We start from the raw sequence: 108,128 nt of genomic DNA, 5'->3' as shown, positions 1-108,128 counted from the left end.
TGTGTAAAAAAAAAAAAGAGTTAAATTGACTCGTCTTATTTACTTTTTTTTTACACATTAAAATATAAAAATTAAATTAATTCAAAAATATACATACTAGAGTATAATCGAAAAATTTGAAATAATAAAAAATTTAAATTGTTATATGAAAAAAAAAATCAAAGTGCATGAATTAAATTAACTTAAAAATATATATTTAAGAATATAATTAAAATAACAAAAAAATTAATAATCATATAAAAACATATGAATTTAGGCCCGCAATATATGTAGTTTATATACAACTATTGTATATATTGTAACATCCCGTATCGAGCGATAAGAAGAATCGGAATAATTTATTTTGATGGGCTTACACGAATTTCCCAGGGGGGTCACTCATCCCTGGATTACCCCAGGTCAAGCACGTTTAACTTGAGAGTTCTTTGCCAACATTCAGCCCCAAAAGTATTCAGCTGGTATTGTTTCATTTCTTACACTATCCTCGATATATACTAACTTCTCTGGACTCTCAGGGTATTACATTTTCCCCCCTTGAGCACATGACGTCCTCGTCATGCGACCTTACAACCGGTCTCAGATCTCCCCCCGATGCATGGCCGATGTGGGATTCGCCTAAGGTGCCTACACGCACCCTCCTCAGGGACTCAGCTTCCTCGCTGAGGTTTGCCCCACCACTGCGCTTAGAGGTCAGGGGTCGGCTCTGATACCATTTGTAACATCTTGTATCGATCGATAAGAAAGATCGTAACAATTTATCCTGATGGGCTTACAAGAACTTTCCAGAGGGGTCACCCATCCCTGGATTACCCCAGGTCAAGCACGCTTAACTTGAGAGTTCTTTGCCAACATTCAGCCCAAAAGATATTCAGTTAGTATTGTTTTATTTCTTACACTATTCTTGATATATATTAATTTTTCTGGACTCTTGAAATATTACATATATTATTATATTTATTTATTTAGGCTTTAAACTAAAATTGAGACGGAATTAAACCGTATATAGTCAACCCTCCATGCAGGCTTAAAGGAAGGGGCGATGCCATTCCAAGTCCACTTAGAATTTGAACATTATCAGCCGGCCGGCCAAGTTTTAGTGGATAATGATGACTTTGGCTGTAGAATTATCAATTCAGCCTCCTTTTCCTTCCATTGAATGCCGTAACGCCAACCACTGCTCACAAACACGTGTTATTTTGCAAGCACTTCCCCAACCATTTATTTAAGTTCAACCTTAATTAGTTAATATAAACGATTATGTTGATTAATATTTATTATGTCAGTGACACATGTTGACCCAAAAGATGACACATCAATGAAAATGTGGTTTCCATAATTCAAGTCATCAATTATGACTATTCTGACCCCATATGTGTCTGTATAGTCAATTCATGTTTATATATTTCTGTTATGTCTTAGAATAAATTTTTTTTTTTTTATGAAAGCTTGTCTCGATTATATTGAGAGAGTGTCTTAGATGTAGGTTTATAAATAACCTACAAAAAAAAAATAACCTGCAAAAAAGAAACTAGTTAGGGGAATAAACGAGGTCACCTGCATACCCTCCAACACGTAAGTCAATCTTATAATTAAAGTGAAATTACAATCTTAATAGGGTTGTGAGGGTACTTTTATTAAAAAATGAGTCTCTATACATAAGGTGAGAAGACTAATAAGTGGAGGAAGACTCACCATATTCAGTGAGCATTTCAAGTTCTCTTCTAAATTTGTAGGCAAGAATATCGAAATAACTAGTCTACGAGAGTTTTTTGAATAACAATTGTTTAGTGACTCTTGAATTCTAAGGAAGGTCTGTCAAAAACATCGAGAGAGACTCTTAAGTGAGGTCACTCGTCCCAATCAATCGGACTAAAAGTCACTTGGTGATATTAGTCAATTTCAATTATTCTATCACTCGCTCGATTAGTTAACCATTCTCTAGGAGATACTTGAGCAACCCCTCAGTCGATCATTTAGACAGTCTCTCAATGGTCACTGATCGAGTTACCCGATACTCAACTAACTTCTTAATGTGTTACGTGGATATCAAAATAGCATTTTGGAATTAACTTAGCAAAGTTGTAAGAGTGGACTATGCCTTAGACTTGTGCAATTCATATTGCATTTCATGGTTTCCCATATACATAAATACCTATAATGATTTAAATATAAAATATTAATACTAACCATTGCTTAAGAGCAATGTTAAGTATTAATAAATGTATTTTTTAATAATGTATATTTATTATATCATATTTTTAATATTTAGCTATTTTTATTAATTGATTAAATGATTCATATCATCAATTAATAAAATTATTTAAATATTAAAAAATATAATAAATATACCTGAAACAAAACAAAGTGCATTTATTGGTGTCTAAATATTACCTTTTAAATATGTTTTGATTTTGTTGGAAGTGGATCAATTGGTATCGGTTTCTTGCATGGTTTGTTATTCTTTTAAAAATGTTCAAATTTTAATTTGGATCGAAAAATTGATCCGATTCAAAATTAAAAATAGCCCCGGTCCAATCCCCAATCTAAAAAAATTGAAAAATTATTTTTCGATTTAGTTTCGATTTTAGATCAAAACCAAACAAGTATAGCAATTTATGTATGGCAAAATACATATTTTATCTTTTTGTACTTGTATATTTTTTTTATTTAAACAATCAAATATTTTGTCATTTCAATTATAACTCTAAATTATACAATTTTAACTCAATTACATTCGTGAATTTTTTGTTATTTCAATTATACTACTGAACGATACTTAATTCATTGTCCTTAACAAATTTATCAAGGTGTGACATTGACTCAAAATTATATAATTTAAGGGTATAATTAAAATAACAAAAAATTTAAATATCGAAGTAAAAAAAAATGTATACATATAGGAACTAAAATATATATTTTTTTATACATACATATATATATATTGTATATGTTAATTAGATTGGTTGGGAATTATAAATTTTAAAGAGATTTAATATATTTTAGCCTATAATAATAGATTAATGTTGTGTAGCTGTCAATTAGGTATTAGGCTCCTAAAGTCTTGTTTGGGGATCAGAAATGATAAAGATGGATTGGTCTATCCTTATTCCATCCCATCAGAGACAACTCAGACTCTCTGTTGTGCATATATAAACCTAAACTAGCTTTTGAGGCATAGTCAACACATATGTGCTCCCATTCATACTACATACTTCCATATACATATAAAATAGCTATATAACGATATATATATATAGAGAGAGAGAGAAATCGAAACAATAAATGTTAGATTATTGTAAGAATGGAATTTTATTTTTTAGGATAGACGATATTAGTTAAGTTAGTAATTGATATTGAGAGAGCGAGTACCACGATAATGAATGAATAAAAATGTATTTATGTTTATTATCTGAGACATATTATTTATATAATATAATCTTTTAATGGATGAGTGAGATTCTTAACAAAATTATTGTCCATAAATTTTGGACGAGCTATGATCGACCCACAATTCTCAAATTGAATTAAAGAGCATCTGGGTTGTGGACAACTGGTTCGATACGATATTAAAAGGCAAAATACACAACACCCATTGATTGAAAGATAAATGTAAAGTCATGATTAATCATGTCTTCGTAAATATGGAACCTATTATTAATTCCAAATAATATCTTAAAAATATTGATAAGTTTCATGCGATGTGGGTAAATATAAATTATTTAATTTTGTCGCTTTATTAATTTTAACTTTCATCTAAACTTTGCTTAAAAAAGTATAAAAACTATACAACAACTATCAATCACCATCTAATAAATTTGTATTTAAAATATTTTATTTTTTATTTGCAAAGAGCAATTTTTTAAAAAATTGATCACTTCAATTAGCACGAGGAACTTTTCTTGAACGGACTACATGATGTTTTGTAACTTTGAATTTCGTATTTTTAAGTTATATGGGTATTTCTCGATTATTTAGTATACGAACTAAAATTTTGAATAACTCTTCTCGAATGTTTTGATTAAGTATAAATCATAGAACAAGACATTTTATTCTTAGTGGTTTCGATGTTTCTTTTGAATTGACAATAAAAAAAAAGAAGTTCTCGTGTAATATCATTTTTTTTTTCATGAAAAAAGAAGTGAAAATTTAGAATTTCTAATGGTAACTTAGAGGTAAGCAATTAGTCTTGGACTAGATTGTACCGGGATTCGAAAGCTCCCCTTATGAAGACTGAAGACTCAACCAATCTACTATAAGATCAAATTGAATCAAAATGATTTAGACAGGTATGGTTTGACAATAGACTTCTAATTTTTTTTCTTGTTTAATGGGAATTTAAAAAAAATATGTATATATATAAACATAAATATATGTTTGAATCACTTTATGAGAGACTTTTCTTGAAATAATTTTGAATTTCGTGTTTTTAAGTTATATGGGTATTTTTGAACAACTGAATTAAGATTTTGAATAATTTTTCTCGAATGTTTTGGGTAAGTATAAACCATAAGACGACACATTTTATTCTTAGTCGTTTGAATATTTTCTTTCGAATTGACAATGAAAGAAAAGTTCTTATGTAATATCAAAATATATTTTTTATTATGAAAAAAAAATGTGAAAATTTAGAAGTTCTAATGGTCAACTTAGGTGTGAGCCATCAGTCTTAGACTAAATTATACGAGAATTTAAAAGCTCTCCATGTTAGGACTAAAGACTCGATTAGTCTATTATGACTGCAGATTGAATGAAACCGATTTAGCTCAGTCTAGTTTGATAATAGACTTATAATTTTTTTTATTTAATGTGAATTTAAATATATATATATAAACACTAATATATGCATTGATCTAAATAAAAATAATAAAATTCAACATTCAAGAATATCGTTAATTAGACCAAAAATTGGACTAATTTTTCGGTCTAGACCAGTCTAAGTTTTTGATTTGAATCGACTCGAAATTATTCAAATAAAAAATATTTTAATTGGTAATAATAAAGTGGTTACATTAATAACATGAGCTAGTAGTAGTCAGCAAGTCATAGTAAACCAAAATACAAGGGAGTGGCCGAAATTGGAAATATATCTTAGAGAGTGACGGGCGCGGGGGTGTATTCATTGAGTTTGTAAAGGGTTGAAATGTCAATTTTTGATTGGTTTATAAAATGAACATTCAAATCTATTAAAATTTAACTAAAATTTAGTTAGACCCTTTGACCACGATTGAGACCGGTCATTGATTCTTGGGTGCAAAGGTGAAATTCCTTACCTTAAGGGCTCCACACACTGCTCCACGTATGTGGGAGGGATTAATGACGGTACACGGCGACCCCTAAGGTAGGAGGCACAATGCATAGTGCCCACAAGGAGCCACTTGCACAAGAGGATGAAACTCCCACACTACAACTGTCATGACTCGAACCTACATCATTGGGTGCAATCTTCTACCTTATGAACCATCTGATCATTGATTATACTTTGGGGTAAACATGCCCTAGGGTTTGCATATGTAAAAAGATGTGATTTTAAATGTCTTAATTTATTTTTTTTATATTTAATTCAATAATAATAATTAAAAAAATAATAACCAGTTCGTCGTTTAATAACTTTCTTTGCAAGGTCCCCTTTGTATAGAACGAAGAAAATGAGATATTAGGATTTTTTTTTAAAATTTCTAAATTTGACTATTATTAGATAATATAATTTATAGTTTGAAATTAAATTTAAACAAATCTATTACATTTAACTTTGCATTCACTTGAATTGAGACACAAGTTAATTTCTTAAATGTCAATATGAGCTGAATAAATGATATATGTCATTTTTTTATTGCTTAATGTTAGGGATACGTGACAAGACATGACTAATTATTTTTTTGATGTAACTTGATAATTCTTACTTTCTAAATACTTTCATATCACCCGAGTAAGTTGGAAATCAATCGGGTTCCCCGAACTATATCCAATTTTATGGTACTCGTGGGTTTCGATAGCTAATGCTATTTTATATAATATGAATAGTGTTTTATGTAATATAAAAATTTATTAACAAATTGAAATTGGGAAGAGAAAGGAAAGACATTTCTTGTCAGTTTTGGGAATTTTTGTCAACTTGCCTTTTATAACTATGAAAGGATAGCACATGCATCCATTCATTGCCTTCCTTTCCATCATTTCAAAAATCTCTCTTTTTTTTTTTTTTTTTTTTTGGATGTAATAGGTTTGGATAGATTCTAAAGTTGATGTGAGTTAAATGTATTATATAATATAGAAAGATTAATTAAGTATATTGAGAATATTTTGAGCTTCGAGAAATTTGATACATTATACTATAATTTTTTTATTGGTAAAAATATTTTATCTTTCTCGTAAAAATAGATCTTACGTTGCGATGAAATCATGTAAATCTTATATTCTTTTCTTATTTTTTTCTCTATTTCATATCGTTATTCATGACAAATATTTATATATTAATTAAAATAAAAATTAAATTAGACTTGCAATTTGGGTTTGAATACAAAGAAAAATTTTCTTCTTTGGCACAGTCTTATTGAGATACGATTTCTTTTATTCGCGTTAGTCGAGATAAGATTTTTAATGATTTAATTATTATATAATTTTAAAATATAAAATAAAATATCTTTACATAAAATAAGATGAAAATTGCTTTTTATATACAATAATTATTTACAAACGATAATTTTAATTAGGCAAACATATTTTATATATAAATAAGAATACAAATATAGTAATTATATGTATTTGAATGTAGATTTTATATAGAAAATAGAGTAAATTCTTTCCGACCCTTTTAACATGGTTTGTTTTTATGAACACCCATAAAATTTACGTTTAATATTTTGATTTTTACGATTTATCTTTATGTATATATAAAATTGCAAAGAATCGAATAACAAGGGAGGGATGGAGTGAAATTTACTCTAATTTTCTTGGCGAAAGAAAGGAAACCCATTTGCGCTCTCCAATATTCATATACAAAAACATAACAATTAAATTAAGTGGATAACATATTTTTTAGATAAAAATATAATTTTGTGGGAAGAAAATAGGGGGCGTGTATGGATGAAAGGTGGCATCCATTGATGGGATTCCATGGTTTTTGCTTCGGAGCCAATGGGAACGGGAAACAGAGAGGTATGATTAACAAACTAATCTTATTATATTTAAGTGTCTAATTAACGATTTTCCATCCCTACCCACTTTGAATAGAATAATTAATTAATTAAAAGTGAAAGTAGTGATACAGAAACACAGAGTTGGCTTCTCTGTTCTCCACGTTGGTTAGTAGTAAATTTTGACCATGGCCATGCCCATTCCCATTCTCTTCACAGAGTTGGAAGCCGCGTTTTCAATTTCAACAGTTTGATCCATTCAAAGTCTTCAATGTTCAATTCCAATGGTTAGAAGAACTTCAGAACTTAGAACTTTTAAGACCCCAAACCCAAATCTCTCTTCCTTGTTACAGTCCCCACTTTCCCCTTATTTCTTCTGCTTGTAGGACAAGCAGATCGATCAGAGCTTGATGGTTTAATCGGTTGTGGGCTCGTGAAAGGCTTTCTGTTTTGTGGGTGGGTCGGAAAAGTTTCCTGGGTATTTGTGTTTGATTGTGGTTTGGTTTCAGTCTTCGAAGATTTTCTGAGACTCTGAGCTTTCTCAAATCCCTCTGCCCAAGAAACCCTTTTTGAATTTTGGCCGATTTTTCATTCTTCCTCTCCTCGAGGCTCTGGTCTGATAAAATATTGCTGCTCCTTTCCTTTCCTTCCCGTTATTTTCTCTCTCGTTTTCTTGGTGGCCAAACAAGAGGGGAAAGAAGGAACGGTGAAAGCCATGGCCTTTCTGTCCAAGTTCTTTCTCATTCTCGTATACGCTTGCTTCTTTACAGGCACATTAGACGTCGCCGCCGGCGTTCATAGCCTGAATTCCAACGCATCGCTTCTTCCCGGCATTGAATTGCCGAAACATTCCAGCTTTAACGCCGTCTCCGCTTCCGCCGCTTCCGGCTGCGGACTGAAAACATCGAGAGTCAAACCCGAACCAACCAATCCGAAAATCCCACCGGAAGAGGACGAAGTCGTAGTCGCCCCACGTTCGCCGTCATCGGCCGTCAAGCTCCACCTCAAGCACCGGTCGGCGAGTCCTAAAATCCGGCCAAAGGAGTCCGTAAGCCGAGACCTGGTCCGAATCCAGACGCTCCACAAAAGGATCACAGAGAAGAAGAATCAGAACACCTTATCAAGGCTCGAGAAAGCCGGGAAGCAACAGAAGCCGCCGGCCGTTCCTGCGGCGGAGTCGGCGTTTTCTGGCCAGCTAATGGCGACCCTGGAATCGGGGGTGAGCCTCGGGTCGGGCGAATACTTCATCGACGTGTTTGTGGGCACGCCGCCAAAGCATTTCTCTTTGATTCTCGACACCGGCAGTGATCTCAACTGGATTCAGTGTGAACCTTGTTTGGATTGCTTCGAGCAAAACGGGCCCCATTACAACCCCAAGGATTCAATCTCGTTTCGGAACGTATCTTGCAAGGATCCAAGGTGCAATCTCGTTTCCTCCCCCGATCCACCCCGGCCCTGCAAGTCCGAGAACCAGACATGCCCTTATTTCTACTGGTACGGAGACAGTTCCAACACCACCGGGGACTTCGCCCTGGAAACTTTCACGGTGAACCTCACGGCTGCCACCGGGAAGCCCGAGTTCCGGCGGGTGGAGAATGTGATGTTCGGATGTGGACATTGGAACAGAGGCCTATTCCACGGGGCTGCCGGATTGCTGGGGCTTGGAAGAGGCCCTCTTTCATTCTCCTCCCAGCTTCAATCCCTCTATGGCCATTCCTTCTCCTATTGCCTTGTGGATAGGAACAGCGACTCAAGTGTTACCAGCAAGCTGATTTTTGGGGAGGACAAGGCCCTCTTGGGACACCCCAAATTGAATTTCACCCGTTTGGTTGGGGGCAAAGACAACCCGGCCGATACATTCTACTATCTGCAAGTAAGATCCATCGTGGTGGGCGGAGAGGCGTTGAACATCCCGGAGGAGACATGGAAGTTGTCGGCAGAGGGGGCCGGGGGCACCATCATAGACTCGGGGACTACCCTCAGCTACTTTGCTGATCCTGCTTTCAGGATCATCAAGGAGGCATTTGTGAGCAAGGTGAAGGCCTACCCGCTGGTCAAGGACTTCCCTATATTGGGCCCTTGTTACAATGTTTCCGGGGCCGGGGGGGCTCAGAACCTGGAGCTGCCCTCCTTTGAGGTTGTGTTCGGGGATGGGGCAGTCTGGGACTTCCCGGTGGAGAACTACTTCATCAGGCTAGAGCCGGAGGAGATCATTTGCCTGGCAATGTTGGGGACTCCCCGCTCTGCCCTGTCGATAATCGGCAACTATCAGCAGCAGAACTTCCATATCCTCTATGACGCCAAGAATTCTAAGCTGGGCTTTGCACCAACAAGCTGTGCTGATGTTTAGGTTTGACACCATCTTCTCTACCTTGCAGGGATGGATGAATTCTTCATAAATATATTTTCTTCATCAAATGGAGGAATAGACAAAAGCATATATAGAGAGACAGATAACGTATACATTTTTTTATTTTTGTTTTGTTCTTTTGTTTCTTCAGCTTGTAGAAGGTGACTGGATATGCTGATTTAACAAGAACTCAAAATCTGTTCAATGAATATTGTTGATTCATCATTCATACCTTCTGGCTTACACTACTAGCTACTGGTAGGTTGTTGTATTGTGTGATGATGAGCAGATGAATCATTAATGATCTCATCGTGTACATACGATACAATTAAAGAATTGCCAATCTAAATGCTGATTTTTGTAGTATAAATGGACATGAGATTCATTCAACTGCAAATCATTCTCGTAATTTTTTTTTTTTTTTTTTGTTGCTGTTTCGACCAAAATAATATATTCAAATCCCCTTCCACTTTATGGGGGTTCCTAGGGTAAGTAAGAAAAGGTTTGGTCGCCATGGATGAAATGATTCCCAAAGAAAAGAATAACAAGAACAAGAGCAAGAAGAAAAGCAAAATAGAGTAAAGTTGCGATTGGTGATGATTGTGATAGTTACACAGATATGATTCAAATAAAAGAAGAAGAAGACCAAAATGAAATAGAGGCAATGATTGTGATTAGTTACACAGATATGATTCAAATAAAAGAAGAAGAAGAAGAAGAAGATCAAAATAGAATAGAGGCAGTGATGATGATCCCATGGTGGTTAAAAGATGAAGAAGATTTACACAAAAGAAGAAGAAAATTAGTTGACGATGATGATAGATTGTTTTTATAGAGATAGGGTGAGGGGAAAGAAAGAATAGAAACATAAAAGATTCATTGATTCATTGTAGGGTTACCTACAATAAGGGAAAAATTGTAACACCTTAGGGGCACTCATTGTATTTTCTTTAAAGTCAAGGATTGTGTTTGTAATTATCTCAATCCTTAAGGATATGTAATTCATGTAAATTCATTGATTTATTTGCTGCTGCATAGCCATAGGCCCAGAGGCCCATAGGCTTTGAAATGTTTGAAGGCTTCAAGCCCAATGGCCTGGGTATCGGGCCGTGCTGTGCCGTGGGCCCAAACAAATTTGAAGAGAACTGAAGGAGAGAGAAGCATTAATTTCTTTGTAATTAATCAAAGATCACTAATCAAAGATCCAATGTATTAATTTCTTCATGAGTGACCTCTCTTTGTACAGTAATTAATCTGTAATTGTATTATCAGTTTGCTAATGAGAAATTAATTTAGCTAACAATGCACATGCAGCTCATGTAAAGGAAGATTAACAGCCTAATTAATTAACTGGATCGGATTATAATTAAGCCCAGTCGAATGACGATGATCACAGAAGCCCGGAGAAGTCGAAGTCGAAGTCGAAGTGGAAATCGAAATCGAAGTCGAAGTCGAAGTCACGTGTTTGAGTTGCACGACAAGGAAACCGGTCATCTATCTCCAAAAGCCACGAGTCTACGTCACTGAGGTCTGCAACGTCCACCGGGATCCGATGATCGGCCGGCAACAAGCTTATATCCCCACTCATCATTCCACTTCTAATTCTACTACCAGTACCACCTGCAGTTTGATGTCGATGACGATGGTGAGTGAGTTGACTGGCTGCAAGTTCCGGCCGGATATTCTGGTCCGCCGGCTGCGGCGGGGCGACGGAGGAGGAGGGGGAGGAGGAACATCCATTTCCGGTGAGGTGTTGAACGAGGGTTTTGAAGGATGAAGAGTGGGTAATGTAGACTTTAGGGCGGAGGACTTTGATGAGGGTACTGTTGATGAGGGGCTTATTGGTGATCATATGCTTGTCATCATGATTCTTTGATGTTTTGGATATTGAGGGTGGTTGAGATTGATTACTGCCCCTCATCACTGCTTTCTTTCCCATTGATGATCTGCTTGAGATCAGTTGACACAGAGATATACATAATTAAGATATATATATATATATGTATGTGCAGCTAGGGTTTGATTGCATTAATAATGGTTGAGGATGGAAGAAGAAAACACCTCCAGCTCTGGTCAAAGACCTGACCATCAAGATGCTGAAAATGATCTTTACACCAACCATTAATATATTATATGTAATTAATTCTATATAAATATACATATACATATATATATGTACGAAAATATTATGGATTCTTAATTTTAACACTTGAGATAACATGCATTCGCTAATATATTATATTATTATATATCATATTAATACAAAAAATAATACATAATTGTATATATATCCTAAATATCAAAATTGAGTATCATCAACATAACATTTTATATATATATATATATAATAGTGCTTATATATACCCACATGCAAATCTCTCTCTCTCTCTCTATATTCGAGGACTTGGAAACGGTGGTTAATTAAAATAATAGTCATTCCCCACAAGTATTGGCCAAACCATGCAATATAAATACTTGAATTTATAATTATTTTAAGGTTATACATCTTTTTATTATAAATAATATTAAGAGTGATGATGGTTTATGTCGCATTTTCATTGGAAGAGTTGCTGGATAAAGGAGACAATGACACATGTTCTCCTTAATCTCCTTTAATGAAGAGACACTATATAACTGATGATACCGTCGTCAATCATGAATTTTAATATTATTCTTTTATTATAATACATAAGATGAATAGTTCATATTCAGCACTTAAAAAAATTTGTTGAGTGACATTTAATTTAATGGTTACAATCATACATATACACATATTTGTGAGTATATATATATATATTATATTATTATTAAATAATAATAAATATATTTTATTTTTATATAAAGTGTATTTGTTGTATTTTATTTTTAATAATTAATTAATACATATTAATTAGTTAATAAAATAATTTAAATAATAAAAAATAAAATAAATTTATTTTCCGATGACTGTTTGGCTCCCACAACTTGTTCCAACTTCCTATAGCAGTGTTCTCGTGAGAAATTAATTTAATTAATAGACGGTCAAATTTGTCAACTGCTGACCAGCCAAGCCAAGCCAAGCCAACCCGAGCCGAGCCGAGCCGATTGCCACATTCTTTTTTAGGCCCTTTGACCATTTTTAAGGTTGCTTCTTTGTTTTGCCTCATACACACGCAAGGTAGGAAAATATCATATTTATTAATAAATTTAATAAATAATTTTTATAGATTAATATGATAAAAATAAAATATATAATAATTTATAACATTTTTACACTCAATTAATAATAGACATGTTCATTATTATTATTATTATTATGAATTTTATGTGTCATGTCAATTTATAAAAAACATTTATTAAATTTATTTATAAATATAGTATTTCCACAAAGTATATCACTTGTCTTGCTTATTTTTTTATTTTCAAAATATATTCATTTTTTTCTAGTTTTCACAATGCTTATTAAAGTTGACAACTTTTTTTGTTTTTTTTTTTTTTTTCTAAAACTAAGATATTTTCAAAATATATTTCGTAATTTTATAAGTGATATGTTTGAGATCAAAGTCACTAAAAACAAAAATTAAACCCAAAAAGATAAGAAGAGATACATTTCAAAATTCACAAGACTATTCAATTTTTGAAATATTATTATAGCTCTAATAGATTAGGATTTTCCAATAATAATTAACGACAGTCTCGAGAAGGATGTTGATCGAGAAAGGTTTTAGGAGATTGGAAGGGCTCCTGAAAACCTCAATTTATTGCAATGAAGTCTAAGTAAAATGCAAATATGATGTCGAAAATTTCTCTAAAAATCTTATAATGGATAAATCTTATCCATAAAGAGTCATAATCCTACTGAAACCTAAAATATCAGGGATTTTTATCACGAATCTTTAAACTCTTCTATGAACAGATAAGCCCTCACCATAGAGTTGGTGTACCTTTAATACTACATACAAGACTTTTGCAAATTCAAGTGTCCGACTTAAATATTTGAGTGTTTCTGTAAAAATTGCCTTGCACCCTCTAACCAAGTTATCACTTGCAGGTTTTGAAACGGTCTAGTTATGAATTCTTGAACTACAAACTTTATTATTGTGTCAAAACAACATTAAACTTTTTAACTTAAGTAAAAAATAAGTTTTGACCCATAGCCAAGTGAGTTCTAGAATGTGGTCAAACTTTGGAATCTTAAGAAATACTTTTTATATTAATAATTAGGATATTTACGTGTATATATATACACACATGTGTCTGTATTGTAAATCACTAAAATACATCAATTTTCAACACTCAATTTTGATATTTAGAATTAAAAGTCCTTCAAAGAATTAACAATATTTTTTCATAAATTATCAAATACTTTTCAAATATTATAAGTATCATAAAAATTGTAAACATTTGTTATATGTAAAACTATTTATAGCTTTTGAAAATAAACATTTTTTATTATATAAAAGTGTTTATGATTTTCAAAAACTAGAAACACATTTAATTTTTTAAAAAGTGTTATTGTTGTAATAAAATAATTAAAAATTATTTGTTTTGGAGAAACTTAGTAAAAAGTTGGTAGGGTTGGGTGGAAGAGCAAGGTTTGCTCTGAAGAGGTTATTTGAAGGGTCATGCGTAAAGGTGGTTCTAGAAGGGTTTTCGGGCATCTGTAGCTATGGAAACGTCTTTCAAGAGAATGTGGAAGGATCTCCCCAAATGGGTCTTTGAGAGCTTTGGATTTTCTTATCTACAAGGTAGAAAAGAGTTAGATGGCACGCGAGAATCTCTCATACGTGGGCCATTCGATGTCTAACTCAAATATAATCATGATGTAGAAGAGGTTATATAAATACTGTAATGTAAATAATGCCTTTGGAAGAGTCATGACCTTTTAAAAGAAATATGTGTGGAAGAGTTAAGGGGTATGCCGAAATAACTCAGAAGGTGAAATGTCAAGGGTCAAGGGGTATTTATATCTCTCAAGGGACTAGGATGGGTGTTAAGTCTGGACACGTGGCGCACATGGATAGGGGCACGTGGCCTGACCCTTTGGGTGAAGGCGTCTGAATGTCACAAAGTTAAGACTTTAGGACGACTTGGCCTTTGGGAGAGCTCGCATTCAAAGGGTCTTTAGAAGGTTAAGTTAGACCTTAGGGAGTAGTCCCCAAAGGATAGTTGGAAGACTATCTAAGCCTTCGGGGAAATTGATCCCAAAGGGTCTTAGGAAGGGCTCTTGGGTCTTTGAGAGACAAGGCTACAGAAGACCCTTCTAAGAGAGAAGATTTTCTCGAGCTCGAATAGATTTTTCCGATTGAACTCCCCCAAATCCTCTTTGGAGGAAATCTCGTGAAGGATATGCTACAACAAAAAATATTTTTAATTTTTAAAAAATAGTTAATAATTTTAAAAAATATTTGTTAATTTATTAAAAAATATTTATAAGTTAATGTATAAAAGGCATTCCAGATTGTAAATATAACTACAAGAATTCCTAGCAAAGAGAAAAGCTAAGAAATAAGAAAAATATTGAAATTCTTGATTTTGGAAACTCCAAGTAGACGTGGCATTGAACTTTAGCTTGGCAGTTGGCTGTTGGACCCACCTAGAAACAAGTATTTCCAATTAGGGGTGTGCATTCAGTTATAACCGAACCGAAACGATCAAAAAATTCTAACCGAACCAAATCGAATTGCATGTAATAACCGAACCGAACCGACTAATTAATTCTAACTAACCAAACTAACCGAAACCGAACTAACCGAACCGATAATTGATAATCGATTGGGTAAAATCAGTAAAAGAACAAACCGATTTGTTGAAATGAAATACAAGAACATCCATTGAATTGATACAGAAAAATGCAAAATCGTTTAGAGATTGAGAGAAATACAAATCAATTTGTGCAAAAGAATGAAATACAAATGAAAAACCCAACAAATGAAGAAATATAAGAAACTAACCTCACTGAGTAAAAAAAAAATTGAAAAATTAAAATCCTAACCTAACGTCAATACTAACCTCTGTCTGACGGTCGGTCATCGTTGGTACTTGGTATGAGTCGATCGTCCAAGCACAAGGAAGGGAAGAAACAAGGAGACGAAGTCTCGTGCAATCAGTGAAGGGAAAGGCGTCGGTCTGGGTCTGATGAAGGGGACGACGATCGGTGAAGGGAAAGGCGGGGGGCGGTCGACTGCTGACGAAAAAAGGGAAGGCGTTGAAGGTGGAGACGACATCGATGGCGACGAACTCGAAGGATCTCTCTCGATATCTCGCTTCCATCTTAGTCCACCCTTTCAGTTCCAGGTGAGTAAGAGTCTCTGACTCTCTGCCTCGGATGCCGCGGCGTCGACGTCGGCATCGGAGAGGGCGATGGTGCCGCCGTGCTAGAGCGTCGGAGACGATGGAAGGAAGAAAGCGGAGCGAGGAAGGATCGAATCGATCCTTTCGCCTTTAGGGTTTTCTCTCCTCTGCCTCTGCGTGACTTCAATTTGACTTGGGTGGGGATATTTTCACTTTGCTTTATAAACCCAAACCAAAACTGTGTCGTTTTTGTAAGTTTAAGTTCGGTTCGGTTATTTCAAGCAAAAAACTGAACCGAACACCGAAAATCGAATTTTCTAAAAAAATTAACCGAATCGAAATTTTGAAAAAAAATAACCGAACCGAACCGACCGAACTCATCGGTTCGGTTACTTCAGTTTAACCGAAGTTGTGCTCACCCCTATTTCCAATTCCAAATACTACATACAGACTATAGAATTTATCACTTTATGAAAATTTTAAGAAAAATTATAAATTATAAATTATTTAAATATAGTATTATATTTTTAAATAATTTAATAAACTATTACAAATCATTCACGGTACCGTTCCTTGCTGGAAAAGGGGTTCTAGTATGAAATTCACATAGATAAAATCTGTTAATTGGTATTAGGATATTTTTGCTTAATAATTTTTTTTTTATTGTGAGTAGTAATTTTAAAATAGCTAATATTTTAAAAATTATTTAAAGACAATACACTAGATAAGTGAGCAGAATTCAGTCAATTATTAAACTCTTAACAGTAACAAGTTTAGGGTTTACTTAAAAAGTATAATATTACGTTAAAAGAGTTTAAAAATTCATGATATTTTTAAAATTTATATATTTTGGTTTTGGAATTAACCAAAAATACTTCAAAAAGACAACGTATTTGGATAACTCATTCTATTAAACTACTTCAATTTTAAGAAGCAAACAAATATTTTCATTAATTTCAAAAGTCATTCAAGTACTAACCTGCCCAGGTAGTCCCAAGCCAGATGGCCCCGGAAGAAAAATGGGAAAGTACTACGTACCTTACCACCCCCTATGGGTTGAATCATTTTCATTTAAAGTCCCTTTGGTTTACTTTTAAAGATTCATGTAGTCTTCAAACCCTGCATGAAAATAACCCAAACCACATGAAGTCAAAATAAAGACAAATTCAATAAGACAATACCATGACCATATTATTCTACACAATGGTAATGACTTGTCCATCTGGTACAAGCAAAGAATAAGACCTGAAAACCATGGAAGACTTGGAGATCAGAACAAACCGACTTCAAAGTAATCAGCTGCAAAAACTATGGAAGGAGCAGATGCTTCTATTTCAATTAACATATTTAACTTGGAAAATTATCATTACAAAAATTGGTAAACATATGGGAATCAATGAAAAAGATTTGGCAAAGAGGTATGTATACATGAAAGGCTGTAGAGCCTCAGCACATTGCTACCATAACACCACAACCATATTTGCTTAATAATCTCATCTGCAACAGCACTTGGCTTGGGTATCCAAATCATCCTAATTGGCTAATCATGGCAACAGCATTATCAAGGTTTTAGTGACACGGACCTCTCTGACAAAGATGACCCCAATTGCAGCATCAGAGGATACACAGGGCTGAACTCCTTGTCTCCTCTTGCCCTTACAGTTACAGCATAATCATCTAGAGTTGCTTTGATGCCTTTCCAGATCTGATCCTCCCCTTGAGAATCCAACCATCGTGAATACTGTAGAGGCGTAAGCCTGTTCCTTTCCATCGGTGACTGCAATTCTTTTGGGCCGCGGGAGTAAAGATGGTGAAGTATGACACTTGGTGGCAGATCCTGCAGAAGAGGAGATGCTCCCAGTTGAGATGTTTCCAAGAAAATGATAGGCCGAAATGCTCTTAGGGCACGATATGGTGCACCGAGCTGTTCTACTGGGAACAAGTTCTGTCCCACAGCCAATTCCAGTTCAGCCATGTCCCTTGCCATTCTCAATTTGCCTGATTCAGAGAGGGGTCTAACAAGAGAAGCGTGCCTGATGAAGAATACAAGAACCCGTGAAGCCATGCTCCTAGCAAGCCTGGTGCAAATATTTTCAACCCCCGTCGACCTGGCATTTGCTGAGGAAGGCAAAAGCCTAGATAGGAATTCGCTGCGAAAATGAAGAATGCACTTCTGCAGCTCTTCCATATAAGGCGATGCATTGTTGTCCATGGCAGAATCCATGCCAAGCACACCAAAGTTTTGTTCATGAATTTGCAGGATGCAAGCCTCAAGACGGTCAAGCATGTCTTTGAACAAGGATGTTACTGAGTCACAAGCAACCCCATATATGGTGCCTAATGACGGAGACAATACATCAGAAGCAATAGGGGGCAACCCTGTCATCATAGCTGAGATGCGTGTATGAATTTCCTGCAGATGCTGACATAAAGCAAAGTTCTTGAGTTGCGCTGCAGTTGCAGGACCAGTTATCTGACGTGCTTCAGGGCCAGTAGATATCTGCCACCACAGAATTAACATGTTATTTACTGCAGAAACTAAAATTTGAAACATATACGCAAGATGAAACTTTAAAAAGACATGCACCTTCACCTTGACATGGTTCATTGACATGTTCCTATATGTGAACTTTGACATGTTTCTGAAGGGGGAGAACTCAACGAAATAAAATCATTGGGATCCATCCATTTCTCTTCCAATCTCACTCCCCTTGTCTATCACATCAGAAAAAGAAATCCCTGACCAACAATCTGAACCTGAACCCATATAGGTGAGTGTCAAGGGGAAGAATCTGAGAAAGCATCCCAAGAGGAACTTATAGTTTACTTTAGAAGACCACGAGTTCTTCTGCAAAGACAATCACCGGATCCGGAGCCAAATCTAGTGGAAGACACAGTCTAAGGAAGGTAATTGTACAGTTGATGATCTTGATGTGCCTATTGCCCTCAGGAAAGGAGAAAGGTCTGCACTCATCACCCCATATCTAGTTACCTTACTTCTTCTAAGCTCTCTCCAAAGTACAAGGCATTTACTTCAAAACTGGTCACGTGGAGATTCCTAATAATGTTTATGAAGCACTCCAGGATAAAAAATGGAAAGCAGTTGTAATGGAGGAAATGACAGCATTGAATGAGAACAAGACTTGGGATATTGTTCCTCTTCCTGAAGGAAATAAAGTTGTAGGGTGCAAATGGATCTTTACCACAAAACTGGGTGCTGATGGGAATATAGACAGATACAAGGCAAGGCTGGTTGCTCAGGGTTACACTCAAACTTATGGTATAGACTACGAGAAAACCTTTGCTCCAGCTGAATTCCATTAGTGTTCTTATTTCTCTTGCTGCCAATTTGGACTGGGAACTACACCAAATGGATATGAAGAATGCATTCCCAAATGGAAGCTTGGAAGAAGAAGTATATATGAAACTACCTCCATATTTGAAGAAGGTAGAACTGGCATGGTGTGTAAGCTGAATAAATCCTTATATGGATTGAAGCAGTCCCCTAAAGTGTGGTCTAGACTATCTAGTACTGTTATGAAGCAATTCGGTTACACACAAAGTTAGGCTGATCACACTCTCTTTGTGAAGAAATCTAAAGATGAAAAAAGGCTATACTTTTATAGTCTATGTGGATGATATGGTTATTATTGGAGATGATACTCAAGAGACTTAAAAGTCGACTGTAGGCAGAATTTAAAGTAAAAGACCTTGGGCACCTAAAATACTTTCTTGGGATGGAAATAGCTTGAAGCAAGAAAGAAATTTTTATTTCCAAAAGAAAGTACACCCTTGATCTGTTGAAGGAGACAGGGAAGCTGGGGTGCAGACTTGCAGGAACACCACTAGATCAAAATTGAAACACAAAATTACCAAAGAGGATCCACCAGTTGAAAGAGAGAGATATCAACACCTTGTAGGGAAGTTGATTTACTTATCTCTCACCAGATTCGATATTGCTTATAGTGTCACTGTGGTAAGTCAATTGATGCATTCTCCCACAAAGAGACATTTAAAAGCAATAGGTTAGATTCTTCGCTACCTAAGGTGTACTCCAAGGAAAGGTTTACTATTCAAGAAAAATGACCACTAAAATGTTCGAGTGCTATATAGATGCAGATTGGGTAGGCTCAGTTGAAGATACAAAATCCATTACTGGGTATTGCACAAAAATATGGGGAAATGTGATGACTAAGAGAAGTAAGAAACAACAGTTGTTGCAAGAAATAGCATTGAGGTAGAATATAAGGCAATTGCTCAAGGAGTTTGTGAACTAATTTGGATAAGTAGGTTACTACAAGATCTATCTATTCCACTGGAAGAACCTATGAAGTATATAGTGATAGCAAATCTGTCATCAGCATAGTTCATAACCTTGTTCAACACGACAAGATGAAGCATGTGGGGATTGACAGAAATGTCGTCACGTCAGAAATTGACAATAGGACATTCACCTTATATTATGTGCCAACAAAATTACAAGAAGCTGACATTCTTACAAAAGCCATGTGGAAGTCAGATTTTGAGTCAAATGTTAACAAACTAGGAATAATTTATATCTATTTACTAACTTGAGGGGGAGTGTTGGAAATAAATTTTGATATTCCATGATTTTGGGATTGTTATTAGGGATTTATTTCTGTTTTTCAGTTGTTTCCTAGTTTAGAGGTACATGAGTTATTGTTTCCTATATCAACTCCTTAATTCTAGCTTTTCCTTTGGCTATACATTGTATCTCTACCCATGAATAAGAAGAGATCAAAGGAATTACTTTAAGAACATTTGTTTTCAGGTGTGTGTGTGTGTGTGCGTGCGCGCGCGCGTAGAGAGAGAGAGAGAGAGAGGGAATTTTCCTTTTTTGGTAATGAAATTGAACAGGTGAGATGATGAGATGGGTCTTTGCAAGGGGGGGAGAGAGAGTGAAATGTGTTTTTTCTTTTTCTGTTTTTTTTGGTAATGAAATCAAAAAACCTGAAAGTGAAAGTAAGATTTATCTCTTTACACTTTTTTCATTTTTCTTGGGCAAAATGTGTTTTGCCTTTTGAAATGAAAAGTTGGTTGTCAAACACCACACCAATTTTGATTCCATTTCTACAGAAATTAAACGAAAATTGTTGAAATTGAATGCATTTCAAACAGGGCCTTAGTGTGCTTTCATGAAATAGAGAATTATGGTTTTATGTAACTTATATAAAGGGGGAGTTTTTGTAAGATAGAAAATTTTGTTTTGCAAAGAAAAGGTAGGTTTTTCTTGCATGTTTTCAAAAGAAAAACTTTCTAGCACAAAAACTAGCGTGTTTGCTTGTCTTGATTCTATCATGACATATATTGTCTTATCACTATATCACTGACTCACTCTGTTTTAATGTAAATATATTTTAGATCAAGGATTGGTAATGGAACTAACAAATACGTCTACTTAGAGGTACTCAAATGTTATTAGTCAGCACTTATGTAGTAGGCCTCACAGATGTTCATGTGCATTGGTTATATTATTTTATTTATTTATGAAATGCTTAGTTGTCAGCTCTGTTTATTTATAGGCAGGATTGTACAGAGGATGACATGATTTATTTGAATAGACTTGAGATTATTTATGTACTATTCAGTAATCAGTTCAGTTTATTTTTATTATTGGTAATGGAAATAAATTATGATGATGCATTCGATACATAGGCTTGCTTAACCCTAGTGAGAAAATAATTAACCAAGGTTTGACCCTCGTCACAGAACCCCTTTCAAGTCATGACACTAACCTTGCCCATCATAGTGGTCCTTCATGCAACCACGGATATGCAATGACTTATCTCTCCCTCTACCTGTGGTAGTGCTGCTTTCTTAAGTTACGAAGTGGTTAATTGATAATTCACTTTATAGTTTATAGTCCATCAGAAGACACCTATGGCTTGAAAGGAAAACTAAGTAAGAAAGAAAAAGAAAACAGGGAAATTTTTGACTGGGCAAAGCACAGGAACATATTCAAACCGGATTTGTAAATCGAAACTACAATAAAAAAGAAACCAGCATAACAGATCAATTATTTGACTAAATTAATGTTTTTTAAGCATCTAAAAATATCAAAAAGTTAGAAAACAAAGTTCTTGCAGACTAAAGTGTTCAGTAATTCCATTCAAACAACTATTCATGGGGCAAATCCCAAGATGAAATTATCAGAAATTGAATGGGACGAAAAAAATGGAACATGACATCACATGAAGGCCCCTGCAGTTAATCACTAAATTCTAGTACAACAGAACCAGGAAAAAATGCAATTTAATAACTATATGGAATATAATATTACTTTGACTGAATTAAAAAGACAAATACCTGATATTCAGCTCTCTGTGCCAGCAAAAGCAGCACTTTGGTGATTTCTCTCAAGACTAGAAGAGTCAACCGCCCATTAGGCTGAACAGCTTCAATTTCTTCCTGAATGCGTGATACAATTCTCGATATATGCTCCTTGGAGGGAACACTTCCACGGCTTGATACTGGAAATACATTATTAACAAGATCTGACAGGCGACCCAGACAGAGAGTCAAGAAAGCTGTCTGAAATATTTCAATGGCAGTAACCAGTTGATCTTTTCCTTCTAAGGTAATAGCAGGTATAACCCCTTTGACATCTGTGTCACGTGAAATCCTTTCAAGAAGATTTTCTATCATGGAGTATAGCTTTGGATACCCAACAGTAAATATCTCTTTCACAAAGCTTGAAGCTGTGAAAGCAGATTTCATTTGGCTTGCAAAAGCTTTTACAAGTGCCTCCCAAACACGATCTGTTAACATTGCATCACCTTCCTAAGAAGATAAGAACTACGTAAGCAAAGCAAAAGGAGGGATCAATATTTGGGATGGGGATTCTAGGAAACTAATGGAACTTGATGCATACTGAGTACTCAAAAATAGAGACCCAATGAGGTCTGATTAAGAAAAAGAAAAACAAATTCAACAAAAAACTAAACCGAATCTGTGATGTTTTACAAAGCCAAGAAAAGCAGGGAATGTTTTTTAGTCATACATTATCTTGAGCATAACACAAATCTAACAACAGGCAATTCTCTCAAAATCAAACACAACTTTTTCCAGGCACTTGAGAATAAGTGAACTTAGCACTTAGCACCACAGAAGACACCAAGCAAAGCAGCACAACCTTCTAAAAATGATAGGAAATATGAAAAGCCAAAGCTGCCAAACTAGGTTTTCACATTGAACTTGAGAAATAAGAGGGGCTGCCTTCATGTGAAAGAATAAGAAACAGAAATTAACAGCATTCTCGTTTTTTTATTTTTCTTTTTCCTTTTTATGTATTTACTTACTTGGTGGTGGAAGTAGGCACTATCAACTGTTAAGTTGTTTCTAGATAATTATAGTTTTTTTTGGTAACTACTAGATAATCATAGTTGGCCAGGAATTTCATTTCCTTCAACATAAGGATGCTGTTACTGATTTGATGAGAAAGGTGAGGTAGTGACCAGCCATCTGAGCTTAACCTTTTGATATCCACCAATTCATTAGTTAGATCCCCCAGTTATCTTCAATTTACTCCTTTCTATATTCCATTTGAGATCAACTACCTCATAAAAGCTAAGGACTTTAACACATTTAAATACAATAAATCAAAAAGATTACAAACTCCAACAAAATGGGCATTTTTAATTTGCTTATTAGAAAATCTGCATGGCCTAATCCTTCTGTTTTGATTATTTGCACATGCCATGTAGTTGTGAGCCACTTCCCAATATTTCATTTCCCACAAACTCCATATACAATAATGGTTCCCTCCTACTGAAAAATAAAAATGTGATTCTTCCTTGAATCACACAATCCAAATTAAAGAATATCCATATTCAGTGATGGCACCAAGGGAGTGGAATATCTTTACAAACCTAATGTTTGGTATTCCTGTAAAACTGTAGCACCATTTGAACTCCCATTGTCATGACAGGAACTTCAAGTTTTTTATAATTGCCTCATCAACTGTTGGATCTTCCAAAATTTCATCTGCTAAAATAATAATAAAAAATCTACCTCAATCACATAACTCTTTCTTTTAAAATATTGGCAATGAACAAAAAGGACGGGGGATAGAAGACTCAAGCCCATGTGTTCATCTCCAAAGGACCTATTGCATCCAAACGTGTATTAACATCTACAGTTGAGCACTCAGCTTTTGTTTTCAAAACTTAAAATCCTCCATTTCTCCACACACTTTTGTCAACCTAATGCATTGTAGCCTCTCATTTCACAAATCCGTAAATGCTTCTAAGCATCCCAAAAACATGGATCTCGTGAAACTTATCAAGGCCAATCGTGTAAATCAGTAAATTTCATTCATTTTGTTCTACATATGCGCATACAGATACTCATATTTGTCAAGACAGACCATGAGAACTGTAGACCTGTACTTTCGCTGCATTTCAACTAACCTAATGAAGAAATACGGCAACATTTAGAAAGAACCCTGAATGAAAAGGAAAACAAAAACCTCTTTGAGGGATTAAATGGCACTCTTTCCCAAGAATAACTGATCAAAACATTTTTGAAACGCTCAATAGTGTTGACTCACCTGCATGACTTCGTCAAGCAGCAAAACATGGGTAAATGGATCTCTCTTCTTTGAAAGCACCCGCTGCAAATGCCAAACTGCGACCATAATGGAATGCAGCCGATCCATGCACGTACTCATCCTCTGCCACAGCGCCTCCTTGGCCTTCGCTCCACCGCCGATCTGGGGCGTACCGCTCCTCTGTATTCCACCAGGCCCAAGCCCACCACCAGAAGAAGCTGAAATGGCCTTCATATCCAATGTAACACTCACACTTTTCACACCCTGATTCTTGTACTTGTTTATCAACCCATCGACTGTGGCTCTCAATTCCCCGAGATTGTAAAAGACTTGCAGTCCGGCGCCGACCTCGGCCTGATTCAATCCCTCCAAACCCTTCTCCAAAACCCTCATTCCTTCCGATCTCAACTTCTTCCCCGCTTCGAACACCCATTTTAACTCGTCATCAATCACGGCAATGCCGGCAAGGTCATTCTCGTTGCAGATGCTCAAAATGTCGCAGTGGAATTGCGCGGCCTTGGCGAGGTCGAGCTTCTCTGGCTCGGAATCCGCAACTACCATAACATCGCGGAACTTCTTTGAGAGACGGAGGACGCGAATGGTGAACTGGAGGAGGTGAGTGGAGTGATGGAGATTGGAGAGCTGGAGCGTCTTGGCGCGGATCTGGCGGTGGGGATCGGCGATCTCGGAGCGCACGCGGCGTACGGAAGATTGGAGCGTGGAGACGGCGGATCGGATGGCAGAGAGGGAGGAATCGGCGTCTCGGATGGAGGAGAGCTGCGAGAGAAGGTCAGCGTGGCGGGAGAGGACCTCGGAGCGGAGCTGCTTCTCGAGGAGGCGGATGCCGTCCTGGAGCTTCTCTGCTCGGGAGGCGGCGGAGCCGGAGGAGAGGGCGGCGGAGGAGAAGCGGGCGGAGTCGAAGTCAGGGGAGAGGAAGGCCGAGAAGATGGGATCGGAGGCGAATGAATCAAGGGGGGAGGAGAAGGGAGTGGCGGAGGAGGGAGGGGTTAGGGTTGGAGAAGCGGCGGAGGTGGGGGCTGCGGGAGTGGCTCTGTCTTTGAAGGTTGAAGGGCGTTGGAGAGGCGAAGAAGCAGAAGAAGCCATTGGAGATCTCTGGATCGCCGGTGAAGCCATTGCTCTCTCTCTCTCTCTCTCTCTCTCTTCAGTCTCTCATACTCTTCATTTCTTTCTCTCTTTCCATCAAATATATGTATATATTTTTAATAAAAATAAATCTATTAATTTAAATTTAAGGGTGTTATGTAATTACAACAAAAATAAGTGCATTTATTCTATTGAATATTAAGATTTATATATATATATACATATTTGATAAAAAAAAGTTTATTAGTCAATTGATGTGATAAATTCAATTTTTTTTTTTTGATAGTTTTAGAAGAAAAGTTAAAAAGAACTCTATTATTGTTTAAATATAGATGGGATTCGATATTATTTAGGTAAAAATTTAAAATTGATGTTAATTATATTTTTTTCTTAATTTTTTTAGTAATTAATATTAAATTACACATTAAATGTCAAAAAATTATCTTAATCCTTTGTCTAAGCACCAAATTGGCATTACTCACATAATTTTTAATTGATTATCCATGTTTTATGTTAAAAAAATATTAAAATACTAAACCATAAAGTCATATAAATCTTTTCTTTTAATAAATATTGATAAATTAAATTAATATAAAAAATTTACATGTTTTAATTAGATATTTTATTTCTCTGCAATAATTGTATTAAAATTTTTACTAAGACAAATAATCATGATTTTTATTTAAATAGAAAATTAATTATTAGATAAGATAAATAAATATTCTAATTGAAATGCTAAAACTCAAATAATTAGATTTGTGTAAAAAATTAAATAGAATCGACTGAAAAAATACAAAAAAATCAGATCGATCACAAAAGTGAAAAAAAACAAAAATAAATGTTACTCAAATAATAATAATATTATTTATTTAATTTTTGTTATTCAAGTAAAATGATATTTCAATTAGTTCAATTAATTTAATTTTTTTTAATAATAAGATCGAATCAAACCAAAATATCCAAAGAGAAAAAGTCTTGAGAGTTAAATGGACTTATTGATGTGGTTACCAAATAAGAGCAAAAAGACGAAATTATCCCCACCCACTTTACAAAGTGGGCCATTGCCCTACTCTCTCATCTCCTCTCCCATAGCCGTTGTCTCGTTGTTGCCTTCGCCTTGCCATTGCACCTTACTGCCATGCCACCGTCACCTCATTGCCCTCGTCTCACTAACCGTATGTAGCGACAATTGGCGAGACTAGACGATAGCCATGAGAGGGAAGACGAGAATACAAGGCAGTGGCCCATTTTGAAAAGTGAGTGAGGACAATTTTGTCATTTTACTCTCATTCTGTAAGGCTCTCTGGCTCAGTAGAAGAACCCATCCAAAAAACTTAAATTTAAAAACCAAACAAAACTACCTATTTCAATTGATTCGGTTCAATTATTTCAATTTAATGATAATTTTACATTCACCAATTTAATATTAAGATATTTTTAATAAGACACCCCATTAAAATGTTATTTAAGGAATAAGTGATCTCTCAGCTATTACTTTACAAAGAATGGAAGTAGGGATGTTGCTTAACAAAGGATATAGCACAGGATATATATATATATATATATATATATAGGATGGGAAATACATTACATCAATATGCAAGAGAGGAAAGGGGAGGGGACATGGCAATATTTGAATGTAACTTCCACAACTTCAGTCACTATTTCTGTCTGTCTCCAGGAGAAGAATGTAAAACATAACAACAGATCAGTTATGGTTATAGAGTGTATATATACAACACATGTAAGTAACTACATATATATATATATTATATTGTTTTGGTTCCTAAAACAAAGAAGAAGAAGAAGGAAGAAGAGTAAGTTTAATTCAAGTGGAGGGTGGGGGGGACTTGTCTTTCTTCCCAGCAAGAATCATTGAGATCTGGAGGCCTCTGCTGAATGCTTGATTGAAGAGCAGTCGAGTTTGGAATTCAGACACAAATGGGAACCAGGAGAGAACCACTATGGGCATGAATATTATCAACCCCATCACGAATTCATATGCTCTTCCCAGCTCCATCACTGAGTCCCACATTCCGGCTCTCATGCTTTTCAGACATGGCCTACATGCTTGGCCGATCTTCAAAAGGCAAGCAACACCAAAGCATGAGATTACTTCTCCATTAGCAGTACAGATTTAAGTAAGAGCAGTAAAACACATAAGAAACAACAACTCGTGTGTTACAAATTTCAACACAAAAATGCGAAATGAATTCAGTTAGTTGTTGGCCTCTATGCAAGAAAGCTATATATTTGGTTATTACATACAAATTAAAAGTCCTAGAAGATTTGTGCCCAAACCTCAAAACTGCAAAAACTTTGAACTTACCAGAAGAAAGGCCCACCCCGTGGGAAGAAAAGCAAGGAGGGCAGCAAACAAGTCCCTCACAGTGAGACCACATACTACAAATAGGACAGTCATCACGGACACGAAGCCAAGGCATAGAAGTGCTTTAAGTATCCTGAACATCAGCTGAAAATCAGTGCCAAACCTTCTTCTGCCCATTGATACCAGCTGAAAGCAACACATTACCCAGACAAGCAAATATCAGAGAATGATGTTGATTGAGGTATCAAGTCTCATGGTGTATCATTTTTGTTATCACTGGACAGAAATATTTCAGAGATAGGGGAAACAAGACATAGAATTTGAAAATATACTGAAATATTCATCAAAATCTAATCAAACCCAACCCTATGTGTAAAAGCTCCATACCTAATTATCTAGCAGAAAAAAAAGCTCAATAACCAATTAATTGAATACATTCCTGAGTAACACATGATATCGTACAAGATAATGTATCATCCGAAAAGATAAATAATGTCAAACAAATCAATCTTACCTATCCAATGCAAGTGGACACAACTCTAGAGTGAGAATGACCCAACAACAGGGAAAAAAGGATAAAAAGAAGAAAAGTAAAAAATAAAAAAAAAAACAAGAAAAGATAAGCCAGATGTGCGTGGGCAAGGATAAAAGAACGGTACATAATGAAATGGAATGAAAGGATAAAAGAAGTAATGTAAAGTTTGTTATCCTCCTGTTGTTTGGAGAAGAATAAAACGTAAATGAGTGTGATAGAACTTCACTTTGTTTGGATGGAAAATAGAAGGGGACATAATATATTAAGGTAATAAAGTATTTATAAATATTTTCTCTTTCCTTTCCTTACTCCCCAAAAGAAAGGTAGGAAAGGGGACAGGAGGATATCGTGTACCCTTCCGTTCCAATATGAAACTCTCCCAAACAAGGGAGAAAGTATTGCTTCACCTCCTGTCTGTTCCCTGCTCCTTTGTACCCTCCATAAAAAACAAGTAGTACATTTTCATTTTTATTAGATTGATGTATGATTGACAAAAATCTTTAATTGAAACACTAAAAGATAGCTCTTCCCATTTGAGGATTTAACAAACATACCTTCAAGACTACAAGAACTATTGCCATCACAACCCAAGAAAGTCCATAAACCTGCAAGACATTACATTTAGTTAGTTGTAAGACTGGAACTGACAAATCATTAAAACAGAACAAGTGCTGCTTTGGCGACAAAATTATACCAGAATGTCTTTATTGCCATGAGATATATCAAGGTGATAGACAATTCCATACTGAAAAATGAAGAAGCGACATGCAAGGATTATCTCGAACACCCTTCCCCTTATATTTGTGAATTTCAGGTGTTCCTGTTCTCCATCCCACCAGGATTCCCAACTTTTATCCTGTGAGATACCAATACCACCACGATTGCCCATCCACCTCCTCCAGTCAGTCCAGTCATCCACTGTTTTCTGCCAGTCAAATCCGGATGGATTGAAAATAAAAGGAGCAAACAACCAGGAAAAGACCAAGAACCACATTGAGAAAGTGACGAACAAATACAAACTTGAACTGCGATATGAATGCCCATAAACTTCATAAACAACCAACAATATAGCCAGCTCTAACCCTTTTACAAAGTGACTTCGTGAATACATCCTATAGTTATCAGCATACTTGGCATGGAAAACAACAAATCCACGGCCAGTAGCTCGGTATTTAGAACCTCCGTGCAATATTGTTCTGCCATAATAATGGGCTTTTGTTCCAAGCTGGAACGTGAAAAAGACAGAGGCCAGCTGCAACTGCATAATAACAAAATCAGCAAGGGCAGTGCGAAAACCTTTCTCAAGACCAATTTCCATAACCATTGGCAGCACCAGCAGCAACCCCAGCTGATAGATGGACTGGGTTGCCAAAGCCTCTTCAAGGGCCTTGCTTTGACGAATAGTTGGGTCCTCCAATATTCGCCTCTCTAATCCACTCAGAACCAAATATACATGACCATATAGAAAAACATAGGCAGTAAGCACCGTAACCTGAAAAAAAGAAGACATTCAATTCAAGTGCTGGATATATATTCATCTGCTGAATGCAAAGATAATTTCTTGTGCACACAAGAAAAGGTACAGTTATATGAACAGATGATGTCCCTGTAGCCTGGCAGTATCAGATCCACCTTCAAACTGGGGAGGTCAAAGGATTGTTATTTATAGACCCCAATCATTTTCAGGGGGCAGTCAATATTGTAACTTAATGGGGCCAAAAGAAATCGAAGCCCCAATTAATAGTGCTAAAATTAATAATAAAATTAAAATGATATCTGTTAACTTCTCCATGAATTGCCTGAAAAAAGAGCACCTTGAAACAAATATTGGAGGACAATTTTCTAGGCTACTACTATGTCTGCAGTGTTTTTTTTTTTTTTGGGGGGGGGGGGGGGGGTGAGGTGTTAGGAAGGGTGATAAGACAACAAAATTATTCTGTCAATCAACCTACAATTTCTACTTTAATTGACAATTCTAGAATTAATAGATCCATCTTATGAGTAGTTGACTAAAAAAGGGGACAAGCAAAATATTTTTTTTTTTAAATATAAAGTAAGCTAACAAGGACTCATACTGATCATGCATTGATGCAACACCTGTCTAACCCTTATGTGCATATGCAGTATGTTTAAGTTTGTTTTTGCAAAGATTACACTTTCAATTTTCGCCAAGTCCTGCTTCTGACCTCATTTTTCAACCGTAATTGTAACACCTTACAGGTTCAACTTTTTGTCAGATTCAACACATTAAACAAATGGAAATTTAAACTTGGGTTACACAGACTTGTGCGTGGCAAGGATTGTCACTATGTTACTCTACATGGCAATTCATTTATCTAATGGAATGAATTTAGACAAAAGGTTGTCATTGACACAATTTGGAAGTTCTGCTAATAGGTACAGCAAAAAGATGAGGTCCCTAAAGTGGAATAGTGCTAATCACAGGGGTACCTAGTGTAACTTACACTTCGTCATTACTATTATTATATTTCTCAATTTTCCAGATTTTGAACACAGAAATCATTTCTTAAGTGACTGTTTGATTCCAGACTATCACCAAAAGTCCCTCAAAAAGGGACCTTACATAAAGAATGGAACATAGCCACATAAAATCACACCCAGGTTATGATATTCTTTCATCTGACTGTATGCATTAATATATATATATATGTAATAAAATTAACTTCATTAACATACCATGCTACTAAAGTAAAAACCAACTGTTGTGAAGTAGAATGATAACATTCTATAGAAATCAAACCGGCGCCCAAGTCGGCAAACATCACGACTAAGTGTCTGCTCTCCATTTCCATTTGCAACCTTAGCCTCAAAAAGAGATATCTGGTTCATTCCCACATCACGCCCTTTGCCTACTTGTATATATTCATGATGTGTTACATATCCACCACGTAGAGTTGAATTGATACCTGAAGAAATTAAACCATTAACCAAACTAACTTAAAAGTTTGTCATTTTTTTTTTGTCCCCAAGGCATAGGTTGAGCAGTCGGACAAACAATATGTTGGTGTCAGTCCGGTAGATCATGAGTTTGATTCTCACCCTGCGCAATCAGGCGAAGTCTTACACCTGCGATTTACCTCCCCTGGCGTAATCGAGAGCACGGGCACTGGGGGCCGTGCAAGGGCAGTCATCCCAAGTTTGTCATTTGTGTGTGTGTGTGGGGGGGGGGGGGGGGGGGCTGTTGTTATAAGAAACCTTCAGCCCATACAATAGGCAAAAGCTGAGTCACCCTACTGATCCCAACTGCTCTAATGTCGGCTTCAAGCCAAACATTCTGGTTGGGAGTGTCAATGGATGTGACGTGCTTTAAGGAGACTTGGTAAGTTTCTCATCCTTTGAAGAAGTGTTACCTGAAAATATGTCCTCACTCAAGTTGATGATTCTGGAAGCTTTGCTAATGCCACCCCTTGTTATGTGAAAGATTCTGTCAAATATATCAGGATGCCCATAATGAAAGCGCACCCTGCAAATTCCATGCCAAACTTAATTAGAACTCCCAGTAAAAGGAAATAAAAAGAAATTCCATTCTCTTTTATTTTCTTTACTAATACAGATGATCATTTGTGCATCCTCCTCTCCGACTCAACTAATTATTAGAAATACATTGATAGAAGGTTTTAATCCCATGATGGGGGAGTTAGTACAATAGACCTATGTAGTAAAAGATGACAGTTTCCAAGCTTTACTAAAAGGGAGAGTTGGTTTAATGGGTACATGACTCTTATTCAGACATGGGAAACAGAATTGGAGAACAAAGAGTAGGGGAGAGGTTTTTCTGCCTTGACACTTTTTCTTCAACCAACATCATTTTTGTAAACAGGAATGAAACATTCTCTTGATATTGGATAATTAACTACTCCAAAAGCCAGATATTGCAAATGGTTCATCTTATAGCCAGTCCAAGTGACAGTGATACCACTGAAGCAAATCTTGGTTGTTTTGACAGTGATGCTAAGATGGAGAAAAGGAAATTGGAGCCAGTCCAAGTGACAATGATATCACTGAAGAATCTTGGTTAATTTGACAGACATACTAAGATGGAAAAAGGAAATTGGATAAAGGATATCTACAAAGTATAATATCCTAACACAAAAGAAAGAAAGAAATGAATAAGTCCATCAATAAAACAAAAAAAACAAAATAATTACAGTAATCTGTACACGATCATTTCAGAAAATTTAATTTTAAGGAGATTATATGGTAAAATTTTAGTTTAAATTTTGAAAAGCGCAAACCCTATTGTGAAGAAAGAAGTGTAAACAGCAATCAAAACATTATATCCTTTCACTGATATGCCTGATAATTCTTTTGCCATTGAAGTAGGTTGCTGTGAAAACTCAACATATGGCCATTTTGAAGCTGTATGCCATGCTTCTTAAAATTATGGCATCCATTAGTAAATTATGGTGTTTAAGATTTCTATCTCCTCAACATCATTGTATTTGATTAAATAAATTATACAAGCCATTGCAACAGACAAAAAGAGCAAGAAACAGAATACTGTCACTCAAACCTGTACAAAGACTAATCATAACATTATGCCCCTATGGAATATTTGCAGATTTAGACAAATTAATTTTGAAAAAGTAGGGTGTTCATTTCTAAGTTATGTCTTGTGATATAAGTATGGATCTTCCAGCCAAAAAAGAAAGTGAATAAAAGAATTGTTATGATTTGCATTAGTTAGCATTCAAATTATCGGGAGAGGATTTAAATGTAGTTAGAAATAATTTTGCCTTTTATATTTTATGAGTTTAAAATGTAACGGAACTAACTCTTATAAGTTAGTTTCCGGCAATCCCTTTTTTTATTTCTGGTATTTGCATTTAAGTCCCTGTTGTAACCACCTCTATCTCTTATAAATAGAGGCGGATAGATTCTCGGAATAGGCATTCATTCTTTTCTGATTATCTTGCATGGTCCCTAGAGAATTAAGAGAGAGCTTCGCTCAATTCTTGTATTCTCGGGAGGGAAGGCTATTGTTCATAGCCAAGAGTGTGCGAGAGGGAGTGTTGTATCCTATTGCTTTCTAGTGGATTCTGTCAAGCTTCGACAATTTGGATGTAGGGCAATTTATGCCTGAACCAGGATAAGTTTATTGCCTTTTTTACTTTCTGTTAATGTTTTGATTTAGTCTAAATATTTGTTAGTCTATTTCAGTTTCTAGTGATTGTGAATTGGTTGTGAGAAGTGAGGTTTCTTGTGTGATAATCGGTCATATAGTCAACAATTTGGTATCAAAGCTTAGGATCACACACAATCACTTTCAAGATTCATCCAAGAACCCTTAGAAAAGTCTTAGAAACCTAAGGAAATGGCTCTGTCCGGATCCGCATCAAGGTACGATATAGAAAAGTTTAATGGTTCAAATGATTTTTCTTTATGGAAAATAAAAATGCAGGCCCTTCTCGGTAATCTTGGATTAAAGGAGGCGCTAAAAGAGGAATCAAAGGGGCTAAGACGCTCTCGGCAGAACAGAGAGCGGATATGGAGGAGAAATCATTTAATACTTTGATTCTCAATTTAGGAGATAAGGTATTAAGGGAAGTATCTAAGATGACCACAGCCTTAGAAATTTAGAAGATGTAATTGGAGCTCTAAATTCAAAAGACTTGAGGTATAACCAGGAAGAAAAATCCTCCAGTGGTGATGTATTGACTACTAATTGTTCTCTAGTAGGGACTTGAGGTATTGACTGTAATCCTCCAGTGGTGATGTATTGACAGTCAATACCTCAAGTCCCTACTAGAGAACAATTAGTAGTCAATACATCACCACTGGAGGATTTTTCTTCCTGGTTATACCTCAAGTCTTTTGAATTTAGAGCTCCAATTACATCTTTTAAAGACAGTTTATCCCTGCCATGTTGCAGAATATCAACAAAGTGCTCATATGTCCGAGGCAAAGAGTGCAATAAAACTAATGCCCTATCTTTATCATCATACTTAAAATTGATGTTTTCTAAGTCTAGGCAAAGTTTATTGAAATCATCTATATGATCTTGCAACTTTTGATTTTCTTTCATCTTAAATGAAAAGAATTGTCTTAAGATATAACCGACTTGACAAAGTTTTTGTTAGATAGAAAGTATGCAATTTTTTCCAAATTTCTAAGGCTGTAGTCATCTTAGATACTTCCCTTAATACCTTATCTCCTAAACTGAGAATCAGAGTATTAAATGCTTTCTCCTCCATATCCGCTCTCTGTTCTGTCGAGAGCGTCTTAGCCCCATCCCCTTCTTTTTCTTTATCCTTTGATTCCTCTTTTAGCACCTCCTTTAATCCAAGATTACCGAGGAGGACCTGCATTTTTATTTTTCATAAAAAAAAATCATTTAAACCATTAAACTTTTCTATGTCGTACATTGATACGAATCCGGACATAGCCATTTCCTTAGGTTTCTAAGATTGTTCTAAGGGTTCTTGGATGAACCTTGAAAGTGATTGTGTGTGATCCTAAGCTCTGATACTAAATTGTTGACTATAGGACCAATTATCACACAAGAAACCTCACTTCTCACAACCAATTCACAATTACTAGAAACCGAAATAGACTGAATCAAAACATTAACAGAAAGTAAAAGAGGCAAGAAACTTATCCTAGTTCAAGCATAAATTGTCTTACGTCCAGACTGTCGAAACTTGACAGAATCCACTAGAAAGCAATAGGATACAACACTCCCTCTCGCACACTCTTGGCTATGAACAATAGCCTTCCCTCCCGAGAATACAAAGATTGAGCGAAGCTCTCTCTTAATTCTCTAGAGATCGTGCAAGATAATCAGAAAAGAATGACTGAATGAATGCCTATTCCGAGAACCTTTCCGCCTCTATTTGAGGTGGTTACAACAGGGACTTAAATGCAAATACTAGAAATAAAAAAGGGACTGCCGGAAACTAACTTATAAGAGTTAGTTTTGTTAAATTTTAAACTCAAAATATAAAAAGCAAAATTATTTCTAACTACATTTAAATCCTCTCCCGATAATTTGAATGCTAACTAATGCAAATCATAACAAGAATGTTAGGAGGTTTAACTCTGTCTTCTATGTTTCCCCTTCTGTGTTGCTTCCCTTCTTTTCTCTCTTAAACTATCAACTCCCTGAGCAGTCCATCACCCCTGCACAATAACTAAAAAGATAGTCATCTCCAATAGATCTCCCTAATGCTTATTTGTTGTTAATATTTTCTCCCCACCAACTTCTTAATCAACATTTAAACATTTCCATCCCCTGCAAATTTGGATGTCAGACAAGATTTGTCCTCTATTTGTTAAAAGGGCAGGTAAAAGCCACAAAAGACTCAGGCTTGTGATTGTTGGTATTTGGTGGTTTTTTTATTCTGAAGCATCATGGTTAAGAGCCTCATTTCCCTTTCTAGTTTGAGGTTTCTACTGCTCTATTTGGGGTTTTGTCGGGATGTGTTTGGCAGTAGCTGTTGATGGACCTTTTGCAGTTTTTCTGTCCCATATTGGAGCTAGTTCTGGTGTCTTGGGTTTATGGTCTTCTGTTTTTAATTTAATTTAATAAAATTAAACCTTCTTTGAGAAAAAAAAAGAAAAGAAAAAGTCCCAGGCTTTTGAAAGGAGTGCTGGAGCTAGTCATTCGATTGTTAGAATGTTACCTTAACTAAAGCACTGTAAGACTACGAAGGGCGTTCTTTCTAGTGGCTTCTATTAAGTTTTTATAGTTTAGACAGATTGGGAGAATGCATGACAACCACCTCGGGCTGCCTCTATTTGTATTTACACTGAACATAGCATATGTAACAACTTACAATTATACCTCTATATTATTTATATAAGGACATAAATATACTTTTAAGACTCACCCTAAGTTGGAGCATATAGGTCATGTTCCAATCCTGTTACAAATAAAGCTCACTCTAGCTCTCTCCAAGGCTTTGGGAGACAATCTTCAAGCTAACATTTAGATTTGAACTGAGTGCCTTGATGACATTTCAAATGAAGTGACAATTAATCTCAATGTGTTTTTCCTTTTTGTGGAAACAGGATTGGAAGCAACATGTTCTCCCGCTCTTTTGGGGGGTTGGTTGGGATGGGTTTGGTTATAGTTGTTGGTAGACCTTTTGGTCCCGTCTTGAAGTTAGTTTTGGTTTTGTTATGGTCTGTAATGGTCCTCTTTAACTTAATCTAATAAAATTTAAACCATCTATCACCACAAAAAAAAAAAAAAGTAATGTGGACTGTCCCCTGCCTGATAATCACACACTAACTCCATAAATTGTGATGTTGAACCTTTAGCTCTTCTAAAATATGTTTTAACCAGACCAAATCACATCATATGTACCATACCTCTGTAGTCAAATTTAATACTAGCCAAGCTATCAATGTATGCTCCTTGCTCTTTTAAGACGCTAAGATATCTTAACAAAAATGGAATGCCTGTAGTGGACCATTTGCCGAAAGGGAACCTACTGAATTTACATCTGTGTATCCCTGAATCTATGTATAACCATAATCTTGATACAACAGACCATCTCCAGGTGCACCCTTTAGATACTTCAAGATTTGGCTTATTCACACCCATAACTTCTATATTGTAAACCTAGGAATTAACTAACAACAATTAAGGCAAAAGCATATTGAGTATGATGGCAGTCAAATGGTCCAACTTCTTGACTAGCCTTCAATATCTCCATTCACCAAATATATCACTTTTATCTACTAAAAATTGTATTCATAGAAGTATCAACAGGGTTGGATCCTAATATCCCTAAAATTAGTACATATTTGTATTAAGAACGAGCAATGACATGGCAGAATCTAGCAATTTCAATAACGAAGAAATACTTTAAGGGTCCTAGATCCTTAAGTGTGAAACTGAGAATCTACAAATAACTTTACCTTTATTATGTCTTTAGTTTCATCATCTGTAATTGCAAAGAGCAATATACAGTAGTAACTACATTCTATAGCATGTGGAATGATGACAGAAGATAGAATAATCATCAAATCTCTAAAGACCAAACTGCATCACATTATCACTAAGTCTGCCAAATCAAATTCAAGGAGACTACTTAATTCCATAACAAGGATTTTTCTTTTCAATTTGCAGACTCGAGTAAGATAAGCTTCGGTAGCAATAATAAGGTTTCTCCTTTGTGACTGGAAGGAAGGTGATAGATTCAATATGTGGAAACCTCTTTGGAAAGAAAGTAAAGTTGCATATAAAGACAACTCTCCCCTGATCCTTGCAAAGCAAGAAGCCTCGTCCACTACACAAACAACAAACCCTAGTAGTTGCTCGTTATAGACTTCATCTCTACGATTGTCATGAGAGAAGACATTCTTAACATCAAGTTGATAAAGAAGCCAATGAAACACAATATTTGGAGAAATCACAAGACAACCAGATGAAAGTTTGGTCACTGGTGAGACTGGTGAGAAGTTAATCCAACTGACACATCTGATTATAGCTCTTGGCCACCAAGCAAGTTTTCAATATACATTGTACCATTTGATTGTACATTCACAATATAGACCTACTGACATTGAACTATAGATTTGTCTTGAAGAATAAGTATAGACCTACTAACATTGAACTATGATTTGCCTTGAAGAATAAGAATAAGATCCCAACACTCATTAGCTCCAATATCAGACATCTCTTCTATTCATCCCTAGCAGCTTTCCACACAAAATGAGATAAAGCTCAGAGCATTCCCAAAGTATTCCCCAAACCTCAGCCAACTATGTCCTAAGTCCAACCCAACCATTTCTTGCATCATTGGCATCAAATTAACAGCTAAATCACATAAATCCTTGCAGATTCAACAATTCCAATGCCTATCTGTTAGAAATTTAGAAATAGCAACATTTTGAAATCAAAATCATCTCACCCTTTATTACCTTTTAACTATCCTTCAAACTTTCAGAACTCTTACATGAACTGTCAGTCCTAGAGGCTTTGTAATACATAAACCAACTCAGAACTGTCCATAGAGAATATTATCTTATTCAATATTGTCCACTTCAACATTAGACCTTTTCTTGAGTTGTGGATGGCAATTGAATATAAGGGCCCATACATTAACCTTTCTAAATTATAGTTTTTATTAAATGACTTATGTCCTTTCGGTATGGAATAAATTAAAAGTACATTTACGTTATGCACACAGCTTGATTTGCACAGGCTCACTCCTTATCCTGCACTCAGGGTCTCTAAGATCCTGATTCCTCAATGCAACTTCTTTATTTTCTTTGACTATCCAAACAAAATTTTCAGACATGAAATATTTTCTTTAAAACAATTTGTGGTTTTGAAACTAATATTGAATGGTACTATTGCATCTCCTAATAGAATGTTTTTAAGGGAAAAAAAAATAATAAAGAGTGCTCTTTTTGGGATAGAGAAGATGTTAAATTTGAAAGTACCACCATTATAAAATGTCTATCTTTAAGCTTTAGAAGTACAAATACTTTCTGCCAGGGTCCAACTCCAGGTTAATAAGCCAAATATCAGCTTGCTATCTAGAATTTTGCTGCCTGAATCTCCATATTCCTCTCCAATAATAAGAACAAACAACAAGGGGAGCAATAGTACAAATGTAGCAAACAAAATGGACTTGAAAAAGAAATACTAATCAAGTCAGATTAAACTTATCACAGCAGCAATATGAATATGAATATACACAGGAGTTTTTACATGTGCATGCATTTCAAAAAGGAGGGAGCTCTACCTTAGAGGATTTGCCAACATTCTCTGGCCAATGGTCACAAAACTAGTCTCCTGATTTGACATGAACCAGGCAAGTGACGAAACACTGTGAGTCAAAACAAACAGATAAGTGTGTGTACAACATTAACATTATTGTGAACAGTGTTTCTCAGCTTGCTGATTTATTCAACCCTACAATAAATCATCCAAACTAGTTTAATATACTGATGTGCAGAGCCCAACCTTCCAGTAAAAATATGCTCCCTTAGACCCAATATTGTTGGTCTTCGCTGACCATGATGGCTTTTCAAAAGTTCCTCCAACACATTCCTCATTTTGAAAGCTTCTTCAAGGTAGTTATCCTGAAGATACAAGTCAGTGGGTTGGACATGTGTTATTACATGGAGGACACAAAGTTACCTTTACCTGATTCATGTCTATGCTCTGTAGAGCTTCTCCACGAGTGAAAATTATGGCATGATTTTGATTCTCAGGCTTGCCTTCTCCAATGTCTGTTGGACGACCTGGAAGCTTGATACGGTATATTTCCTACAATTGCAGGACAAAAGGCTACTTAGACATCATGTAGATTATGTATAACATTAACATTATTGCAAAAAGCTTAAGGAACATTTAGCCAGAATGTCTGCACTTTTTTAGTAGTTATACTTCATACCTCATCATACTTGTCCCCACCCTTGAGGAGAACAGAGTAATAAACCTTCTCAGATTTTCCATCATCAGTTTCTTCTCGCACATCTATATAAGCAACACGTAGAGATGGATACCTGGAGAATTCATATACAGGTAAGAACATAAGCAAACAATTGGCTCAATCCGCATCTGCTAAAAACTTATTTTAGAAAGATAACGTACGTTAACATGAGATTTAGAATGTTAGCGTAACAACTTCTGTCTCGAGGATCACTAGATTTTTTCTGAGCACCATAGATCTGACAAGATACAACATATGTGAACTTCAGATCTGCCAAAGCTTTTGCTTGTTCCAAGATAGTTTTATTAGCCATATTTTGTGTGTCAATGGTCCGGTAGCCCCTCAAAATAGCTGCGAGGAAAACAACAATAGTTTATGATTTGACATACACTTGCCAGCAGTCATGTTAAATTGGAAGAAATTGGATTTTGAGTAATGAAAGAGTAATGCAAAAACCCAACACATTTTTTGTGGGAAAAAAAAAAAACACTAACCACTGTCTTCATCAGAGTCCAGAAAGTGCTGAAGCTCAAGAGCCTGCCTGTAGTACATCATTCCCCTGACTGATAGAGAGAGAAACACTAAAAACGTGACTACAAGTCCATCAACCCTTCTGAACTCATATAGGCTGAAAGATTAGGATCTAAACCTGTTCTAGAAAGTGTCTGCCCTCTGTAAGACACCCATTGCCGAAGTAATTCCATCTTGTATTTATTAGTATGATATTGATATTCTGGACTATTTATGCGCTTATCAAAGTTGTCCCATTCCTCTAATTTGCAGAAAAAAAAAATCAATTATATTGTATCTTTGACAGATGAAGAACCACCACAGCGACAACCAGCTGGAAACTCACCAGGATATATCTTTTGAAGGTAAAACAGAGTTGTAATTCCATCCTCATTTTCCCGCCTAAATTCCTCCTCAGAATAAAGGACGTCTTCATTGAAATAGGGAGTTAAGACACTAATACAAAGAAAAGAAGTAAGGCCACATCGCAGTATAGAAAGATAGGGATAATAAACAGATCTCTTGACAGACATGTATTGTACATAGATAATGGGTTATATCCATCCATATGAAAATATGCTACATAAGCAAATGAGCCCAACATGTTTTCCCATCAAAATGTATCACAGATCCTTATCAAAGATATCATATAAACAGAAAACTAAAGTTTGATTTTTGAGCAATCAAAGCAACCCATCCCAAAATATTGTGGCAAGTGGAAACTAACGAATCAGTGTGAACCATGAACAACATTATGAGGCTTTGAAACAGTTTGATCATTTCCACTGAGAAACCTATTCAACCATCACTTCAAAAAATTATTGCTGAAAAAATAGACAGAATTGCTGCTTAGTTTCGTCTTCTTATTTATCCATTAAAGTTACAATGGAACCTGGATTATGCAAAAAACTATCGCGTTCTGAACAGTTAATATTTGTCCATTTCCAACAGAGAGAAAATACTACTGCCCAACACAAACTTTCAAGCCACATAAAATTTTCTATTTGATTTTCTCTTTGGATTTTAGCTATGAAATTTAATTTGCTTCCATATGTAAAACTTGTGGTACCATAATACACATTACTTTCCCCATTTTGTTCATACATGCATGCTAAAAGAGGAAAGGAAGGGAGAGAAATGTGAATAATTTGGTTGAATAGAGCAGTAATGATTGGTTTCAAAACAATAAGAGGGCATTGTTTGGCAAGTTAGGTGTGGCCATCATATTAGGGCAAGCCCATTTGTACCAATTGATGAATCAGCTTCTATATTTATTGCACAAGAAAAGAGAGTATTTAGTCATATTACAATGTGGTAGGTGTAACGTATGTAGGGCAATGGTAGCAAGGATTTGATTGGTTGCTTGTTCATTTCTGCATGTTGTCTTCGTGATGTGTATGTAACAAGAAAAAAAACCAGACAAGCCATGGGAGCACTAAGAACATGTTGACCAAGAGATATTTCATGGGAGGTCGTGATCCAATATATACAGTGCCACACACAAGATAGCATGTGGTAATTGGAATTTTGACCCAATTTAATTGTTATGATAAAATTGCTAAATATAAGGTTGGGTGTCTGCTAAGGTTTTGAGCACAGGATCTATTGGTGAGTGCAAAGATTTTGCAATGATGATAAAATTTCACAGATTCAAAAATTGGAATAAAAAAGATTGATTAAGGGCAATCAGGCTTTGATCACAGAAGTGATTGGAAATAATTGGAGGATTATTGTGGCCTTCTAGCTTGTTTCCTCCTTTCTTTTTCTTGTTTTGCTCATTCTCTAGACAAGCTTTTCAGTTTTCTTATTTTGATCTTCTACCTTTCTTACAAGGTTTAACTCTTCTTATTTTGGTCTTCCACTAACTTTAGGAAGATATCAAGTGCAAGTACTAAAATTTTCCTCATCATGACAAGCCTTAATCCCAAAATCATTTATTTGGATTACACCCATCAATCATATTTATGGGCCTAAACTTCTAAAATAACTAGAAAAATAACCTATCTAATATGTTAATCCAAAACTACTTGAAGTCTATCATAAAAAACAACATCTTCCTACTCAAAACATCATAGGGATAAGTTTGATCCCCGAGCCCTTACATGTGTATTTGTGGACCATTCTCCTACCCAAAAAGGGTACAAGTGCTACCACCCTCCTACTCGAAACATTCTTGTGTCTAAGGATGTCACCTTTGTGGAGAATCAGTTTTTTTTCCAGTCTTCTACTTCTAGTCCTAAGGGGGAAATTATAGCTATTGGTGATCATGATTTACCTATCATGGAAGTGTCTCAGCTATATCAACCACATTCTCTTCCTAATCTCTCAACTTTACCTACTCTTTCTAATTCAAAGACAACAGAAATAGGAAACCAAAAAACATCTCCTGATTCTCCACTCTTTATTCGGACCAAAATGTCTCTTGTCAGGTTCAAGAGCTCACCATTTGTATACAAAAGGAAGGACCAGCCCAATCCATGTGCTAAGCAGGGCCCATCATCTATTCCTCAATCAGGTTTAGAACTCACTCAACCCTCTAATGGTTCTCAATCCATTAATTGTTCTAATCCTTTACATTCTGATTTGGATCTGCTATTGCTATTAGAAAAGGGGTTAGGAGCTGCACACAACACCCTATTTGTTAAAATGTTGTCTCGAGTATAGGATAAGAATATCAGTTATATCAGTGCATTTGAGGGCCAATGAAGCATTAAATAGATCTTTATATCTCAATCTGTAATTAGTGATAGCTGGGGGGTTAAATTGTAAATATTTAATAGTCTTCATTGGGATATCCGCCTTACTCTATAAATAGAGGGCAAGGGGGTGTGTGCACAGTAGATTTTTCTCATTCTATGGTTTGCGAGTGCTGATTGTTTCTAAGAGGAAGGCTAGGTGCTGTTAGCTTTGTAATCTTGGGGGAAAACAATTGGGGTGCTCAGAATAGAAGGGCCACTGCTGTATTGATTGAATTCTTGTAAATAAAGACTGCTCTCGAAGGTGGTTCTAAGGCTAGATGTAGTGCCATTCACGTGGCATGAACCAGGATAAAATTTTGTCTCCTCATGTGGTTTGTGTGTTTCATTTCTTGTTCTGTTCTTAATTAATGTCTGTTCTTTATTATATGTTTGTGTTGTGGTGTGTTGGCCAGTGAGTTGTGAGTGTGTTGAGAGGTGTTTGATTGGTTTCTTGGGTGTGTTTAAAGGCTGCCAGTGCCCCCAATTTATAACACTATTGCCCAACCCAATTCATTTCCTATCATAGTCTGTCCCCAAATCACAAGAGTTTTCTGACCTCTCTTAATTCCATAGCTATTTCTAAAACTGTAGAAGAGGCATTACAAGATCAGAATTGGGTACAAGCTATGCATGAGGAAATGAGGGCTTTGGAAAAGAATAAAACTTGGGAAATGGTGCCCAAACCAAAGGGGGTTCAACTGGTAAGGTGTGTGTTCGATGTGAAATGTAATGCTGATGGAACATTGGAAATGTACAAAACCTAATTGGTAGCCAAGGGCTACACTCAAACTTACGGTATAGATTATTTGGAAACTTTTGCACTTGTGGCTAAGATTACTACAACGAGGATTCTATTCTCTTTGGCTAGCTTTTATGGCTTGGAATTGATGTAGCCAGATATCAAAAATGCCTTCCTGCATGGTGATCTAGAGGAAGAGGTTTTTATGTAACCCCCACCAGGATTTACTAATGGAGTTGATGCAGGTTATGTTTCCAGATTAAAGAAAGCCCTTTATTGTCACTCTAAGGGCCTGGTTTGATTGGTTCTCAAGAGCTATGAAAGAAATGGGATATTGACAAAGTAGAGGAGATCACACTCTATTCATCAAGCATTCCAAGAAAGGTACTCTAATAGCCTTACTTGTGTATGTACATGACATAATTGTCACTGGAAATGACTGTGGTGAATCGGAGTTACTAAAGGAGCATTTGGCCCGTGTGTTTGACATCAAGACCTTGGGAGACTTAGGTACTTCTTGGGGATAGAGGTTGCCTACTCTAAGGAAGGTATATTTCTTTCCCAAAGAAAATACACCATGGATCTGTTGGAAGAGACCAGGATGCTTGGTGGCAGAGCAGCTAGCACACCTTTGGAACCTAACCTGAAGTCAGGTCATAGTGACAATCCAGTGGTTGATTGGGGGAGATACCAAAGGTTAGTGGGTAGATTAATCTACCTATCTCACACCTAGCCTGACATAGCATTTGCTGTCATCCTTGTGAGTTAATTCATAGATCATCCTACTGAAGAACACATGCTAGTTGTTAGAAGAATTCTATGTTATCTTAAAGTAACTCTGGGAAAGGGTCTATTCTTCAAATTAAAGAAGGAACTGGAGGTCCTAGGCTACACAGATGCTGATTATGGAGGCTCCCTTATGGACAAAAGGTCCACTACAAGTTACTGTGTGTTTTTGGGAGGAAATTTGGTGTCTTGGAGGAGTAAAAAACAGAGTGTAGTAGCCAATTCTAGTGCTAAGGCAGAGCTTCGGGCAATGGCACTTGACTTTATGAGTTACTTTGGTTGAAGATTGTGCTTGATGATCTAAAGGTTTCTATGCAATTACTTTGTGACAATCAATTAGCAATCAACATTGTACATAATCCGGTACAACATGATCGCACTAAACATGTTGAGATTGATCGTCACTTTATCAAGGAAAAGATAGAAGCTAAGGTGATTTGTATACCTTTTGTTTCTTCAAAAAATCAGCTAGCTGATTTACTAACAAAAGGCTTGCCTATCAAAAGATTTGAAGAACTTACAAGTAAGCTGAGAATGATAGATATTCATTCACCAGCTTAAGGGGGAGTGTTGAATAATTCACGGAAGTATGGAATGAGATAAGTCAGCCTTCTAAAAATCAGCTTTCTAAAATCAGCCCTGATCCTATCCTCCATATTTAGAAAGCTGTTCAGTTTTAGAGATTTCCTAATTTTGTGTTGTATCTTTTGTTTCCTTGTACAATGTATAGTGTATCTTTCTATTCTTTGTTGCTTTCCTAAAAGTGTAATTCTCATCCCTATTAATAGGGAGTGTACTACCATGCATAGTTATGAAAGTTAGAGGCTTATTCTCGTTTATTCTACAATCATCAGCCTACTTTCTACATAAAGTACTTCATGTGATGATTTCACAAGTAGACTAGCTCACATCAATCTTTACCAAACCTTGAGAAGCAACATAGGCAGTAACATAACCTATGAGGACTCAGCTTTCAGTAGTAAAAGAATACAACCTTGTGAATAACAAAAAGGTGACCCCTATAGAGTCCCAAAAAATGAAAACTAGCAAACCAGAACAAGAATATGTTAATTATCTTGAGATTGCGATAGATGGCCGTTTTTACCACACTAACTCAGTAAGGTTTTAAGACAGTGAAAGCCTGATCTATAGTTGAATTGACCTAACATTTTCCTTAGCCTTTAAATAAGTTTAAAGAATCTCGTGCAGACATTACCGAGCTTTCTTTCTGACGCAGCCACCCCCAACCCCAAAATATATATAATATAAAAGGCGAGGGTTTTCTGAATTGCTACACACATATACCAATTACTATATCAATGTTGTAACATAAATTACAACTATACATGTAGCTATAAGAAAGAACAGTTACAACATTCCTTAGATCTCTCGCAGACAAAAGATATAAGTGTAAGCCAATTTAGTCTTGTAAACACAGTGGCCGATTTAAATACATAATATGATATAGAAAGCAGCCTCATATGAAGCCGAGTCTAAGATAAACTGATGCATTCAAAAGAAAGTGATTGCATCAAATAGCTGTCAAATGAATATTCTTGTCCTCAGTGATAACATATTTTACCAGGGATTAAATCTAATCATATAAAGATTATTCACAATAACTGATAAATGCACAAAATGCAAGACTTGTCATTCATCATAACTTCATCTTAGACCCAAAACAAGATGCAATATAAGTGAACTTTTCAATTGGATGTTACACTTCTCAAAAACTTAAGCCGTTAGGAAATGAGCCCAAAATGTATATCATGCTTTGAAACTCAGAAAATACAAATATGTGACAAACTTATGGAAATTACTGACCTAAAAGAGAGCATGTCACGAACTTTTGGAGCTTTTGGCATATTCATAAATAAAGAGTTCGTGAAGAAAGTGATACGGCGGCGAGCGTCAAGATTGATTGGCACATTTATGGCAGATTCCTTTTCAGTCCAAAGCAACTGGAGCCTACGAACCTGTAAAGACAAAAGGGCAACAGAAAAGACAGTAAATCAAATTATTACTGTAAAAAATATTTAACATTTTAAATAAGGCAAATACGCAATGACAGAACTACCTTTTCTTTCCAGTATCTATATTGTCTCAGGTCAACATTAATCTTTTCAAACCTCTGCTCTTTTTTCTCATTCTGATCATCTGGAATGTGCGGGTGAACACTTTGCAGGATCCTACAATGAGAGGAAACAAAATACCAAAGCATTCATTTTCACCCAGTGACAGAAGTGCTTCAAGCTACATCTCAAACAAGCTTTCATTTTCAGAACTTACGCATGCCCATTAAGCATAACATCCTGAATGATAATCTCAATAATATCCTGGAGGACATTGATTATTTGGGATTTGTATAGTGCAGCATCTTCTTCTTCCTCTACCTGCAAAACAACACAACTATACTCTCAGAATCCTGCATCCTCTCCCAAGCAGTACAGATATTGAACAAACATAGAAAAATCAGTTACCAAATTTATTAGAAACTTCTCAAGCTTATCACTGAGCAATGGCATCTCACTCATTCGAAATTCAATAAGAAAACGTTTATGTTGGATACTATTTTCTACTTGAGAGCATATTTCCTCAACGATCCTGCATCAGATGAAAGAAGACAAAGCCATCACAGGACTTCAAAATGTGTGATAAGGAAGAAATTTGCTCGGTAATTAGTATTCAGTCATATATCATCATGCAGCATCATAATTAACTGACACAAAATCAATCTGGTGAGTTCAATCTGTCTTACTGCTTGTCCCTTGGATCTTTCAGCAGACTGTGCAATATATCTCTCAAGGTCTCATAACATTCAATCACTGCTGAATACATATACTCATCACTCTTAATCTTCTTAAACAAATCAGCATCCTCCTTTCCCTTGAAGTCTTTTGCCATGTCCAGTGCTATAGGAATCTAGTGTGAATAAGCAACAAAATAAGAAATTAAAGAAGTGGATTGGATGTTTATATGAGTAGTAGAAGCCTTGCAGAGAATATACCTTGCTAGCAAGCAAGAAAGGAGGCCACTGGACAACAGTGACTCCACTTGATGAAGATGGTAAAAGCATCAGATCTCTTTCTCTGGAAAATTAGAAGCAAAGACACTAAGCATATGAATTCAATTCAATTTCTTTGTTATTAGCTTAGAGGTCTTATGAGTAAGCAGTGTCAACCTATCACTGATCAAGTCCTCCATGCGCATGGAAAATATGAACTCATTCCACATCAGAGAAAATTTTGCAATGTTCCTTCTATCTGATAAATCACCCTGCTATAGAAAAGGGTTGTTTTTAGCCTGAAAGTAAGTAGTAGAATAAAGAGCTTAAAACCTCAAATCATACTTAAATCTCTGCATCTATACTTGGATTTAATATCCAGTGAGTTCTATATCCGAGGGCATAAACAAAGATAATCTACCGTGTGATGTGCTTTCCTTTCGTCTTCTGTAGATGGCACAAGACGTTCAGTGAAAGCTAAATGCACAGAATCAAATCTGGACCTTAGCATCCCGAGCGTTCGTATCTAAGAAAAGAAAATAAATGTAAAGGTAGCAATCAAGAACAAGAAAATTAGAGTTAATACTGTTATCCAAATATTTGATAACAGATACTGTCACTAACCTCACCCAGATGGCTGAAAGCACCACGAATACCACCAAAAATTGTTGAGTATATAGCATACCATATTTGTGTATCCATGAAATAGACCTAAACAACAATAGATTTTTAATATTTGTCATATAACAACCAAGGGACATAAAATTTCTTTTCCGTGCATAATCTTCATTCACTTACCAGTACAATTGGAGCCCATATAGCAATAACAACACCAATATTATGAGTCGCTGCATTAGTTTCAGAACATAAATTAGTCCATGTGTGCTAAAAGGAACAAAAATAAGGCATAATCAACCATGAACTCAAATGTTACCATATGGAAAGAACTCATGCCATTCATAGCTAGTGACTCGGATCCCCATGATTGCCTTTGTTGGTTTAACTAATGGCAGTATCTGATTTTAAAAAAATATGTATATAGAATCAAACTTAAATACTAGTCTAAAAATAACATGTAAGAAAGCAATTATAAAACTTTTTAAGTTACTAAAAGACAATTTAATACCATTTCAAGGATGAATGGTTAGCCTCTAGCTTTCTAATGTCAGATTCACCTGGATATAGATGAGTCTTAACAAATTTTAACAAGCAATTCCACACAAAAGTCATATAAATTGTCCCAAAGCTTGTAACCTCGTTAAGACTCATGTTCAAAATTTTCCTGTATATAAACTCATGATTTTTCAGGTTCCATTACCTCAATATTCAGTAGATATCCAATATTTACGAATCTTTCTGGATATATTCTCTGTTTTCTATTATAGGTAAAATCAGGAGTCTGAAAGGAGATCAACAGGCCTGAGTCTAAAAATCCTCTAGTTTTATGTCCAGAAATATCAAGTTCTCTTCTTTATGGCATGAGTTTGGCCATAAAATTGAAACACATAACATGAGGTATTTGCAAGAAAGAACATGTAAAACAAAGTTTGAAGTGAAGAAATAATCATCAGAAATAACTGCACAAGTCGTGCATTACATATTCATTTAAAAGGTAACTTACATTTGTTGGAATTATTTCTTTTTAGTTCTCACAATCCACAAAATGCCAAATTTACCAGATTAATGTTTGCACAGAACAAGATTACCTCAACAAAGTAGCTGAATGCTAACTTGCTTATCAGCAGCAAAATCCAGAAGAGAGTATACCTGGCATATAAAACATATTCTGTCTATAGGACCTTCAACAAATTTATAGATAGACAGACAGACAGACAGACAGACAGACAGATAGATAGATAGAGAGAGAGAGAGAGAGAGAGAGAGGAGAGAGAATACTCAAAATCTGTTCAAATCCCTAAATTCCAGGGCGTTTCTAACTGTCCTAGTGAGTGAGTCAGTGGGCATGTGTACGCGCGCGCATGCGCGCGTGAGTGAGAGAGAGAGAGAGAGAGAAATCCTGAAACAATAACAAACATATGGTAATGTGAAACATCTGTTTTCTTACTTCAGAAGAGAGAACATGCCCTCATGCATTCCTCTTCCAACATAGAGCTTTGGCTGCAACACAATCAACAAATAATAAAAGATCAAACAAGGGAACAATAGCTTCAGTAAAGTGACAAATTCTACACATGATTACCTGAGCCCACCACATCATAAGAATAACTATACGCCAATTGGAGCGCTCCATGGATCTCCGTAAATGTGGGAAGAAAAATAGCAAGGAAGCCAATATATTTGGTATAAAATAAATAGCAACACAATAGTTATAAAATGACTGATTTTGCCAATCCCCTATCCATTGACTGAAGAATTTCACCAATCCTGTTGGATTCAGCACAGATTTGAAATAAGCCATTGGCAGGACAACAAGCCAAAAGGCTGCAACTGCAAATTTCAGGAGGTAGCGTAGTATCTGAGTAAATCTCAAGCTTCTCCAGGCATTCCAACTAAGGACTATATCTAGAGTCGCTGCATAAAAGATAAAAGTGATAAATTTGGATAGGAAATATAAGGCATAATACTCATAGACAACAGTAATACAATCCCAAAGGGAGAAAATTAGGAACTGTCCCACAGACTGCAGAAAATTTTAACATAGCATAAGAACTAGAAAGAACATCAGCAATGAATTTTTACATGCTACAAGAACATAAGAAACTGAATGCCATAATTACCTCGCAAAAAATTGAGAAAAGCAGAAGTAATGAAAATGCTCAAAACATGTCTGGAGACATCCTCATTGAAAAGGTTAGTCAGAGATCCACTCCATGCAACAATTACCATAGCCTGAACCCAATAAAAGCACTGTTACAGTTCAAATCATTCAAACGAAAGCTCAATGAAGTTAGCAGATTCCAAAGTTACCTGGAAAGCCAATATAAAGAATATCCACAATCGGTCAAAGCTACTATAGAGGTGCAAAAATGTGCGGACTTCAACAAAATTTGTCTTAGGCTTCCTCTTCCCTGTAGTGACCTGGTTTCGCCTCTGCAAATATATGCTGATATCAACAATTAAGGAAAGGAACAGCCTAAAAGATCACTAGACAATGAGAACAGAAGGCATTATCGGGAATTAAGGTTGCAACTAAGGTATTGGGAATTAAGGCTGGAATTATGTCTATTTTTCTGTATATTGAAGTTTACCCTAATTAGGAGATTTGTTTCCATATTTGTGTAAATTATAACCTATTGTATATATATCCCTATTGATTCAATGAATAAGATACAGAAAATTTCTACCCTAATTTCCCACTGTCAAGCCTCGAAGATGAGATTTGGGACAATTCTGGAAGTATAGAAGATCCACGAAGGAGAATTGAATTGGAGGGAGAATTTGAAAGAGGGAGGGAGAAATTAGAGAGAGATGAGAGGAAAAGGGGGTTTGAGAGTGAAAGAATTTGTGTTATTACTCAACAGAATTCCCATCCTCTTACATGGTAGCTTTTTATAGGTTTTCCTTTCCGTTGAAAGGCATAACCAAAAGGGTACAATTGGTATAGAAGTAACTAACTATTACAAGTGGCGTATGCACTACAACCAAAAGTCAAATTTGCCCCTGGGGTCATGACACCCACATTGTATCAGAGCCTAGGTTAGAAACCTAAGAATTTTTTCAGGCCTTCAGTGCCGACAGCCCCCATCACTGCCAGCCTTCATTGCTGCGACAAAAAACCATTGCTGCTGCTGACAGCCCCTCTTGCTGCAGCAAACAAAATCCATTGCTGCCACATGCATTCTCGGCCTTCATTGCCGTCATAGCCGGATAGCCCTCTTCCTTTATAACTGATGCGGTCACCAATCAAGACTCGGCCCAAGGCCGACCCAACCAAACCGGAATAGTATCACCAAAATAGTAGTGTCATAATGTTATTTTAATACTTCTTAAGTTTTAGAATTCTACTTGATTTAGGATTCTACTTTATATTTCTACTTGATTTAGGATTCTATTTCATGTTTCTACTTGATTTAGGATTCTACTTCATGTTTGATTAGGGTTTTATTTTTATTAGGATTCCAGTTAACTTTTATTTATGATTTATTTCTATTAGAATTCTAGTTGGATTTTGTTTTCCAACTATTAGATGGATTTGGATTAGCCAAATACTATAAATATGCCTAGAATCTAGAGTTTGTAATCAAGTTTTTCTTAATCAAATTTCAGCAACCTATTTGGATTTTCTTAGCAAAACAGTTTTGTTTTTGCGTCTTCTTGAAAGCCAAGCTTCGGCCATTGAAGTTTGCTCTTTCAAGGGTTTATTTTGGTGTGTTTTTTCACACACGCGCTACACGTTGCATCAGGTGGTATCAGAGTGGTTCATCAACCAATCAGATGGCCAATCTTGAAGGTAATATGGTAGCAACCAGCCTCGTGACGATGATCGGGGGCTGCCCGCGGTTTGGAGAGCAATCGAAGAACAACGGGAAATAACTCGTACAATGGAGCAGCAATTGGAGCAAATCCGCAACCAATTGGGCGATTTACAACGAGTTAAGGATAATCGGAACCGGACTAATGGCGTGAATCAAGCCGGTTATGTCAAACCGGGAAAATCAGCCATTAATCTTGTCCTCATTAATCCTAGAAGAGCAATGATGGATGATAGCGACGATGAGGATGGTCTTGGTCGTATGATAGCCAACCCTAGTGGTAAAAGGGTTAGGAGGAATGCGTAGCAACACAACCATTGGGGAAACGATGAGTATAAACTAAAAAATGGCTTTTCAATGAGTTTGGAGCTTTATTTCGAAGATTATGTTGTCCCAGCAACCTCAACATCTACAAACTCAGGTCTGATTTATGTTGCTAACATGATAGAAACTCCAAGGTTATTGACTCATACTGGGGTATTTTCCAGTCCCGAGGGCTCAGGCATTGCTTCGCAACCCAATGATGGTGGCGTTTCTTCTGATCGACTTGTGACTGTAAAGGAGATGGAGGTCATGGTAGCAAATCCTTCTACAGTTTATTCAAGCTCTGACATGGTTGAGTCTAAGGCAATAAGAACATATTCACCTTCGCAATTGCAAAAGCAAGATGGTCACATGGATCTCTTTGTGGATAGGGGTGTTGGATCTCCTAGGCTAGTTAACTCAACTGCTGCTATAGCTGATCAAGTGCTTAGACCAAAGGAGGATTCAAGCATCAATATTTTAAGTGATGGAGAGACTGCTGGTAGTCATGGAATAAGCTTTTATTCGAAACAGTTGCAAAAAAATGCTTCTCCTGGCAAGAAAAATCTACGAATGAATTCAGAAGCCGTTAAGGAGTCAAAATCAAGAAAGCTAATGAGAGGAGAAAGACTTGTAATAAGATCTACCAAATTAGAGAAGTGCTCAAGATGGAATGTTCAACATCCTCAATCTAACAGTAATAATACAATGGAGGTAGAGGGCAACAAACATAGCAATGGTTGGACCCATGCCAATGCAGATATGGCCAAAAAGGGGAGGAATGTCTTCATTCATATTCCCTTAGCAGAAAAGTTCAAGCAATTCAGGAAAGTGTCAAGCAAAGGTTGCACAAATAAGAAGTACAAGGCGACAGCTGACAAGCATAGAAAACACAAGGTATTTGAGATTGGAGATAAAGTCATGATATTCTTGAAGAAGGAACGGATTCCAGCAGGACAACAGAACAAGCTCAAGCCAAAGAAGTATGATCCTTACAAGATTACAAAGAAGATAAATGATAATGCTTATGTTGTGGATTTGACTAATCATATCGGTATTTCCAAACATTCAATGTGGCTAATCTCTCTTCATACTTACCAGATGTGGATTTATCCAAACAGGATCAAAATTCGAGGTCGAATTTTTTCTCAAGTAAAGGTGAATGATGCGGTCACCAATCAAGACTTGGCCCAAGGCCGACCCAACCAAACCAGAACAGTATCACCAAAATAGTAGTGCCATAATGTTATTTTAATACTTCTTAAGTTTTAGAATTCTACTTGATTTAGGATTATACTTTATATTTCTACTTGATTTAGGATTCTATTTCATGTTTCTACTTGATTTAGGATTCTACTTCATGTTTGATTAGGATTTTATTTTTACTAGGATTCCAGTTAACTTTTATTTATGATTTATTTCTATTAGGATTCTAGTTGGATTTTGTTTTCCAAATATTAGATGGATTTGGATTAGCCAAATACTATAAATATGCCTAGGATCTAGAGTTTGTAATCAAGTTTTTCTTAATCAAATTTCAGCAACCTATTTGGGTTTTCTTAACAAAACAGTTTTGTTTTTGCGTCTTCTTGAAACTCAAGCTTCAGCTATTGAAGTTTGCTCTTTCAAGGGTTTATTTTGGTGTGTTTTTTCACACACGCGCTACACGCTACGTCAATAACCCATCTTCTGCCAATTACCGGATATGTCTACCACCACAGGTGAATTCAGTACCCGCAGCATAGAAGAAATACTGGCAGTCCCAGGGGTTCTACCATCAGGAGAACTATAGAAAATCAATGTCACCTATCGATTGAAAGGGAAAATTACCTAAAATTGTCCCAATTGATCAAGACTATTCTAAAGGGGAAAGGAAAGATTAGTCATATCTTGGGGACCAGACCGAAGGAGAGGGACCTAACATATGCAGCATGGGATCAGGAAGACTCCATGATAATTGCATGGCTTTGGAATTCTATGGCACCCAAAATCAATGATGCCTGTATCTTCCTGCTGATGGCAAAAGATGCTTGGGAGTCTATCCGATCTACTTAAAGGTTAAAGATGCCGCTCAAATCTATGAGTTGAAGATCAAAATGACTACGACTAGACAAGGGAATAAGATGGTTACAGAGTATGTCAATCTTTTGAAAGGATTGTGGCAGGATGGATCACCACCGAGTTACAGAGATGAAAAATAGTGATGATGGAGCAACGTTGAAGGCTTTCATAGAGAAAGATTGAACCTATGACTTCCTAACGGGTCTCAATGTGGACTATGATCAAGTGAGGGTTCAAATTCTAGGCAAAGATGATTTCCTATCACTAAATGAGATTGTTTCAATTATCCTAGCTGAAGAGAGTAGGAGGGGTGTAATGCTTGAGCCCAAACTAGTTGAAGCTTCAACATTGGTGGCTAATGGAGGAGGCCGTGGATCAAAGAAGCAGCAACCAAGCAGAGAAAATGGGAAAATAGCCTCCAAATCTATGGGTGGTGATAACCGTAATAATATATGGTGCACTTATTGTAAGAAACCAGTACATACTCAAGAAATGTCTTGAAGGTTGAGTGGAAAACCATCAAGCAAGGAATAGGGAAACAAAAGCGAACAATCGCAAAGAGGCCAAGGGTGAGCCAATATGGTAACACTGCAAGGAGAGGAAAAGACCCAAGAATTGAAGGAGTTTGACAAGGAAGAGATTGAGAAGTTGAGAAATCTCCTTACGTACCCTCGAAAAACCTTCAGATAATTGTTCATTGGTGCATTCAAGTAAACTTCCAACCTCTCATGCTTTAAATGCCTTGGATAGATCCTTTAAAGATTTGTGGATTATTGATTTAGGAACCACTGATCATATGACTCATTTCTCTTAGAGTTTCAATTCATATTCACCCTATTCTGGCAGTAGGGAAATTCCCACTACCAATGATTCCTTGACCACATCCAAAACCTACTTTGAAAATATCCTCTATGTTCCTTAATTGTCCACCAATTTTTTTTTTATCAAATATCCAAACTTTCCCATGATATGAATTGCAAAGTGACCTTTTTCCCATCTTAATGTTTGTTTCAGGACTAGGATTTGGGAATGATGATTGGACGTGCTAAGCAAAGGGATGGATTATACTATCTTGAGGGTTACCTAGATATTTTTGCTTAAATCCAAATCTAATTTGAGTGATATCCTCCCGAATTTCTTTTCCATGATACAAAACTAACTGAGTACAAATCAAAAGATTTATGTTGGATAATGCAAAAGATTATTTCAACCAAACACTTTCCACATATTTCCATTAACAAGAGGTTATTCATGAGTCACCTTGTGTTTACATTTCACAACATAATGGAGTTGCAAAGAAGAAAAATAGCCATCTCCTAAACACTTGTCAAACTCCAATTCTAACAATGGAATTCTCCTTTGGAATTGGGGAGAATTAGGGAGGTTTGGGAAGAGAATTGAGGGAATTGATGGGCAAGAATGGGAGAAGGGTTGAGAGAGAAGATGAAAGTGAGACGAGAAAATAAATTTCGTTTGTATTGATCGATGCATTCTCTTCGAGCAGGATCAAAGTTATATACTAATCCTCGAAATAGGCGCTAAATTCAAAAACAGTGTAATTGCCTACTTTAGGTTATTATAGGCCTTGCTATTTAAGCAACATACAATTATGTCCCCTTGCCCTTATAACTACAAGCATATGACAACACTACTTGAGCACTATTGTTTCAGAAAAATGTGACAAAACACTTGTTTTTTTGTTGGGGGGGGGGGGGGGGGGGGAGTAGTGCTTAGAGCCACACATGTCATAAACGGGGTCATAAACAAGTTACCATCCCAAGTGTTAAAACTTCTAGAGTCCCATGGAAATATTGTCTCAGTTTTATCTAGGTCTTAATACAACAAACCATCTTACTCCTAGAGTATTTGGGTGTGTTATATTTGTTCATGTCCATAGTCAAAATAAAGAGAAATTGGACCCTAGAGCTACCAAGTGTGTCTTTGTGGGATACTCTTCAATGCAGAAAAGGTTCAAATGCTATCATGCACCTATTAAAAAACTTATTTCCACAGATGTTACCTTCATTGAAACCAAATCATATTTCACCCAACCTTATCTTCAGAAGGAGACATCATTTGTGGAAGATAAGGATCGTGATTTTTTCCTCCTTGACTTGCTGCCATCATCTCCTAGACCTTCACCCGAACCTGAGCCTCCTTCACAAACCCAAAATAAGCCCTCCTTACAACCTGATTAACAAACAGAGGGGGAAAAGCTCACTACTGACAATCGGTTCTTACAAGTTTACTCGAGAAAGATAAATCTAGAGCTCGAACCAAGGCCGGATCAATCATTAGACCCAACTTCTAGAAATGAGGTAATATCTTTTAGCTCTCCTCCTAAAAAATATCCTTAATCTGACATAGATTTGCCCATAGAACTTAGGAAAGGAACCAGAGAATGCACAAAACATCCATTATACCCAATATCTCACTTTGTGTCCTTTAAAGATGCTCTCCATCTCATAAAAGTTTCCTTACAAACATAAACACGACATCGATTCCCAAAAAGGCACCATATGGCTTGAAACAATCAAGATGAACACGGTGAGAATCCTTCTATCTCTGGTAGTTAACTTTGACTAGCCTATGCAATAGTTTGATGTAAAAAATGCATTCTTGCACGTAGATCTCGAGGAAGAAATCTACATGGAAATACCCCCAAGATCAATAGAAACCTAGCTATGAATAAGGTTTGCAAGCCCAAAAAGGCACCATATGGCTTGAAACAGTCACCAAGAGCCTGGTTTGGGAGATTTTCCAAAGGTAATGCATTCCATAGGGTACAAGCAGAGCCAAGGGGGTCACACCTTATTCATAAAACACTCGGGTTCAGAGGGAGTTACTGCTGTCATTTATGTTGGTGACATCATAGTGACAAGAAATGAAGAAAAGGAAAGGCAGAACTTAGGAAAGTGTTTGGCCAAGGAATTTGAGATTAAGGAACTAGGGAACTTTAAATATTTCCTGGGTATTGAAGTGGCACGGTCAAGACAAGTGATCTTTACATCCCAACATAAGTATGTCCTTGATGTCTTGAGAGATAGAAAAATTGGCTTGCAAACCATCCAACGTCCTAATTGATCCCAATCATAAACTTGGTGAAGCAGAGGAAGATAGGGCCACAGATAAAGAAGCATATTAGAGACTGGTTGGCAAACTAATCTACCTATCCCACACACGACCTAACATTGCCTATGTAATTAGCGTAGTGAGCTAATTCATACTCAACCCCAAGCAACTCCACTTGCAAGCAGTTTATAGAATCCTGCACTACCTTAAGGGAACTATAGGAAAGGGGATTTTATTCAAGAAATGTGACAAACTCACTCTAGAGGCCTATATCGATGAAAACCACGCAAGCTCAGTGGTTGATAAAAGATCCACCACGAGATACTACACTTTCTTGGGAGGAAACTTAGTTACTTGGGGGAGCAAAAAGCATAATGGCATGGCAAGATCAAATGCAAAATCAGAATTTCGGGCAATGGTGTAGGGTGTATGTGAGCTACTACGGTTGAAGATTATTTTGGAAGATATAAGCCTCAAGTGGGATGGTCCTATGAAGCTCTACTATGATAATAAGCCTGCAATTAGCATTGCACACAATCTTGTGCAACATGATAAAAAAACACACACTGAAATTGACCGACACTTTATTAAGGAGAAGCTTGACAATGGTCTCATGTGTACACCTTATGTACTAAGTGAATCACAACTGTTAGATATCCTAACCAAGGGACTCAATAGTCCACTTTTTCATAAGATTGTAGCTAAGCTAAAAATAGACAATGTCTACTCACCAACTTGAGAGGGAGTGTCAAGAATTAAGGCTAGAACTAAGGTATCGGGAGTTAAGGCTGGAATTAAGGCTTTAATTATGTCTATTTTTCTATATATAGAAGTTTACCCTAATTATTATATTTGTTTCCATATTTGTGTAAATCACCTATTGTACATATCCCTATTGATTCAACGAAAAAGATATAGAAAATTTCTACCCTAATTTCCCACAGCATCATAAAACTTCCTGAGATGATGAACATATTTTCTTTTGTTTTTATTTAGTATGATCAAACAATCTTAATCCAATTGAAAGAAAGAAGCACCAGAAACTTCACATTATGCACATGATTTCAATCATGAACAAAATATTCCAGTGATTTTTTTTTGGCCAGATATCTTGTGTTTTGAGAAAGTTTGAACTTTTTGACAAACAGACTAGGAGAATGGTTGAAAGCTATGTATCCATCCTACAGAAGGAAGATTTTTTTTTTTTCTTTTTTGTTTTTGAATATTCGTTGTTACAATGGATTAGATATTATTTTTGATCTAGAAGCTTCATAGAACTCTCAAATTCAAAATGGCTTATTTTGAATTGACATGAATTGTTTACATAAGAAACCAAAAGAGTCAAATGTTAAAAGCATTGTTCAATGTGGACAATTTTAACACAAAGTGAAAAAGAAAGCAATTTTAAATAGTTCATGTTCTCTATTTTTCTCTTTAGATGATGCTCAGATATACTTTTGACACATTGGTGTCCAATGACTAAAATATTAGTTAAATAGGAGAATCTTTGATGAAAAAGATGAAGAATAGTAAAGCGGTTGAACTATATAATATACCAATATTAGTACAAAAATGCTTGGGAGAAGAGGGCATTTTATGGTTAACAAAATTATTAAATGGATCCTTAAATCAAAAAGGATATCGAACGAGTGGAGGAGGAGCACTTTAGTGCCCATTTACAAGAACAAAGGAGATGTTCAAAATTGTGGAAATTATAGAGGAATTAAGTTAATGAGTCACACTATGAAATTTTGGGAGAAAGTGATTGAGCAAAGATTAAAAAGAGAAACCAATGGAAAACAATTTGGTTTCATGACTGATAGGTCAACATTGGAAGCTATATATTTGTTGAGGCGCCTAATGGAAAGGCAGAGAGGTAACCAAAAGGATTTACATATGGTGTTTATATATAGGGAAAGCTTATGGTGAAGTGACTATAGAAGTCTTATGGAGGGTTTTAGAGAAAAAAGGAATCCAGATTTCTTATATACAATTTATTAAAGACACGTATCACATAGGAAAAATTAGTATTAAAACACATGCAGAAGACACTGAAATTTTCCAATTACAGTAAGATTACACCAAGGATCTGCATTAAGTGCTTACCTATTTTCCCTGGGAAGGGATGAACTTACTAAACATTTTCAACCAAAGGTGCCATAGTGTATGCTATTGCAAATAATATAGTGTTGATGAGACAAAAGAAGGCATGAATACTAAATTCAGTATTATAGAGGAACACTTTAGAATCTAAAGGATTTAAATTAAGTAAGGTGAAAAATATACGGCATGCAAGTTTATTAAGAATATAAGTGTAGATGATGTTACGATAAAATAGGAAGATCAAATCATACCAAGAAAAAACCAATTTAGGTATCTTAGATCAATCAACCCAAAAGATGGGTAGAGGAGATTAATGAGGATCTTGCTTGTAGAATTAAGGGAGGTTGGTTAAAAGGAAAAGTGCATCTGGTTTTCTATGTGATAGTAAGATCACACAAAAGCTAGAACAGAAATTTTATAAAACAGCTATAAGACCAGCTTTATTATATGACACATAATGTTGGGTAATAAAGTACCAATGTGTACAAAATATGAGCTTTACCAAGATGAGAACATTTAATAAGTTTTAGTTTTGCTTTAAACCGAGTTTTTAGTGTTCCAAAGCATTTTTTTTTATCTCCACATATTCCTGAAATATTTCTGGAGTGCTGCTATTTTGCAGGATAATTGAAACAATACATCCAAACAAAATTTGAACCTTCCAAGCATCTATGCTGTGAATAAATGTTAACGTGATGGTTCCAGGCCATTGATAATCCATGTATAGAACTGAATTGATGATAAATTATGATTTCTCAGTCAATGCTCCAAGCTATTTTAGATACAGGAAAAGTAGTAGTGCATCAGTAGATATTTCACAACCAAACAGAGCATGTTCCATTATTTTATCTTATGCCCAATGTAATCAGGTACATCTACTACTGATAGTTCCAGAAATCTTACATTCTAAAACTCATATAGGTATGAGCCATCCAATCAATTTTCAATGATTAATGCTACCAACAAATATTTCTTAAGAGTCAGAAAATGTTTGGGCTTCACATAAATAATAGACCAAAATCCATATCAAGATTGTCATATCATTTTAATTCAAACATGTTTGCTGATACCTAATTTCAGGATTGAATCTATTCCTTCCCACTATAAAGAAAACTTAAATCTCTTCAATATGCCGCCTTCTATTCTTTCTTCAACAGTTAAATCATAAGTGACTTCAAGCTGACCAAGAATTACTTTCCAAAGTTCAGTACAATGTTTTAACAGTCAAATAGCATAATAAACAGGTAACTTTTTTAAACTAATATACAATGACCGAAATCAGAGTTTCAGAACATTAGTGCACATGTAAAATTACCGCATCTGAAACCTTTATCTCACTGGAGTTCACAAAAAAATCGGCTTTGGGGTCCATTGGCCAACTTAATTTAAAGCATTTCTGAGACCTGGAAAAGGAGAAAAGACTTGGTAACTGGTAATCCATTTTAACATCAGAAGAAGTCCACTTTGAAATATTTACCAGAAATATTCATTTAAATCATCATAATTTCTCCATGCTGAATGACTTGCTTTGCCACCTTTGTTTCTCCTCGCTTCCTTTGGATCAAATAAAAATCAATTAAGAAAACAATGTGGAATTTATACAAACAAGAAAGGGCAGAAGCTACTTAAAAAAATGGACTACCTTGCGCATGACCTCGTAAATAGGGGTTATAACTTCATGCAGAAAAGACTCTTCACCATATAGTGCTGTTGAATATGTGCCTCTATTGACTGGAGCATTGCTAAATAAAATTCCATGAACCACCCCCGCCATCTTATTTATTTGAAACAAAAGAAGTGTTACTTTCTTATGCAAAGCAGACCACAAAAACAAAAGTATCAGGCCACCTATATTAAGGGAGCAAGATTCAATAATAAATTCCTTGAGCATGACTGTCAAGATTACTTGTGCTTGTTATTGTCAACAGCTGCTCCTTTTACAAAAGCTTTAGCAAAATAGCATGCTCAACCAAGTGGCAGGAGTAAATTCTTGAAACTACTCCATATGGTAAAAATTGGCGATAATCACAATGTAGAAGTAAATTGTGCACCATATCACATTGAAAAATGTTTGCCAACATAGTGACTGTTCCACCACAAAACACATCTAAATGTGAGAGACCGAGATGAATCACATTTCTCATATTTCGAAAGAACTTCATTGCATACTTTGAGGTGTAGAAGTTTCACCAAGAGTTGCAACGTAATTGAAGATTAAACTACTCTAAAGACTTTACACTGCATTGGTCCAAGCCATAGTTACCAGGAACATGGTACAATCCAGGTCATGGTACAGGAACAGGTACAGGGTATATGAGCATCTTATTTTTGTATTACGGACAAGGTAGACTGACTTGGTTTATTATTTCACGTCATGGTACGTTTTAAAGTTGTACTCGGATCGAAATTAGTTGGATTGATACTTTACTATTATAGGAGTTGGCTTGTTTTGCTTTGCATTCTTTTCTATGTTCTTGTACAACTTATGCAATGAAGAGTGCTATGCAAATGAAGCCAGGTTTGAATATAATTCAAAATGGAAATGAATATACAAGAAATGAGACAGGCAAACCTTCTTTTCTCTAATTCTTTTTGAAAATTATTCCAACTTTTCAGTCTCTTCCCAGGTTTTAAATTGGTTTAACCAGATTCAAGCACCAGTTTGGATCCCCATTCTTGGGAACCCAGATTGAGTTCCTCATGATCCAGGGATGCATAAGAACTGCCTTCCAGAATGCACATTCCAGATAGCAGTTCCAGTGGGGAGGAATAAAACTGGTAACTATGGTCCCAGCAAACCACAAAAGCTTGGCATTAATGACACTAGATAACTTTTACAGCATCAGTATTGACATTCACAGGATCTTTTAACTGTAATGATGCCAGATAATTTTTAAAGGTGGGTGATTATAAAAAGTCCAGCATGCAGTTCTTTTGATACTGCTGGATCATGTCATACTTCTAGTTCAGATAGACTTCATGTTGGCAACAACATATTTTTAATCGTAATCAATATCATAATTACATGTGACACATGCTCTGTTTTTTCACTTTTTACCTGCCCGAAAAGATTCATTTCCTGTCCTTAGGTTCTATAATGCGATAGGGTGTATTTCTTTAACACACCAATGTCATGCACAATGCCATCAGTATGTCACCCACATTTCATCCATCATTCTCCAAGAGGCTCATGTCATGGCCCTCAATTTTTGCTTTTAATTATGAAAAATATGGGGATAATTTGTTTTAACCAAACTTTAAAGTTTTCCTTCCCATAACCCCCATAAGATTTTATTAATCAGGTGAACACAGCAGAAATTACAAATGGAAAATCTTGTGCTTTCCTGCCACCCAATGATTGGCATGTTCAAGGAAAAAGGTTGAATGATCTCTTAATCATCTTATTCTTACTGTGTTTGTATGGTTTAGGGTGTTACTTCGACATTAGGTTTGATCAGGCTAAGAGATCTATTCCCTTGAATTTTCCTTAGGATTTTTCTTAGTCTTCGGCTTTGGAACTACTACAGTTCACCTAGGGAATTGAAGTCCTTATCCCATGACAGTCAACTACAGCAATGACTACAGCCAAGGTCTTTCCCAGTCTGCCTGAAAATAGTTGACTAGGGCTTCACCTATAGATCCTAGTCAATCGTTTGGCCTTGTACAGAATTGGTTGCTCATGGTTTGAGATAGTTGAGCTATAGTTGGCCCATCAACTATGGTCGTTAACAGTTGACTCTTAGTTGAAAACAGCCTCCTTAGTCAAAGTTCAAAGTTCCTAAAGCCATTATAGTCAGTCTTGTGACTAATTGATCGACTACAAGCAATTGCCTGTGTCTTTGATCTTTTTTAATCCCAAACTCACTTTAGTGGATCCTTTAAAGCCTTAGCAACCCTTAAGACTTCTCACATGGTCTTCAACACCTTTTACTTATTGTTTTGTATCTCCAAACCCATTCGTAATTGTACTCACTGGTTTCTCATTAATGACACCTCCCAAAATTTACCAAAACCAGCACACGACACAAAGATGCATTTCCATAATGAAAATTAGTATATAGCCATACTTTTTGTAATAAATGTGTGTATATAATATTTTACAGCCCCTTTTCGAACACAAGATACTTAGCATGCTATGCAAGACCATTAATACATAAAAACAACAAAATGTATCATGCATGCTAGCTAGGGATCCACATTTGGATGAGCCTCTACATCATCCCTTGGTTGCCCCATCACCCTCTTGGACATCTGAAAAATGGTTTAACATGTATGACCTAAAAGCTCAGCAAGATCGCATTGTGGAAGCATCTAATGTTTTACAATAATATATAGTTGTTGCTACTACTATTGTTTTGTTTGTGTAGTAGTTTGTTAATTAATTGTAAGTTGTATTGTTGTTTGTATTAGATAAGTTGGTGTAAGGCGGTGCCTCTTTGTTGTGCGGTGAGCTGCATATATAAGCAGCTCACATCCTCTCTTGTTAAGTTCAGTTTCATTTCAGTAAAATCTGTTTACAAGTGGTTCTTTCTCTCTCTCTCGACTTTTTGTTCTTTGTCTTCTTGTGCCCTAGGGCTTTCAATACATGGTATCAGAGCCAATTGCTCGGTCCTAATGGCCTCCAATCATGCGCTCAGTTCCTCTGTCTCTCCCTCTCCTTCTCCTCGATTCTCCTCAATCCTCATCCTTGTCAACTGCTTCTCAATCTGATTTCTTAGCAGTGGCAAAGGCCTTCAACTTCATTCCTATAAAACTCAATTCCAGCAATTATATCTTCTGGAAGGCTCAGATCCTTGCTACAATTCAAGCCTTTGATCTCGTTTCCTTTCTCAACAAGACCTCTCCTCTAGTGAAGTTTCTATCCGATTCAGAAGGAGGAGAAGCCGTGGTCAATCTTGAATATTTGAGCTGGATCTGATCTGATTAGCTCTTGTTGGGATGGCTCTTCTCCACCATTGACAAAGAGGTGTTAGCATAGGTGATTCACTGTGAATCATCTGCCGAGGTATGGCTCTCTTTGAAAAATCTGTATTCACATCAAACTATAGCTAATTCCTTTCAATTGAAGCAGCAACTAAGGTCAATTAAGAAGGATGCACTTTCTGTAAATGACTACATCCTCAAGATTAAGACAATAGGCCATGCTCTTGCAGCCATAGGAGAGCCATTAAATGATAAAGATCTGTTGCTTGCTATATTAAATGGTCTAGATCAGGACTATGAAACAGTTGTGAGCCTAATAACGTATCAGATGGATGAAATTAATTTGAAAAAGGTTCAATACCTACTATTGATGCATGAGCAAAGGTTGTCAATTAAAAATTCACCACAGTCTTCAATAAGTTTTGATTCTATGCATGTGGATGTGGCATCTGTTCCTACACAGAATAGTGGTTTTGATAAAAATAGAGGAGGAGAGAGAGGCCGAGGTAGAGCATCAAATAGAAGGATTTATTATCAGTTTTGTGGGAAGCTAGGGCATTTTGTAGGCAGGCGCTATCATTGGTTTGATAGAAATTTTCAGCGAGTGTCTAGCCAAGAGTTTGGCAGACCCAATCAGTTAGATTCCAAAGCTTATATGGCCTCCTTTAGTGATTCTAATGGAGCCTACATGAGTGAGACAGGTTCTATACAAGGTTCTCACTATGGCAGTTTTCCCAAACCCTAACTTCTGATAATTTTGCTGCCCAGTCTTCTCCTTCAGATCCATCTTGGTTTGTGGATTCTAGGGCAACCAACCACATTACTTCAAACCTAAACAACTTGTCCTTGCATACTCCTTATAATGGTGGGGATAAAATGGCCATAGGCAATGGTAAGAAACTGCCTATTACTCATATAGGTATTAGTTATTTACAAGCACTACTTAAACCTAATTCAGTTCTTTCATACCTAATGTTCTTCATGTTCCAAGTATGAAGAAAAATTTACTTAGTATTTCACAACTTCCTCATGATCACAATGTTGTGGCTGAGTTTCATTCGGATGTTTGTTTGATTAAGGACAAGGCTTCTAGGCTGGTGCTACTTTGGGGATACCTTAAGGATGGGCTTTATTGACTGGTTTCAACATCTTATTCTACTGTTAACTGCACCCCTGCCCAATCCCTAGAGACTTCATCCATCAACTCACCTTTTCCTTCTTTGAATACATGTAATAGACAGAACTCATTTTGTCATGAGCTGTCAGGGGTTGTAATTGTTGCTCAAAACACTAATGTTTGCCAGTAGTGGCATGATAGATTGGGACATCCATCATTGAATGTACTGAAATTTGTGTTGAATAAAATGGGTATCTCTTGCTCTCTTTCAAATTTATCCTTTTGTGATTCTTGTAAGATTGGCAAGTTGAGAGCTGTGAAATTACTGCTACTAAGCCTTTGGATTTGGTCTATTCAAACCTATGGGGACATGCTCCTTGTTATGTCTATTAAAGGGTTTAGATACTACATAATCTTTGTGGATGCATACACTAGGTACACTTGACTTTACCCCTTAAAACTTAAGTCAGATACCATTTCAGTCTTTACCATATTTCACAAGTTTGTTGAACTTCAGTATCAAACTAAACTTAGAGCCTTACAAATAGACAATGAGGGGGAGTTTAAAGCCTTTTTACCTTATCTTCATGATAATGGCATTCAGCCTCGGTTTACCCATCCACACACCCATCAACAAAATGATGTAGCTAAGAGAAAACATAGACATAAATCTGAAATGGGCCTAACCTTGTTAGCTCATGCCCAAATGCCCCTCAAGTTTTGGGTGGAAGCCTTTCAAACAACAATGCATCTCATTAATTTGCTTCCCTCCTCACCTCTCAAGTTCCACACACCATTCGAATTACTATACCACAAACAACCTAACTATCTAATGTTTCAACCTTTTGGTTGTGCTTGTTTCTCCTATCTTCTTCCCTATAACAAGCATAAGTTTGACTTCCATTCTGTCAAGTGTTTTTTTTTTGGGGGGTATAGTCACACTCAAGCTAGCTATAAGTGCTTGCATCCATTAGGGAGAGTGTATGTGTCTAGACATGTGCAATTCAATCCTAGTGAATTTCCTTTTCCTATCTTGTTTTCTCCTTCATCTTCTTCTCTACCTAAATCAGTGCCATCTTCCTCAATTTTAAATGGGTATTCCACTGCATTTCTTCAGCCTGTTTCTTCTTCTTCTACTTCTTTAGCGTGTCCTCAGGTAGCATAGTCTCCGGCTTCTATTTTATCTAGCCCTATCTCCACTAGCTCTCACGATACTTCAGCTTAGTCTACAAATGCTTGGAATGAACTACAACCTCTTGTTACCCAGCCACCAACACCTAAAAATTCTCTACCTAAGTCCAAGACTGTTCCAGCCCCATCAGTTCATCCTATGATTATAAGATCAAAGTCCAAACAACTTGTTGCCTCTTCTCCTCATGCCTTAGTGAGTTCTCTTGAACCTAGTTCAGTTCATGGGGCTCTTTTAGACTCACGATGGGTTAAGGCCATGGAAGAAGAGTACACATCCTTGCAAATGAATAATACCTGGGACCTAGTTCCTTTTTCCACGGATATGAATTTGATTGGCTACAAATGGGTTATCCAGGTGAAATATAATGCTAATGGGTCTATTCTTAAGTATAAGGCCAAGTTGGTGGCCAAGGGTTTCCTTTAAACTCTGGGGGTGGATTATGCTGAAACCTTTAACCCGATAGTCAAAGCTCCAACTATTAGAGTTTTATTCTCTCTAGTAGTCACTTTTGGTTAGGACATACAACAAGTTGATGTTAATAACGCTTTTCTTAAAGGAGACTTGGTTGAGACTGTTTTCATGGCTCAACCTGAAGGGTTTGTAGATTCTCGATTTCCTACTCGTGTGTAGATTGAAGAATCACTTTATGGCCTCAAGCAAGCCCCTCGAGCTTGGTATACAAAGCTAAGGGCTGCATTGCAGAGTTAGGGTTTTGTTAGGGCTATATGTGATGCTTCTTTGTTTATCAAGAGGACAGTTGGTTATGAACTTTTTGTTTTGGTGTATGTTGATGATATACTCATTACTGGATTGGATTCAACAGCCCTTATGTCTTGTATTCATGATCTGGATACACTTAGCTCTTAAGACCCTAGGCTTTGTGAATTACCTCCTAGGGTTTGAAGCCTATAGGGAGGGTAGTGGTATTTACCTAACTCAGTCCAAGTATGTTGTTGACTTGTCGGAAAAGGTTGTTATGCAAGATTGCAAGCCTTGTGATACTCCTATGGTTGCCAGGATTTCATTGACTGATGAACGGGATCCCTTTTCTGATCCTTCTTTGTATAGAACTCTTATTGGCTCTTTGCAGTACCTAACCTACACTCGCCCGGACATAGCGTTTGTAGTGAACAAATTGAGCCAATTTTTGTCTAACCCAAAGTCTCAACATTGGTTAGCTTGTAAGAGGCTACTCCGGTACCTTAAAGGAACTATTGGCATGGGTTTGGTTTTCTCTCCCTCATCGGATGACTTGTCTTTAGTAGTCTATACAGATGAAAACTATGCTGGCTGCAAGGTCACTAGAAGATCTACTAGTGGTTTTTGTGTGTATCTTGGAAGGAATCACATTGTATGGGGGTCCAAGAAACAATCTGGTGTTACTAGATCTGTTGGAGAGGCTGAGTATCGGGCAGTTGCCCAAGGTGTGACAAGAGTTGATGTGGCTGAAATCTTTATTTTTGGAATTGGGGTATCCATGTGTTGTTACTCCAATAGTGTGGAGTGATAATTTGGTTGCCAAGAGCATGGCTAAGAATCTGTTCTTTCGCTCTTGAATCAAGCATGTTGAGATTGATGTACATTTCATTCTTGAGAAGGTTGAATGTGGTGAGGTAGAAATCATATATGTTCCAACATCTGATCAGATAGCTAATATTCTTACTAAAGGACTGCCTAGAGACCGGATCTGTTTTTGTGTGGAAAGCTTGGTATAAGGTTGTCACCTGTGTGTGCTGGTTCTAAGGTTGCTGTAGGGCAACCCAAGATCAAGTATTCATCATCTACGGAGCCTGATTTGAGGGAGAGTGTGGAAGCATCTAATGTCTTACAATAATAGAGTTGTTGCTGCTACTATTGCTTTGTTTGAGTAGTAGTTTGTTGATTAATTGTAAGTTGTATTGCTGTTGTGTTAGATAAGTTGGTGTGAGGCGGTGCCTCTTTGTTGTGCAGTGAGCTGCAGATATAAGCAGCTCACATCCTCTCTTGTAAGTTTAAGTTCAGTTTCATTTCAGTAAAATCTGTTTACAAGTGGTTCTCTCTCTCTCTCTCTCTCTCTCTCTCTCGACTTTTTGTTCTTCGTCTTCTTGTGCCCTAGGGATTTCATTGCACGCATATGCATACAATACATGAATCGTGCCAAAACTATTTTAATGCAAGTCTCAGGTACCCCTTTAATGGCCACTAGGCTAATCAAAACACCTCTCCATGGTTTCAACCCCCAGGGGCAACCACTCCAAGGATTTAGGACCAACCATTTACAAGAGAGTATCACAATCATGCCTAGGCCCCATGCATATAACCCATAAATCCATGTTTGCATGCATTACAGCGAGTCTAGGCATGTCAACCAAGTATAACAGCAATGCAAACATGATGCCCATGCCATGAACATAAGATGAAGAGTGATCTTACCAACGATGTAAAGATGAAGCAGAAACCCCTAGTGCAGGCCTCACAGGCCCGGCTGGCCTTCTCACACAGTAGCCACAAGCACACACACAACCTCTATTACACCTTCACGCCCTCTCACATCAAGTATCCCCCCTTACTCAAGCTTACAACACAGCAAGCACTCAGGCACAAGCATGGCAGCTCACACGCAAGCACGTCGTCGTCATGCCAAAAGTAATAGCATCTTTTCCACACTACACTTGCTTATATTAGGCAGAAGTTTTAGAGATGCTGGTTGGACTAATTTACCACTGCATATCCCACTTTTCCCAGGCTATTTTTGTATTTGTGTAATGGAAGCCCTCTTTTCCAGTTTTCTTGTAGGTGCACCAGCCAATGGGCAACCCCAATCAGCCTTTTCAGGTAGCATACAACCTTTTCTTCAGAGTGCATCAGGATTTGCCCCATTAAATCAGCATATCACCTTGTTCAGCCTTTCCTGCAGCCTTAACCATGCCAAACAAGACTATGTCTCTAACATTCATAACTCCTCTCACACCAAGTAGCTTCGTCACATTTGCGCACTCCTTTTTACACACTGCCTTGGGCAATCAGTTTCAAGTGTTTCACCCAACCACCTCCAGGTTTATGGATTTTCTTAGTTAGTAGCCACATCATCCATTACATTCTAATTTGTATACACGTATATTATTTATATGCATGCATGACCTCACCTCTAGCTGGCCACACCTGACAGTCCTCTTCTGTGTACCTTCTCATCTTTATACTTAGCCAATTAGGTTGCACCTTTATAATTGCACCATTGTACGCATGTACACACTCTTGTGCAGCCATATACTTATACTTTTGGGAGAACCATCTTCCCCAATTTCAGCCCAAGGCTGACCCTCAACAGCCCTTTCTTAAAGCTGGTTTGTTCTCTTATCTTGCTCTGAAAAAGCATTTCACTCAGCCTTTTCTCCCTTTTCTTACCCTTTTCTCCACCTTGTATGTACATCTATCATAGCCACATCATAACAACAACCTTTAGAATTAAAAAGGGTATAGTTCTAATCACATCTAGCCACTTTAGTGAACCTATTAGATCCCCTAACACTAGGTAAATCTTCATCTCTCCACAATGCATTGAGTAAGCTCAATACCCTTAATTTAAATTGATCTAAGGTCCTCCACCAAAATGTCTTTGAAATGGGCTTCAAAGTTAAATGGCTGAGATCACACAGGAAATCTTGATCTAATCCCATTTGCAAAGTCTTTGAAATGGGTTTTAAATTTCATCTGAGTCGTTTTCTCATGAAAAAACCCTAAAAATAGGCATACTTGAGCTTGTAGTCAACTATAGCATCCATTACAATTTGACTATACCTAAGTCCAGTGTTGTTCATCCTCCATAGTCAATCTCAAGTCAACTACACCATCTATAGCCGATTTTCCAAGCATTGGCCATGGTTGAACCCATAGTCAACCATAGTTTGCCTACAACCAAAACAGTTCAGTTGATCCTCCTAATTGATAACCCGCCTGTCCTAGCCACCTGCCAACCATCAAGTTCACTACTTGGTTGTAATCCAGGCCCTAGGCCTATTTTAGCAAAATTTATCATTTCTTGCATAATTATGTTCCATCAACCCAATTATTCACTAAAATACATAATTTAACATCCATAGTTAGGGTTGACATGACAGGCCATTACAGTTTATGCTTATCAGCCTATTGAAGTGACACATGGGTTGGCCAAATCCCCTCCACATGCTCCCTCATACATGGACTGCAAACAAATAACATAGAAGCTATATGTAGTCCTGAATTAGAATCTTTATCCTGTTTTTGAAAAGATGTAATAAGCTTAATTCATGTCGCTTTGAAATGATACTAACAATTGGGACTAAATCTTTGGCTTAATACCAGTTTGGGGATTGTGAGTGCTGGAACAAGACTCACCCTATTCTCTATGCAGTCACTGCCAAAAATGGAAGGGTCAGTGGGATGACCCTTCATTCCCAATAAAGTAATTCTAATAATAAACTAAAACTTAGTCGGTTTCTCTTTGAGCAAAATAAATGAAATTGGAGGGCAAAATAATCTGACATTAAGATGAATTCCCATTACGACTACCCCATACATTAAATAAATCAAAAACATAATTCCAAATGAGTTCAACTATATAGCTGAAACGAAATCTATAATTCAATCGAAGGGTAGGAACAGCATAGAGCATTGGTAAATAAGAAGACAACCCATGATACTGTGCAACTTCAAACAAAAGGAAACATACACTGTGAAAAATGTAGCAAAGACACTCGGGCATAAATCGGACATTTGAAGCTTCCCCCCAAATAAGAAGATAAAGTCCAATGTAAATAAGCTGTAGCTGTTGTTTATCAGAACCTGGTGGAATCCTGTGAACCGATGCAGGAACAATAAAATTGAAGACTTTAGGGGTTTAAGTTGTAAACTACTATCATACAATACGCAATTCAAAGATAATGTCAAGGATCTGATAACAACTGAGGAACTTACAGAAGATTTGGTTCACAGTGCAAATAGTCACACCATGACCTATAGTTCTTGAAAATTTTATCCATCAGAGATCTTACAGTCACACTATCCAACTGCAAAAAGTTTTATCATCAGTCTTCAGATTAGAGTAAAATGAGATGGAAAATAAGTATGCTACAGCGAAAGTCATGAGAAAATTTCATGATATAAATTTCTCCACATATTTCTTATCAGAAAAAGAAAAAAAAAATACATCTTCAGAGAAATGAAGCTATATTAATGTTGAGCAGACAAATAGAAAGATTTACCTGGACATAATTTTCTGTTTTCTTTTTCCTTACATCAATATTTGCAAGAAGAAATATTAAGTGCTCCCTCTGATTTTCCACATTTCCTTTCTTCAATACCAAAACATAAGATAACAGCATATGTCAGACGATCAAGTTTTTTCTTGTCATAAGCTTGTACATTTCATAAGGCAGATAAAATAGCTAGCAGAATGGAACTCTTACTAGTCTTTATCACAAATCAATAATCCCCATTAGCAAGAAATAGAATAAAGCATTCAATTTCATTTATGATGATCTAAAAGTGCATGAAAGATACCTATTAGTCCACAAAAGGCAAAAGAGGAATCGGCATCACTGGGTCCTAAGAAAATTTCTCATGCCTAAAATTGGCTCAATATTGAACTTATCTTCCCTAAGATGGCAGAAACAAGGCCAACAGCAACTTTCTTTAATAAAGGCCAATAATTAAATGTTGAACAGGAATCAAGGGAAGAAGTTGGTGGTACTTTCACTATCTGCAGGCTCTTCTTCATTTTATTAAGCCCTCGAACTTGCTAGATTCTTGTTTACCATTGCCACAGGCTTTCCTTTATGTCAGTATGCTGTGTGGATTTGGGAATATACCTTCTAGTGTACAAATTCTTATTTCAATGTTATAGCTTGGACTAGATGGTAAGCCTAGGTAGCAACTGTAAGGTTGCTCCTTTGTGACTGGAAGGTCACAGGTTTGAGTTGTGGAAACACCCTCTTTGAAGAAAAGCAAAGGGAAGGTTACATACAAATACAACCCTCCTCCACAACCCACTAAAACAAAGGACTCCATGCACTATGGACACCTTTTTTAAAGCTTGGTCTAAGTTCTAGATTCAAGTCAGTTTAATCAATTTCTAAAGTTATATTCAAACACCTAGCTCTGGTCCATAGCAATTACCTACAAGAAAAGAGATTATAAAGTACACATAATTATTTAATAGGGAAAGATGATGGAAGAGAATATTCATGTTTAACAATAACATTATGATGTACTAAAGAGTTTGAAAGTCTATTATACTTCTCTCATAAAATATTGAAAAGAAAAGTTCATGGTCAAAACAGTTGCTATTCATCGGTATATATAACCTTGCATTCCATGCTGGAACCTGGTGCTCATTTTCCAAAGTTACTACAGAAACTTTCTATACTAAAACTCCCAAGAATTAACCTCATACAAGCAGATGATTAGCCACATACTTCTAAGAGGAAATAAAGAGTGTGTTAACGAGTATGCCATCATTCAAGGCACCCGGACAGGACAGTACATCAGCAATCTTCTTCAAGTCTCAATGAGACATTATTGGTAATGATCTTGTTAACCTGGTGCAAGGTCTCTTTAGAAGTGGTTATATGCTTAGACAGATGAATCATACCTTCAATTGCCTTAATTCACAAATCACGGCTGCTCATAAGATTAAGGATTATAGGCCAATAAGTTAGTGTAATGTTGTTTATAAGGTAATATCTAAAAGATTAGTGCTTACAGGGTAAAACCATTCTTAGGTAGAATCATATCCCCGTTTCAAGTAAGTTTTGTGCCAGGAAGGAATATACAGGATAACAACATACTGTTGCAAGTGATAATGCACATAATGAGGAGAGCTAAAGGTAAAGAGGGGATGATGGCAGTGAAGCTGGATATAGCAAAGGCCTATAACTGCATGGAGTGGAGCTTTCTTTTGTGGGTCCCAAAGAAGCTAGGGTTCCCAAGCACATACATGAGATGGATTGAGCAGTGCATATCAACAGGATCATTCTAAGTATTGCTAAATGGAGGCTGGATGGGTTTCTTTCAGCCAGGAGGGGTTTAAGACAAGGAAATCCAATCTCTCCTTTTTTGTTCATCATTGCAAATGAGGCACTTTGCAGGATTCTACTGCAAGCAGCCACTCTCAATAAACTGAAAGGAATCAAGCTTGCCACAAGCATTCCAGCCATTAACCATTTGATGTTTGCAGATAATCTCCCCATTTTTTGCAGGGCTGACAAGAAATACACGGTTGCAATAAAGGAGGCTCTTGGAATGTATGGACAGCTCTCAGGGCAGGAGGCAAACCTTGAGAAGTCAGCAATTGTATACAGTCCAAATGTTAGCAATGCAAGGAAACAGGAAGTCAAACAGGAGTTGAACCTGAAGCAACAATCGTATACAGTCCAAATGTTAGCAATGCAAGGAAACAGGAGTTGAACCTGAAGCAAGGTAGTTCAGATGCTGTTTGCCAAGACCTTCCAATTTTATAAGGAGATCCAGCTGCAGCAAAGCACATTCAACTACCTCATTGAGAAAATGGAAGCAAAGCTCGAAGGGTAGAAAGCAGGCAGTCATTCCTTTGCAGGAAGGGAATTCATGATCAAAGCAGCCATTTCATCACTTTCGAACTAATCCACGGCAACAAATTACATACCCTAGAAACTCTGTAAGAATATGGAGCAAAGGCTATGTGCTTTCTGGTGGGGAAACAACCAGGATCTAGATATATGCATGTCAAGATATGGAAATATCTATGTAAACCAAATGAGGCTGAATGGCTGGGGTTTAGAAGCCTGAACCAGGTTAATAAAGCTCTCACAGCCAAATTGGGGTGGAGGATGATGAAACAAGAAGAAACAGATGATGTAAGACACTTATGGACTAGAGTTTTGAAGCACAAATATTGCAGGAACACGTCAGTATTAGAAGTGTTGACTTATTAGAATGTTAAAAGATCTGCTTAGATTAGGAAAGATTTCTAATTATAATTTAGGAATCTTTCCTAATTATCATTTAGGAATCTTTATTGATTATGTCCATATGTATCTTAGTGTATATTTCCTTCTTTGTGTTTTAATTTGTTTCCTTAGAGATAGTTTCCTTTTTGATAGTTTCCTTTTTTGATGTAATCTCTCCCTCTATAAGAGGACTGCTGTATCCATCAGATTATTTTTATGAAAGCATAATTCTGAATTCCTACATGGTATCAAAGCCTTTCCCTTCCCTTCCAATATTTTCGAAACCCTAATAGTGCCTTCATTGCACTTCTTTGCGCCGAACTCCTCTAGGGTTTCAGCCTAGCCTTAATTGCTGTTTTGTTCTGTTCTGTTGTTCAGCAATTCTGTTCCAGCTGCACTTCTAGTTTTCCTTTCCAAACTCAATCTTCTTAAGACATGTCCGAGATATCAGAGGCGACTCCGGTCATTACCAATGCTGAATCCTATCCTAGTGATCAGCAACCAATGGGAGGGGGTGATCTGCCTGGGATGCATCCTTCCTACCAACTTGATGGGCGAAACTTCTTGCAATGGTCTCAGCTTGTGAGCACATTCCTCAAAGGCCGAGGAAAGCTAGGCCACCTGACCGGAACTCCTCCAAAAGATTCAGACCCATCCTTCACAACATGGGAAATTGAAGATTCATCAATCATGTCATGGCTTTGGAGTGCCATGTAGCCGGAGGTAAGTAAAAACTTTATGTTTTTAATGTCAACTAGGGACATTTGGGAGATTGTGAGGCAAACCTATTCTAAAGTTCAAGATGCCTCGGTTATTTTTGAGGTTAAGACTAAGATTAGTAGGACAAGACAAGGAGCATCCACTATAACAGAATATTATAATAAAATGAAGGGGATGTGGCTAGAACTAGATCATTATCAAGATATCAAGATGGAGTGTAGCAATGATGCTGTCAAACAAATTCAAGAAAGGGACAGGATTGTAGAGTTTCTAGCAGGGATTAATCCGGAATATGATCGAGTGAGGATCCAAGTGCTTGGTAGGGAAAAATTACCTACTCTTAATGAGGTTTTTTCCATTGTTCGAAGTGAGGAAAACAGAAGGATGGCTATGCTAGGAGATCACAGTGTTGAAAGCTCAGCCATGGTGTCAAGCCATAGAGATGGATCTCGGTTTAAAGCAGGAAAGGCAGAAAATTCGTGAAAAAATTCAGGATGAGAAGGTTTGTGGTGCAGTTATTGCAAAAAACCTAGGCATACTAAGGATAACTGCTTCAAACTCCATGGCAAAGAAGCTGTGCTAAGCAGGATAGGCGGATTTAAGAGTCGTCAAGACTATTTTTCCAGCACAGATCAAGGGGAAGCTTAATCAGCAGGTAAAACTGAATCTATTGGTGCTGATATTTCACAATTGAATGCAGAAGAGATGAACAAACTCAAGAATTTCCTCAAAACTCTCCAAGATGGAGCCAGTTCACTCGCACAGCAAGGTAAACTCACCAATTCTGAGTGTTTTTCTGCCTTTAAAACTGCTGGGAATACCAATTGGGTCCTTGATTCAGGAGCTACTGATCACATAACCCCTCATGTAAATTCCTTTGACACTTACCAACCTCTTGTTAGCCCTAAACAGATTGTTATTGCTAATGGAACCACTGTTCCTATTGCTGGCCAAGGTACAGTTAAATTCAGCCCTTTGCTAACAACCAAACAAGTTCTTCATGTCCCACAGTTAGCTACCAATCTTATATCTATCCACCAACTAACCAAAGAATTAAATTATCATGCTATCTTCTATCCTCATATGTGTGAATTTTAGGACATGATTACGGGGAAGATGATTGGTGTGGCTAAGGAGCGCAATGGGTTATATACCTTACACAAGGCAGGCCATTCTACAGAGAAGCAGCAACCTATCATTGCTTGTTCATCTCATTCTTTTTCAACATCCAACACCATTTGGCGTCAACACTATAGATTAGGTCATCCGCCTTTTCCTTTATTAAAAGCTATGTTTCCTCATTTGTTTAAATCTTTAGATCCTAGGATGTTTCAATGTGATGTGTGTGTGTTGTCCAAACACCATAGGGTGTCTTATCCTATGAGCAACAAATTATCTTCTAAACCTTTTTCCCTAGTTCATTCAGATGTTTGGGGACCATCCAAAATATCCAATTGTTCTGGGGCTCGGTGGTTTGTTTTCTTTATTGATGACTGTACTCGCAAGTGTTGGGTATTTCTCTTGAAAGAAAAGGCTGAAATTGGCACCATCTTACCTTATTTTTGCAAAATGGTATCCACACAATTTGGTACTCCTGTCCAAAAATTCAGAACAAATAATGCTAAAGATTATTTTAATAATCAGTTGAATTCTTTCTTTCAACATGAGGGTATTGTTCATGAGTCTTCTTGCGTAGACACTCCACAACAAAATGGAGTAGCAGAGCGAAAGATGAGACATCTCCTTAATGTGGCTCACACACTCCTTCATCACACTCATGTTCATAAAACCTTTTGGGGTGAAGCCGTTTTAACCGCGACCTATGTCATCAACTGCATTCCCTCCAAAGTCCTAAATCACCATAGCCCATTCCAGTGCCTATCCTCTTTTTTTCCCGATTACTATTTGCATACTCCTCTCCCTCTCCATGTGTTTGGTTGTGTGTGCTTTGTTCATATCCCCAAAATACATCGGGATAAGCTTGATCCTCGTGCCCTTTGGTGTATCTTCCTGGGGTATTCTCCAACCCAAAAAGGCTACAAGTTCTATCACCCTCCAACTCGGAAGTTCTTTGTATCCAAAGATGTCTTTTTCCTTGAATCTCAGCCCTTCTATGGCTCTCCAGACCTTAGTCCTTAGGGGGAGACTCGAGGAATTGAGGACCAAGACTCATTTAAAATTTTTCCTGTCCTAGCACCAACTCTTGTTTTGTCTAGTTCTAACCCTTCTTCCTCTGTTGTTCCAGCTCAATCTCCTAACCCCTCTCATCTACCTACAGAATGTATTGAACAAGCAGTTCAAAGGCCATCCTCTCCAGTTCGGTTTAAAGGTTCTCCCTATGTGTTCAAAAGGAGGCAACCTATTATGGAGTCTCAGCCCTCACCAGCATCAGATCCAGGTACTGAAACTGCACAATCATTAGATATATCCCTTTCTAGCCCCGTTTTTTATGATTTAGACCTATCAATTGCTGTGAGAAAAGGGGTCAGAAGCTGTACTTTACACCCTTTAACTGATAACTTGTCTTATCATCGCTTCTCCCAAAACCACAAAAGCTTCCTCACCTCATTAAACTCTATTGTTATTCCCAAGTCAGTAGAAGAGGCTCTAAAAGACCAAAATTGGAAGCAAGCCATGCAAGAGGAAATGAATGCCTTAAATAAAAATCAGACATGGGAATTGATGCCTAGGCCTAAAGGAATCACTCCAGTTGGATGCAGATGGATATTTAATTTGAAGTATAAAGCTAATGGCACACTGGAAAGGTATAAAGCTAGACTAGTGGCCAAAGGCTATACTCAGTCTTATGGCATAGATTACCTTGAGACTTTTGCACCAGTGGCAAAAATGACAACGAGAAGAATTCTTATATCCCTGGCAACTCATTTTGGGTGGAAAATGCAGCAGTTAGACGTGAAGAATGCTTTCTTACATGGGGATTTAAAAGATGAGGTATACATGGAAGTGCCTCCTGGTTTTCAGGAAAGGGATCCAAGTACAATATGTAAAATTAAAAAGGCCCCTATATGGACTTAAACAGTCTCCCCGGGCATGGTTTGGCAGATTTTCTAAGGCAATGAAGTCTATGGGATATGCTCAGAGCAGAGGTGATCGCACTCTTTTTTTCAAACATTCAGGTGGAAAAGTTACAGCACTCTCAGTGTATGTTGATGATATAGTTGTGACTGGAAGTGATATGGAAGAACAACAGAGTCTAAAAAGAAAATTAGTTGAAGAATTCGAGATCAAAGACCTTGGGGTACTTAAATATTTCCTAGGAATTGAGGTAGCCTACTCAAATACTGAAATCTTTCTATCACAGCGCAAGTACATTCTTGATCTTCTAGCTAAAACTGGAATGACAGGAGGAAAAGAGTCTAGTATACCTGTGGATCCTAATCTCAGATTGCACGAGAACTCAGAGGGACAAATAGTTGATAAAGGGAGGTTCCAGAGACTTGTGGGCAGGTTGATATATCTCTCACATACTAGGCCTGATATTGCCTTCATTGTTAGTCTAGTAAGTCGGTTCATGCATCGTCCAACCGAGGAGCACATGCAAGCTGTACGGAAAATCCTAAACTATCTAAAGATAACACCAGGTCAAGGCATTTTGTTTAAAGTAGGAACTGAATTGAATGTACAAGGATTCACTGATGCAGATTATGGTGGATCCTTGGTTGATAGGAGATCCACTACAAGCTATTGTGTGTTTTTGGGGGGAAACCTAGTGTCTTGGAGGTGTAAAAAGCAAAGTATTCTAGCAAGATCCAATGCAGAGGCAGAGTTTTAGGCAATGACCCTTGGATTGTGTGAACTTCTGTGGCTTTGGATTATCTTAGAAGACTTAAAAATCAAGATTCAAGATACTATTGACCTACTTTGTGATAATCAATTAGCTATTAATATTTCCCATAATCCAGTACAACATGACAGAACTAAACATATAGAGATTGATCGGCACTTTATCAAGGAAAAATTGGACGCTGGGTTAATTCGAATCCCATATGTGCCATCTAAAGATCAAGTGGCAGATGTGTTGACTAAAGGGCTACCTAGAAGAAGGTTCGATGTTTTGGTAAGCAAGCTGGGAATAGTTGATATCCACTCTCCAGCTTAAGGGGGAGTGTTGACTTATTAGAATGTTAAGAGATCTGCTTAGATTAGGAAAGATTTCTAATTATCATTTAGGAATCTTTCCTAATTATCACTTAGGAATCTTTATTGATTATGTCCATATGTATCTTAGTGTATATTTCCTTCTTTGTGTTTTAATTTGTTTCCTTAGAGATAGTTTCCTTTTTGATAGTTTCCTTTTTTGATGTAATCTCTCCCTCTATAAGAGGACTGCTATATCCATCAGATTATTATTATGAAAGCATAATTCTGAATTCCTACAAGAAGCAAAACCAACTCCCTCATCTCACCAATTTGGATGACTAAAAGGCTAAGCAGGAATTGGCTAAAGGGAAATACAAGCTTTTTGGGGATGGAGAGTCGATCAATGCATGGAAGGACCAATGGTTTTCAAGGTGTGAGTTGTTTAAGGCCTGTGTGACTACGACCCGTTTTTCAATTAAGGTTAATGGGATGCTCCATGGTTTTTTCCGTGGTGGTCAGGGCCTCAGGCAAGAGGATCCTCTGTCCCCCTATCTCTTTGTCCTTGTCATGCAAGTTCTCCATGGTATTGTCGCCTATCATTCGCATGCGGATGATTTCTGTTTCCATTGGAAACATGACAGTTTAGACATTGCCATGCTCATGTTTGCTGATAACCTCTCATGCTTTTTTCCAATGGTGATCTGGCCTCTATCTGCATCCTAAAGCAATGCCTTAATCGCTTTGTTGAGATGTCTGGGTTAGAGGCGAATCCAACAAAAAGTGATTGCTTTGTCTATTGTGCCGACCCCGATCTTTGTGCTTCTCTAGTGCAGGAATCGGGCTGTAAGGAGGGCTCTCTTCCTATTTGTTATCTTGGGATTCCCCTTATCTCGAAGCAGTTCACCTATGTTGACTGTCGTCCTATCTTGGATCGTGTTTGCTCTAAAGTTACTTCTTGGACGGGTCACCTCCTTTCTTTTGCGGGGCGCCTCCAGTTTGTCCAATCGGTCTTATCTACCATTCATGTTTATTGGGTGTCGATTTTCGTGCTCCTTGAGAAAGTTCATAAGGAAGTTGAGAAAGTCATACATGTTTTCTTGTGGGATGGTCCGGATCTGTCTCCCCATAAAGCTAAGGTTACCTGGTCTGATATTTGCTTCCCAAAAGACCAGGGAGACCTTGGTTTGTGTCCCCTCTATATCTGGAATCCAGCTCTTGCCGCCAAATTGATCTGGCGCCTCATGCAGGCTTCTTCCAAATCCCTTTGGATTTGATGGATTCACTCGTACCATATTAGGGATTCTTGCTTCTGACTTCTTACGCCTCCTTACTCTTGTCCGTGGTATTGGCGTAGGATCCTTAACCAAGCATTGTTCATCCGCTTCTCAGGTGGAAAATTGGTAATGGGCATTGTGTTTTTCTCTAGCATGACCAATGGCACCCCTTCGGTGGGCTGGTGGATTACTTCTCTCGTGGTCTACCTAAGAGGACAAGTCTCCTCTCTACAGCTAGGGTTTCCTCCATTATCTCTCAGGGTGACTGGTCGTGGCCCTATGTAGTTTTTTCAAGGGAAGCCTAGCTGATTTTGAAAAATTTGTCGAGTCCCCTTCGGTCCTTTTCCCCTGACCTCCCTTGGTGGGTCCCTGCTCCTGATGGCTGTTTCTCGACTCGATCTGCTATGAGTGTTTTAAGAGGCAAGAGAGCTTGGGTCCCCTGGTTTCAGTTAGTCTGGCACTCCTCCAGAGTCCCATCCTATGCTTTTATCCTTTGGCTTGCCAATAAGGAGTGTCTTTCTACTCTAGATCGGTTAAACTTATATCTGGCATTTCCTAACAGGTGTTTCTTGTGCAGGTGCGCGATGGAGCGCCATAGCCACTTATTTTTTAGTTGTGTTTATTCTAGACAGGTTTTGCAGCAGCTTAAATGCCATATGAAGTTTGCTTGGCCCTGGATGAGTTAGGAGCGAAGTGTTTCCTGGGCAGCTCATCGGTTGCACGGTAGATCCCCATGGATGGTGGCACACCGGCTTACTCTTCAGGCAGCGATTTACTTTACATGGTGCGAGCATAACAACCGTTGCTTTCGAGATAGTGAGTAGCCTCCGGGCCAGCTTGCGTACCAGATCCAGCAGGTGGTTTGGGTGAAGCTGGCCTCCATGTAGTTTTCTCAATCCCTTCAGAGCATTGCCTTGGTTCATTTATGGCGGCTTCCTCATTCCTGCTTCCGCTCGTGTTCGGGTGCTTGATCTTTTCTCCCATCTTTATGCCCATGGAGTGTCGTGCTTGGGAGGTCTCGTTTTTTCTTTGTAGCTTCGATGGTGCAGCTTTCCATGGTTCTGTTGTTTTCATGTGTTTTGTCTTATGTGACTCTTTCCTGCCTCATGTGTTTGAGGTGGTGTTTTCCGTCCTTATTTTTGCCTTGCGTTGGCTTGCGATGTAGCTCTATTCTCTGCTCAAGGCATGCCCCAATTGTGTTTGCAGTCGCTCTTGCACTTGTTGTTTGTTCTATATAATTCTTATTTATAGAAAAAAAAAAAAAGATATTGATGATGAACTAACAGGGAGTGCCAACAATCTATTGGCCATTGCAGTCAGATTCCCCCAAATGAAGGGTTCCTGAAAGTTAACATGGATGTGATATTATCAAGAGGACAAGCAAATAGAGAAATTGTAGTTAGAAACTATAAAGGCCTTCCTGTTTTGGTGATAACATGTAGCAGTCATTCATCAAGTGCATTGGCAGCTGAAGCAAAATGTTAGCAAGAAAGGCTATAAGGTTAGCAGTGGATTTTGGAAACCAGAAGCTTGTGCAGGAAACAAATTCTTTGGGGTTAGTGAAGGTGATCACGGATGGGAAGCAAGAGCTTAATTGGTCCATTCGTGGTTTTGTTCAGGACATCAGAGTTGCAATCTAGAGGCACAAGGACTGACAGTTTATTTATGTGGGCAGGAGAGCCAATGATCAGCTCATAGCTTGGCTGCTTGGGCAAGAGATACAAAGATTATAGCAACAATGCAATATCCCACCTAGAATTCTCACTAAATGTGATAGCAACAAAGGCAAGAACGATAGTAGCACCATAGGCGTTCCAGCATCTAGTTCTGATGTAGTTTTCCAGAACCCTTCTGTGGTTGATGGCTCCAATATGGACCATTCCCTTTCCTGTTTTCCTGTTTGATTGTTCCCTTTCAATAAAATAACTTTACCTAGCCAAAAAAAAACCAGAATTGCAATCATGGGCAGTCCTCCGAGGTTTCCGAAGTTGCCCCGAGTCAACATGTCTTACATTGTCCTATATTAGATAATGGCACGAAGACAACTTTCACAGGAGGATCATTCAATCTTCACATTCAACAGACTCGTACCAGGGCTATTTTCCAACGTCGGGAATTCTGTAGAGCTAACAAATGCCAAAAATGTAATGCACGGTACTTTATTCAACAATAAATACTAATGAACAACATCTACTTAATGAAGTCAATAGCATCCTTATAAAGCTATGGGGTTTGCTAAAGAAGGGCATAAGCAAGCAAGGAAGAAAGGAAAACAAAAACAAATATTTTGAAGCAGAAATAAATTTAAAATATGAAACAAATGGCATTTAGGACACAAAATTACCTGAAACCCAAAAACAGAAGAAAGCCAATCAAGAACATCAAAAGATTTATCCTTGTCTTGAGGCATTCCTCGCTCATGAGGATTACCCATTTGCAGAGCTCGAATAGCTGCTTTGATCTAATTTTTTCAACAAAATGAACATGGAACAGTGAAATCATTATTAGAAAACAGTCAATTAACAATTAGAAGCCACCAAATTAAGACTACAGAATAGCTCATTTATGACCTCAGGAAGTTCCATAATTACTGGTTTAACCCCAACAGCTTTTAAGGGAAGAATATTGTAGGGTTCATAATGTTGTCTTTTCTTCTCAACTTCTTTGGCATATTCTTCTGTCTGCAATCACAATATCAATTGAGCTTCAAAATTTGAAGTAAAAAATTGCTGATCATCTACTCTCGAAAAGTATGTACAAGGTTGATAAATAATACAAATCAAACCTCTTCATCAATACCATCAATGGGTACCACTGTCTTCAGCACATCATACAATACCGTTGCAATTTGATAAACCTTAGCCATCTCCTCCCTTCAACATACATGGAAGGAAAGGCAATGAGTAAAAAATAATATCACTAGATAATCTCACATACAGAATTTGGAAATTTTAATTATTGGGGTTCTAGTCTTACGGGGGTTTTGTATTTTGGCCATCTCTGATCTCTGTTTGATAAAAATGCTGAAAAAATTTCTGGATTTCTCTTGGGTCACTTCTTGCGAGCTTACGTTGTGTCTCCACTTCTTCCTGCAACCAACACAGATTCAGATGTCTTAATAGATGCCATGTTCAACTCTGAGATTATGATAATTACTGACAACCTTTCAGATTGAGTAATACACAAGCAGGTAGCAGTCAAGCTACCTGATAGTAGTTGTCAACATACACCATATTTCAAATGCCAGTTCCTCTATTTTTTATATCAAGTAAGAATGTATGCCATAAAATTCATGTTGGGTGTTAATAATAATTTCATTAATAAGAAAAAATGAATCTAAAAGTAAAACAAATGGACAGAACAGGTGCAGATAGAACAACATACCAAGCCTTTAGAAAGTAGAATACACAGCTTTCTTATAAATATATAACCCATACGAGAGGGTGTGTTGACTGCTGAGAGTAAAAATTATGATATTACAGATAAAGTTTACCCTCGACCTACCAGTTTAAGCTTCTAGATCAGATAATGATTAACAATTCAACAGTTCTATTTGAGTTATGGACTGCTTATTCTTCTTAGAGACCACAAATTATTCAACGTTTCCTTTTGATATAAGATCTTTTTAGCAATCATGCGCATGCAAGCTTGGAAGCATTTACTTTACGAATTGGATAATTCCAGTTGATAATAGATAATTTAATTCTGAATATTAGCATCTACTTATGCAGATTGGATAATGTTGATACCCGTAAGAAACTCAAGAGAAAGGAAAAAGGAAGGTTGTGAGAAGAATTGGAAGTTAATCTAAACCTTTTGTTTTTTAGAAATCTCTAAATTCAGTTTAGGATACTTTCTTAATTTTAGTTTAGAATTATTGTTGTATAGGTAATCTTTCCTAAGTTGTTTTGTTGTAATCTTTCCTATGTTATAAATTCTCAAACCTATAACTAGGGTTGTATCATTATGTGAAGTAAGAACGAAAGTATTCCAACAACTTAGGAAATAACTGAATTTAGTCAACCTATCCACTACAACCATGATAGTGTTCTTCCCTTTAGACCTAGGGAGCTCTTCTACAAAGTGCATGGAGATTTGTTGCCATAGTTGTTCTGGTATCTCTAAGGGCCAAAGCAAACCAGGATATGGGACCTGATCATGCTTGCATTTTTTGGCAAATAGAGCACCCTAACACAAACGGCCAATAAAATAGCTGCCTCACCTTATTGTAAGTGATATTCAAACCAAAGTGTCCCCCAATGGGTCAGGCGCGCAAGGCTTGTAGTATCCTCTTCTGGAGTTGATTGCCATCCCTTATTACAAGCTTTCCCTTGTATCTTAGTAACCCTACCTTCAAGGTATACCCCTTGTGCTCATATAGTAGCTCATACTAATTCATCTAGTAGGTCCTCTATAATTGGTATAGGGAATTTATTTTTAACGGTGTGAGAATTGAGTTGTTTATAATCAACATAAAATCTCCAGGTTCCATCCTTCTTCTTAACAAGAAGAACAGGGGATGCAAAGGGGCTTTGGCTAGGTTGGATTATATTTTTGGAGAGCATGTCCTTGACTAGGCATTCAATTTATGCCTTTTGAAAAGGAGAGTATCGGTAAGAGTGGACGTTAATGGGTTTTGTGTTGGCTAGGTTGGATTATACTTCATACGGGTGCCTTCTGCCATGTTTTTTTGGCTAGTGGTCGCTGACTCTGATACCAATTGTCAATGCCAAAGGAACTGACAAGGGTAGTAACAAGATTTTGGGAAGGAATTCTATGATTACCAAAGAGAGAGAGAGAGAGGGAGATATAAGAGAGAGAATAAAGAGAGAGAATAACAGAAAGGAGAGAGAAAGATAATCAGAATCTTCTCATTGATTGCTCTAGAGTGTAGCTCCTTTACATATTTATAGGCGGTTAAGGGGCCCTTCTAGAAGGTACTCCTACAGTAGCACAGCCTATAACAGCTTCCCGATTTAGCATAACAAAATTATGGGTATGGACCAATCTACCCCTAGGAATGTGACATTGTGCTATCTGAAACAACACTAGGCCAGGGGAGTTTGTTTAGGTCAGATAATAATTTGGACATTCAAGGCTACACAAATGCAAATTATGTTGAATCCTTAGTTGATAGAAGGTCTACCACCGAGTATTGTGTATTTCTAGGTGGAAACCTTGCCTCTTGGCGATGTAAGAAGCAAACAAGTTTAGATCTATTTTGTTCATTCCAACAAAATAGAACAAGATGAAGCATGAAGAATAAAATCCATGTGTTATTTCATTATTTTTTCAACTTTTTTATGGGCAAATGCTAAGATGAATGCCTCAACCATAACTTTGATGCCATGCAAATACTTAAACTCGATGTATTCCAATGACTTTAGCATGGTTAATTTCAAATTGATGATAGATAAAGATGATATAGCAAATGCCAAATCACATCAATTTTACGTGCAATACACAGACTCTGCTATAGTAACTTGAAAAGCTTTCCTCTCTTTTTTTCCTTTTAAGGAAGGGGAAGGTTTTTTGGGGGTATTAATTACCAGTGTATCCCCACCAACATCCTAGGACCTATATAACCTAGACAAGCAAACCTGAGAATGGGATGATATTGAGACAATTAGAACTGATGAGAATTATTGTCAACAAAATTAACATTGAACAATCCCTATGTTGGCCAACTACATTATGATTATAAATACCAAAAATATATGAAAGTCAAAACATATGAAAAAAATAAAATGTAAGGCCAAGCACGCCAGAGTCCAGACCAAGAAAATAAAGAATGTAAAAAGAAATAGAAAGGAAACCAAAAAGGAAAAGGCAAGAGAACACAAATTTTTATGCTTATGAAGACTACCTTTTGAAGTCTATGTAACAAGTAGGTCTTAAATTGGCGAACACCACGTCCATTTGAATGTGGATCCAGTCGATGAACTATCTCAAATGCATGGAAGCGACCTAATCAAGAAAGTAAAGAAACAGTGAAATAATGTTTAGAGTATATATAATGACATAGAAGATTAAGTTTTCCCTCTCCACAATAGCTAAAACTTTAAAATGAGTTAGTTGTCAACAATTCAACACATTATTGGAGCAAGCAAAAGTTCTATGTTTAAACCTTACCATTAACCCACTATTTAAATAATGGCATGCCTTTGGGACAGTTATATATAACACCACATCAAGCTTTAATTGCACAAGGTAGGGTCGACTACATGAATTATACCTCACCAATCATCTCTATGTATGGTCATACCTTCTATAAAACCATTATAATTAATACCATACCAAAGAGTTTCCCACCAAGTTTTTCTTGGTCTGGCACAATTATATATGTAAAAGAAACAAGTCTGACAAGAAGTGAGAAAACTGTTTAGATGAGTTATCACGCTTTGTAATAGTCTAAGTTTTTAGATGAGTTCATTCTTAACAGTTCAACAAATTCCTTAGCACAAAAATGAAAATATTGGTCTTAGACTCATAAAAACATCTTATTCTGACAATTATTCATGCAAAGTATCTAAGTTCAACTTAACAAAATATAAACAGAATGCCAGTTATGTAAGAAAGAGAAAATATCTGGCGTTCTTGAAAATAAAAGCTAGAAAAACTATTGACAGCATATCTTGTCTCTAAATTTGGAAGGAAACTTGAAGCCAACAAGCTTAAGTTTAACCAACAAGGGACTAGGATCACTTTGATTTTTTTTCCTTTTTCTGTTAAGAAACAAATTATTTCCTAATGATTCACTGAACTTGACACTTCAAATCCTTGTTTTCTTTCTCTAGGCTACATTCATTCATTGATCTTGGACTTACAATTTTGCGTCTCCATTCTTCACAGAGAACAAAAAACACACACAGATATACTGAATGGAACTCTCTCTTTGATTCACCACATGTAGTTGGTTCGTCTATATAGAAGATTTTGAGCAAGTGACAAATGTGATGCTTTGATTGTTGAGCAAGGTGCTGTTCCAGTCCCTTCCCATCATAATATGTCAAGGAATATCAGTTCTCTTCCTAGCAACTTAGAGACAATTCTTTTGATATTATCTAGGATAAGAATTATCCCTATAATCCGATCTTTCTAACCAACTATGAAGCTATAATCTTTCCAATAAGCTTAGCCACGCTTCCTGTCCTGTCTCCATGTTGCACAGGTTAGTTTCACAATATTAATTATGTGATGGAACATGACCATATTAATTATATTCATTAAGTGCAAATCTCATAAAAAATTTCCATGTGAAGATGGAATTGGAACTTTATCTCATCATTCTCTCGCTAGATGGTTGCAATAGAAAAGGCACTCAGCATAAGATTTTGCCACATTCTTCTTGTGAATGGATTTGTATCGTCAATGTGACTTTTAGAAGTCAACTAACATTATAAATGTCGTGCCACCGACCCTAACTTGGTTAGGTTAAAGTAAAGTACAGTTGATGATGATGATGATGCAATTGGGCTCCACTTCCTATTTTTCAACTACTTATCATTAGGGCCAATGATAGAAATAGGTTCCATGAGACAAATTTTCAGGTTGCAGTAATTTTAGCTTCTATATGAAAACAGAGATAAACAGGCTCCGCTTTTCATTTGAGGGGGTGAAAAAAAAAATTAATGGTTTTGTTACATATGAAAGTAATATTAGTGGAATAATAGAACAGTGGGTTTAGCTATTCGTAATGATGAATATGCATCGTAAAGGCAAAATGCTATGGTTAAAACTTCTGCGATGGTAGGAAGGATATGGATGTCAGAGCCTCAGTTGCAGTACAGTTGTAGCAGCTGGAGTTTCTGCAGATTAGATGATAAGAGACCAGAACAACGAAAGGTGATGAGCTAATAATCATCTAAGTTGCTGATATATCCCGTAAGGAAAATGAGTAAGAATGTTGAATGGGGAAGAGTTTGCCCCTAATTAAAGCAGTAGCGATTTTATAGATCAGAGAAAAAAAATTAATATGTGGAGACTCGGAATGGTATACTGTTGGGTGGCAATAGGTCAGGGAGGTAATAGAAACAGGGAAAATGGTGACAAAAACCAGTGAACAAAATGGATGCTACTGGTGACAGAACTGGTAACCTGTGGGCTAATGTGGCCAGCCTCCAAGAAGCAACTGTAACAACCAGTCGCAAGATTGCCAGAGGACCCTGAGCAGAGAGAGTTCAGGAGATTTAGAGAAAGCCTGACGCAAGAGTTTAGTGGGAGAGGAATCCTTACTGAATAGAGAAGCTCAGCTTTTATGTAACACCTGGGACTTGAAAGCCAAGTCATGCCAAACAAAGCTTAGTCACACATTTGTCAAATGGGGTACTTTTCAAAGTGCAATTGTAAGTTTCTTAAGAAGAGAAACAAAGAGATACAAGTTGGGACTCAATGAAGTATCTTGACAGAGGAAAAACTGACATTTTCCTTTTGTCCCCAATTCAAAATCCTTGTCTTTATCAACTGATGGACTCCATTGCATGACCGTCTCCCTTCCTTTCCCATTTTCCATTTATCCTCCACTTGTTTCTCTACGATTTTTCTGTTTCTGGTTGGGATCTATTCATCAGCTAATTAAGCGGCACAAACTATTAAATTATATTTTTATTTTACGACAATTTCTCTATGCTATCCCATAAAACCAAAAAATCAATACTGTTATCAATATTATGCTTGGAATAAAATAAAATTGATCGATAGAACATTAATTTTGAAAATCTAAAAAAATTGAAACAGTACAGGGCATAAGTACCTTAACATCACTTTTTTTTTTAATTAATTAATGTAAAATATTGATGGACGCCTACTATTTAACAGATAATAGTTTTAACATAAAGACTTGAATTGAAACATCTTAAGAGAAATGTGTAGAACCACTATTGAAATGGCATATTATTAATTTTAAGCCCAAAATGTCAATAGAACAGATGGTAACTTGTACGAACATAGGAGGTGAGGCATAAGTTCTCAAGCTTATTTGACTTTTTAACCAAGAGAATAAGGCTTAAGTTTAATTTATTAATTATATTAATTGGAAATTGGAAATAGGAAAACCAAAATCCTAGGATTATCTTTTTCTCCATGATCAATAGCAGTGCAGTGGAAAGAAAGAAAGTTAGTATGAATTACTTACAGAGATAAGCAACCCTATCATTTTGCTTCTCGACCTCATTGGCGACACGCAGAATAGGAGCGATTGAAGCGAGGGACGAAGGCACGATCTCGCTGTCCACGGCGGCGTTCTCCTCGGCGGAGGGATCGTCCGTCGTTGAAGCCCTCGTCGTCGACCTCAACATGGACCGCTGCGACGCCGGCGGATTCCCAGCAGTAGTCCTGGGCGCTGCCATCTCATCCACTGCCAATAACAGTGTCTGTGTCTCTCAGAGGACAATACCCTTGCGGAATGAATACTTGGGAAACAGATAACAGCAATCATTCTGGCAAAGCGAGAATTATGAATATATATATATACAGAGAGAGAGAGAGAGAGAGAGATTGGGATTCTTTGTTGCTTTGGTGGGGCAACTGATTAGAGGAGCTTTTGGTTTCTCCAATGGCAAGTAAAGAATGAGAGGGTTTTGAGAACTTTTCTTCGTTGAAGTGAGCTAAGAAAAACAACACAACTCTGTAAGTGCTTTTGCTTTTTGCTGCTTCCCCTCCTCCTCGTGTCGTTATCCATCGCCTTCTCATCTCTCATATATATGTTAATGTCTCTTCAACAGCCATAGCAATCCAATCACACGCCCATCGCCTCTCTCTCTCTCTCTCTCTCTCTCTCTCTTGCTTGGAAAGAGAGAAATAAAGGCCGCCGCTTTGCTTTGCACTGCTTTGCTTTGCTTCGCTTCCAGTGCTTGGGGGCGGGGATGGCATGCGATTTGAACGTGTTGCTTTCTAATTTTGATTAAATTGCACTTAAACCTCCTACTTTATCAATTATTTGGATAAAGACTTCGCCTCGTTTAAAATTAAAAATATTAGGGTAAATTATATAAAATCCTCTATACTTAGGGTCATGTGTAATTTACCCCTCTACTTTTGATTATATCAAACAACCCTCTGCACTTTCAAAATGTTGCAATCAGCCATAATTTGTTATTTTTTTACATAATTTTATGCAATTTATTGGTTGATTAATGCAAAATTTGGTATTTTTTTGATATATTGAAATTATATATGTAGAATTATGTATTTTGTAGATAGATTATTGTACAAAATTATGTAAAAAAATAACAAATTATGGCTGATTGCAACATTTTGAAAGTGCAAGGGATTTTTTTAATACAATCGAAAGCACAGGAAGGTAAGTTGTACATGACTCTAAGTGCAGGGGATTTCATATAATTTACCCAAAATATTATAAACTAAATTATCTTGATTAAAATTAAATTAAGTTAAATTTAATTAAAAACAAAATTGATAAAACTAGCCAATTTTTTCTCATTTTCCTTCTTCATTTCCTTCACCCATGTGTATTTACATTCTACAACACAAATTACGTGAATTTTAAAATTTCAAAACCATCATAATAGATTACGATAGAATTGAAATCCAACGAAAAACACTAATAATTAAATTTCACCGGCTAGATCTCTTTATTGATGACATAAATAATTTAAAAATTTTAAAATAAATCAAACTATACTTGGATGCTCCCTCGTCAAATAAGAAATTCACTTTTCTAGATATTTAAACCAACTTATACTTTAAATTCTAATATTTTTATTTTTCAATCCTAGATAACTCTTACATGATTCATCGATCAAACTCTAATAAACCAAATTTTAATAAAAATAATAGATAAATTACGTTTTAGTTCTTAAATTTTACATTATATAACACATTAGTCATTATATTTTAATTTAGCATCACGATCGCTCAACTTTAACTTGTATAAAATTATAATCTTTCTTTAATTTGTTGTCATATTCTATTAATAAAATCTAACATGTTACGCATCAATATAGACCTAACATCACTTAATATTAATAAAGACTGGATATGTTGTTGTTGTTGTTATTCCACAATTAAGTCACTTTGATGGTTATATTAATGCACATCACATCAATTTTCATTAATAAAATTTGGCAAAAAGTCAAAAGGGAGACTAAATTTTTTTTTTAATAAAAATCAAAATTGAATCATTACAATAATAAAAATTAAAATTCTTGCACTGACCCCATATATATTATATAAAATTAAAATATTATATATTTCAAACTATTTAATAAAATACTACAAATCTTACACGCCACGATAGAATGTAAAGTTAATGTGAAAATTTAAGTGAGGCAAACTCACTCTTCAAAAGAGCAAGTTTCAATAGAACTCGTTGTTTATAACAGTGAACTCCATCGTTTGTGTACAAGATAATCTTGTACAAAATTTGATGAATTTGTAAAACTCGCTCTCACAAGGAGCTTGATTTCATAAGTTACTGTTATATGTATTTTCTGTGTCATCTCACATGGGCCAGACTCGGTTTGATGGACCGGCTCAATCACCCAAAGCCAAAAAGGCCCAAGCGACCTCGTCGAGGAAAGTCCAGCCACCATCGAAATCTGAAGCTCGTAAAGCGAGGTTCCAAAAAGCTCCCAGCAATCAACTAACGAGCTCCCGGCATTATCCTTTAGTTCGCTAAACCACCCAAGTCGCTAGCCCAAAACCCCCAGCTCGCATAAGTGACAAAGTTGTTTATAAGTCAGAGATAGGGTCCAATTACTTTACCTGCAACAGCCTATGCTCCTCGTAATGGGGATCTCACTCCCAGTTTTATGTAAACGATAAGGGCAGTTTGTCCCCAATTATACAATCATTGTATTTTTATATGTTATCTAAATTGTAAAAGCCCCTCAGTATAAATGAGAGTCGTAGATATCTTGAGGGACATGGAGAATAATAAGATACCACCATTCTGAAAGAATAATCAGAGTGCGATCATGGAGTAGGCATTGTTCTGGCCGAACCACGTAAAAATTCCAGTGTTGACTCACGTTTAGAATTTGGGTTCTTTTCTTTTTTTTGGTATTTTGAATTTACTCACCGCGGCCCAAAACCAATCATGGTCGGCTGAAATTGAACGCCGACAGTTACGTTTTGCAAATAGTGTCGGATTTACGTGTGAGCTGCCTTGGGTTCAAGCTAGGGTAGTCTACTATTAAAATTAATTTTTGTAGTGTAAAAAATAATTAAAATTAAATTTTTAATGTAAAAAAATAATTTTTAATAATAACTCAATAAAAAAAAAATTACAACTCATCCCAAAATTTGTGATGAGCAGCTCTACACCTTAAAAAAAAAAAAATCAACATTCCCTACATAGATTTTTAGAATATTAATTAGAATTTGAAAAAAAATAAAAAGAAAGAAAGAAAGAAAGGAAGCCACTTGATCCTGTTCGATGTATCCCTGTGTTAAAATACTATTTGGATATTCGTGTATTATTATGTTATATATATTTATATTGATGTAACACAAAATACAATAGACTAATACATAAATGTTACAAGATGTTTTGTGTAGGGATGATTCCCTGTATCCATTTTCTAAATGAATCTCAAACTCTTGTGAATGCCCTACCAGAATCCTATCCTAAGCTGCTTCTATTTACTCCACGAGACCAACCTTCGAACCTTTCAAAAGGCATTTAAATATTCGAAAACTTTAGTGAATTTTAGATGTTAAAAATTATTTTTAAATTAGGCAAAAAAAGGGACTTAGTGATAATTTAGTGAATTATTGACCCTCGAACAATCCAAACGAACTAAAACGTGAACGTATAAAGAATTGGACCTAAATGTAATTTATCTAAAATTATAAAATACACCAATTAGGCTCTGTTAAGGAGCTAAATTTGAACATAAAATTTGACAAAATTGTATCAAATTAGGCCGATCCTAATACCGAGGGTTAGTAGATGGAATTGAGAGAAATTCGTAGGACTCAATTTCGCAAGAAATCAGAGAATTAAAAATTATTTGAAGCTGAAGGTAGTTAAAACACATAACAAGTTTATCGAATAGTCTACTTTAAACTTGAATAAAATTCAAACAAGTTTGAGTTAAGATGTCTCCTGAAATTGACCTAATAGCCAGTAATGAAATTGCCCTAATAGTCAGCAAGGAGTGATGAGCGGTTTGAATTCTCAGATTCGAATTCACTCATTGTGTTGTCATTGTAGATCAGAATCAAATTTATCTCTCTTGTCAAAATCGAATGATTGACTAACTAATAAGAGCCCCCGCAAAGAAGGGCATCCCAAGTGCGGGTTAAAATGAATTGAAAGACAAGCATCGAATAAGGCATAACCTTGAACACAACACTACTTTGGGATTCCATTATTGACCATGGATCAAAAGTAATTGAGGTAGAAGAATAGCGAAAAGACTATTACATGACAAAATGAACAGTTTAGGTAGGCCACTGACAACAAAGTAAATCAGTAAAAAGTTCTGAAAGACAATGACCCACCGCCTCAAATCTTTCCATAACTTGAAGCAATCTCAAATCTACGATTCAAAAATTGATTCGGAGCAATCAAAGATCGATTTTGACTAAAAAGATTGAACAATTGGATGAAAAATGGCAAGGAATCGTGCTTGTATGCAATCGTATATATGTCTATATATGGCAACGAATCAATAAAAAATGGCAGATTTGGCCTATAAAAGCAGTGGGTGTTACTTCGGTTTTGAACACCAAAGCAAGAAAGGGAGGGAGGGGAAGGGATTTGCGGGAAGGTCGCCAGCGAACTGGTAACAACGATAGTAGGTGGCAGATTATCCAGCGAGGCAAGGGTGGCTAGCGGCGGCGAAGCAGGGACTACGGCGGTGCAAAGGCAATAGATCACGAGCTTTTCTTAGCAACTAGCGAACTAGTCGGTCGACTGGTTGTCAACGGAGGAGACGACACAGCAACTCCCGGCTTCAATAGCAGTTTCTGGCGATGCACACAACGGCGATAGTGGTCGGGAGCGGCTTCCGGCAGCAACAACAGCGGTGAAGGTTGGTCGGAGGGTGGACGATAGCGAAGTTCCTTCTCGAAGAAGAAATGGGTTGCGTGTGAAATTCTGAGTTATTGCACTTAGACTCGTTATGTTCTATTTATTACACATACGCCCTTCGTTTTTGCTCAAATTACATCAGTACAATGCAATTTACATGTTATTATATTTGAGACAGAAAATTTTGTATAAATTGCAATATTGTCACAGAATTTATGCATGTGGTAGTATAATTCTTGCTTACGGCATATATTTTTTGTGATTCTACGAATAAATAATGTATATATTGTTATCAACGAATAATTCGCATTTCACCGCAAACCAAATGATGTAAATTTAATCGATAAATAATAAACAATAGTTATCACTTCCTTTATCATAATGAATATAGGTAGTTTATACATATTAGGTATTTGTTCATATACTTGAAAAATCATTTTAGAATTGCCACTAAGTGATTCATTACCTAATTCGACATAGACATATTCAAACGTGTCATAAGTGATTCAACCACTTCAGGGGAAAATGAAAAGATGGTTGATGAGAAGATAGACTTACTATTTATGTTTTTTATATTTGGAATTAGTTATCATTATATTATTTAATTTCCTTAAATCCTTAAACTCGATACAAGATATGTAATGACATGATATTACTTAATTGATGTTTTAAATTTTTAATATTATATCTCAATAAGATTTGATCTAGGTTATGTTTGTGCACAACTCTAATTAGGCTAAAACAAAAATTTATAAAAGTTTCTGAATGTAGATGTAATTCTTAAAAAAAGCCTAAATTTTTTAGGTGATAACACACCAGGAAAAATGAGGCATTACAAGAACGCTCATCTTACCCCCACCTTATGACTCATTCCATAAACCCTTGCCTCTATTTGGGATTTCTTATCACAAGTTCCCTTCAATAAGCTGCCCCAAGAAAATGAAAAGAAAGAGAAACTATGATAGAGATAAACATGAATCTAATGTTAGTAGAACTAGGGCTACATTTCCATAGCATAACATCATTCTTCTAGGATGAGTAATGACAGACTCAATTCTGATTTCAGAGTAAAAAGACCACTACCCCCATAAACTGTTGGTGTTCCTGCTTTCCATTAGAGCAACATGCACCTTTTGCTTTGTGGATGAGCCCTTTTTGCTTCCACATAGCAGGAAAAGAATGACAAATGTCGATCAGCCTCAATTATAACTTGTATAACAAACACTACAAAACAACAAAATATCAAACCTTAATCCCACTAGGTAGGGTAAGTGCATAAAAGACACTACAAACTGAAAAAGTAGGTAGTCTGAAGAATATTGAGGCAGACTGAATGAATGAACATATAGTGGATTAAAGGCAATCATGTAATGATGCACGGAAAATTTGAGTACACACAAATGCATGGCCAATTTTGCACCGGTCATGGAATCCATAACCACAAGGATGTCTGAATTGCTTGTAAAAGTAAATGCAGATGGTTCAGAGAGCATACCATAACAAAAAACTGTTGCTTTATGGCCAATACCACCATCAAGATTGAGAAGATCCACGTTTCAAGTGACTTGGCATCGAGGATCTGAATATCTGAAGAAGTAACTTCCTCTCTCTCCTATCTAGCTTGTTTATACCATGGCCTCGATGAACACCAAGCCTTAATGCTTCTCGCCCTTCTTCTGCAGCTCTTTTTCTTATACAAGACAATAAGCCTGTCCCTTGTGGACTGGAATTGCTTTCATTGTTTCCAATTCCAGGTTTCTCTTCATTAATCACTGACATACAGGCTCCATCATCCACCAATTCTTCAGTTCTTTTGGCTTCTTCAAAATCCCTCTCTCCTTTCACGCTGATATCCCCATTACTGCCCAGACTGCTGCTTCCCCACCATTTGATAGAGACAACTGCTAAGCCATCTGATGGGAATCCATACTTGAATTCGTCCAAGCTAGAATGAGTTGCTTTTGTCATGTTTGAGCTAACAAAGTGTTGAGGCCTCCCATTCTGGATGTTCTTTCCATGTTGTTGCATGGTGATTCTGCGTTTGGAGCCTCTGCATTTGAAGCTATTATGAAAAACTGAATAAGGAAAAATAGTACAAACACTTTAAATAAAGAGGCCATGAAGTAGGACCAGATTCTGGCTTGACAATTTCACCAAATCAATCTGGGCCTTTCAGAGAACTGAGACTCTGAGAGAACCCTGTCTTTCATTATAATTAGATACAACCATTTTAATTTGTTGCATATAATTGGTCACAACTGAATATATACAATGAACCAAGGAGAGAAATTGTTCAAAGCTACTAAGCTAGTCCCATTGCAAATAGAACATGACCAGAGAAACGACAGAAAAATAGATTCTAGAAAATCCAACAAAAAAGTTCTGAAATAACCATATTAAGGAAAACTTGGTGGAATCTATTTTTCTGTAGCAGAGCATAAGGACAACAAAACTTGATGTAACCACCCAGAGAAGGCTTCCTTCATTTGAAACATTTGAGTTTAAACCTTAAGCAAACTATATTCTGTCAAATACGGTTAGCATTTTTACTTTTTGGTAGAAAGAAACCCCACTCGACTTGATTTTGATAACAATTTGAACAGACAGATATAAGCTTACTTGTCCATGCTTCTCCAAGAAAACCATTAATGATCACGGTCACCTAATAAGGATGACCTAGTGGCCTAGGCTACCCATTTTGCAAGGGTTGGTAGAGGGTCAATTTTGTATGCACCCTTATTCTTGTTTTGGAAAGAGGCTTTTACAACTCAAACCCATGACCTTCCAATCACATGATAGCAAATCTACCATCATTATTAAAGCTCACAATCAAGATCCTGCTGGTCGCTTAATAACTACTCACAATCATGGGATATAACTTGAACCTAAATATAGAGGATCCCAATATAATGGATATTCTAAAGATTATGTAAGGAATCCCAACATTTTTGGCCACCAAAGCTTAGACATTTTCTACCCAAAAGTAAGCAATTGAGTTCACAAGCATCATGTTAGAACTTTCACTTCACGAACACATTTTCCAATAATTTCTAATGTATTGGAAAGCCAAGAACCAGTTATTCATGTTCACAATTAAATCTTGAATTTCATCCTAACCTCTTTCCTATCTTCTCTCATGGCATTATGGATTCAACAACTTGACAGTTGCTTTGATCCTGACTCAGTTTCATTCATGGAAACTATATTTTTCTACTGGCTGGCATAATGAAAACTAATTGCCATGCTTCCATGTTGTACAGGTTGGCTTCACAATATCAATTATGTGATGGAACATGACTACATCAATTTATCTTCATTCAACGCCATCTCATGAAACTTTTTCATATAAAGATGGTGGTGGAAGATTAATTCCATTTCTAGGAAGGAGAACAAGATTTCACAAGAAAAAGATTTGGGGGGTTTAATGACAAATTTTCCCTCTCCAGGAGAAGAATGAGACAGAAGATCATGAATGTCTCTAAGAAGATTAAGAGACAGTATATTTTGAGCTATTAAGGTTTATTTTCAGATGGCATTTGATATCAAAGATTTAGAAGATAAGGATCTTGGAGCTTCAAGGTCACAAATTGCTGGGAGAAAGCACAACTAACACTAAGAAGCCAGTCTGAAATCTGAATATAATATCCACTGACATCAAAAGAAGAATGATGTCAATTGGATACAGTGGGTGATATTACTTAATCCCCCCAGCTGCTATTGCTTGTCAACTGTAATAATCTGTAAACACCCCCTGCTAACCCACCCAACTAGCCAAAATTCATAGCTTAAGCTCCACGAATTGGAGGGAATTCACAGACAACAATAGAACACAACAATCTATGGCATCAACTACAGGAATTCTAAAACCATACACAAGAATGCATACATATAACAGGTAAATGTGCATAAATGTGATGGAAAAAGTGAAAAGAAACTAACAAAAGAAATAGAGAAGACGTTTTGGGGAAAATAGATAGGGTATTTTGTTGGGGGAAGGGGGGGGGGGGGCAAGCAAGAGAGAGTGCCAGGTGGCGGGGTGGACGGATTATTTTGGACATGGATGGCAAAGCCAACTCCAACTATTAACGGTTTTGATAGAATTGAGGAAGGAAGGGCAATCTAGAGCTGATTGAGAACAATTTTCTAGGGCAGATATAGTTTCAAAAAAATCTTCGAGCTCTTTGATTTTCACAAGGATTCGTGTGTACTACTCTGTTAGAATATGCTTTTGTGCGTTGCACATAAAATCTTGACAAGAGAAGGAAATTAAAGTACATGCATATTAGAAAAGTATAAGAAAAGAAACAGCCAAACAAAACAGTCGGTTTGACACAGGTTATACTTGGCACATTAGCCCATATACATAAATACTTATTAAAATTGAATGACAATTTAATGTAAAAGGTAAACATGCATAAAAGGGAAAGGAACAAATTTTGGTTAAACAAATTAGAAAAGATAAAAATTTATTCAAATTTAACAAAATGATTGTGTAATCTACAGGTGAGAATCATTAACCATCTCAGAGCTCGTATGTTACCAATACAAAAAATGGTCTAAAAGATCCCGCAAAAATGAACAGAGATGTCGTCAATTCTATCCTTGCCACACTTACGAGTAACACAAAGGTGAAACTGAGAGAATTCCCATTAAAGACCTCCACATGATGATCGAACAAGATTAGTGATGAAAAATTTACAGGAAAACGAATTTGGAGGTTTGAGGTCACAAAACCCTTGAGAAAGCACCATTGCACCATGAAAATGTTAAGAATCTGACATCTGCAAGGAAGATACAAAATGAAAACCTAACCCCAAATTGGAGCGACATTGATAAAGCGCGCATAAGCCAACAATGAATGGCATCAACTACGGCAATTACAAACCCACAAGTAGACAATGTCCCGTACGCATAAACATGCAGATAAGCATTACAGAAACTAGAGGAAGAAGAGAAGAGGAAGTATTTGGACGTTGGTGGCAAAGCCGCCGCCCATAACAAGGCTTTGATAGAAGCATGAAGCAATTAAGGGAGGGAGGATCTGAAGCTGACCCGTTGCTGTTAGCGAGTGACGGACACAGAGATTGAAATCGATTTTCTGGGACGGATTAGGGTTTCGGCAGATCCTTCGAACTCTTTGATCTTCAGAACGATTTGGGAATACCTACGACCACCGTGTCTCCGCCATGGCAATAAGCTTTTCAGCGTTTGCGCATCAAATCATGACCAGGAAACGCCAGACAGACAGGGTAATTAGTAAATACGATTTTTTTTTTTTTAAAACAATTAACATCACTTAGACCCTCAATTTTCAATAACTAAAATACAAAATTTTAACCTTTTTATATATTAATTAATGATAAAACATAATTTTTTTTAATTATTATTAAAAAAATATAACAAAATTGTTAACATAATTAAATACTATCAATTGGTTATCTGCATAGTATTGTCATTAATAGAAATTGACATTTTCATACACACGTTAATGTTCTGTTACGATAAACACTTAAAACAATCATTTTTAATAATGGACATATCAAATTTTAATATCTTGTATATCAAAAATTAAATGTGATATTTTCATAACTATTAAAGGTTTTTATGTTTTAAATATGATTTTATGATAAAATAAAAGATTTAATATTGTTATAGAAAATAATTTAAAATTAATAGAAATTTTAATTTTTTAAAAAGAATAAAGTTATTGTTTAAAAATTTGGTAATTCTCTTATTTGAAAAAGTAAAATTCTTAATTTTCCTCAAATTAAAATAACAAATTTCAAAACTCTTAATTTAACCTATTATTATTTGAAAAATGATGTTAATCATTGTATTATAGACAATGGTTAAAATGCGCCTTATTATTAAAATCAAATATATTTATTATATTTTATTTTTAAGATTCAAACAATTCTAATTTATTAAAAATAAATGTATTATGTTTGAATAATTTAACCAATCAATATAATTGTTTACATATTAAAAATAAGATACAGTAAAATATATTTTATTTAAAAATAAAATACATTAGCCAAATCTATATTTTTACCTTTGTATTTTTAATTTTTTTTTGTAACCATTTAAATGTTTTATTGTTTCAATTATATTCTTAAACCTAGGTTTTTTAGTCAATTTAATTTTTTATATTTTATTTTAAAAAAATATATTAGCCCAATCTATATTTTTATCCTTATACTTTTACATTTTTTTTTTTTGTGACTACTCAAAATTTTCATTATATTTTTAATTCAATTTAACTCCATATACTTTAATTTTTTTCATATGATAACTCAAATTTTTCATTATTTTGATTATATCTATATATTTATATTTTTTAATAAATTTAATTCTTATACTTTAATATGTAAAAAAAATAAAATAAAAGGTAATCATCAAAACTTACCTGATTATATCTAAAGAATTATAATATGTTTGGTAAAAGAGCAAAAGAAGACAATTGGTGACTATTTCTAACTTGACAAATCAACTAAAATTCATGTGCTAATTCACCTCATCTTTTTTTGTTTTTTGATATATCAAAATATATAGATTAAATTAACTTAAAAATATAAATACAAAAATATAATTGAAATAATAACAAATTTAAATTATTACACAAAAAAAATCAAAGTAAAAGAACTAAATTAACTAAAAAATGTAAATATTTAAAATAACAAAAAATTAAGTGAGCACACGACCAAAATGTGAAAGTATAAAAACAAAAATATAAGTTTGGCCAAGATACATTTATTGTTGCTTACCCATTACCCTTAATACTGTGATTTAAATTACCCTTATTTTAAAAGCACACCAGAATAATCTGACCCTCCAATCCATAGAACATAAGACCAAAATAGTGTTTGTTTCCATTAAAAATAAGACAAGAGGGCTGCTACAATTTATGGCGACATGTTCTGAGGTACATGTCGCCATATGATCATCATCCCTCAAAACAATTGTTACTTTTACAAGCCAGATGAGAAATATTTGATTTACAAAAGCCCAAAAAACCTCATCTTTTTGTTAGAAGCCACTATTCAGCAGCTCCAGAAGCCAAAAAAAAACCTCAACCTTTTGTTAGAAGCCACTATTCAGCAGCTCCAGCTCGGCCTCTTTTCCTTTTCTTTAGCAGTCCTTTCTCTGCTAACATCTTCAGCTTCTGCTCTTTTCGGGCTTTGGCTTTCTCCTCAAATCCATCCTCCATCATTTTCATTGTTGCCACACGTTTGGCCTTGTAAACCTGTACATCACACCAAAAAAGAAAGGGCTCTATCTCAAACTTGAATGTTGCTAAAAATGGTTTTAACTACACTCGCTGTACACAGAGACAGGCTGACCCTCTGGGTTCCAGGTGTAGAAGCTGTAGAACACTAATTAATTGGCAGAAAGTATTGGCCCAATCCCCCTTACTTAGGTAGGGTAAGGTGATCACCCTTCTCAAAGCCCATGGATGGTTGCAGAATGCAAAGAATGTGCCTAGCAGGCCGTTCACCATGGACATTTGTCCAAAGCATCTTGGCTATTTATTTAGTGTCAAATACTCGACAAAAGGTTGAGGGTAAAGGTCAATGTCTTAGACATCATTGGATTATGGTCCCCACGCAGCAGCAGGGCTTTCCCAGGACAGTTAGGAACTATGTGAGCCACGAAGGGGCCAGAGTTGGAGGAGAAGAAAGGTCTGGAGTTGGTGCTGTATTGTTATGTAGTTGATTTGGAGCAGGCGGAACAGCGAACCATGTGGAGGAGGTCAGGGTTTTTTGTCCAAGTCGGTGAATGTACTTCTTGGAGCTTGTCAAACATTTAATATTGATTAATAAATACCAAGGGAATGGTCCTAGGGGCAATAATGATAAAAAAAATTCCACAGGAAGTCAGGGATTAAGAGAGCTAAAACAACTTGGCGGAGAGAGACTAAAAAAAGAAAATAAAATGCATTTACATAGTTGCCAGAGGCGGCAAACCCCGTACAAGGGAAAGAGCATTAAAACCTGTCAACCTAACCATCTAAAAAGCTCATCTGAGAAATAAAGAGAGGACAAACAAAAATGAAAATATTTTAGAACCTTCTTGATGGTATGCTAATCACTGGAAATGGCATATAATCACTAGAACATAGCGGGGCAAAAAGACTAGAGCAACAAGGAGAGAACAAAGGAATCCACATTCAAACTCAGAGTGCCAAGCTATATCCCTCAAGGGATGTGTGGCAAACAATGAATAGAATCCCCATAGTAACTCAAGATGGATGAAGCTTACAGCCATGTTAACTAGGTTTCAGAGTTGCATTGATTGGAGAAAACAAGTCTCTAAAGGAAAAGTGTAGAAATTAGATAAGTTCTCTTTTTCTATTAGTTTTTTGTTTGTTTGTTTTGTTTTTGGGTGATTGTTAATGCACTGTCCTGGGATTTATTTAATAGCTCAAGGGACTTAGCAAAAGTGATCTGTTATCTTCCTTCTAATTCATTAAGGTGATGGAGGCTTCAAGAGCATAGTAAACAGAGGTAAAGGATGTTCCCAATACACTACGCTCCCTGCTTCACAAGGATTGGGGGGGGGGGGGGGGGGGGGGTTTGTTTTGTAGGCCATAACCTTATCCATGTTTTAAGAAAGATGCTGTTTCCACAATGCAAGCCCAAGAGGGTTGGGGGAGGGTCATTTTTATTGTCCACAACCTTATCCATTGTAAAAGAGGCTGTTTCCACAACTTGCCCATGACCTTCTAGTCACAAAGGAATAAACCCCTTCCACACACATACACAACTTTACCCAGTTGCCACACAAGACACATCTAATAGTTATGAACAGTGCTACAATAGCAACTAAAAGAACTAGCAACCCATAATTCGTCTTTACTGATTAAATGTCCCAAAAGGATCTTACCTTCGTAATGTCAGCAAGCACATCGTTCTCTTTGCATTCGAACTTGTCCAATTGTTTTCCGAGGACATCTTCTATTTCATGAATAAGATTTACATCATTCTGCCAAAAAGAAAGAAACAAAATGACAAATTAAAAACAAATATTACAGACCTAAAATTCCTACATGTGATGTTAGAATGATATCTACATTATGCTGTAAAATGAATAACAAAAAAGACAAAACTAGAATTGCAGAGTAGACCTTAATTTCCTAGATTTATCAAAGGATTCAAAACTAGATATGAGATACAAAATTATGTGTAAAAAGCACTTTAAATGCATGTACACAATAGAGGGGGAGAGAGAGTAGCCGGCAAATAAATTATCTGCCACTCCATTTGAGGAATAATGTACACTAGCACATTCATGATAATATACCCTTTGCTGGAGGATGAATTCACTTCTTACCTGGGTAACAAAGCTCACAGCCAATCCTCCCCTGCCTGCTCTTGCTGTACGCCCAACACGATGAACATAGTCCCTTGGGAACCTGCATGGCTACTCAGTTAAATTTTTAAAGAAAATAAATGTTAAGCAAAAATTAAAAACAATAAGACCTTGTAAGATTATAACCTTGGGATATCATAATTGATAACAAGATCAACTGTTGGAATATCCAAACCACGACTGGCTACATCAGTTGCAAGTAATACAGGGACTTTTCCAGATTTAAATCGATGTAGCGCAGCAAGCCGCAGGGACTGGGATTTAAATGAATGCAATGCAGCAGCTTCAATATCAAGTTCTTCAAGTAAAAAGCTTAGAAGGTGACAACTCCTGCTTGAACAGTATCAAGATAAGTGGCAAGTATCCAATTCAAAATCAACACAAGGTCTTTTAGACTTGACAACAGGGTTGAGAACTTAATAAAAATAACCTTTTTTGTAATAAGTATAGGTGAACAAAACAAAACTTCCTTTTAGAGAGCAAACCATATACAAAAGACTTCTTATGTCGGTACAAGCTGAGCAAACATAATAAGCAGGAAACCAAGAATTTCTTCCCCGGAAAAATAAAGAGAATATATAACAGTTGCCACAAAACTGCACAACGAAAGGCACACAAGAGTATCCCTCCTCACCCAAGTAAACATAGTAGTATATCTCATGACTCTTCAGTCGCATGGGCAGATCCTACATCATTATTATAAAAACCTAGACACTGGCAGAGGCAAAACCCACTGAAGACCAGAAGGGTAAACATAAAGCACTAAACCTCCTAAATAACTGTCCATGTTTCCTTAGATCATCAGTAGCCAAATTGCCACCAAGAGTAGCTGTCCACTCAAAGATAGCAACTTGAAGAGAAGCACTCGTTTTTCAGAATCAGGGGAAGAATGACAGGTAAAGGCTACCTCTGTGTTGGGCTAAACCACCTGTCCTTCCCATGTTTGGTCAAATGATAAACCTGGAGAAAGTTGAGAAAAGTTGGCAACAAAGTGATTTCCCAATCCTAAAAAGTTAAGTCTAAACCCCAAGAATCACAATAGTCCACTAGGAATGACGCGGTGCAGCAATCTGCCACCTCAAAGGAACTCAGGATAAATATCACATGAAGGCTCATTCCAAACCACTAGCCATGCCAACATTTAACCCTATCTGGCAATCCCCTACCAGAACCCAATAATGGATGAAACTCTTCAGATGGCCTGCAACAGTCCAACCCCATAAGCAGCTCCAAGAAAAATCCTTGGGTAAAATCTCCACTGGTGACCCTCCCCAACCTGCACAAACTGGGGATCTTGTACAACGGGGTGGCCCTTTAGGTAAATGGTCTCCACTCCTCAATGTAAAGCTTACTATAAAACTCACCATCCTCTAAGAAATTTATTATTTATTATCTAACACCTTAACTTCCTCTAAATAGTTTTAAATTTTTTATTTGATATTCCCTATTCCCTATTCAAAGACTTTAGATCTGCTTTCAAACATCTTATTTTGTTAGCCAGACAAAAACTTTTAGACCATCTATGTAACTAGACCACTAACCTCTAACACAGTCCAAAATAACTGCCTCATAAACCATAAAATTCTCAAATAGAAAAGGTCTCAGCCCGTTAAAGAAGTCATCACTCTGGAGAATAATGGGGTTGTGGTCTGATACCATCCTAGCCAAGGTTAATTGCATAATATCATCCCCTGTGAAACCAAAAATTTATCTAATTGAAAAACAAGTTACACTATCAACTTTAGGCAACCCCATTAAAGGAAGGTCCACCAACTCCTCCCTCTCAATAAAGCTGGAGAATGACCAATGGCACTGCTCAAAAACCTCTAACAATGGATCTCTCATGAGGAAATCAAACCACATTGAAGGGGCCACTTAAACGCCTAGCCATAACACTAGCAAGCTCCTCCCAAACTCTCCATACTAATCATACATATATCCGGAGCTAACTGAATGAATGCCAAAAATGAGGTAGATGGCCAGGCAATTGTCCTTGGTCCCTCTTTCCACCTTATCTTCACTCACAGTAGGTTGTTCTCTTTTGGTTTTGCACCATAAGAAGCATTTTTTTTTTTTTTATCTGATAATTGATTAATCAATCTTGTGCGTACTGCATAGTCATAGACAAGAAAGGCAATGGCTCACTCATTTACCCATATGCATGCCCATTTAGTAAATGTTCAAAATATGTCTCCTTCAAATATGAATTTTTCAAACTTATTTCAATTTTAAATGTGTAATTAGTCCTTACTTTAGTAAATGTTCTTATCTTTATGACTCGTAGAATTGAATTTTTCATAATCATTTTAACTCTAAATGGGTAAATAGGATCCATTCATTGACCCATTCCTATCCCCAGTCACAGATGCCTCAGATATTTTCTGCAATATTATAGTCACATTGCTGTTTGACACAATTCAGTCCCAATGGGTCTATTTCATGTACAAATTTCACAAAGCATAAGAGCTCATATAATTCCCACAGCATGTATATCATACTCTAAAAAATAATCTTTTTTGTCATGACACCTTAATTTACTATTCTTATAGTGCTTGCAAGAACACTCTGGTGATGCAGCCCAATCAAGATGGTAGCAAAAATGCAAGGTCAATAACCATGCAAGACAGTGAACACAATTATTTTACAATAACCATGCATAACACTAAGGTATTTCCATGATCTGCAAGATAGATATTGCTGAGAAGGGAAATAATTGTGGGCAAGCGTGGCAGGTGTATGCAATCATGAAGTCAAACACAAAGAGATAATGCAGCTATAAGAGCAGTACCTGCAAGTTGAAACAAAAATTATGGTTGATCGAATATCCATGTCTTCCATTTTGGACAGAATGTGTAGCAGATAAACATCCCTTACATTCTTAGGGATAAAAATATATTGCTGCTTTAGAGATTCAACTGTCCTGAAGCCTTCATAAGCCTCATAAAAGTATGCCTTGTTTGCCGAAACCTCAAGCAATGTCTGTAGGTCGCTTGTCATTGTTGCAGAAAATAATAAAGTTTGTCGATTTCTTGGCAAGCATTGAAACACCACTCTCAATTCTTCCTCAAAGCCAACATCCAGAACTCTGTCTGCTTCATCCAGAACTAAGAACTAACAATAAATCAATCAAACATGAGTTCATGAAGTAAAGCAAAATCTTTTTCACAAACAATAAATACTCAAAAGTACTAGAAACAACAATATGCAAGAATCTGCATGATAAATTGGATGGTTGGATATTAGAAAAGCAAAAAAAAAATCATACCAGAGATAATACGTGAAAATAACTAAGAGGCAATGCCAACGAATGCACATCTAGCAGTGAACAACACACCATTACAAAAATATCCCAACAATGAAGAATAATTAATAAGTAAAACTTGCAATTCAAACAATTAGAAAATTAGAATAACTTATTTTGGCACCACTGCAAGGTTTTTTTTTTTTTTTCCTTTTCTTCTTGGGGGTGGTGGGGGAGGGTAGGGGAGAAAATAACAAGAAGTTAAATTACCTAGAAGCATGTAGCATACCCCTCCCGCTGACATTATCTAGGTTTGCCACATGACACCCCTAAACCTCCTCCACAACCACTCTCTAGATGGCCAAGTGAGCCAACCTCATGAAGTAAGAATTACATGGTCTAGTCCACTTGCAAGCCTCTCAGCTCAATTAAGAACCTCTTCCCAACTGCTCACCTCAACAAATGATGGGCGCTACCCTGCCACCCCCCACCAAAGCCTTGCCTAATAAGCATGACTAGTTCATCAAAGCATGGGTCCCAATCAATCTGCCTGGAAGACCCAGAAAGATGACACTGAATCATCATGGATTTATAGATCAGAAGCTCGGTTCAAAAGCCCCATCAAAAGGTAAGGGCCATAACTTTTACCAGTCAAAGAAAAGGGAAGCCACATGAAAACAGACAAAAGGAAAAATAAAAGGATCCCCTTAAGGCATGGCAGGCCTCTCCTCCAAAGTCCCTAAGGTTATAGTAGTCTGTTACATTTTCACATAGCAAAGATTTTTCAATGGGC

The 108,128-nt window shown here is 36.6% G+C and overlaps 5 protein-coding genes across 10 annotated transcripts in view; 1 reads left to right on the top strand and 4 right to left on the bottom strand.

Moving 5' to 3' along the window:
• Positions 1 to 7,297: 7,297 nt before the first annotated feature.
• On the top strand, positions 7,298 to 9,712 carry LOC127792546 (aspartic proteinase nepenthesin-2-like). The gene has a single exon (XM_052323071.1). It carries the CDS (start codon positions 7,849 to 7,851, stop codon positions 9,481 to 9,483), a length of 1,635 nt encoding a protein of 544 aa, XP_052179031.1. The 5' UTR covers positions 7,298 to 7,848; the 3' UTR covers positions 9,484 to 9,712.
• A 6,827-nt stretch (positions 9,713 to 16,539) lies between these two features.
• On the bottom strand, positions 16,540 to 25,514 carry LOC127792139 (conserved oligomeric Golgi complex subunit 5). 2 transcript variants are annotated; one of them, XM_052322512.1, is made up of 4 exons: positions 24,326 to 25,514; positions 22,084 to 22,557; positions 17,340 to 18,256; positions 16,540 to 16,875 (listed from the first exon to the last, which is right to left on the bottom strand). In XM_052322512.1, the coding sequence occupies exons 1-4, from the start codon at positions 25,457 to 25,459 to the stop codon at positions 16,869 to 16,871; spliced, it is 2,532 nt and encodes an 843-aa protein (XP_052178472.1). In that variant the 5' UTR covers positions 25,460 to 25,514; the 3' UTR covers positions 16,540 to 16,868. The 2 variants fall into 2 exon arrangements, with proteins under 2 accessions (XP_052178472.1, XP_052178471.1); XM_052322511.1 differs by lacking the exon at positions 16,540 to 16,875 and having other exon boundaries at positions 17,066 to 18,256.
• A 1,495-nt stretch (positions 25,515 to 27,009) lies between these two features.
• LOC127792202 (callose synthase 7) lies at positions 27,010 to 90,491 on the bottom strand. 2 transcript variants are annotated; one of them, XM_052322625.1, is made up of 42 exons: positions 89,860 to 90,491; positions 86,593 to 86,693; positions 83,703 to 83,815; positions 83,512 to 83,599; positions 83,297 to 83,407; positions 83,071 to 83,187; positions 71,908 to 71,997; positions 71,621 to 71,712; positions 71,376 to 71,499; positions 61,099 to 61,230; positions 60,934 to 61,010; positions 60,772 to 60,859; positions 50,413 to 50,535; positions 50,223 to 50,334; positions 49,685 to 50,016; positions 49,550 to 49,602; positions 49,191 to 49,251; positions 48,419 to 48,500; positions 48,283 to 48,332; positions 48,109 to 48,195; positions 47,906 to 48,010; positions 47,662 to 47,759; positions 47,488 to 47,569; positions 47,239 to 47,402; positions 46,961 to 47,084; positions 46,770 to 46,873; positions 46,558 to 46,669; positions 46,305 to 46,456; positions 40,564 to 40,673; positions 40,357 to 40,479; positions 40,202 to 40,270; positions 39,869 to 40,058; positions 39,669 to 39,780; positions 39,419 to 39,541; positions 39,236 to 39,354; positions 39,015 to 39,098; positions 31,665 to 31,777; positions 30,991 to 31,220; positions 28,988 to 29,785; positions 28,848 to 28,898; positions 27,759 to 27,944; positions 27,010 to 27,509 (listed from the first exon to the last, which is right to left on the bottom strand). In XM_052322625.1, exons 1-42 carry the CDS (start codon positions 90,071 to 90,073, stop codon positions 27,258 to 27,260), a joined length of 5,748 nt encoding a protein of 1,915 aa, XP_052178585.1. In that variant the 5' UTR covers positions 90,074 to 90,491; the 3' UTR covers positions 27,010 to 27,257. The 2 variants fall into 2 exon arrangements, with proteins under 2 accessions (XP_052178585.1, XP_052178586.1); XM_052322626.1 differs by having other exon boundaries at positions 47,662 to 47,756; positions 89,860 to 90,490.
• Positions 90,492 to 95,665: 5,174 nt separating this feature from the next.
• On the bottom strand, positions 95,666 to 99,961 carry LOC127792105 (uncharacterized). Of its 4 annotated transcripts, none has more exons than XM_052322457.1 (4): positions 99,778 to 99,961; positions 99,341 to 99,506; positions 96,221 to 96,775; positions 95,666 to 95,949 (listed from the first exon to the last, which is right to left on the bottom strand). In XM_052322457.1, exons 2-3 carry the CDS (start codon positions 99,388 to 99,390, stop codon positions 96,259 to 96,261), a joined length of 567 nt encoding a protein of 188 aa, XP_052178417.1. In that variant the 5' UTR covers positions 99,391 to 99,506; positions 99,778 to 99,961; the 3' UTR covers positions 95,666 to 95,949; positions 96,221 to 96,258. The 4 variants fall into 4 exon arrangements, 2 of the variants coding, with proteins under 2 accessions (XP_052178417.1, XP_052178418.1); XM_052322458.1 differs by having other exon boundaries at positions 95,666 to 95,883; XR_008021078.1 differs by lacking the exon at positions 99,341 to 99,506 and having other exon boundaries at positions 96,221 to 96,787.
• Positions 99,962 to 101,571: 1,610 nt separating this feature from the next.
• The window catches only part of LOC127792104 (DEAD-box ATP-dependent RNA helicase 36), an 8,026-nt gene continuing 1,469 nt past the window's right edge, over positions 101,572 to 108,128 (bottom strand). Inside the window, exons 2-6 of the mRNA XM_052322456.1 lie at positions 106,883 to 107,205; positions 104,221 to 104,424; positions 104,056 to 104,137; positions 103,609 to 103,707; positions 101,572 to 101,968 (exon numbers count right to left, since the gene is read on the bottom strand). Of these exons, the coding sequence (XP_052178416.1) occupies positions 101,816 to 101,968; positions 103,609 to 103,707; positions 104,056 to 104,137; positions 104,221 to 104,424; positions 106,883 to 107,205 (861 nt within the window). The 3' untranslated portion in view covers positions 101,572 to 101,815. The remainder of the gene's footprint in view (positions 101,969 to 103,608; positions 103,708 to 104,055; positions 104,138 to 104,220; positions 104,425 to 106,882; positions 107,206 to 108,128) is intronic.

Source organism: Diospyros lotus, chromosome 15, assembly GCF_014633365.1.
Source record: "Diospyros lotus cultivar Yz01 chromosome 15, ASM1463336v1, whole genome shotgun sequence".
Taxonomy (NCBI): domain Eukaryota; kingdom Viridiplantae; phylum Streptophyta; class Magnoliopsida; order Ericales; family Ebenaceae; genus Diospyros; species Diospyros lotus.
Note: the sequence above shows the minus strand (reverse complement) of the source record. Positions and strands in the feature narration are given on the sequence as shown.

Coding starts and splice junctions, on each gene's coding strand:
- LOC127792139 (XM_052322511.1), bottom strand. CDS start 25,459: ATGGCTTCACCGGCGATCCAGAGATCTCCAATGGCTTCTTCTGCTTCT. Junction 22,558..24,325: donor TGCTTGACGAAGTCATGCAG/GTGAGTCAACAC, acceptor TTATCTTCTTAG/GAAGGTGATGCAATGTTAAC. Junction 18,257..22,083: donor CACAGAGAGCTGAATATCAG/GTATTTGTCTTT, acceptor CTGTGGTGGCAG/ATATCTACTGGCCCTGAAGC.
- LOC127792546 (XM_052323071.1), top strand. CDS start 7,849: ATGGCCTTTCTGTCCAAGTTCTTTCTCATTCTCGTATACGCTTGCTTC.
- LOC127792202 (XM_052322625.1), bottom strand. CDS start 90,073: ATGGCAGCGCCCAGGACTACTGCTGGGAATCCGCCGGCGTCGCAGCGG. Junction 49,252..49,549: donor GGCATGTTCTCTCTTCTGAA/GTAAGAAAACAG, acceptor TTTATATGCCAG/GTATACTCTCTTCTGGATTT. Junction 29,786..30,990: donor GTTTTTACTTTAGTAGCATG/GTATGTTAATGA, acceptor TCTTTTTTTCAG/GTTACGGTGCTTACTGCCTA.
- LOC127792105 (XM_052322457.1), bottom strand. CDS start 99,390: ATGTGGAGGTCTTTAATGGGAATTCTCTCAGTTTCACCTTTGTGTTAC. Junction 96,776..99,340: donor GTTTCACCTTTGTGTTACTC/GTAAGTGTGGCA, acceptor CTTCAAATGCAG/AGGCTCCAAACGCAGAATCA.